The following is a 113,110-nucleotide window of genomic DNA, read 5'->3' as shown; positions in this document are numbered from 1 at the left end:
GAATTAAATGGTTCCGCATACCGGCCGTGAAAAAAAATGGGACACGTTAAAAAAAAAAAACATTCGTGTGCATGAGCCCTAATAGTCAGTTTACCAGCTGTTACATTGTCACACCCACAAAAAAGACTTTTTTTACACGTTTCAAGAGCTCTTTATAAAGAAAAACTGTTCATCCACTGTCTCTATCTATCATCTCAGTCCCTTGGATCTTCCAGTGAACGGGCATTCCATTTATAGCACGCTATCGCCACCGCGTGGTAGAAAGCAGAACTGCACTCTTACCAGTCACCGCATTCAATATGGCCGAAGCTGTTTCTAAGGTAACACAGAAGCTACAGCGGCGGCGATTAGTGATGACGTAATCAGCACCGCTTCGGGCTCTACCGACTGGCAGAGGCTGAAAACCTGCAGGATACCGGGTATTCCTAACTCACATAGCTCGCCTCATTACCGGAGTGTCCTCATAGCCGGTAGCTTTAATAGGCAATCAGCTGAGGAGCTTCAGTGGCTGTCGAACTACAAGTCTCAGCATGCGAGCAGTGAAGCTGCTTATATTATTATTCAGTTCTTTCTGGTGTTACATGCTATAAGAGCCAGTCAATCGGTGCACTATGAATGTGAATTAATATCCATAATATTGGTTTATTGACCTTCTTATCTGACCCAAACCCTCTGCCCATTTTTTGTACTTGTAAAACAACTTTTGGCAGCTGCATATGGGGTTAAAGGGGTTGTCCAGCATTGGGGCTGAGGACCCCTGAGGCCCTAACCAACCTGTGCCCCTGAACATAACAAACCCACTCTCCTGTCCGTGGTCCTGCCGTTCTTCTGATCCCCCCAAGGATGTAGCGTCAAGATGCTGTGACTGCTGAGGCCTGTGAATGGCTGCAGTGGTCACGGGACCAAGTTCTTCCTAGTCCTGTGGGATCCGGGAATGGAGCCGTGGTGGGACTGCAGACAGGTGAGTGTGGGGGTTGTTATGGTCACCCCACCAGACCTGTGAAGGAAACTACACTTTTGATCTCCACATGTAAGATGGAGGTCTTGTGCACCACTGCAGCCAGTTAGTGGCCTCAGCGGTGATGTGTCAACAAGCGGACCCCCACTGCTAGGCGGGCACTCTTTTTCTTGTATGTCCAAGTTTTAACCATTTTGATAGAGTGTTATGTATTTCAATTGGCCTCCATCTAACTATCCGCATCTTTTTTCTCTTTTGCAAAGTGAATTGCGGAAGAAGACAATGTCTATGAAGAAGACAAGAGGACCTTTGCAGAACGTCATAAAAGTGACAGACGACTTGAAGCGTCAGGTAGAAGTGACTTTACTATTTGTGTAAAGGGGTTGTTCAGGATTAGAAAAACATAAGGGGGTCAATTACTAAACAGAAATACGCCTAAGTTAGGCATATCTCTGGTGCACATTGCGGCGCAATGGTTGGTTGCGCTGCAATCTGAGACTTTTCCCCGCTCACGCCAGGTCTAAAAAAGTAGACCTTGCGAGGACGGGGTCGTCTCATTCATCATTTTCTGCACCTCTTTTAGGGATAGAAAATGGTCTAAATGTAAGACTGCAAGGGAACTGTATAAAACACCAGTCTTAATAAATGACCCCCATAGTTGTTTTTTCCCCCCCTCAAAACAGTGCCACACTTGTCCACAGGTTGCATGTGGTATTGCGCCTTAGCTCAATTGAAGTAAATGGGACAGAGCTGCAATACCATATACAGCCTGTGGACAAGTGTGATGTTGTTTTTGGGGAAAAACAAAAAACTAAAAACGGAAATATTTCTCTAATGCTGGACAAGTCTTTTAACAGTGCTCTCCCCTTTTGTAAAACTGACGGCGAGTGAAGGTTCTTATTGAATGACAGCAAGCAGAGATCTTGCAAAATTTGAAGAATTGATACAGAAAGGATATTAGAAATTGTGTAACTTTTTATTATACAAAAGAATAAGTATAAATAACTCCTTTAGGGCTCATGCAGACGACCGTATGTATTTTGTGGTCCGCAAAAAATACGGATGATATCTGTGTGCATTCTGTATTTTGCGGAACGGAACAGCTGGCCCCTAATAGAACTGTACTATCCTTGTCCGTAATGCAGACAATAATAAGACATGTTCTATTTTTTTGCGGAACAGAAATACGGACATATGGAAATAGAATGCACACGGAGTAACTTCCATTTTTTTTGCAGAACCATTGAAATGAATGGTTCCGCAAAAAACCCCGGAATGACACGGAAAGAAAATACGTTTGTGTGCATGAGTCCTTTAAACTAGATCAGTGATACACGAAAAGAGGTATTTTTATGTTTTCGGATATCAGTTTCTTTAATTATTGGTAACTAATAATGTTCCCATTTATCGTCCAAGTTATTTAAAAAATGCGAAATGCGTTTGCATAATGAGAACAGTCTAATGGAAACCTCAGACGAACGTGAGTGGCATGTAGTAATGTACTTACCTATTACTGGTAGTGACCATGTGAGGAGATCTGAGTCACAGCTACGGTTATTAAATATTGCATTTCTCTGTTAGATCACCCAAGACGTAATCATTTTTTAATTGTAATCATTTTTTTTCTAGATCTTGCTTTTTTATTCTTGTTGTGGCGCCACCTGGTGTTCTTTAATTCCCTTTCAGAATATCCACCATATGTGTTCAGTGCTGGTGAGAAGAAGCTGCTTCTAAGCCCCCAATGAGCAGAAATGTCAGTGCGTAAATACAGAATTCATTCCCACCAACCTATGTACCGTGTTTCTCCGAAAATAAGACAGGGTCTTATATATTTTTTTTCTCCGAAAAAAGGGTTAGGGCTTATTATTGGGGTAGGGCTTATTTTGGCTCCATAAACATATTTTATATAGACACATGCCAATTACAGAACAGTCCCTGGACAGTGTTTATATTAAATATGACTATAACCCCCCTCATCCATAGGAATGCACCCTTATACTGCAGTACATAGTTGCATTCCTATGGATGAGGGGGGTTATAGTCATATTTGCCACACATTTTTCATTTTGGTACCGTATATTGCCCCTGAGCTGTCCTTACCCAAGGGACCTAGGCAGCAATCTACGGTACCAGGGAGAGCAGATATGGCACGGGAGAGATGTAGGAAGCTCCTCCGGGCAGCAGAGAGGAGAAGGAGATCCTCCTGCTGCTTCCTTCATGTAAGTAAGAAAGTGCGGGCTGGCGGCAGTACAGGGCATACAGAGAAGCCGCCAGCCTGCCCAACGTGAAAGTGAAGGGAAGCGCGGGCTGCTGCCATAATTTAGCATTTAGTGAAGCCGCCAGCCCGCCCGTCAGGTGCTGCTTAGTGCCGCGATGTATGCGCGGGCTGGCGGCTTCACTGAAGGCTAATTCACTGAAGCCTGCGCTGCCCGCCCACAGTTTCATGGCAGCTCAGGAGCCATTAGGGAGCGCTCCTGAGCTGCTGCAGCCCGCACATTTCCCCCACCTTCCCTTTATATAAAATAAAATACGGCTGTATCTAGGGCTTATTTTTGGAGTAGGGCTTACACTTTAAGACAACTCCAAAAACCCTGCAAAATAGCGCTAGTGCTTATTATCGGGGTAGGGCTTATTTTCAGGGAAACACGAAATCTGCTCAGTTCCTCATGCTCCGTTTCATGCTCCCTGCCAGGGGTGGACTGGGAACTTGGCCCTGGGAAATAACCTAAAAGAGGCCTTTGGGTTGTAGGTGGGTCCAGATTGACACAAGTAGATGAGGCCAACATAAATGGGCAGGGTCAACAATACCACAGTGCAGCACAACGTACCGCCTCAGCAGAACCAAATACCATAGTGCAGTACAATGTACTGCCTCAGCAGAACCAAATACCATAGTGCAGTACAACGTACTGGCTTAGCAGAACCAAATACCACAGTGCAGCACAACGTACTGCCTCAGCAGAACCAAATACCATAGTGCAGTACAACGTACTGCCTCAGCAGAACCAAATACCAGAGTGCAGCACAACGTACGGCCTCAGCAGAACCAAATACCACAGTGCAGTACAACGTACTGCCTCAGCAGAACCAAATACCACAGTGCAGCACAACGTACCGCCTCAGCAGAACCAAATACCATAGTGCAGTACAACGTACTGCCTCAGCAGAACCAAATACCACAGTGAGGTACAACGTACTGCCTCAGCAGAACCAAATACCACAGTGCAGTACAACGTACGGCCTCAGCAGAACCAAATACCACAGTGCAGTACAACGTACGGCCTCAGCAGAACCAAATACCACAGTGCAGTACAACGTACGGCCTCAGCAGAACCAAATACCACAGTGCAGTACAACGTACGGCCTCAGCAGAACCAAATACCACAGTGCAGTACAACGTACTGCCTCAGCAGAACCAAATACCACAGTGCAGTACAACGTACTGCCTCAGCAGAACCAAATACCACAGTGCAGTACAACGTACTGCCTCAGCAGAACCAAATACCACAGTGCAGTACAACGTACGGCCTCAGCAGAACCAAATACCACAGTGCAGTACAACGTACGGCCTCAGCAGAACCAAATACCACAGTGCAGTACAACGTACGGCCTCAGCAGAACCAAATATCACAGTGCAGTACAACGTACGGCCTCAGCAGAACCAAATACCACAGTGCAGCACAACGTACTGCCTCAGCAGAACCAAATACCACAGTGCAGTACAACGTACGGCCTCAGCAGAACCAAATACCACAGTGCAGTACAACGTACGGCCTCAGCAGAACCAAATATCACAGTGCAGTACAACGTACGGCCTCAGCAGAACCAAATACCACAGTGCAGTACAACGTACTGCCTCAGCAGAACCAAATACCACAGTGAGGTACAACGTACTGCCTCAGCAGAACCAAATACCACAGTGCAGCACAACGTACTGCCTCAGCAGAACCAAATACCACAGTGAGGTACAACGTACTGCCTCAGCAGAACCAAATACCACAGTGCAGTACAACGTACCGCCTCAGCAGAACCAAATACCATAGTGCAGTACAATGTACTGCCTCAGCAGAACCAAATACCATAGTGCAGTACAACGTACTGGCTTAGCAGAACCAAATACCACAGTGCAGCACAACGTACTGCCTCAGCAGAACCAAATACCATAGTGCAGTACAACGTACTGCCTCAGCAGAACCAAATACCAGAGTGCAGCACAACGTACGGCCTCAGCAGAACCAAATACCACAGTGCAGTACAACGTACTGCCTCAGCAGAACCAAATACCACAGTGCAGCACAACGTACCGCCTCAGCAGAACCAAATACCATAGTGCAGTACAACGTACTGCCTCAGCAGAACCAAATACCACAGTGAGGTACAACGTACTGCCTCAGCAGAACCAAATACCACAGTGCAGTACAACGTACGGCCTCAGCAGAACCAAATACCACAGTGCAGTACAACGTACGGCCTCAGCAGAACCAAATACCACAGTGCAGTACAACGTACGGCCTCAGCAGAACCAAATACCACAGTGCAGTACAACGTACTGCCTCAGCAGAACCAAATACCACAGTGCAGTACAACGTACTGCCTCAGCAGAACCAAATACCACAGTGCAGTACAACGTACTGCCTCAGCAGAACCAAATACCACAGTGCAGTACAACGTACGGCCTCAGCAGAACCAAATACCACAGTGCAGTACAACGTACGGCCTCAGCAGAACCAAATACCACAGTGCAGTACAACGTACGGCCTCAGCAGAACCAAATACCACAGTGCAGCACAACGTACTGCCTCAGCAGAACCAAATACCACAGTGCAGTACAACGTACGGCCTCAGCAGAACCAAATACCACAGTGCAGTACAACGTACGGCCTCAGCAGAACCAAATATCACAGTGCAGTACAACGTACGGCCTCAGCAGAACCAAATACCACAGTGCAGTACAACGTACTGCCTCAGCAGAACCAAATACCACAGTGAGGTACAACGTACTGCCTCAGCAGAACCAAATACCACAGTGCAGTACAACGTACTGCCTCAGCAGAACCAAATACCACAGTGCAGCACAACGTACGGCCTCAGCAGAACCAAATACCACAGTGCAGTACAACGTACTGCCTCAGCAGAACCAAATACCACAGTGAGGTACAACGTACTGCCTCAGCAGAACCAAATATCACAGTGCAGTACAACGTACGGCCTCAGCAGAACCAAATACCACAGTGCAGTACAACGTACTGCCTCAGCAGAACCAAATACCACAGTGAGGTACAACGTACTGCCTCAGCAGAACCAAATACCACAGTGCAGTACAACGTACGGCCTCAGCAGAACCAAATACCACAGTGAGGTACAACGTACTGCCTCAGCAGAACCAAATACCACAGTGCAGTACAACGTACTGCCTCAGCAGAACCAAATACCACAGTGAGGTACAACGTACTGCCTCAGCATAACCAAATACCACAGTGCAGTACAACGTACTGCCTCAGCATAACCAAATACCACAGTGCAGTACAACGTACGGCCTCAGCAGAACCAAATACCACAGTGCAGTACAACGTACGGCCTCAGCAGAACCAAATACCACAGTGCAGTACAACGTACGGCCTCAGCAGAACCAAATACCACAGTGCAGCACAACGTACGGCCTCAGCAGAACCAAATACCACAGTGCAGCACAAAACACCTCCCTCTGTGGTGGCCATCAATAGTTGCCAGGTTCTGTCTTCCTTCTCCAATTAATATATGGAGCAGGGGGCCACAGTCCTACGTTCAGCATGCTGCCCAGACAAGTAATAAACCTGTAGTGCCCCCCAGTAGTACGCTTCCTACCACCAGCCTTTTCCATTCTGCAGCCTGAGATGCCTGTGTCCCTGCACCATTTGTACTCTGCCTCATATAGTGGCCTGTAGCCTATGAGGGTGAACAGCGGTGCAAGGAGCCATGGGCTTCCATGGCACGTCACAGTACTCAACTGCATCACCATCCTGAGGACAGCAATACGATTGAATTCGGGAGGGCATCTGCAGCCGCCAGCCAAATACATAGACGTCAGACCATTATGTACCCGGCCATCAGCAGTCAGGAGGACTCAGGCTGCCCCCATGAGCATCAGCCCACCAGGAAATCTCCCCGTAGTCCACCCCTGCTGCCTGCAGACCAGGATCCATATTCAACATGTCAGGTTCCCTTTTATATATTATGTCAGTGTCTCCAAAGAATAGCTTTCTTGAGTTACCATTGACACATAGGTAGGAATTTCATTTCGTACGCCAGTCTGAATAAAAAATAAATTCACTGGCATAAACTCCACCAAAATGATTAGGAAGCATAGACCTTTTAATAAGTTTGGTGCATATTCTGGCAGTCAGTGCTCCAGAATCTCAAAACTAGGCCAGCTATTAGCTGCAGTAGATTAATACTGTCCTTTGTGCCTATTTCTGTCGTAAATTATATTAAATCTGTCTGTCCGCGCCCCCTGGGCTAAGTATGAACATTCTAAAAATGGAAAAAGTCACAAAATCTTGTGAATTTTGTAAACCAGAAAACTGGCATACTGACTTTGGCTAATGCCCCCCCGTCGCCCCCCCCCCCCCCCCCCGACAGTATGAAATGTCCCATTTAGAGATAAGTCACGTGAAGAATACACCTGTGCTGTTTTTAGGACAGACATTCTTTAGTTTTACTGTCAGAGGACACACAATTCTTTTACATCTCCATTAGATATAGAGATAAAACCTTAATAAACATAAGATGTCCTCATGAATGGACGTTCTAGATGGCACACATACCAGCCTGCTATGATACCGCCATTGTTCCCTGTACTCCTGTACTGTCATTATGTTCAACACTGATTCATGATCTGGCAAGTGTAGACTCACATTTGAAGCATTGTTTGCTGCGTATGAGTAATAAGGTTTGACTGTGAAGGATGAACTGTTTGCACAGAACTTAGTTTAGAAATGTCTGAGGTTTAGCAGTCGATTGAGGTGACTTTTTAGAATAAACGGTCGTGTGTGTGCCCATGAGGAGCAACTGCAGACTCCATCTCTAATTGTCATTTTTTCCTGAACTCCGCTCCAGAGTATGTTGAGTCTAGCCCAGGGGCGTAACTAAAGGGGGTGCAGAGGTCGCAGTTGCTACTGGGCCCAGGAGCCTGAGGGGGCCCAAAAACCCATGTGCCTCAAAGAAGACACTGGTATTATAGAAAGTGCATGCAGGTCAAGTTACATCTCTGGCTGGAGAGAAGGGGTTAGGTCAAGAGTTTGGCATTGGAGGGGCGGATGGTTAGTGCCGTTTTTGCCTCAGGCAACATGAAGGCTATGTGCTTCCCTGCCCCTGGCCACAAAGCACTGAGGATAGGGGGGCCCAAGCTGAACTCTAGCACCAGGTTCCATGAATCCTTAGCTATGCCCCTGGTCTAGCCGCTATGACAGGGATGGCCAACCTGCGGCCCTCCAGCTGTTGTAAAACTACAATTCCCACCATGCCCTGCTGTAGGTTGATAGCTGTAGGCAGTCTGGGCATGCTGGGAGTTGTAGTTTTGCAACAGCAGTGAGGATTTGGAGAGCCAGGTGGTGTGTGCGTCAGTCTCGGGTTTCTGAATAATCCAAGGCTGCAGCAGATAGGTTCCTACATAGGGCTACATAGGAACATAGACTCCAGTGTTAATGCTTTGGAATCTATGAAAGAAGCAATCTAACGACTGCATGTTTAAGTTAAAATTACTTTATATTTTAAAATATAAAAATTCAAATCACCCCCCCCCCCCTCATTTCCCCAGAATCAAAATATAAATTATTAAAATATTTATCACATACAACAAACAGCGTAGTGGCAAAAAAAAAAAATCTAAATGGCCGATCTGATGTTTTTTGATCGCTTCACCTCCCCCAAAAAATTTAAGAAAAAGTGATCAAAAAGTCATACACACCCCGAAACGATATAAATGAAAAGTACAGATTGCCATGCAAAAAATGAGCTCACACACAGCTCCGTATACATAACTACAAAAAAATTATAGCGGTCAAAATGTATTTCCAATTTTTTTTATTGTTTTTACAGTATTAAAACGCTAGAAAAACTATATAAATGTGGTATCGTTGTAACCTACTGACCCAGAGAATGTAACAGGTCATTTTTACCATAGGGAATTTTTTTTTTTTTTCAATTCCACCTCCTTTGGAATTTTGTTTCCAGCTTCCCACTAAATCGTATGCAATATTAAATGGTGCCATTAGAAAGTACAACTTGTCCCACAAAAAACAACCCCTCATACGTGTGTGTGTGTGAATGGAAAAATAAAAAGGTTATGGCCCCAGAAAGACAGGGAGGGAAAAACAAAAAACCCTCCAGGGTGAAGGGGTTAATATGTATCAAAGATCTAAGATACATTTGCCATAGATTCATTTGGAGTTTCACATTACATTATAGCAGATACAAATCTTAAAGGGATTCTCCACATCAATACTTCTAGAGCATGTCCATAAAAGTTTAGTCTGTGGACTGGGTGCTGAAAATCCAGATAGTAAGACCCCTAACTATTACAGATTTATTGTGTGTGTCTAGGTGATATGCCATAAACGTTTTTATATGGAAAGGGCCTGCCCCTTATGTACTGGTCCCTTTTCGTTTTTGCATTTTCATTTTTTTTCCTCTCCACATTCGAATAGCCATAACTTTTTTTAGTTATCGGTTCATATAGCCATATGGAGGCTTATTTTTTGCAGGCTAAGTTTTTTTTTTTAATGCCACCATTTAATTTACCACGTCTTGTATTGGAAGACAGGAAAAAAATATTTGTGGGGTTAAATTGAAAAAACAACAACACACAATTCTGACAACGTTTTTTGGGTTTTGATATCACAGAATTCACTCTGCGCTAAAAATGACATGATGTTCTTAATACGATTACAGCAATACCAAATTTGTATAGTTTTTATTTTTTTTGTTTTGCTACTTTTACTACTACTTTTCTTTGTATCGCTGTTTTCTGACAGCCATACCTTTTTTATATTTCTGTTCACAGAGCTGTATGAGGACTTGTTTTTTGGGGGATGAAATGTAGTTTTTATTGGTACCATTTTTGGGGTCCATACAACTTTTTTATCACTGTTATAAAATTTTTTGGGGGGGGGATAAGGTGACCAAAAAATGACGAATCGCGTGTTTTTATTTTTGTTCCGTTACGGGTACATCGTGCAGGAAAAAATATTTATATTTTAATAGTTCAGACATTTTCAGACTTGGCGATGCCTGTTATGTTTTTTTTTATTGTTTATATATTTTTATATGTAAAATTGGGAAGGGGGGCGATTTTAACTTTAAATTTTATTAGTTTCTTTTTTTAACTTCCTATACAATAACTTTTACTCCCCTTAGGGGGCTAGAACCTGGTGTGTTTTGATCCCTTGTCTCATTCACCCTAATAGAAATCTATTTTATGGTGAATGGGATTCTGCTGCTCTACCTGCAGATCTGTGCCTCGTGCACAGCTCAGCAGCAGGAAGCTTACCATGGCAGGCCTAGGAAGCTTCAGCGGGGTCCAGGCTCTTCACAGCAACCAATCGTAGCCCAGCGATCTCGCTATGAGGGCTCCGATCGTAAGCCAAAAGGGAGCTGAACCCCTCTGCTTAACCTCACAGATGCTGTGATCGCTATTGAATGTGTCATCTGAACAGTTAAATGACCGGTTTTCGGCGTCATCGCTGATCCCAGTCATGGTGGCCAGGTGCCTGCTGTGGTAGGCTACTTTCACACTAGCGTTCGGGTGTCCGCTCGTGCGCACCGTTTGAAGGGGCTCACGAGCGGCCCCGAACGCATCCGTCTGGCCCCAATGCATTCTCAGTGGAGGCGGATCCACTGAGAATGCATCCGCCTGCCAGCGTTCAGCCTCCGCTCCGCTCAGTGAGCGGACACCTGAACGCTGCTTGCAGCGTTCGGGTGTCCGCCTGGCCGTGCGGAGGCGAGCGGATCCGTCCAGACTTACAATGTAAGGCTACTTTCACACTAGCGTTCGGAGCGGATCCGTCTGATGTTTCATCAGACGGATCAGCTCCGATAATGCAGACGTTCGCATCCGTTCAGAACGGATGCGTCTGCATTAAAACTTAGAAAATTTTCTAAGTGTGAAAGTTGTCTGAGCGGATCCGTTCAGACTTTACATTGTAAGTCAATGGGGAACGGATCCGCTTGAAGATTGAGCCATATGGTGTCATCTTCAAGCGGATCCGCCCCCATTGACTTACATTGTAAGTCTGGACGGATCCGCTCGCCTCCGCACGGCCAGGCGGACACCCGAACGCTGCAAGCAGCGTTCAGGTGTCCGCTCACTGAGCGGAGCGGAGGCTGAACGCTGGCAGGCGGATGCATTCTCAGTGCATCCGCCTCCACTGAGAATGCATTGGGGCCAGACGGATGCGTTCGGGGCCGCTCGTGAGCCCCTTCAAACGGTGCGCACGAGCGGACACCCGAACGCTAGTGTGAAAGTAGCCTAAGTCAATGGGGGCGGATCCGCTTGAAGATGACACAATATGGCTCAATCTTCAAGCGGATCCGTTCCCCATTGACTTACAATGTAAAGTCTGAACGGATCCGCTCAGACAACTTTCACACTTAGAAAATTTTCTAAGTTTTAATGCAGACGCATCCGTTCTGAACAGATGCGAACGTCTGCATTATCGGAGCGGATTTGTCTGATGAAACATCAGACGGATCCGCTCCGAACGCTAGTGTGAAAGTAGCCTTATAGATGGCACCCCGGCGTATGGACCGTGCTCCACGCAGCAGCCCGCTCCATACAAACCCTCAGCCACTGTGATGTACAGGTAGGTCATGGTGGCTGAAGGGGTTAATATCAGAACTTATTGACATTAAAAAAGGGGTTATGGAGAATTAGAAAATCATGGCTGCTTTTTCAAGAAACAGCGCCACATCTGTCCATGGGTTATGTCTGGTATTTCAGCTCTGCTCCATCGAAGAGAACAGGGCACATACGCTGCGGACATGTGCGACACTGCTTTGTCTTTCTAATCATGGACAGCCCCTTTAGCTTGCTACACAAGAGCATCACCTCTAAAAAAAAATATGACGTTACAGAGTTTTATCATGTTTATCTTGTATATTTGGCTTGTGACTTTTTGTACATAGTTATTTTTGTACTTTGGACGATCAGCAATAGCATTTTAGATACTTGCAATGCAAAATTAAATGAATGAATTCCAAGTAGTTATGCAATACAGAGAAACCAGCGGCTGTGCTGCCTTATTGTCGTTTGCACCTATGAAGTATTTTTTTTGGGTGTGGAGTTTTAAAGGACGTTACGGCTAATGAATCACTGCAATATATATGATACTAGGAGTGTCAGCATTATCAGGACACATGGCCACACCTTTATGTTACCTATCAGCTTCTGAAATCTCGTTAGGCATGCCGCATTCTTAAACAGTCGGTATCAACATGTTAATCATATCCCTTTAGTGACTTAATTCCAAAATTGTAGCAAGCTGGGATGATCAGAGTGAACATGCTGCTTACATTTTTAAGAGTTGATTTTCTGCATTAGAATTTTATAATTTTTTTTATTTATTTTTTTGGGCATAAAAATAAAAATCACCAATAAAGTTATAAGTTCTTCAGTTGATAAGAATTCCATCTTGTACCTTAAACGTTGTCCCCCGAAAAATATTCTACGTTTTTTCAAACCAGCACTTTGTGAATACGTTTGTGATTATTGTATGTAATTCCAAATTTAGCATAGCCACTGTATGGCGCCACCTGCTCTTTTTCAAAATTGTGGTGGAGGTGGACGCACATGCTCAGTTCCATCCTTCGTCTGCCTCCAGCTGAGTTGCCAGCTTGAAATAAATCTAGCACAGCAATTGGAACAACGTATGAGGAGATCTCTGGGTCCACGTGAGGTGCAGGCCTGGTTCTAAGTTTGTTAGAAAGAGATTGTCTTGTACTATATGATATCTGATGTTCGGTTTTTCTAATCATGGGAAAAACCCTTTAACTAGGGCTGCTGCCACACTTGCGGCAGAGTGATCCGGCAAGCAGTTCCGTCGCCGGAACTGCCTGCCGGATCTGGTAATCTACATGCAAACGGACAGCATTTGTAGATCCGGATGCAGATGCGTCTTACAAATGCATTGCAAGAACGAATCCGTCTCTCCGGATGTCATCTGGAGCAACGGATCTGTTATATATTTTTTTCACATTTTTACCGGTCTGCGCGTGCGAACGGATCCGGCATGCTGCGGTTATTCCTCCGTCCAAACGTCATTCAGTGACTGAACTGAAGACATCCTGATGCATCCTGAACGGATTTCTCTCCATTCAGAATGCATGGGGATATGCCCGATCAGTTCTTTTCCGGTATTGAGTCTCTATGACGGAACTCAGTGCTGGAAAAGTAAAACGCTAGTGGGAAAGTACCCTTATATTTACTTCATTATCACTCACATGGAAGTTGTCAAGGTTGTCACTTAAAGTGTAACTGTCATATTTTTGCTAGTTTATTAGAGCTAGGCATGTATACCTGAGTTAGTCTGTCAATGATTGCCAAAATATCTGTAATTACCTTATAATAACAGCTTTCATTAATGTCCTCTGTCCCTTTCCACTGCTCCCTTAAAAGACAGTTGCTATGTCTTGTCTGTCTCTGGCTAAGAAGTAGGGGTGCACCGAAATTCCGGCGGCCGAAAATATCGGCCGAAAATGGGCCTAATCCATTTCGGCCGATATTGGTACATATCGGCAGAAAATATGGGGTTTGGGATTTGTGCGGGCGGGCGCCGGGCGGGCGGTTTACTTTAAGTCACTGCATCTTTATTTTACCTTACAATCGTGACGCTCCAGTAACAACTCTGCAGGCAGAGCGGAGGGCGGCGTAACGTCACTTACTCACGTGACGCGCCTGCTCCGCCTCCTTCATTCATAAAGTGGGCGGAGCAGGTGCGTCACGTGAGTAAGTGACGTTACGCCGCCCTCCGCTCTGCCTGCAGAGTTGTTACTGGAGCGTCACGATTGTAAGGTAAAATAAAGATGCAGTGAGTGATTAGTCTGCTGTGAGCAGCAGGGCCGGGGCTGTTATGTGTAGGGGGATCGGTCTGTGGCACTGCTATGGGGAGGGGGGATCTGTGCACTGTTATGGGGAAGGGGATCTGTGCACTGTTATGGGGAAAGGGATCTGTGCACTGTTATGGGGAAAGGGATCTGTGCACTGTTATGGGGAAAGGGATCTGTGCACTGTTATGCCCATAACAGTGCACATATCCCCCCCTCCATAACAGCGCCACCCACAGATCCCCCTCTCCATAACAGCGCCACCCACAGATCCCCCTCTCCATAACAGAGCCACCCACAGATCCCCCTCTCCATAACAGAGCCACCCACAGATCCCCCTCTCCATAACAGCGCCACCCACAGATCCCCCTCTCCATAACAGAGCCACCCACAGATCCCCCTCTCCATAACAGAGCCACCCACAGATCCCCCTCTCCATAACAGCGCCACCCACAGATCCCCCTCTCCATAACAGAGCCACCCACAGATCCCCCTCTCCATACAGATCCCCCTCTCCCAGCAAAAATTTGTTCTTGACCTGAGGCTACGTCTGTTTACAGTTTGAGGTTGGTTTTACAACTGTTTCTTGCACTGTTGTTTTGTACAATCACTTGTGTATGAGGAAGCACCATGTTATATAATATGATTTATTAAATTCATGAAAAAGAATTATTAATAAAATCATTAAAAAAAAAAGTATTTTAAAAGTATTTGGGCAAAAAGGCAGTTTCGGTTTCGGTTTCGGTTTTCGGTCAAGGGCATCCTGAATTTTCGGTTTCGGTTTCGGACCAGAATTTTCATTTCGGTGCACCCCTACTAAGAAGACAGGAAGACGGAGGGTCGGTCCTTCACACTGCATGCCTGTGTTCTGCCAGAATTCTATACCGTGCCAGAACGCTATACCGGAAGTGACGCGGCCACACAGGAATCAGCTGGAGGAGGGTGTGTGCGGCGCTGCGCAAGCTCACATCCACTAAGGAGCAGTTCATCCTTACCGCAGAGCTGAGTGCAGAATATCGAGGTCACCACAGAGCTGAGTGCGGGATATTGGGGGACACCGCAGAGGTGAGTTCTGGATATTGGGGTAATATCCCGCACTCACCCAACTCCAGCTGATTCCTGTGCGACCACGTCACTTCCAGTATAGCGTTCTGACAAGGTATAGAAATCTGGCAGAACACCTGCATTAGGCTTCAGAGTGAGGAGGCGTGTCTCTCAGTAATCCAATCTGATTGGCTGGCAGGGAGCTGCTGGCTACAGCAAGTGTGTATGTGAAGTGAGGGAAAGCAGTTTTGGCCTCAGAGAACTGGCAGAGGAGCCATCTTGAGATGTCCTCATATTGAAAATGTTTAACCACTTCACATCTGGGTCATTTGCCCCTTTCCTGACCAGGCCTAATTTTGGAAAGCTTTTACTTATCCAAGCCATTCAGAGATTGTTTTCTCGTGACACATTGTACTTCATGCTAGTCATAAATTTGAGTCAATATATTTCACCTTTATTTATGAAAAAATCCCAAATTTACCAATTTCTTTTTAAAATTTGCAATTTTCAAAATTTCAATTTCTCTGCTTTTAAAACAGAAAGTGATACCTTATAAAATATTTATTACTTAACATTCCCCATATGTCTACTTTATGTTGGCATCATTTTGGAAATGTCATTTTATTTTTTTAGGACGCTAGAAGGCTTAGACGTTTCGAAGCAATTCTTAAAATTTTTAGAAAATTCCCAAAACCCACTTTTTAAAGACCAGTTCAGGTCTGAAGTCACTTTGTGGGGCCTACACAGTGGATACCCCCATAAATGACCCCATTGTAGAAACTACACCCCTCAAGTTACTTAAAACCGATTTTACAAACTTTGTTAACCCTTTAAGCGTTCCACAAGAATTAAAGGAAAATGGAGATCAAATTTTAAAATTTCACTTTTTTGGCAGATTTTCCATTTTAATCCAATTTTTTCTTTAACACGTCGATGGTTAACAGCCAAACAAAACATAATATTTATTACCCAGATTCTGCGGTTTACAGAAACATCCCACATGTGGTCATAAACTGCTGTATGGACACACGGCAGGGCGCAGAAGAAAAGGAGCGGCACATGGTTTTTAGATGCCATGTCCCATTTGAAGCCCCCCCTTATGCACCCTTACAGTACAAACTCCCAAGAAGTGACCCCATTTTGGAAACTAGGGGATAAGGTGCCAGTTTTATTGGTACTATTTTTGGGTACATATGATTTTTTGACCAAAAAATTGGTTGTTTTAGCACAGTTTTTATTTATTTATTTTTACAGCGTTCACCTGAGGGGTTCGGTCAAGTGATATTTTTATAGAGCTGGTTGTTACGGACGCGGCGATACCTAATATGTATACTTTTTTTATTTATTTCACTTTAACACAATAATAGCATTTCTGAAACCCCAAAAATTATGTTTTAGTGTCTCCATGTTCTGAGAGCTATAGTTTTTTTTATTTTTTGAGAGATTTTCTTATGTAGGGGCTCATATTTTGTGGGATGAGGTGACGGTTTTATTGGTACCATTTTGTGGGACATACGCCTTTTTGATCACTTGGTGTTGCACTTTTTGTGATGTAAGGTGACAAAAATGGCTTTTTTTTTACACAGTTTTATTTTTTTATTTTTTTCACGGTGTTCACCCGAGGGGTTAGGTCATGTGATATTTTTATAGAGCTGGTTGTTACGGACGCGGCGATACCTAATATGTATACTTTTTTTAATTTATTTCACTTTAACACAATAATAGCATTTTTGAAACAAAAAGAATGATGTTTTAGTGTCTCCATGTTCTGAGAGCTATAGTTTTTAGATTTTTTGAGCGATTAGGGGCTAATTTTTTGCGGAATGAGGTGACGGTTTTATTGGTACCATTTTGTGGGACAAACGCCTTTTTGATCACTTGGTGTTGCACTTTTTGTGATGTAAGGTGACAAAAATGGCTTTTTTTACACTGTTTTCTTTTATGGTGTTTATCGGACTGGGTTGATCATGTGATATAATTATAGACCGATCGTCACGGAGGCGGCAATACAAAATATGTCTATTTTATTTTATTTTTTCTATTTTTACAATTTTTTTAAATTCCTTACTTTTGGTTATTTTTTTTTTTTTAACACTTCATTTTTTATTTTTTTATTTTACACTTTTCGTCCCCCATAAGGTCATACACTTTTCGTCCCCCATAAGGTCATACAAGACCTCTGGGGGACATTTAACTTCACTTTTTTTCTTCGCCCACTGTTGATTTCTCCTGTAACTGGGGCTGACATAGTAGCCCCAGATACAGGAGAAATACACCCCCCAGACAGGCTGTACAGCGCAATACATGGCTGTACAGCCTCAGTGCAGGGCTGATCGAGGTCTGTGGAAGACCTCACACAGCTCCTGCACTCTCCCGGCCTCGGCGATCACATGACCGCCGGGCCGAAACAGGAAGCGCATAGCGCTTCCTGCACTTTATACACAGCGCTCGGCGAGTGCTGTGTATACAGCGATCTAGAAGGCAGGGACACCTGGGCACTGTCCCTGGTTTCTCTAAGGGTTGCCCTGCTGTCACTGACAGCGGGCAGCCCGATCTGCAGCTGCACGATTAGTGTGCAGCTGCGATCTCTGAATGGACGTTTTAAAACGTCCATTCAGAGATAGAGAACCACCTCCCGAACGTTTATATCCTATCGGTGGACGGGAGGTGGTTAAACAGCCGTAACTAAGGGAAAAACTCAAGGAAAACAGTGGTATGTGAAGAAACTAAAGATTGCTTTATGCATAATGCTGCTGCAGCAGTAACATATGCTAAAATATATTTTCATTAAAAAATCAGACGGTTACACTTTAAAGGGGTATTCCCATCTGAGACAATGGGAGCATATCGCTAGATTATGTCCCCATTGTCGGATAGGTGCGGGTCTCACCGCTTGCGCGGCCACCGCTCCCATTGATTTCTATGGGGCAGACGGAAATAAAAATGAATGGAGGGACCAGCATCTATCAGACAATGAGGGCATATCCTAGCGATATGCCCCAATTGTCTGAGATGGGAATACCCCTTTAACTCTTTTAAAGGTGTTATGCCACAAAAATGGTTTCTCCCCTGCCAGAGCAGTAGTTTAGGAGTCCAGTGGGCGGTCTTATCCATGATGCATAGAGAGAAAAATATTAGTCAGTAAGAAAAAAACACCAACTGGATGTCTAAGCATGAAGTGAGCATTACATTATACATTATATGGATTTTTTCTTATAAAACTATATATCATTCTGCTCAGCTCCCCCTGCTGTATACCATTCTGCCTCCACATTGAACTGTATATTTTATGTGGCAGGTTCCCTTTAAGCTGGAGTGAGAAACACTATGGAATCTGTGATGGCAGTCAGCTTGGTTGTTACCCAGTTATTGCCCAGGAACAATAAAGCCTCAATTACATGTCTGTGCTCAAATCCGTGAAAAAGTGGTCAGTGATTCCTACGTGGAGATGTTCGCGTGTCATCCGTGTTTCACGGACACTATGCAGCTGAAAAATCATTTTCAAGGAATCTCTTCCTAATACCACGGACTGATGTGTGACTAAGGCCTCATGCACACGACCGTTGTTTCATTCCGTGTCCGTTGTTCCGTTTTTCGTGATTTTCTGCGGACCCATTGACTTTAAATGGGTCTGTTTAAAACTCGGCTAATGCACCGTTTGTCATCCGCGTCCGTGATCCGTGGTCCCAGTCTGTAAAAAAAATATAACCTGTCCTATTTTTTTTTACGGAAAAAACGGTTCGCGGACCCATTCAAGTCAATGGGACCGTGAAAAAACGCGGAGGCACACAAGATTGTCATCCATGTCCGCGTCCGTTTTTTTCCTATCATTTGCATGGCAAACTTGACTTCGACTTTTTTTTACTTTCCTTCATGTCTGGTGATCCTCCAAAAATAAAGGAAGACACACGGAAACAAAAACGGAAACGGATCACGGAAAAAACGGAACCCCATCTTGCGGAACGGAACACAACAACGGTCGTGTGCATGAGGCCTAAACACATTAAAACAAATGTCCATTAGGTTGTCTGTGGAGAACACGTACAGCACACGTAAGTGGAACACTAAAGGCCACCCGCACACGATGAGGATTCCGCAAGTTTTTTTCTGTGCAGATTTATGTGCAGAAAAACCGCAGTGTAATACAGTACCAGCAAATTGTATGAAATTAGAAAAATCTTCATGTACACTTTGCTTTTTTTCATGCGGAAATTGGCCTGCGTGCGGATTTCATTCTTTTGAGTGTCAGAGTGAGATCTGTAGAAAATCTCATCAAATCCGCTCCAAAAACCTCAAGTAACACATGCGGATCTGGTGCGGAAATGCACAGAAATCCACATGGAAAACCGCACAAATTTTCTGCTTTGAAATCTGCAGGTACCCCAACTGAGAAGCTCTACTCGAAGCAGAAAGCGATGTATATATAAATGTCAAACTAGATTTTCTGTCAGAAAATATATTAAAGGGGCTGTCTAGGGAGATAAGTGTCATAAAGGTATTATTCAACCACTGCTCCTAGTCTGATGCCTCTGATCACTGCTGCTGTCCATTCCCTGGTCCTGGCTTGACACACAGGAAATGGCTTGGAATCCCGATCGCTGTGGCCAACTGTTGGCTCAATGGGCCATCAGGTCCCAGCTGTTGGCTCAATGGGCCATCAGATCCCAGCTGTTGGGTCTCCATTTCATTTACTTAGTATTGTCTTTGGTAGGTTCTATGTCTATCTCTATTGGTGTAGGCTGAAAATATAATTAGACATTTACGTTCGTTATTGTCATTTGCTTGTGTTGTAGTTTGACGATTTACTTAAGGAGACTTTACAAAAAGATGTTTTGGAGCCCAGAATTGGACAAGATGTCTATGAAAGGTAATGTCTTTAAAATAAAAGGTTTAGGGTCATTATTTATATCTAGGTTCCTCCCCACACCTTAGTATCATCATACCATACAATCCAGCATTGGTGGTCTTTGCTTGCACACTATAGGAAAAAGCGCTGACCTCTCTGGTGGCCAGGACTACGGGGGTGCGCATAGGCTGGCGCTTTTTCATATAGTGTGCAAGCACGGCCACCACTGATGGATTGCATGGTGGTTGTAACCATGCAAACGAGCTATGTTATCATGTGATGGAAAAATGAATCCAGCCAGCAAAGGAGGCAATATGGACGATCACAATACATTAGTAAGTGCCTTGTATTAACTTTATCTACATAATAAATGACATTTACTGAAGTGAGACAACCCCATTAACTTTTGTCTCATTTTGTAGATGTGTTCACCTTAAGAATTTGGTCGAAAAAAACAGAGAGGCCCTTCAGAGGTTGAAAAAGGTAAGAAAATGTTAATATGTTTTCTGTTAATCATATTTTTTATTGAACATTTTTATAAATGATATTACAAACATAAGAGCCAAAGTAGTTTGTGGAGTATACAAAGCGAAAAATGTACAAAGTAAATGCACAAGAACTCCTCTATCCCACCCATCCCACACGAACCCCTGAGACATAGCTGGCAGGAGACCAAGTCCTAATGCTCTTCCTCAGTAAGAGAGGTGTAAGGGAAGCAAGTGCATACGGTATATTGAACTACATATAGTAATATATATATTTTTTTGTAGAAACATGTATTATATGTTGTTTTCTTTAAAGTATTCCTTGCTGTAGTTCATAGCTACAGCTCAGTTAAGACATAGATCTTCTTCTGCAATTCAGAATTCTTCTCCACACAGTTTGTGGGTGTTATAAAGTCATCTATGCATCAAGTTCGACTGGGAAATCATAGTGAAGTAAATTAAAGAAAAAGATACTATTTAATATTCATGCTACTTCCCCCTTATCACTTCACTGTCCATTCATGAACACCTCATTTCCCTAACGAGTGGGTGGGCAGGTCTAGATATCTGAACATACAACTGTGAGGGATAAAGGGGTTTTCCATTAAACATGCCCTGACCGTACTAACATAATACCTAATATTATCTTTTATTCCCCAGTTCCTTGCTTTACAAACCAGTCATGTGACCTGGTTTGTTGCGTTGCTGACATCACATCGACGGGTCACATGTTCCCCCCTACCTGAGCTGCAGAGCCCGTCGATATGACGTCAGCATTGAGGGGCAGAGTCAGGGAGATCATTTTTCTACAGAGTTCATGTGAGTATTAAGACAGATTCTAGGCAAATTTTATATTTAATTTTTTTGCAAATCATGGAAAAACTTTACCACCTAACTCTAGGAAAATAACTTACCTGTGCTACCCGAAGGGGAAGGAGGACTTCTTTAGCTGCTGATATCTCCTGACTGGTAGCAGCTAGAAGCATGTGCCTGATCTTGTCATATTAGTCTTGTATGAAAGCTGGCATTCCAGGCTTTTATTCAAGACCAACATGACAGCATTAGCCCAATTTAAACAGGACATACCATCGTTAGAAATCGAGTTGGGAATAATTGCGGTAAAACCTGCTTTTACTTTTAGCTGCATTCACAGCAACCCAGATTTCTAACAGCGATAACTTCCCATGTACTGAAGATATTGCTGATAGTCTGGTATTGTTTGAAAGCTTGGAATGCCCTATCTCCAGCTGCAACCAAACCAGAGGTATGAGCAGCCGCCCCCCTTCCCCTTCAGTCTGTAGGAGAATGGGGGAGCAGTTGCAGAGCTGAAAGCCTGCAGGAGGAAAGGAAAAATAATACAATTAAATATAAATGTGGCATTATCATCACTGTACTGACCCACATAATAAAATTATTTTTACCACACAGTGAACATCATAGATAAATTTCACAAAATATTGTTAAAATTGGTGTTGTCCCCCCCCCCCTACAAATAAATTTATAAAAGTTATTTAGTACACTATCCCAAAACGGTTCCTAAAAAACCAACAACTAAGGGTCCATTCACACGTCCGTAGTGTATTGCGGATCCACAATACACCCGGCCGGCACCCCCACACCGAACTGCCTATTCTTGTCCGCAATTGCTAACAAGAATAGAACGATTTTATGTGGCTGTCATGGCCCATGAACAGGTAGGAACAAGAGTTAGGGACCACTCAATTGAGACGACCTTGACGCGGTGAGTGGCTTACTATGCTTTGGCCAAAATATAAACCAATGTCTCATCCAGCATGGAGGGCAGAGTGCTGGATGTAGGGTGCGATCACATTTGCATTTTCCATTTGTATATGTATTTCGCCATAGTGATCTGCACCTGCAGGCAGGTTGTGCTGACTCAACCCCCCACTTTTTTTCTTTGAAGAATAGAACATGTTCTATTTTTTTTCAGGAGCTGCAGACCGGAAGATCTATGTGCTGTCTGCATCTCTTCCGGCCCCATAGAGAATGAATGGGTCTGGATTCGTTCCGGTTGCGGAATGGATCCGGACCCATTCTACGGACGTGTGAATGGACCCTAATCCCGCAAAATACAAAAAAGAATTTAGAAGAAAAATCAAAAAGTTATGACTGCTGGAACACAAAAGGGGTAAATTGGTTCTTATTGGTTCTTAAGGCTAAAATTAATTATGCCACTAAGGGGATAAAAATGCAATATGTCCCCTGAGTTGTGCACCAACAAGATTTACTGCAGACAGATATTAAAAATCTACAATAAAAAAGTGACATTTTTGGGAGGGTTTTTCCAATTTTACTGTGCTACTTCCCCCTTATCACTTCACGGTCTATACATGAACATTGCATTTCCCTAAGAAGTGGGTGGGCAGATCTAGAAATCTGAGCATAAGGCCGCATTGAAGTCAAAGGGTCCGTCCCATGATGCGTTGTGCACATCGATCTGTGGTTTGCGGCCCGCAAAACAGGCACTGCTACCACACAGTCGTTTAAATGACCTAAGGTGAAGGATATAAATATGGCTCTGAGGAATAAAAAAGTGTTCACAGTGTGTGGGTCGAATTGTGCATCTATTGTTCCTTCCTACCCTCAAACAACAGAAAAGACTCCAAAGAATATTTCTGCTATGTTTTCCTTGTATAACTGTTTTGCATGTTTTGTGTCATGTAATTTTGTATTTTTATATTTTTGTAAACACTGTACTTTTTAAATTAAAGCTTAAAACTTTAATATGTTTAGTCCTTGTAAGTTTTTAAGAATCCATAGCAATTCTTCAAGTACTTAACTCCTTGACTGTCAGAAAGCCATGTGGTCATATTGGGTACCTATCAACCCAGAATTCAGTAGGTGGTTGAAGCGAGTTGTCCTTTCCACTTAAATGAGATCTTCCATATCGAGATCTTGCTAAATTTTGCTTCTTAAAAGTGAAATCTATTTCCTTTTTTACTTTTAGACTGATGAACCGGGGCCTGTTGGGAATTATGACCAGAGAAAAGAGGATGAAGATCGGAGACTGGTGCAGCTGTCTCACCAGTTGCAGAATCTTGCGAAGACTTTAGCTCGTGGAGAAGTAGATCTTAAGTAAATGTTATCATGGATTCTTTACCAATTTTTCAGCTCTAAATCAGTAATCTCACGACTACTTTATCATCATGCCCAGAAACTTCCTCTGTCTCTTTCTCTAGTGATGTTCTCTGTGGGTGTGCCCAGATACTGCCAATGAATGTTGTTTAATGAACTGCCATTCAGCAGTAAGGAATGCCAGCGTCCAGACTGGGCATGAGAACTCAGATGTCTGACAGAGCTGCATCATTAGAATGCAGCAACAAATCACTGATGTAATTGCAGGAAACCCTTTTAATAAATTGTCTTAATCAAACAAATAATTTTGTATAAGATATACCAGTCTATTTTGCGTTGTGGATATTGAGGCATCTGTACCTATTTGGAAAAACTGTAGTTGAAAAGGAAATATAGATTTGTAATGTCTCCTAGAGGGTTTGAGAGTTGCATCACATGCATCTAATGAATAAAAAAGTAGATTACTTAAAGGGGTTGTCCAAGTTATATTTATTGATGACCTATCCTCAGGATAGGTCATCAATATCAGATCGGCTGGGGCCTGGCACCCCCGCCGATCAGCTGTTTGAAGAGAAGGCGCGCGCCGTGCCAGCGCTGCCTCCTCTTCATTGTTTACCTGCTCGCCATTGCATCTGCAGCGGTGAGCAGGTGTAATTACACCCAAGCCGTCCCATTCATTTCAATGGTACCGATAGCTTCTATACACTTGTATAATTAAGTGGGTTTTGGGTTGCAGTTTGGGCACCCGATGTCTAAAAGGTTTGCCATCACTGTTATATAGCTTTACATTTGTTTTTTATGATAGCATTTGTCTAAGCCATTGTATTCTATACTTTTCACTAATAGACAAACAAGTGCAGATGAAGAGGAAAGCGAGGAAGAGGAGGACGAAGAGGATGATGAAGAAGAAGAAGAGGAGGAGGAAGAGGAAGAAGATGAATTAGATGTAACTGCAAAACATTTTATCACCCTTGGAGATTTTCAGGCGCAGCAGAAAGAGGATTTAACTTTTCAAGTAAGGATTTGTGATTTCTTGCAATAGCATGAATGTGGCTTACATAATATCCTCTCTTTATTACTTTCCAAAATAGCTAAGGCTTCATAGAAATTCTTTCCATGTCACTGACAGTAAAATAATAGAAAATGAATTCAAAGGTATCAATCATTTAAAAACTTTGGGGGTCACTTATGGCGTACTTTTGTCACAAATTCAGTAGCAAAGGGGATCTGCAACTTTTCCTCACTCACGCCACTTTTCCGAGGTGGTGGAAAAAGGGGACATGGCGTGGGCTGGCTGGCCTGTCTAATTTATAATTTTCAATGCCTGTTTTTGGCGTAGAAAATGACTTACATCAACGCCAGCAAAGGATGCTGGCGTATATTTAAACAAGTCGCAACGGCCATCAAGTTCCAGTGCAGGGTTATTAAGACCAGCGTCTAAAACACAATCTGACTGTGCTAAAACGAAGGGGCAAAGTGCCCAGCTGAGGGTTGTGCCCCTTGGATTCTGATCAGGTCTGCTAGGCTCTCTTTGCAGCCCTGGGTAAGCAGTGTACAGGTCTATAGAAAGTCTTTAGGTCTGTACACCACTCACTTGGTTTTTGGAGGACTGCCAAGTTGAACCTTCAGAAGTGAAGGGTCATATGGCTTAGCTGAGTGCTTCTACTCCTTTGTTTTTGCGATAATTTTTTTTTTTTTGTTGGGGGGGTACCAGCACCCAGACCCCCACCACTCAAAACCTCTGAACAGTCCCTATGACATGCCAAAGATTTTTTTAAAATTATAAGTACCCTTTAAAAAGATTTTGCCCCATCTATTTTTCTAATTTATGTGAAGCTATGTGTCATCAGGTTTTTTATCTGTTGTTATAGATCGTTTGTGAAAACATTTTCACTGTTGTCCATTGTCCATAGGTGACAATTTTTTATATTGAGAGCATGGGAACGTTGAAATTGATGCAGAGGGTGACATTAATTGTCAGCCTTTACATTAATTATTTCATTTATGTCTTAAAAAAAACATTTGTTGTCAAGGGATGACCCATGTGGCATAAAAGAACTTATCTCCTAACCCCAGGATAAGGGATAAGTATCTGATTGGTGGGAGTCTGACCATTGGTACCCCGCTGATGACAAGAATGAGCTTCTGGAATCCTCAGAGTTAATGGAGCGACGGTCTGGAATGGCCAGAGCACTGTAGTCAATTTCTGTTCGGCAGTTCCATAGAGCTGAATAGAGTCACTTCCACTCCATTCCCTCTGAGGACTCCGACACCTCACTATTGTGATGGGTGGGGGTCCCAGCAATAATGATGCCATATACTGTGACTAGGGGGATATGTTTTTCTGGTTCAATGACCCTTTTAAAATCTGTTTACATCCATATTTATTCCTGATTACTTAGATATTATATAAATGAACAAAAAATGGATAAGTGTAAAGATACCTGTAATGTTCTTGCTGTACTTTTCTATTTCTTTCTGTGGTCTAAGATAAATTAACTAGACAAGTATTTTCATGTCTTTATAGAAAGGAGAAGTGCTGCAGATTCTTGACAAAAAACCTGATGGTTGGTGGGTGGCCCAAAACTCTAAGGGAGTTCAGGGTCTAGTACCCAAGACCTACTTGCAGGTGCGTCCCAGTCAAATGTCTTGTAATTAATAAATACTTGTAGATAAGTCCCAAATGTCTGTTACTAAATACCTACCCATTCCATCATGAAGTGGAGCGCAGCAGCACGGGTTGGCAGTCTATTTTTTTACACAGATATTCAGTTTCATATATTTATTTTCTGGTCATTACTCATTGCACCTCTAACTTTGCCTTTTGATATTTCTAGTATTTTTATATTTCATTATGAAATTCTTAGATGTACAAAGGGACTGATCATAGTCCAAGTCCTAGTGAAGAAGAAAGTGAAGATGGGGAGGAAGAGTCAGCAGAAGATAACACTGTCAACACGAAAAGGTTATATAACTAGAAAAGCTACAATTTCTGGGGAAATTGTGTGAAGTGTTCTTGCCTCCACCAGTACAACTGGAATGGGTGGAGTAACTGGGTGGAGTGGCTTGAGTAACTGTTGTGTGGTTGGAGTGGCTGGAGTAACTGTGGAAAGGTTGGACTGGGCAGAGTAACTTTATGGAGTGGGCAGAGTAACTGTTTGGAGTGAGTAAAGATAGTAAACATTACACTAACCAATTCATTAATCAAATTTAAAAAGTGCACATGGCAAACTTGATAGAGTGAGAAATGCATTTCAACTTTTATTTATTTATATGGCACATTTAATTGCAATGTTGTTGCCCAAAGTGCTTCACAATTACATTAAAACATACATTTATAAAAACATTAGCAGCCGATTTGTGTAGGTGGGCTTGAAAATGAGGGAGAGGTGGCAGTTTAGAAATCATGTCCAGATTTTTCAGCTCACACTCTAGCTTTTGTCACTCTGCTGGCTGCTCAAACACCTGGGTTCCTATGGCAACTCACTCTACAGCAAGGGCAGAGAAGAGCGGTTAAAAACAAACTGCTCCAACTTGCTCACTTCACTGGCAGTTGCCATCTTTAAACAGTGGTAGTTTAAAAATTATTAATCCTACAGTGAAGAGCTTTATATTGTGAGAATCACAAGACCCAGACCTACATGCTGATGCGTAGTATGTCTCTGAAATATTAAAAATGAAGGCACAGTCGCAGTTTAGAAATTGCCCTTCAAATTTGAGGTGGCTAGAGTGGAGTTTCAATGAATGTCAATGGGGGGCGTGAGTTGCAAACAAATGGTCATATTGTGAAAACTATCAGGACTATGGCTTAGTGGCAGCAGGGATAGCTGAACGTTTTGATATAAGATTTGTGTAGGTGGGCTTGAAAATGAGAGAGTGGTGACAGTTTAGAAATCATGTCCTGATTTTTCAGCTCACACTCTAGTTTTGAACATTCCGCCATTTATTCCTATGGGACCAATTTCGCCACAAAAACGCTGATATTTCGTGAACCATTCAGCGAAACATTCCACAAAGTAATAGCACACCAAACGGGAACAATCTGCACGTTTCGGTATATTACTGTCTATGTAGTGTAAAAACTGTGGGAGGAGTTAGGGTGGTAAATTTGGCTATAATAATAAGAATGTATATGTGAGATGCCATGCAAGAACACTTAAATATTGTTTTATTGTGTTAATACCATTATATATGTTAACGCACTTAGGCTACTTTCAGACTTGCATTTTTCTGTTTTTATGACCGGACACAAAACTGCAGCTTGCAGTGGTTTTATGTCCAGTCACAAAACAGAATGCTGATGGAACAGAAGACATCCTGATGCACCCTGATCGGATCTCTTTCCATTCAGAATGCATGAGGACTAAACAGAAACGTTTTTTTCCCAGTATTGAGATTCTCTGCCAGATCTCAATACCGGAAAACAACAACTCAAGTGTGAAAGTAGCCTTAAAGAGGGTGTGCCATGACAACAACTTATCAGGTAAGTGTCTGATCGGCAGGGGGTTCCCTGCCAATCACTAGAACAGGGACTTATATTCCCCGTTTGAATGGAGAGGCAGATACACGTGCATGTCTGCTGCTCCATTCAACTCTATGGAACTGTTTGAGAAAGCTGAGCGGTTGTAGTAGTTGCTGTCATGGGACAACCCCTTAAAGGGGTTCTCCAGGAATTAAGAAAATGAAAATACTTAAATGTTACTTTGTTATACATATATTCCCAAATACCTTTTATCAGTTATAATGGATCGTTTTGTCTGGGGAGCAATCATCAGGAATAATAAAATGGCCACCGTCCTATTCGTACACACAAATTCTGTCCTAATCACACAGCAGAGCACTGAGCTAAAGAGCTGTCTCATCTTCCTCCCCTACATGTCAGGGATTATGATCCTGAATACAGATGATAAGATCTTCAGCTGAATCTCTGTCGGAATGGTATTCACGAGGAGATAAGTAGTACAGAGAGGAGGGACAGGACTGTGGTAATGGAGACTACATACAAGAGCTGCTGCTTATTATCCACATCCCCACCTCCTCTCTGTACTTCATGTCTCCTCATTAGCTCCATTCCTACAGAGATTCATCTGAAGATCTTATCATCTGTATTCAGGACCATAATCCCTGACAAGCAGAGCAGAGAGGAGGATGAAGCAGCTCTTTAGCTCAGTGCTGTGAAGTAACTTGTCCTGCTGTGTGATTAGGACAGGTTTTGTGTGTACTGATAGGACTGCGGCTATTTAAAGGGGTATTCCCATCTTGCTAAATCAGCCTGAGCTGCAGTTACAGCAGAATTCGCTTCCTGGTTTGAGGCTTCTAAATCTGGGCTGTCTTAGGCAGCTAGAGTGAAGGCCGGCCACACCTTCTTATTACCTCACACTGAGAGCTCGTTCATGTGGATAGTATAGTATTGTCCCCAGCGTCCCTACACTACATAACATTGTGCCCAGCGTCCCTGCAAAAATGACATCGTGCACGGCGTCCCTGCAATAAATGACATTGTGCCCAGCGTCCCTGCACTAAATGACATTGTGCCCAGCGTCCCTGCTCTATATATTTTACCCCCTTTGATGGTTCTAATAAATAAAATCGTTGGTGGATTAGCGGTTGAGGTTCTCCTGGCACTTACATATGCTGTCTGTGCACCTCCTCGGTACTGCCGCTCGCTTCTATGGGCACCCTCTCTCTCTCTCCGCCGCTCGACTGGAAGGCCGCGCTGCATACAGAGCATGCGCGGCTCTGTATCAGACGTGGCAGAGTAGAAATGAGATCAGCGCATGCGCGGCTAGCGTGCACGTTCCTGTGAGAATGGCTGGCCGCCTGGGTGAACAGTAAGTAGGGTCTGCGCAAGCGCGGCCCATAGATGCGGCCGTGGAGCGGTGCCCGTATCTATGGGTTTTCAAATACACTGCTCAAAAAAATAAAGGGAACACAAAAATAACACATCCTAGATCTGAATTAATTAAATATTCTTCTGAAATACTTTGTTCTTTACATAGTTGAATGTGCTGACAACAAAATCACACAAAAATAAAAAAATGGAAATCAAATTTTTCAACCCATGGAGGTCTGGATTTGGAGTCACACTCAAAATTAAAGTGGAAAAACACACTACAGGCTGATCCAACTTTGATGTAATGTCCTTAAAACAAGTCAAAATGAGGCTCAGTAGTGTGTGTGGCCTCCACGTGCCTGTATGACCTCCCTACTACGCCTGTGCATGCTCCTGATGAGGTGGCGGACGGTCTCCTGAGGGATCTCCTCCCAGACCTGGACTAAAGCATCTGCCAACTCCTGGACAGTCTGTGGTGCAACGTGACGTTGGTGGATAGAGCGAGACATGATGTCCCAGATGTGCTCAATTGGATTCAGGTCTGGGGAACGGGCGGGCCAGTCCATAGCATCAATGCCTTCGTCTTGCAGGAACTGCTGACACACTCCAGCCACATGAGGTCTAGCATTGTCTTGCATAAGGAGGAACCCTGGGCCAACCGCACCAGCATATGGTCTCACAAGGGGTCTGAGGATCTCATCTCGGTACCTAATGACAGTCAGGCTACCTCTGGCGAGCACACGGAGGGCTGTGCGGCCCTCCAAAGAAATGCCACCCCACACCATTACTGACCCAATGCCAAATCGGTCATGCTGGAGGATGTTGCAGGCAGCAGAACGTTCTCCACGGCGTCTCAAGACTCTGTCACGTCTGTCACATGTGCTCAGTGTGAACCTGCTTTCATCTGTGAAGAGCACAGGGCGCCAGTGGCGAATTTGCCAATCTTGGTGTTCTCTGGCAAATGCCAAACGTCCTGCACGGTGTTGAGCTGTAAGCACAACCCCCACCTGTGGACGTCGGGCCCTCATATCACCCTCATGGAGTCTGTTTCTGACCGTTTGAGCAGACACATGCACATTTGTGGCCTGCTGGAGGTCAATTTGCAGGGCTCTGGCAGTGCTCCTCCTGTTCCTCCTTGCACAAAGGCGGAGGTAGTGGTCCTGCTGCTAGGTTGTTGCCCTCCTACGGCCTCCTCCACGTCTCCTGATGTACTGGCCTGTCTCCTGGTAGCGCTTCCATGCTCTGGACACTACGCTGACAGACACAGCAAACCTTCTTGCCACAGCTCGCATTGATGTGCCATGCTGGATAAGCTGCACTACCTGAGCCACTTGTGTGGGTTGTAGACTCCGTCTCATGCTACAACTAGAGTGAAAGCACCGCCAGCATTCAAAAGTGACCAAAACATCAGCCAGGAAGCATAGGAACTGAGAAGTGGTCTGTGGTCACCACCTGCAGAACCACTCCTTTATTGGGGGTGTCTTGCTAATTGCCTATAATTTCCATCTGTTGTCTATCCCATTTGCACAACAGCATGTGAAATTGATTGTCACTCAGTGTTGCTTCCTAAGTGGACAGTTTGATTTCACAGAAGTGTGATTGACTTGGAGTTACATTGTGTTGTTTAAGTGTTCCCTTTATTTTTTTGAGCAGTGTATAAACAATGCTGTAAGAGGAAAGGAATTTTTCAGAATGGCTGCATTATAAATAATAGAACCTAATTGCAAAAATAGTCTATGGCACTAGGGGATTTTTTTTTAGATATGATCTTAAAGATGGGAATACCCCTTTAATTTCCCCTGATGATTACTCCCCTGACAAAACAAGCCACTATAGCTAATGAAAGGTCTTTGGAAACATATTTATAATAAAGTAATATTTAAGTATTTTTATTTTCTTCATTTCCAGAGAACCCCTTTAAATGTCTATGAATTGCTAAAAGGATCTCCACTGCAGATTTTGTTCCATACCCCTCCATATTCTTACATGTTTAAAGGCACACTAAATGCAGAAAATGCACCAAAAATAATAAAAAAAAAATCCCAGCTCTTTCCTCACTTTATCTACATCCTTTGTTTTTACTATTTTGTCTCATATTACAGTTAAAAGTGAGAAATATTTAAAGAAATCTCTCCCTGTTCCCCCAGGAGATCATCCATGTTCCTATGCTCCTGATTGTCCTGTGAAATAAATTCTTCAGCCTTGCCCCTTGGCTAAGCTGCAGTTGATCTCCATCTGAAGATAGAGCAGATCTGCAGGGTATTAAAAGGGTATTCCGATTGTTTGAAGTTATCCTCTATCCACAGGATAGGAGATAACTATTAGGTCTTTGGGAGTTCTGAAGATAGCCGAGTACAGCGCTCCGCTGTCTCAGGAATTCCCAGAGAAATGAATGGAGTGGCTGCATTCATGTATAATTGGCCGCTCTGTTAATTTCAGAGGGGCTGCAGGGGGTAGGGGGCCCCTGTACTCGTGATCGGTGTATCCGGTGTATAGGGGATAACTTCAAACAACCAGAATACCCCTTTAACCCATTTGTTCTCTGCAGGATTTCAACAAGACTGTTTGTGTTCGATCATACAGAAAATGGAGACTGATAAACAATGAGGGCAGCTTTATGTCTTGTTTACTTTTAGCCTTCATCTTTAAAGGGTAACTGTCATGTTTTCATCAAAAAATCTATTTTAGCATATGTTACTGCTGCAGCAGCATTATGCATAAAGCAATCTTTAGTTTCTTCACTTACCACTGTTTTCCTTGAGTTTTTCCCTTTAATAACGGCTGTTTAAAGCGGTTGTCCGGGTTCAGAGCTGAACCCGGACATACCCTTATTTTCACTTGGGCAGCCACCCTGAGGTTAGCATCGGAGCATCTCATGCTCTGATGCGCTCCCTTGCCCTGCGCTAAATCGCGCAGGGCACGGGCTCTTTTGTTTTCAATAACACACTGCCGGGCGGTAACTTCCGCCCGGCAGTGTGTTCGGTGACGTCACCGGCTCTGAGGGGTGGGCTTTAGCTCTGCCCTAGCCATTTTACTGGCTAGGGCAGAGCTAAATCCCGCCCATCAGTGCCGGTGACGTCACCGGGGTTCCTGGCAGCCCCATGGAGAGCCCCGGTACGTCACCGGAACTCCAAAAAATGCCTTTACCCTGCGCAATTTAGCGCAGGGCAAAGGAGAGCATCGGAGCATGAACTGCTCCGATGCTCATGTCAGGGGGGCTGCCGGGGTGAAAATGGAGGGATGTCCGGGTTCAGCTCTGAACCCGGACAACCCCTTTAAACATTTACAATATGAGGACCTTCTCAAGATGGCTTCACTGCCAGTTCTCTGAGGCCAAAACTGCTTTCCCTCACTTCCCATACACACTTGCTGTAGCTAGCAGCTCCCTGCCAGCCAATCAGATTGGATTACTGAGAGACACGCTTCCTCACTCTGAAGTCTAATGCAGGCATGCAGTGTGAAGGACCGCCCCTCTGTCTTCTGTTTATACTAGAAAGGGACAGAGGACATTAATGAAAGCTGTTATTTTAAGGTAATTACAGATCTTTTGGCAATCATTGACAGACTAACTCAGGTATACATGCCTAGCTCTAATAAACTAGCAAATAAAAAAAATATGACAGTTATCCTTTAAGTGTTCTTTTAACAGTGACAGCCTAATTTCTTGCAGAATAATAAAGACTACAGTACTGTGCCGGTGTCTGTAGGCCCCATCTAGAATGTTAAACCAGATGTTTGTGCGTGTGTGACTACCTCTCCTTTCTCTTCTTTGTTACTGATGAGTCATTCTATGTTACTGCTGACTTTCTCCATCAGTCCCACAGAAGTAAATGGAGTGGTGGCCACACATGTGCCATGTGCACCACTGCTCCATTCACACAGTGCATCCAAGGAACCCTGTTCTCAACTCTGGGATCCCCACCAATTTTTAGCATGGGTGTCCTAAGGACTCCTGTTCCAGTAAACTATGGGGTGCCAGTGGTCAGATTTCCAGCAGTAATACATTAATCACTTAAAGGTATATGCAAATGGTCATCTCCCAAGGAAAGAGAACCATCTCGCTAGCGCCAATTGTGGAAGTGGCTCCCCACAAGTCAAAATCCGACTTTTTTTTTTTTGAATCAAATCGTTTTTATTAAACAATAAATACATATTATAACATAATACAATATGTTGACTTTTTCTTTCTTTAAATTATCCACGATGCAGATTCAGTGAACAACAATACTCATAAGTATATCACCACTCAGTATTATCATGAATCCATACACTACATATACCTTTGCTAAAACATATTATGGGCAAAAAAAAATTACCAGAAACTTGACCTTTCCAAACTCCCTCCCCCCCTTACCCTACCCTAACCCCCCAACCCTAACATTGGTCTTGACCATCACATGACTATATAACCACGTGGGTATGAGATAACCATTCAGTCCACATTTTTTCAAACTTCTGAGGGCACCCTCTCTTCACAAACACCCCTTTTTCGAGTACCAGCATGTCATGCACCTTCCGTTCAAACTCACTCAGTGTGGGCGGACTCCCCTGGATCCACCTCATAGCGATCAGTTTCCTGGCCACATATAGCAATCTCCCCGCAGCTACCCTAACCGGTTCATTTCCTCCAATTTCAGACACATACCCCAGAATACACACCTTAGGATCTTTTTGAATTCTTAATGTCAATTTACTATTAATCATCTCTACAACTTCCTCCCAATAATTAGCAACTACTGGACAAGACCACAACATATGTAATAAGTCTGCACCATCTTCCATACACTTTGGGCACTTGTCATCACCTCTTACTCCTATCTTTTTCAGGAACACCGGTGTTTTGTACACTCTGTGTATAATAAATAGTTGGGACAGTTTGCCCTGTTCACTTAGAGACACCTTGGGGACTGCTTCTAAAATATCTTCCCACATATCCTTAGACATATCCCCCACGTCAGCCTCCCACTTTTTCATTCTTGAAAGCGGATATCCCTCTAAGAATTTTTCCATTAGAAGAGCGTACACCTGTGATATTAACCCTCTTTTTCCCCCTCCCGACGGAAGAACAAGCTTATGGACCACCTCCATTTGAGCTATCACACATCCCTTCCGCATCGTGACCCCAAGGGCATGTCTTATTTGAAGATATTTATAAAACCACTCCTTGGGGATATTAAATTCCTGCTGCAGGCTTTGAAATGACTTACATGTCTTGTCCTTAATTAATTGTCCAATTCTCGTCACTCCATAAGTTTCCCAGTTCCTAAGTCCTGGTATGGCCAATAGTTCTGGCAACAAGTGGTTCTTTCCAATAGGTGAAAGTTCACTAATACCTCCCACTCCTCTTAGCAGCTTCACTTTTGCCCAAACTTTTTTCATGAGTTCAATCAGAGGAAGTTTTTCCCTCCCTGCATGCATTCCTAAACCTTCCAGAATGCCCATGAGGTCGCGACTGCCCAGCCAATGCTGCAATATCTGCCCAGTCATATCCGGTGCTTGTAGATCAATCCATCCCTTAAAATGCTGACATTGGGAAGCCAAAAAATAAATCCATGCGTTAGGGACAGCTAAGCCCCCTTCCGACTTAGAATACTGCAATGTCTCCAGTTTGATCCTAGCCTGTCCATACTTCCAAGTAAGATCTCTAAATATAGAGTGAATTTTCTTAAATCTATCCAGAGGGATCCAAACTGGAGCATTATTCAGTATATATAACAGTTGGGGCATCATAACCATTTTTAGAAGGTTAACTCTACCTACCACCGAAAGAAAGAGCCTACACCATGACCTCACTTTAAGCCTAAAAGTAGCTAGCAAAGGGGATAGATTTAGTTCTTCAAAATCCGCTAGTCTCGGTGTTATATGTAATCCCAGATATTTAAATTTATCCACCCAGGGCACCAAACTATCTACTTGTCTGCCTACCAGGGCCTGCCCGTCAATTGGCATCAAAGAGGATTTCTGCCAGTTTATCCGTAGTCCGGAAAAGCTACCAAATCTGTCAATCAATGCCATGGCCGCATCCAGGGACGCACCAGTATCGCCCAAGAAAAGTAGGGTATCATCAGCGTACATAGCCACTTTATTATGCAGTTCACCATATCTAAACCCCTCTATACTTGTAGATAAGCGAATATGCGCCGCCAACGGCTCTATTGCAAGAGCAAACAATAAGGGCGACAGTGGGCATCCCTGTCTGGAACCCCTGGCGAGGGGAAAACAGTCTGATAATCCTCCATTAGCTCTAATTCTCGCCTTAGGGCTAGAATACAGAACCTGTACCCACTGAATGAACCGTTCACCAAAGCCCATAATTCTCAGGACCCCCCACAAATACCTCCATTCCACACTATCAAACGCCTTAGCGGCGTCAAGCGCAAGCAAGGCCCTGTCACCACCATTATCCGCCGGAATATTTAAGCTAGTGTACAGCCTACGAAGGTTAATAGCCGTTGATTTTCCTGGCATAAATCCCGTCTGATCCGGATGTACTATGGTCAGAATTACCTTGGACAGCCTGTTCGCCAACACCTTCGCCAGTAGCTTAACATCAGCCGTGAGAAGTGAAATTGGCCTGTAGGAATCCGGTATTTTAGGATCCTTCCCAGGCTTAGGCAAAACCACAATTATAGCTTCCTGCATTGAATGTGGTAACGAACCTGCCTCCAATGAGTGCTCAAACACCTTAAGTAATTCAGGGAGTAATATCCCCTGTAGTTTTTTGTATATCTCTACTGGGAGACCATCAGCTCCAGGGGCCTTACCACTTGCCATGTCCCCAAGTGCAGCTTCCAGTTCCTCTAGTGTAATCGGCTCCTCTAGCCTCTCTCTATCTTCTTCTGACAGCACCGATAACTGCGCCTCCTCTAGGAAATCCTTCAGGGCCTCATCAGAACTAGATCCAGTGGAAGTATATAGAGATACATAGAAGCTTTTTAGAATTCCTAATATTCCTTTTGTGTCCTGACAACTGTTCCCCCTGTCATCTCTCAACTCCTGAATACAAGAGGAGCCTCTCTGAGCCTGCGAGACCACTGACAACAAATGACCCACCTTCTCTCCTTCCTCAAAAGATCTCTGACGGTAAAAGCTTCTCTTTCTATCTGCGGCCTGTACCAGATGACATCTCAGCTGCTCCTGAGCAACCTCCAGCGCCTCACTACTAACCATGGTGGGGGATCTACTAAACTCTCTCTCAGCCTCGGACACTAGTACATGCGCCTTGACATCCGCCTCTCTGGTCCTGGATTTATGTTTGTTGATTTCTTTCATCAGAACTCCCCTCAGAAATGCTTTCATGGCGTCCCATACACCTGGTATCGAAGCCGACCCTGTATTGATATCAAAAAATTCCTTAATTTCCATAGAAATCCCAGATAGGTCACCCAACACATTCAACCAATGAGGATTACACTTCCACAGCCTCGGTCCCTGTCTGAGCACCCCCAGGCACAAGTCAATCTGCACCAGAGAATGGTCAGACAACGACCGAGGATGATAAACAACATCCCTAACTAGTGGTAGCATTATGTCGTTAACAAGGGCCAGATCTATACGCGATAGTGAATGGTGCGTGGCGGATCTACATGAATATTCACGCTTATCCGGGTTACGCCGTCTCCATACATCTTGCACTCCTACCTCACCCAAAATATTCCTGAGAGCCGCACTCCCCGGTGAACCACCTGCTCCCTCCACCCGGCATCTATCTAGGGAGTCATTCATCGTGCAATTAAAGTCCCCAACCAACAGCCACGGCAGCCCAGGGAAGTCCGCCACAAAGCCCATGATCTCTCTTATTAATGGGGAAGCAAACGGTGGAGGCACATACACAGACACCAGCACCAGCTGTATTCCATCTACCTTACACACCACACACACATACCTGCCCTCAGCGTCCACACACTCCTGCATATGTTCATACCTGATACTCCTATGCACAATCATACTTACACCTCTAGAATGAGAGGAATGAGTTGAATGTAACGCATGGATCACCCAATTTTTATTCATCCAGTGTAAATTTTCTCCTGTCAAATGCGTTTCCTGAAGACAACATATAGCCGGCTGAAACCGCCCCAGATACTGAAAAATACACTGTCTTTTCCGTGCTTCAGCCATCCCTCTCACATTCCAGCTTAAGATTCTAATCGCCTGTGACATGGTAAAATTTTAAACCATATTTGAATCTCACACCCCATTCAGATAACACTCGCTCATAGTTCAAGACCCTAACCTTCCCCCCCAACCTTTTCCCTACCCCCCCACCCCCCTCCCTCCCTCTCATACTCCGGTTACTGTAGCTGGGGAAACCTTTCCCTTTCTTATCCACTTCCCACATTAAAACAAGGCAATCCGAGAGCAACACGCCCTTCAACCTACAATAAGCATAACAATTTATAACACTTTTCCTCAGGTAGAGAATCCTCCCCACAACTGAGAAATACATTTTACTATCATTACCGCCTGCTCCCTCCTCAGGAACTACCATTTGGTAGCATTACATAATACACTCCCTAACTGGTGCAACATTTAAAGCAATCCTAGAGTGTAAATGCATATATAACTTGAACATAAGAAACGTATATCTGCCTCCTTCAAGTGTCCAGGGCCCCACTTCTCAATTGTCGCTCGTGGACGTCCAGCCACTGCGTCGCCTCCTCCGGATCTTCAAAAAATCTGGTGGATCCCAATGCCACCACACGCAGTTTAGCAGGAAACAGCATAGCGTACTGGACTTGTAGAGCTCTCAGCCTTTTCTTTATATCCATAAATCTGCTTCTCCTCCGCTGCACTTCGTTGGAATAATCCGGAAATATGGATACTTTCACCCCATTCAGGACCATCTCCTCATTGTCCCTAGATTGTCGCAGGATAGTGTCCCGGTCTTTAAAATGGAGTATCTTCGCCAGTATGGGACGGGGAGGTCTGCCAGGCGGAAGCGGCCGCATGGGGACTCTGTGCGCCCGCTCCACCGCATATAATGAGGATAGACCTTTTCCATGAAATAATTGGTGCAGCCATTTTTCCACAAATTCGGTGGCATTATCCCCCTCCGTCTTCTCTGGCACACCCACAATCCGCAGGTTATTCCTTCTGGACCTGTTCTCCAGGTCATCTGTTTTGGCGTATAACGCCGCTATATCTTTAGCAGATGATTTTGCCGCCATTTGCATAGGCTGGATAACGTCCTCAATAGTGGACACCCTCTTCTCCAATTCAGAGGTGCGTTCTGTGATTTTGTGTAGGTCATGCCTAATTAAAGACACATCCGACCTCAGGCTGCCAACCTGTACTGTAAGCACCTTCAGTGTGCTGTTACAACTGGCCACAGCGGCCATAATATCTTTTAGAGTAGGCTCTGCTCCATCCACAACTTTAGGGCCTACCGCGTCTTTTGCCGGCCGTGCAGGGGTTAATGGCGGCCAATTTACCGCGTCCAGGGTCTCCCCGTCGGTGGATTCATCCTCTTGTCCAGAGGAAACCTGAGCGTCCATCTCCTTCTCCTCAGCCCAGTCTCCCCCAGCACTCTCCGTGCGAGCAAACCTGCTCAGCTTTGCGGCAGCCGTCTGTCTCGTCTTGGGCTGTAAGGCCGGCCCCTCTTCTTCCTCGGCGCCATGCCGACTCTCCTCTGGCCTGTCACAGCGCGGCCCTTTACCGGACTTTCTAGGCATGTCGGGACTCAAAAGATCAGCACCACACTCTCCTGTCTCCTCTCAACCACCAGGTAGGCAAGGATCTGCGAAATAGGGGGTTGCTACCACTCTAAGATCAGGATGTCTGCAGGAGCTCAGTGCGGTGCGACCTACTCCATGCGCTCTCAGGCCACGCCCCCCAAAATCCGACTTTTTAACTTGCCTTGGAACATGACAAGGGAAAATATCCATCTCTAGACAGCTGTTTCGGGGGCTTGCCCCTTGTCAGTATGGAGTAGGATTCTGGTTGGCTGAGTCCGATGCCTTGGCTTCAGTTAAAGGTGATAAATGTCAGTTGGAAAACCCCTTTAATCATAAATGTTCTGTTGCACAGTTCATTTGCACTAGTGTATTTACTTGTGCATGTTTGGATTCTGTAAATGTAATTTTAGACAGATTTTGTTTTCCATACTAATAGGCCTGCAGAAGACACGGTATCTCAAATGAGCACTTCTAGGAAAACCCAAGAGGTAGGAAATATGTAGTTATTATAGTGACTGGCTTAGAATTTGTTTTCAGTTATTGTTAATGACACTACCACCATATTTTACATGTTTTTTTCTTAAAATGATTAACAATGATATTTTTCTGTCCTTGAAGATAAGTGCTACAGAAGCATTGGCTACAATGGGCACCATACCTACTGGGTTCCGAACATCAACTCTATCACCGCTTTTAGAAAATGGTAGGAATATTATTATTCTTCTGTAGTTCTTTTATACTAAGTGTAGGAATATATTTTGTGTGGTTGGGTTGCAATTAGTAAGTCGTCCTTGTAATGCATGGACAAGACAGGGGGAGAAAAAATGTACTATATGCTAAGGGAGGGGTGCACAACCTGCGGCCTGGGGGCCACATGCGTTCCTGAATATAATTCTGTGCGGCCCCCAACTATCTGGTTACAGACTTGTCATTCTCCCATTAGATGGCAATCCTGGAGGTGTAACCAGACATTTATAGTATATACTGTATGTACAATATGTATGTATTTCAATCTGTAATACCCCTTTAACTTTTATTTTCGGCCTTTTGGATTCCTTCAGTCTGACAATGTGGCCACCAACCAGAAAAGGTTGTGCACCCCTGTGCTAAGGGATTCTTTCTGCTACAAAAATGCATTGTCACTTTACATTTGTACATATAGTTATGGAGAGAAATGGGGAATTGTGTTCTTGTTTTTTTAAGTCAATGTATTAAAACCATTATTGTAAAGTGGACTACATTTCTCATATAGGAGATCAGTATAAAGCCGGTAGATACCTTCAGCCTGAACTCACCTCGTCACAACTGGGCTTTAAGGATCTGTTGTGGGACTCAGGGACAGGAGGGGTAAGTTCTACGTCAGGGGAGAACACTTTCAGTCAGCAGCTCCTCTCTAATTCGTGGTGCAGCAAGAAACCTTTATGAATATCCTTGTTTAAAGCACCATGATCCTTTCTCATCCGTATCATTGGGGGACACAGGCTTGACCATGGGTATAGCTATGGCCACAAGTCCCCTCTGTTCCGGTGTAGCGTCCCTCACCAAGGGGCCGCACACCGAAGGTGGTGATCCGGCTGGAGTCAGGGGGGCAGAAGACACCGACAGGTGAGTATAGGACCCAGTGGCCCCTACTGCCCAGCCTATGGTAGAGCCGGAGTGGGCGTGTTTCCTGTCAAGGATGGTACAGGATGTCTCCAATACCAACAAAACTGTTGTGGAATTATTGGGGCGTTTGTCGGCATGGCAGTCTTCTAACCTGTCCGACTCTGGGGATCAGGGGGCTCACCCCCATCGCGGTCGCTCCGCAAAACGGGTCAGAACATCTTCCCTCAAAAGGATGTCAGTGTCTCCCGTTTCCTCGGCCTCTCCTCCCCCGACTAGAGAATCGTACTCTAGCGTGTCCTCAGTGGAAGAGGCATGTTCTGAGGGGGGGGGGGGGGTCAGACGAGGATGATGTCTCCCTGGAGGGTCAGTCGTACAAACTGTCCTCTATGGTGGACAATCTTATTACAGCGGTTATTGAGACGTTTCAGGTTGAGGACCCCACACCTTCATCGGCTAGCTTGTTTTTTTCCTTTAGAAGGTCCCGTCGTGCACACAAGTGTATTTTCCCAACCACCAGGAGTTTGGTTCCGCTCTGTCCAAGGAGTGGAATTTTCTTGATAGACGCTTTGCCTTGCTGAGGCGCTTTAACGTCCTTTATCCATTTCCAGAGTAGTTGACTAAGAAGCGGTCATCCTCACCTATAGTGGACCTGCCAGTTTCCCGCTTGGCTAAGCATATTACCTTGCCAATGGCGGATGGGGCTTCCTTCAGGATAAGAAGCTGGAAGGTTTTGCAAAATCTTCCTTTGAAGCAGTGGGCACAGCACTGCAGCCTGTGTTTGCTTCGACTTGGGTGAGCAAGGCTATGGGGGAGTGGGCGAATAATTTACGTCAGGGTCTCGCCGCCGGAGTTCCCTCGGAGGAACTGGCTGATGTGGCCCTGCAGCTCTCTCATGCCAGTGCGTATATTTGTGAACCCTCTTTGGACGCGGCCAGGTTTATAGCCCGCTTGTCAGCCCTGTTGGTGGCTATTCGCCGTACCTTGTGGCTCTCTAACTGGGAGGCAGATAATGCATCAAAGCATCCTCCCCTTTGACAGCAGCAGACTGTTTGGTAAGCGCCTGGATGAGATCATTGCGGATGCTACAGGTGGTAAGAGCACTCATTTACCACAGAATAGGGGGCGGTTGAGTAAGTAAAAAAAGCGGAAGCCTTTTTTTTGTCCCTTTCGCAGTTTTTCCAGCCCTAAGAGGTTGGTCCCGGATCAGAAGCGCAAACCTTCATTCAAGCCTCGCCCTTCCTTGCGTCCCCGGCAACAGGGCTCCAAGTCCTATAACCCCAAGACCTCTGCTGCATGACTGGCGGCGTCTGGCGCCCACCGATCGGGTGGGAGGCCGGCTTCACTTCTTTCGGCATGTCTGGCTGGCTCACATCTCAGATGCCTGGGTGAAAGAGGTTATTGCAGAAGGCTACAAGCTGGAATTCAAGTCTTCCCGTCCGTCCCGGTTTTTTCGGTCTTCCCCCTTGACCCCCCCTTGGCTGCAAGTTCCTTTTTTCAGGAGATTCACACGCTACTGCGGCAGGGGGTGATTGTTCCGGTTCCTATACAAGACCGTTTTCAAGGGTTTTACTCCAATCTTTTTGTGATTCCCAAAAAAGAGGGGACGGTTGGCTGCGTTCTGGACCTCAAGGCACTCAACTGCTTCCTCTGAATCCGCAGATTTTGAATGGAGTCCCTAAGGTCGGTCGTTGCGTCCATGGAATCGGGGGAATACCTGGCCTCAATAGACATCAAGGACGCTTATCTTCATGTGCCCATTTGCGTCGGTCATCAAAGTTTCTCCGGTTCGCTGTGGGGGCAGCTCATTTACAGTTTGTGGCCCATCCGTTTGACCTGGCCACAGCTCCCAGGGTTTTTACAAAGGTTCTGGCAGCTGTCATGGCCCTGCTCCATGCCAGGGGGATTGTGGCGATTCCTTACTTGGACGACATCTTGGTAAAGGGGCCGTCTTTCCGGGTGACGCAGGACAGCCTGCGCATAGTCCTGGATAGCTTGGAGCGTTTCGGATGGATTTTGAACAGGCAGAAGTCCTGTCTTCATCCATCGCAGCGACTGACGTATCTGGGAATGGTGTTCAACACATTCCAGGCCAAGGTGTTTTTACCTTCAGAGAAGCTATCCACTCTCCGTCTTCAGGTTCTTTCCTTTTTGAGACCTTGTCCTCTTCCCATTTGTCAATGCATGCGGGCTCTGGGTCATATGGTCTCTGCCTTCGAGGCAGTTCCCTATGCTCAGTTTCATACCAGGACTGTTCAGCGAGCCATCCTGTCCAAATGGGACCGTTCTCCAACCTCCCTGGAGGTTGGAGAACGGTCTCTCTGCTCCGATTCGTCGGGCCCTCAGGTGGTGGTTGCTGTCTCCGATGCTGTTCTCAGGCCGCTCGTTCCTTCCGCTCCGTTGGATGGTGTTGACAACGGACGTGAGCCTCTGGTTAGGGAGTAGTGTTAGGGAATCTCTCCGTTCACTCGAGGAGTGTTCCCTCCCAATCAATGTGCTGGAGTTGAGAGCAATTTGTCTCTCTCTGCGGCATTGGACCGACCAGCTCAGGGGATGTCCGGTTCGAGTGCAGTCCGACAGTTCCATGGTGGTGGCGTACCTCAATCACCAGGGCGGCACCAGGAGCCCGGCAGCCATGGAGGAGACAACCTTGATTTTCGGATGGGCAGAGAACCATGTTCCGGCGCTGTCGGCAGTTCACATTCCAGGAATTGACAACTGGACCGCAGACTTCCTCAGCCGGGAACAGCTACAGATACGGATGAGAAAACTAGATTTTTGTACTCACCATAAAATCTGTTTCTCTTCCGTTCATTGGGGGACACAGCGCCCACCCATTCTTTTTTGTTACGGCCCGGGCGGGCCTGTGTGATTCTGGGTTTGTACATAGTGTGTTTGTTTTGTCTTGCTTCTCCTACTGCTTTTGCACAAACCAATTTTGCTTAGTCCCTGTAAGAAGGGTATAGCTGAAGGGGAGGAGCTCACTTCGTTGTGCTTCGTGTCCAACTCTTAGTGGCCATAGCTATATCCATGGTCAAGCCTGTGTCCCCCAATGAACGGAAGAGAAACAGATTTTACGGGGATTACAAAAATCTAGTTTTTTCCTTATCGTAGTATGACACTGCCTACTCAAAAAACAGTGTAGGTACAACATCTGACTGACCTTTTATAAAAAATAATCTAAGACTAGGTTCACGTATGCAACAAAATTCCGTTTTTTTTTGTGCTGGTAGAAGAACAGAAAACTGGAATCGCTGAATTCAGCATACGCTGGCCACCACTGGCGTCTGATGGATCCCACTGGATCTCTCAGGTTGCTGGTGTGGATTCCGGCATTCTGCCAGACAAAATACTGCTGCATGCAGCAGTATTCTGTACATTTAAAGGCGGGTGTGCACTGGTCGATGGAGCGGCCGATTGTCGGGAAAGAAGTGTTTCTTCCTGACAGTCGGCTGCTCGCTCAGTGAAGGAGCATTTACATGCAGCCATCTCCTTCACATTACGAGGACGAGGGATTGCTGTAGCGATCCCTTGTCCTCATACAGAATCGTTGTTTCTGGCCAGTAGATCGCTGTTTAGGCAGCACAATCTGCTGGCCAGAAACGATAATTGGTTGCGCCTGCACGAACGACAGAATCACTGAATGAACAAGTGTTTTGGTCATTAAGCGGGTGATTGGTGGCACATTTAGATGGCCAGATTATCGATAACGGAGCGCAGGAATGGTCATTCCCGATAATCTGGACGATTATTGGTTTGTCTAAATCCACCTTAAGCTATATTCTTAGCAGTTTGGTCAGAGTTTAGCTATAATGAGTGTTTAGGAGACCAGATATAAGGTCTTCACATGAGCCATCAGCTGATGAGACAGAGAAGTGACGCTCAGCAAACAGATTTTCAGCCCTTGTATCTCAAAAACGGTTATACATTTTAATAAAGCCCAATTGAAAAAATGATTTATAGCCCGAAACGAGTAAATTGCAATAATAAAAAAATGCCCGATGGTGTCCATATACAGTGCTTACATTGCCCTATAGCACACCTATACATGAATGTTATGGTACCTTTGTCTTTAGACTTGCAGAAGCTGGAAAAACGAACTTTGATTGATATGCAAATAAGCCCTCGCAAGTGCCCAGGGGCGGCGTTCACTGTGTTGGTGCCCAGGCTGCCCTGCCTTTTTTCATTGTTCCCCAGCCTCTGCATATGCCCGCCCTCCTATTCCCTTGCGTCATCCTAAGGTCCGGCCGAGATCCCGCGACTGTGCACTGCCTCGCTTTAACTACTGTGCATGATTAACTACGGCATCACTTTAACTACTGCGCATGCTTCGGCGAACGGCGCAAAACCAGCCGTTCGCCAGAGCATGCGCAGTAGTTAAAGCGATGCCGTGCCAACAATGTTCTGTTCTGTTCTCTGCTCAGACAGTGGTCTGCTATAGTAACACCATATCGTTTTGTAAATTTGTAAATGTAGATTCTGCCACTTCCCACTCGAGTCTCTGTGTCTTTGACATTATGGAGCTGTAAGATGATACCTCTCCCCGGGGCTAGCATCCAGATTCTGAGCAGACATGTGCGACTCTGTCTATTCGATGGAAATAAGGTAAGCATTTTTATTGAGCATTAGCATTGCTAATATAGTGCTACAGTTTTTACAGTAGCATTTATGTGAAATACCCTCCCTCTAAAATGAATAAAATGTCTACAGATATCATCTCTAAAAACTGGACATATTTTATAGCATTGTTAAATGTTTTAGTCAGCAATTTTTTTCTTATTTATTGTCAGTGAATCCATGTGACCAGTAAGATCATATATCTGCCTAGATCAGTGGTGGCGAACCTATGGCACGGGTGCCAGAGGCAGCACTCGGAGCCCTTTCTGTGGGCACCCACAGTCTATGGTGTACCAATATGCCTTAGACTTTTCCTGCCATTCATCAGCGCAGGGCGCACTATGAACAGCACAGGCAGCGCACTGAATGTAGGCAGGTTATTATCGCTAAATGATAAAGTACATGGAAGATATACTATATTGGACTGTAGTATTCAGGGTAAATTGCTGTGTTGGCACTATGCGATAAATAACTGGGTTTTGGGTTGCAGTTTGGGCACTCGGTCTGTAAAAGGTTTGCCATCACTGGCCTAGACATTCAATGATGCCAGAACTGATGATATATCACTACCGAAATAGGAGGATTTGCCTTTAATAGTATTGGAAATCTTGATGACAGCTGTAATTGTGAACTTATTGCTTGTCACGTAGCTTTCTAAGATACATCGGTACCTAAGGAATGGCTGAATAAAAGTCTTAAGGTGGTCATACACATTATACTTTTGTCAGCCAAACCCGCCATTCTCGATGGGCTTGGCTGAAATGCTAATGTGTGTGGGGAGCTCCTGACTCTCCCCAGATATAATGTTGAGGAAAACAAGGATCAGGCGAAATGAATACATTCAGCTGATCCTTTTGTTCTCCGGGGAGGCAAGCCGCCAGAAGCAAAGATTTAAACAAATAAAAGGTTTACTGACTCATTACCAATAAAACTATCATATTAATCGTTCTGCTTCGCTCCTCCTTCTCTACAGCATAATGCCTCCATTGCATTTATATGGTGAGAGGTTACGTTTAAGTACCTATATGTGTTGTTTTTTTATTCTTTTTGGAAGGGTGCTCTTTAAATGTTAAAGGGGTTTTCCGGGATTTTCATATTGATGGCCTATCCTCAGGATAGGTTATCAATATGAGATTTGTAGGGGACAGACACCCAGCACCCCTGCCGATCAGATGTTTGAGGAAGCCGCAGCGCCCCTCATGGCATACTAAGCACAGTGCCGTACATTGAACAGCGGCGGTGTTTGGAATTGTGCTCAACCCCATTCACTTGAAAGGGACTGAGCTGAGTCTAGGCCATATGACCGATGAACGTGATGTCACTGGCCTAGGAAAAGGCTGTAGCACTCACAGAGCATAACGCCCTGTTCATACAGCTGATTGGCAGGGCTGCTGGTAGTTGGACCCCCACTGATCTGATATTGATGACCCATTCTGAGGATGGGCTATAAATATCAAAATCCCAGAGAACCCCTTTACTGTGGTTTAGCATAAATTAGAAAAGTCTCAGAGGCACATTTATTAAGACCGATGTTTTAGACGCCGGTCTTAATAAAAGCCCATAACTGGCGGAGGATGCGCCAAAGTTATGAAGAGAGGCCGGCCTCTCCATAGCTTCGGCGCATCCAGCGCCAGTTCTAAATGTAAGACTGCTTCCTAGCTGTCTTGCATTTAGACTTTTTTTTTACGTATTTCAACTTAGTAAATTGTTGCTGTATGGACATGCATGAGTTAAGAGACATTGCAATTATATATTTAACTGTCTGTCTATCTATCCTATCTATCTATCTATCTATCTATCTATCTATCTATCTATCTATCTATCTATCCAGTCTATATACGTACAATGATATTCCGTGCAATTCTGTATTTTCAGGTTTTAAGCAACATTCAAACTGTGAGGGCTACATGGCTCCCCAAAAATTCAAGAACATGGACATTTTCTCCAAGGGTAAATGTTTTATCCATCTTCTTTACAGATTATTACTAGTTCAGTACGGTGCTGTATCCTAAAGCAGATCTAAAATCATGCTCCTAAATAATAAAAAATCTCCTCATTCCAGGCAAACACATATACATACATTTCATCTGACATCTAAGATTGTGACTTTGTGTTTAGGTCACAGGGATACTTCCTAGCTTGCTGGACGGGGACTGTTTTGTAAGGTCTTGCAGTCAGTCCCCCGAAATAGGAATCCTCTTTGAAGTTGGCGTTACCTATATTCGCAATGTAAGTGTTCCGTGAAATGGGGAAAAATGAGTAATTGTTTTATGTATTACTTTCATTGCCTGCCTTGGGACTATCACACTCATCCTCTAACATCTTGTATGCACCTGTCAACATTTTTATGACCTTGTATATAGATTGCGTAAAGTCTGACCACTGGATAGAGTAAAGGGGGTTCTGATATTTATATTGGTGGCCTATCCTTAGCTTTATATTTCTTCAGTTACTGGTTTTATGTTTTAAGAACAATACAAGTATGCACTCCTTCTCTGGTCTGGAAATGCACAAACCCCATCCTTCCACTAGATATCTTGGTTTGTAGAGTGAAACTAAATCGCACCTCCTCATTCCTATACTATTGACTACTGTATGTAATAAGCAGCATTTCTTATGATAAAACATGGCTATACAGCGGTTATATCAATCATTTGCTGTGCACTATAAAGAGGCAATTAGTATACAGTTTGATCAAAGAGCATAGGCCCACTTACCGCGACAAGGTTGCCTCTTGTTAAGTGGGAACCTACTCTAACCGTAGCGCAGTGCCGTGTGGCGACCACCGCGTCTCCACACTGCTCCAGCAGGCAATGGGATCCAGCAGCCAACCAGTTACCCCGCTGTACAGCGGAGCCACCTAGGCCTCGGATCCCACAGCTCCACCAGCACAGCACAGAAACAGCGACGGCCGCCATCCAGCGCCGCAATGTGAACTGGTGCTAAGGGATCACCTGTTCACAGCTTCTCAGGAACTCCAACTGAGATGTGGTAGGAATTAAAACCCTGTGCAGACTTCTGCTAATTTAAGTAAAGAGCACCTGTGCCACATGGGGAGGAGTGCTGACTTAGTATGGGGGAGAAAAGACTATAGCGCAATGAAATCATGGTTTGTAGAGTGAAACTAAATCGCACCTCCTCATTCCTATACTATTGACTACTGTACGTAATAAGCAGCATTTCTTATGATAAAACATGGCTATACAGCGGTTATATCAATCATTTGCTGTGCACTATAAAGAGGCAATTGGTATACAGTTTGATCAAAGAGCATAGGCCCACTTACCGCGACAAGGTTGTCTCTGGTTCTCTGTGCTGTGCTGGTGGAGCTGTGGGATCCGAGGCCTAGGTGGCTCCGCTGTACAGCGGGGTAACTGGTTGGCTGCTGGATCCCATTGCCTGCTGGAGCAGTGTGGAGACGCGGTGGTCGCCACACGGCACTGCGCTACGGTTAGAGTAGGTTCCCACTTAACAAGAGGCAACCTTGTCGCGGTAAGTGGGCCTATGCTCTTTGATCAAACTGTATACTAATTGCCTCTTTATAGTGCACAGCAAATAATTGATATAACCGCTGTATAGCCATGTTTTATCATAAGAAATGCTGCTTATTACATACAGTAGTCAATAGTATAGGAATGAGGAGGTGCGATTTAGTTTCACTCTACAAACCATGCCTTCCACTAGATATCTCCGCATGCTATGGTTTGTACAGTGTTATTAATGGGGCACCTAAAGGTGAGCTGTCCACCAGTGATGGCTCACCTTCTCGATGGGGTGCATGAGTTCGCAAGCTCCTAATAATGGTGGACCACTGCTTGCTGACAGTGTCCATTTCTGCAGTCTGCTGCTGTCCAGAGTTTTATACTCTTCCTCATTGGTTAGTTTAAATTGCCCATCACCATAAGGTACAGTACATGTAGTCTGAACTCCTTTTTCCCCGGGTAAGTAAGTTTTGAGACCGGTGGGTGGTTTTGTATGGATAACCACAAATATAGAAAACAATAGAAGAAATATACTCAGAAAGCTACACATAAAAGTACAAAAATTACATCTTTATTATTGTTAATAAATATCAAAGAAAATTACAATAAATTGCAAGAAGTGCTGAAATGTAGAACAAAAGCCCCCCGTCCCCCCTCAAAGCTGGAGAAAAGGGTCATAAATTGCTAAATAAAAATCCAACCAAACTTGGAAACAGCTATATAATTAAAAGGGGAACTCACCTGTGTCTCATGTGACCTCCTTAACACTAATGGAATGTTAGAACACAGGCAATGTGATGGCAATGAGAGAAGTACACAATAAAAAGTGTAAATCTATCACTGGGTGATCACCCGCAATGGTGCCCCCATGTATGTTAAACTGAACCTGTGTAAAACAAACCCCACTATTGCCATCAAAAAACTATTGCCTGTAATACAAAAATACAATTACAAAGGGAGATCATATGATCACAATAAAACAGTAAAGTCCAAGCCCATAGAATAAACAAATGCAGGCCCACAACGGGTCTAGTGGTAACAAAATGCAATTTGAGAAGTAACTGACCATAAACAAGAACCCACTAAGTAACCAAACAGAGCTAACTAGTAGCATCATATAAACATGAGTTACAAACCAGTTTGGGGAGGGCCGAAAGCATGACGTACGTTTCGCTGGTGCGCTTCTTCCGGGGGTCGTGACTTACTGCGTCCCTAACCCACATATATACGGTATACCTTACATCATTAATGAGAATTGCCCCATGGGCGTCCCCCCTGTGTTCGCTGGCCAATGAGAAATCGCCCAATGTCGGCGCGGGAGTTTTAGAAACCAAGCCGCATAACCACTCATGTGCCGACTTAAGTACCGCAAGATTGTGATGTGCGATCACGTGACCGCATCACATGATCAAGCACGTGATCCCACCTCAGGTCTCAACTCTATCTACTAGATAATGTGGAAACGCAAGTAACCACGCCTCCTAAGTACGTTACCGGAGGAAATGCATTACCTGCAAAGAACATACAAGACTATTGGTATACAGTATATGGACCCGCCGCATTACCGCCTATAGATGTAGGCTATATAAATAAAAAAACTAAAAACAGCTGGGCCATAACTCAACCCCCACTGATGAGACCAATTATAAAATGTATTATAATGCCAAAAATAAATGCCAGTAAAAAGACACAAAATCAATCACTTATATACAAATGCAGTATAAAGTGCTCACATTACCTCTAATAAATAAGTGTTCATATTAAGATACATAATTACAATTGTGATAACATATGAAGATATATGAAGGAAATATATGACGACAAAAAGTTAAGAGTTGAGGAAATAATCCCCAAAATCATAATAAATATATAATAATGTAGAATTCATAATAACCATGACAACCCAGTGAACCGAGTGTAAAAAACGCAAAATGTGAAAAGGGCCAGTGCAGTGCCATAAAGTGACAAGTGCTGTGAAAACGATACAGTACATCAAAATTACAAGACTTTTCCAAAATGTTGTAACTGTTCCCTTGTATATGACAGAATTCACCAGTATATATTACTAAAGTGAAAAAGAATCTGCTTTTATATGCGGTCAAATGTGAATATATAGCAGAATGGGCTAGCTGACATTGTTCTCTTCCTCCTCTGCAGTCAACAGGAGAGAGGGGAGAGTTAAGCTGTGGATGGACTTTTTTAAAACTCTTTGATGTGAATGGAATTCCATTACCTACCAGGTGGGTTGAAGACCTTTATGTTTCTGATATTAAAGAGTCACTGTACTTTCACAAAATGTAATTGAAAGAAAACTGTGTAATTAGCAAATGTCTAAATCACTTGATTTAAAAAATCTGTCTTTATCCACCTGGGAAAAAAAAAAACTGTAAAGTCATGGCCACTAGGGGTCTCACTTCCACCTAATTTGAAGTCCTCTGCCTCTTGTTAGGCAAGATCTGTGCCTGGTAACAGGGACTCAGAAGACGGCTCACAGGAAATGGGGTTGTGTCAGAGCTACCTGAGATCCTGAGCCTGATAAGAGAACTGCTTCTACACTGCTTCTGAAGAGCAAAGAAGCTCCTGTGTGTCTGACGAACGTGTTGCGGCCGGGCCCGTTCTGAGGACCGCAATGCACGGGCACTAACCGCGGGGCTGCCGCATGCGGATCACAGGCCCATTCACTTGAATGGGTTCCGCGATCCGCATCCGACTGTCCGCACCGCAAAAAAGTAGTACATGCACTACTTTTTTGCAGTGCGAAGGCACGGACAGAAAACCCACAGAAGCACACTGTAGTGCTTCTGTGGGCTTCTGATCCGTTACTCCGTTCCACACCACATCTCCCGGGTTGCGGACCCATGCGGGCTGCAATACAGCCACGGCCGGGTACATGAGCCCTAAGTCTGATTTCTCCCTCCTTATCGGCTTTCTGAGCTTTCTAGAACAAAACAAACATAGTGGAAAGTGAGGTCACTGCATACAGTACTGGCAGATTGCACAGAAAGGAGACGCTTCCTACTTGTGATAGAAATGCATCTAGCTGTGCAAATGAAACAGGGAATAATATGGCTGAGGAAGACATTAGGGGAGCCCAAAAAAGACCTATTCCTTAACAGTCATGATTCTACAATGAAGTAAATTAGGTATGCTTTAAAGTGAATGCTTTTCTTGGACATTGGGCATGTGACTCATCACATAGCTCATATTTGTCTATGTTTTACAATTTTTTTAATGTAATAGAAATAAGTTTCCTGCTGAGGCTGGTTATATAATGAGTAAAGATGATGGGTTAAAGGGATTCTGTCACCTCCCTTAACCGAAAATCCGATTTTAAAGCATTAATGTAGCTCAGCTTACCTTGAATAGGCTGTGCTCTTTTATCTTCTAATCCGTCCAGTAGTTTTTGATAAAATCGACTTTTATCTTTATGTAAATTATCCCTGAAGGTGCCCAGAGGGGCGTTATGTTTGCTTTAGTGTGCCCAGCACCGCCCCTCATTCGGTGCACAAGAGGCTGTGGGGCGGTTAGCAAGTCAGAAGAAAGGCGTTTTGTGCACCGAATGAGGGGCGGTGCTGGGCACACTAAAGCAAACATAACGCCCCTCTGGGCACCTTCAGGGATAATTTACATAAAGATAAAAGTCGATTTTATCAAAAACTACTGGACGGATTAGAAGATAAAAGAGCACAGCCTATTCAAGGTAAAATCGGATTTTCGGTTAAGGGAGGTGACAGAATCCCTTTAAGCTTTCGAATCTTTCTTGGTGGTAAATGCTTTGAATGTAGTATTCATTATCATCTCCAAAGCTACAAGTTACAGAATTCTCTTCTGATCAGAGGAGAATATTAATGTCTATAGACACACATATGCTGTAGAGTAAATGTTTTATCAGGTGAAGGTCCCGTAATCACTGCACGCAGATTCAGTGCAGCTGTCAGCGACTGCTTATATACCAATATGACCAATTATAAGTTCTCCAATAAAGTCCAGTCCTCGATTCTTCCCAAATGTCCCATAGACTTAAATAAGGAGAGTGGCACCTGTAGGCAGGTCCACCTTTGCACTGAAGCAACAAGCAGCAATTTTGTATTCATACAGGTTGAAGAAAAAAAAATTCTGATATTTTTTTCTTCAGAGGTCCGTCAATAACTCCTCCATAGCACAAAACATTGACTATGCTATCTGCAGCGGGTGTCATCAGTAGTATACAACTAGCTCCAATGCCGCCTCTTCATCCTCTTTGTTGCCATTGTTTGTGGCATCTATGGCTAGATAGAGGAAGGAGGATTCCTCTGTCACCTCACTGACACCCGTGAGAAATGACCACAGGGTGCCAATAGGTTTCCATGGCAGTCGAAGACCTAATGAAGGCACCCAAATCTCCCAACTTTGCACTCATATTATGGCTTTCAGGATTCAGCGATCAAAAAAAATCACTGCTTCAGTGAGGCGGCTAGAAGTGGCGGACAGGCGTGCGTGATGCTGCTCTGCTATAAGTCTGCAGGGTTGCTTAAAATAGATGAGTGCAATGCTCTGCTGCCCCATAGACCTGGTCATACAGTGAGGAGGACCTTTGTCCCAGAGGTCATGGAGTTCCCAGCGGTGAAGTCTCAGTGGTCTTACATTTATCACATATCCTGTGTATAGTTAGTAAATATTACTAATGGGAAAAACCCTTTAAAGTGGGGTCCCCCCTAATACCTGCAAAAATTAAACATCACCGTTAAATGTAAGTCATTGTAATGTAAAGGTACATCATCTTCTGTCAGATTGGTATAAATTACATTCATCTGAGCTGCCATGTCCCTGCATTTCTTTATGCTACGCTATTTCTCTATCCATGTCCCACATTGGCCCATATTTACTAATGTGAGTGCACCTAGATTTTAGTATAAATGGCGCATCTAGGTTTTAGAGAACGTTCCTGCACCTAGCCCTAAAAAGGCGCATGGCTTAACAGAAAAGAGAGTGGCCTATGAGGTGCCTCAAAATAAGCCAGCCAATAGGTATGCAGAGACAAAAGTGTCTATCCCTGCATCATATTCCTCATCCATGAGCCTCTGGGAGCAACAGGGGCGTTGCTGTTACTCTTAGACTCAGCTCTCTCTGCCACGCCCCCTGCACTTCGATTGTCAAGGCCAGGCAGTGTAAACATCATCATTCCTGGCCCTGTCAATCAAAGTGTAGAGGGCGCAGCAGTTGCAGAGAGAGCAGAGCCTCTAGCTGTAACGGTAAGGCCCCCGTTGCTCCTAGAGGCTCATGTGCATATATTAAAACATAATTTTTCTCAGCAATGCAGGCAGGTATGAACATGGGACCAACTTCAGGTTCCAAGCGCACATGTAACAGGTCAGCCAGTGTCATAGGTACAAATCTGCTGACTGATGCCCTTTAAGTCATTGTAAAATAGTAACATAGTTTATTAGGCTACATGCACACGAACGTTGTTTGTTTCCGTGTCCGTTCCGTTTTTTCCCCCGGATAGGATGCGGACCCATACTTTGCAAAACACATACGGTCGTGTGCATGTAGCCTAAGGCTGAAAAAAGACATCTGTCCATCCAGTTCAGCCTTTTATCCTGCAAGTTGATCCAGAGGAAGGCAAAAACAACCCCTGTGAGGTAGAAGCCAATTTTTTTTCACTTTAGGCTACATACACACAACAATGTTTGTTTCCGTGTCCGTTCTGTTTTTTTTGCGGATAGGATACGGACCCATTCATTTCAATAGGTCCGCAAAAAATGTCCGTTCCGTAGCCCCGCAAAAAAAATAGAACATATCCTATTCTTGTCCGTTTTAGGCATTGTTACAATGGATCTGCAAAAAAAAATAAAACGGATGGCATACAGATGTCATCCGTTTTTTTTTTGCAGATCCGCAATTTGCTAACTGCAAAACACATACGGTCGTGTGCATGTAGCCTTAGGGGGAAAAAAATCCTTCCCGACTCCAATCAGGTAATCAGAATAACTCCCTGGATCGATGACCCCTCTCTAGTAGCTATAGCCTGTAATATTATTACACTCCAGAAATACATCCAGGCCCCTCTTGAATTCCTTTATTGTACTCACCATCACCACCTCCTCAGGCAGAGAGTTCCATAGTCTCACTGCTCAAGTCTCCCAAAAAAGAGTTATCACTTTGCGTTTCCAGACCCCCTAATTCTGACTGTGAAGTGATCTAATCCTCCATTCTTGTATTGTTGCATAGTTTAGCCAATTTGCCATTTAGGAGTCGGGTAGCGCACCGTGACAACCCTTTTGAAAACTAAGACAGTAGCCATATTGTCTCTCACTCAAGTCTCCTTGAAACCTACTTAAAGGGGTATTCCGGTTACATAAAGTTATTCCCGATCCGCAGGATAGGGGATAACTATTAGGTCATTAGGGTCCTACCTCTGGGACCCCCGCCGATCACAAAAATGGATGCCCCATACCCCCTGCAGCCCCCTGGAAAGAACGGAGTGGCCAGTCGGGCATTCATTTCTGTGTGAATTCCGGAGACAGCCGAGCATTGTACTCCGCTATCTCCGGAACTCCCATAGAAATGAGTGGTGGGGCCACGTGCATGACTGACCTGGCGGTCTGTTCATTTCTGGGGCTGTTGTTGTGATTGGTGGGGGTCCCAGAGGTAGGACCCCTCAATGATCTAATAATTATCCTGTGGATAAGAGATGTAACCAGAATGCCCCTTCTTTTACCATCTTGACAGAAGAGAACAAATCCTCCCATTTACTTGATTTTTTAAGGAAACGCGCTCCAGTATTGTCACATGTGCTTGGCTTGTTAGAAATCCGAATTATCCCCTCTAGGCAGAAAATGATTTTAATTATGAACTGCAACAAAGTTAATTTCAAGTATAGAAAGTAGTTAGGAACACTAAAGCGGTGTAATAATTGGAAAAGGGAAATGACTAAGCCCAAAAAGGCTCATAATCTTGAAGTCAAATAGTTTTATTAGATTGTAAAGCAGAATATACAAGCCAGAAGAATTCTCAGTAGCTCATTGTCCAGAAGCTGAGTGCAAACCTCCTCCAGTCCTGGCTGCTGATGCCTTTACTGTACGTTATATAATCAGCACTCTGCGGCTATTGTGATTTATGTGTGGTTTACAACCCGTTTACTGACTTGGAATGTGCTGGAGATTACAAGACCGTGATCATACACTGTATTAATGAAAGGCTTTAACATATTTACATACACTAGTCCTGTGGACAATGTTAGGCTTCGTTCACATCTGAATTGGAGGCTCCATTAGAAACCTCAAAAAGACAGACAAAATAGTTCATTCATTTTTTTTATTTCCATTTGGCTTGCGTTGAGTTTTTTGTGTGTCTGTAAAAGTTGGGAAGAAGTATGGGAAGACCAACGCAGATGTGAACATAGCCTAAATAAGAAAAACAAAGTTCCAAATAGTTTCTCCTACTATGAGCGCTGCAGGTTTCAGGTGAAGCGGGTCCTGTTCACACCAATTTCAAAAACACAGCAAAAAAACGCGCTGCTCTAATTTAGCAGGAACAGATCAAGCCAGTCCAAAATGCATAGAAAGTTTCTTGATGTAGTCAATCACAGGCACATGAAAATTCTTGTGATTTTATGACATTTTGGAAGTACAATAAATGCTGGATATTTGAAAGTAGTTGCGGTACTTCACTATTCCTTGCTCCTTTTCTGGTCAAATATAGGACAAAACATTACAGAAATTGGTGCAGCACAATGGTAAATGCAATTGACAATATATGGCTAAACCCTCACTCTGATTTTAAAAATGAGACTTTCGACAATATATTCTTATATCAAGAACATACCGGAGCCCGCGCACCTCGTCAAGGTCTCTCATAGTGGCACGGGACCTAACGCTAACGTACCTGTGCCAGTGGGCAACTACAGGGGCCGCATGGGTCATTACAGGCGCTTGAGGTCCGACACACAGTAAACAGCTCCCAGGTTACCTCTGGCGTGAAATTACACATACAATGGGAGGAGGCTGTGAGTTCCACTGATCACTAACTCAAGTGGTGCAGGGCACACAGGTGCACTTAAATAATACAACCTGGACTTCCACACCTCCAGGTACACATACTGTATGCCGACAAACTCACTAAATGACGTGGTCTTGAACGGCGAAAAAAATGCTCAAATACCCCAAATGCTGTTGCACATTTCTAAAGGTAGGAGCAAATTCCGCACATGTGATCCGTTGCTAGCAGTAATCCCCAACAATGGAGGATGCCAGCAACGGACCACATGTACCACAAAAACATCCTACACAGGTCTTAAAAAGCAGTAAATGCTCAAACCCCCAGATGCTGTTACGCATTTCTAACTGGGGGCAGGGGAGGGTTGGCAGCCTTAGTCCTGGGGGGCAAATCCAGTCAAGTGGCCCATTGCACCACCGAATCAGCTCACCATCCACGCCCACCTTTTTCTTGTTTTATAACGGATATTGATGTTATGAAGCAAGACAAATATGATACAATGTGGTAAATGTTGTGTTAGTAAATGTTTGCTGGTTTTAGGTCATATTTTTCAAAAGGCAGTGTTTACAGTAAAAGGTTTGCAGAGACATGCTATAGACACCAGAACTACTACGTTTAGCTGTTGTGGTTCTGGTGACTATAGTGTCCCTTAATATAGAGAAAAAATAAGAATCAGCACAAAAGTATCAAATAAAATGGCTGTATCATTATTCTAAAAATTAAAAAAAAAGCACAACTTCTGACACAAATATATAGTATTTTGCAGATTACTTTTTTTTTTTTTTTAAATGTGCAGATAGTACTGTACCCCTCCAGCCACCCCTCCCCCCCTTCTCCAACCACCCAGCATCCTTACTCACATAAAACAAGTAATATATGTAATATAGCTTACAGTGACTTACTGTAAATACTTCCAGTTCTGAAGACTCCAGCAGGCTCAGGATCAGTGCTCTGGGCAGCTGGGCTCAGGGTGCAAGTGGGCACCGCTCTGCAGTTCAGGAAGGAGACCGGGGCTCACCCTAGCGTTGCAGTGCCTCTGTGTGACGCCACGGTGTGCGGCGTACGCAAAGGGCAGGGGAGATCAGGAGGAGGAGCAAGCAAGTACCGTATTTTTTGCCCTATAAAACGCACCGGCCCATAAGACGCACCTAGGTTTTAGAGGGGGACAATAAGAAAAAAATATTTTTCATTATACCTCGGGTCAGACCACCAATCAGATCCCCAATAAGATCCCCAATGTTAAAAAGACCTCAGATCAGACCCCCAATCAGACCTCAGCTCAGACGCCAATATGAATGACCCCAAATCAGACCTCAGATAAGAGCCCCATGCCTCTCATCATCCCCCAGTAGCCTCATATCAGCCCCCACCCAGTGCCTCTCATCTGCCCCCAGTGCCTCTCATCAGTCCCCAGCAGCCTCGCCATCAGCCTCCAGTGCCTCTCATCAGCCCCCAGCAGCCTCTCCATCAGCCCCCAGTAGCTTCTCAGTCCCCAGCAGCCTCTCCATCAGCCCCCAGTGCCTCTCATCGGCCCCCAGTGCCTCTCATCGGCCCCCAGTGCCTCTCATCGGCCCCCAGTGCCTCTCATCGGCCCCCAGTGCCTCTCATCTGCCCCCAGTGCCTCTCATCTGCCCCCAGTGCCTCTCATCTGCCCCCAGTGCCTCTCATCTGCCCCCAGTGCCTCTCATCTGCCCCCAGTGCATCTCATCTGCCCCCAGTGCATCTCATCTGCCCCCAGTGCATCTCATCTGCCCCCAGTGCATCTCATCTGCCCCCAGTGCATCTCATCTGCCCCCAGTGCCTCTCATCTGCCCCCAGTGCATCTCATCTGCCCCCAGTGCATCTCATCTGCCCCCAGTGCATCTCATCTGCCCCCAGTGCATCTCATCTGCCCCCAGTGCATCTCATCTGCCCCCAGTAGCTTCTCAGCCCCGAGCAACCTCTCCATCAGCCCCCAGTGCCTCTCCATCAGCCCCCAGCAGCCTCTCCATCAGCCCCCAGCAGCCTCTCATCAGCCCCCAGCAGCCTCTCATCAGCCCCCAGCAGCCTCTCATCAGCCCCCAGCAGCCTCTCATCAGCCCCCAGCAGCCTCTCCATCAGTCCCCAGTAGCTTCTCAGCCCCAGCAGCCTCTCCATCAGCCCCCAGTGCCTCTCATTAGCCCCAGCAGCCTCTCCATCAGCCCCCAGTGCCTCTCATCAGCCCCCAGTGCCTCTCATCAGCCCCCAGTGCCTCTCATCAGCCCCCAGTGCCTCTCATCAGCCCCCAGTGCCTCTCATCAGCCCCCAGTGCCTCTCATCAGCCCCCAGTGCCTCTCATCAGCCTCCAGCAGCCTCTCATCAGCCCCCAGCAGCCTCTCCATCAGTCCCCAGTAGCTTCTCAGCCCCAGCAGCCTCTCCATCAGCCCCCAGTGCCTCTCATTAGCCCCAGCAGCCTCTCCATCAGCCCCCAGTGCCTCTCATTAGCCCCAGCAGCCTCTCCATCAGCCCCCAGTGCCTCTCATCAGCCCCCAGTGCCTCTCATCAGCCCCCAGTGCCTCTCATCAGCCCCCAGTGCCTCTCATCAGCCCCCAGTGCCTCTCATCAGCCTCCAGCAGCCTCTCATCAGCCCCCAGCAGCCTCTCCATCAGTCCCCAGTAGCTTCTCAGTCCCCAGTAGCTTCTCAGCCCCAGCAGCCTCTCCATCAGCCCCCAGTGCCTCTCATTAGCCCCAGCAGCCTCTCCATCAGCCCCCAGTGCCTCTCATTAGCCCCATCAGCCTCTCCATCAGCCCCCAGTGCCTCTCATTAGCCCCAGCAGCCTCTCCATCAGCCCCCAGTGCCTCTTCATCAGCCCCCAGTGCCTCTCATCAGCCCCCCAGTGCCTCTCATCAGCCCCCAGTGCCTCTCATCAGCCCCCAGTGCCTCTCATCAGCCCCCAGTGCCTCTCATCAGCCCCCAGTGCCTCTCATCAGCCTCCAGCAGCCTCTCATCAGCCCTCAGCAGCCTCTCCATCAGTCCCCAGTAGCTTCTCAGCCCCCAGCAGCCTCTCCATCAGCCCCCAGTGTCTCTCATCTGCCCCCAGCAACCTCTCCATCAGCCCCCAGTGCCCTCACCAGCCCCCAGAAGTGTCCATCAGCCTCATAAATATAAAAAAAACAAAAAAAACACTTACCCTTTCTGCTCCTGGACGCCGCTGTTCCTCTCCTCCAACGCGATCTGCATCCTCCTGCTGTCGGCTGTGCTGTGAAAGCTGCGCATAGCATGAAGTCACAGAGCACCTTACACCTGTGCGCAGCCCTGCACAACTGACAGCCTGGGCTAATGCAAGGATTTTTGCCAACACAAGCGAAAGCTACATTTTGGCGCCCCCTCCACCACCACCACCACCACCACCAGAACTCGGTGGGAGTGATGTAAAAAGGAGGGGGTGATGTGACATGGAGGGGGGAGAAATGTGACATGGGGAGGGATGAGAAATGTGACACAAAGGGGGGAGAAATGTGACACGGGGAGGGATGAGAAATGTGACACGGGGAGGGATGAGAAATGTGACACGGGGAGGGATGAGAAATGTGACATGGGGTGGGATGAGAAATGTGACACAGAGGGCGGAGAAATGTGACACCGAGGGCAGAGAAATGTGACACCGAGGGGGGAGAAATGTGACACGGAGGGGGGAGAAATGTCACATTTCTCCCCCTCCATGTCACATCACCCCCTCCATGTCACAAATCACCTCTCCCCCTATGTCACATTTCTCCCCCTCCATGTCACATTTCTCCCCCTCCATGTCACATTTCTCCCCCTCCATGTCACATTTCTCCCCCTCCATGTCACATTTCTCCCCCTCCATGTCACATTTCTCCCCCTCCATGTCACATTTCACCCCCCTATGTCACATTTAACCCCCCAGTCACATTTAACCCCCCCAGTCACATTTAACCCCCCCAGTCACATTTCTCCCCCTCCATGTCAAATTTCTCCCCCCCCATGTCACATTTCACCCCCCCATGTCACATTTCACCCCCCAGTCACATTTCTCCCTCTCCATGGCACATTTCACCCCCTCCCATGTCATCCCTCTCCCCCTCTATTAATGTTGTGTAAAAAACATTATGCTCACCAGGCCCTGGTCCCCTCTGCAGCAGCTCCCCTTCTCCTCTGTGTGGTCCTGGTATCTTCTCTCTGGGCTCCCGACAAGTTGTTGAGGACCTATCCCACTCAGCCAATCAGTTGCCGCAGCTGTGTCATGTGTCAGGCCAGTGATTGGCTCAGCAGGAGTGGGAAAGGTCCTTAACAACTTGTTGGGAGCCCAGAGAGAAGATACCAGGACCAGACCGGCGGTGCGCAAGTCCTCTGCGGCCATTTTTAACATGCTTTAGGGCGGCCTGGGGGCAATTGCCTCCCTACCCCTTCCCAGCCCGCCCCTGACTGGGGGAGCAAATGCTGCACATGTGATCACAGCAATCACCAGCCAAAATGCATACAATGGAGGATGCTCGCAGCGGACCACATGTACCAGAAAGACAAAGCAGTATAGCCCAATGTGTGGATGTGATTGATTATATAAGGCAAAACATTACAGAAATTGGTGCACCCCAATGGTAAATGCAATTGACAATATATGGCTAATATAGGAGCAGAGATTCGTTTGGAGTCCACACCTGATAAATCAGTGATTAACTACTTCAAGAGACTTTGGCCTCATGCACACGATCGTTGTTCTGGTCCGCATCCGAGCCACAATTTTTGCGGTTCGGGGGCAGACCTATTCACTTCAATGGGGCCGCAAAAAAAAATATATAACATGTCCTATTCTTGTCCGTTATGCGGACAAGAATAGGCATTTCTACAATGGGCCGCCCGTTCCGTTCCGCAAATTGCTGAAGGCACACGGACGGCTTCCGCTTTTTGAAATTTGCGGACCGCAAAAAACGGAACGGTCGTGTGCATGAGGCCTTTCTCTGTATTTTAAACTGGCTTGATCTGTTTCTGTAGCGCGTTTTTGTCTTGTGTTTTTAAAGCCAAAGGTCACCTGTACACCTTGCCGATTACGCTCGGTTTTCTGCGCAGATTCTCATGTGGAAAAAATTATGTGTAATACAGTTTCAGCAAAGTATATGAGATTAGGCAAAAATTTTAGCTCTGTGCGGAAATTGACCTGCCCTGTGGATTTTGAAATCCGCAGCATGTCAATACTTTGTGCAGTTCTTTTGGTGCAGATTTCACCCTTTTCACCCGCATCAAATCCGCAAGTAAAATATGCAGTTTTGGGGGCAGAGTTGATGTCTGGAAATGCACGGACATTGGTGCTGAATTTCAGCAAAATACCCTGCAACCGTGTGTAGGTAGTTGAAAGGTGTCTGTACATAATTCAGATTACGTGCCCTTTTTCACACAGATTTTGATGCAGAAAACCCACAGCATAATACAGTACCAGCAAAGTGAATGAGTTCTGCCAAATCTCATGTACACAGTGCATATTTTGTACGTGTGGAAATTGGCCTGCTGTGCGGATTTTAAAATCTGAAGCATGTCAATAGTTTGTGCCATTCCCTACCTTATGTAGAATGGTTTTCCCCATAGACTTCAATTAGGTAGTTAAAATAAACAGAAAATCTGCAACAAAACTGCATAAAACTCACACAAAAAATACACAAAAACTACAATAAACATTGTGCGTTTAAATGTGTTTTTGTGTGTGTTTTGATGCTGTTTTGATGCGGATTTTCTGAATTCAAGTCTGTACTGTATATAGGTAGCCTAACAGTCATAGTGAGCCTTTGTGGTACCACCAACCCCTGACTTGATTATGACACTGCAGTCTTGGTGATTCTTTCTGCCAATGCATGGAATGTCATGCCCTGTCCTCCTTAAGAGCTCATGCACAGCTGTTCTGTTCATTGGGGACCACAATTTTCTGCAGCAGACGGATGCAGACGCATTCAATTTGAATGGGTCCGTGATCTGTCCACAACGCAAAAAAATAGAAAGAAACCAGAAAGAAGCCCTACGTAGTGCTTCCGCGGGGTTCCGTGCCTCCGTTCCGCACCGCACCTTCTGGATTGCGGACCCATTCAATGGGCTGGTGCCCGTATATTGCGGTCCCGTATTATTTCATACAGATTGGAGTAGGTACCCCCGCTCCTGTGAGAACCGCGGCCTTCTCACAGTTATCCCTAGGCCGAGTGATGACATGTTCATGTGTCACGTGGCCTAGGAGCAGCTCAGCGCCATTCAAGTGAATGGGGCTGAGGTGTGATACCAAGCACAGCCACTAAACAATGTACGGCGCTTTGCTTGGAGAGCTGCATGGCGGCAGTGGTGCTCACAGGAGCCCCGGTGCCTTCTCAAAACGGCTGATCGGCGGGGGTACCAGGTGTCAGAACCTCACCAATCAGATACTGATGACCTATGCAGAGGGTAAGTCAATAGTGTTGAAAATTAATTTGGATTAAAAGTGGCATTGGTAATAACAGAGTATACTACAGGGGACCTGTCACCACAAAATGCACTGCAATCTGAAAGCGCCATGTTGTAGAGCAGGAGAAGCCGAGCAGCTTGATATATATTTTTGTGGGAAAATATTCAGTGAAACCTGTCATTTATATGTTTTGCAGCCCGATGAACAGCTATCGGTACAGGCAGGAGGTGCTGTGTGTATAAGTGTGTATAGAGAGATAGCACCTCCCTCCTGTACCGGTAGCTGTTAGAAAAAGCAAAGATATAAACGTATAAATGACAGGTTTTACTGAATCTTTTCCGACAAAAACGATATATCAATCTGCTCGGCTCCTCCTGCTCTACAACATGGTGCTTTCAGATTGCAGTGCATTTTGTGGTGACAGGTCCTCTTTAAGCAACAGAAACGTCTTAAGTTTACTTATACATTTAGGCTACTTTCACACTAGCGTTTTCATTTCCGCTATTGAGATCCGTTATAGGATCTCATTAGCGGATGAAAACGCTTCAGTTTTGTCTCCAGTCATTGTCAATGGGGACAAAACTGAACTGAATGAAACAGAGTGCACCAGAATGCATTCCGTTCCGTTTGGTTGCGCTCCCATCGCGGACAGAATAACACTCCGTCCTGACACTCAATGTACGTCAATGGGGACAGATCCGTTTTCTCTGACACAATAGAAAACGGATCCGTCCCCCATTGACTTTCAATGGTGTTCATGATGGATCCGTCATGGCTATAGAAGACATAATACAACCGGATCCTTTCATGGCGGATGCATGCAGTTGTATTATTGTAATGGAAGCATTTTTGCAGATCCATGACGGATCCGTCCTGACACACAATGTAAGTCAACGGGGACGGATCCGTTTTCTCTGACACAATAGAAATGACAGATCTGCAAAAAAACTCTAGTGTGAAAGTATATATATAGTTCCAAAGATACCAGCACGCGATCACCTCTGTTTCCATACAGCACTGTGCACTAGCTTTTACATACATGGCTCATGCATTAAAAGGGTTGTGTCACTTCAGCAAATAGCATTTATTATGTAGAGAAAGTTAATACAAGGCACTTACTAATGTATTGTGATTGTCCATCTTGTCTCCTTTGCTGGCTGGATTCATTTTTCCATCACATTATACACTGCTTGTTTCGAGCACCCTGTAATCCATCAATGGTGGCTGTCCTTGCACACTCTCTGGGGGCCGGGACCGTGGGAGCTCACATAGTCTAGTGCTTTTTACTATCATGTGCAAGCATGGCCACCACTGTTGGATTGCAGAGTGGCCGTAACCATGGAAACGAGCAGTGTGTAATGTGATGGAAAAATGAATCCAGCCAGCAAAGGAAGCAATATGGACAATCACAATACATTAGTAAGTGGCTTGGATTTACTTTCTCTACATAATGAATGCCACTTGCTGAAGTGAGACAACCGCTTTAAGCTCTTCAGGAAGAATGTGCTGTGATAGTCAAGCACATCCAGGAAGCTATAGTCCCAGGGACCGAATTGCAATTGCAATTATTTGGTGCTTTACAAATAAAGACGCTAGTACCAAAGATTGTGCAAGAAGTTCAGACTTTGCATTTGATTGCATATTTTGCACGATTGAAAAAGAAATTGTTGAGCTGCACCACATAGAAACATAGAAACATAGAATGTGTCGGCAGATAAGAACCATTTGGCCCATCTAGTCTGCCCAATATATCTGAATCCTATGAATAGTCCCTGGCCCTATCTTATATGAAGGATAGCCTTATGCCTATCCCATGCATGCTTAAACTCCTTCACTGTATTTGCAGCTACCACTTCTGCTATTCCATGCATCCACTACTCTCTCAGTAAAGTAATACTTCCTTATATTACTTTTAAACCTTTGCCCCTCTAATTTAAAACTATGTCCTCTTGTAGCAGTTTTTCTTCTTTTAAATATTCTCTCCTCTTTTACTTTGTTGATTCCCTTTCTGTATTTAAAAGTTTCTATCATATCCCCTCTGTCTCGTCTTTCTTCCAAGCTATACATATTAAGGTCCTTTAATCTTTCCTGGTAAGTTTTATCCTGCAATCCATGTACTAGTTTAGTAGCTCTTCTCTGAACTCTCTCCAAAGTATCAATATCCTTCTGGAGATATGGTCTCCAGTACTGCGCAAAATACTCCAAATGAGGTCTCACTAGTGCTCTGTAGAGCGGCATGAGCACCTCCCTCTTTCTACTGGTAATGCCTCTCCCTATACACCCAAGCATTCTGCTAGCATTTCGTGCTGCTCTATGACATTGTCTGCCTACCTTTAAGTCTTCTGAAATAATGACCCCTAAATCCCTTTCCTCAGATACTGAAGTTAGGACTGTATCACTGATTTTATATTCTTCTCTTGGGTTTTTACGCCCCAGGTGCATTATCTTGCACTTATCAACATTACATTTTAGTTGCCAGATGTTTGACCATTCCTCTAGTTTTCCTAAGTCCTTTTCCATTTGGTGTATCCCTCCAGGAACATCAACCCTGTTACAAATCTTTGTGTCATCAGCAAAAAGACGCACCTTACCATCGAGGCCTTCTGCAATTTCGCTGATAAAGACATTAAACAATATGGGTCCCAGAACAGATCCCATATTGTTTAATATCTATCAGCGAAATTGCAGAAGGTATGAACGTTGCCGATTGCATCATGGAGTGTTAATAATTGCCATCTGTCATGCAAGTCATAGGTGATCAAATAACAGATTGTAATCACATGGGGTCACATTTACTAAGGGACAATAGGCAAAAAATAGTCGCATGTCCCCTTTTTAACTGGCCGTGTGATGATATTTCGTCACACGGCCGGTTTTACGCCATGTCTGCCAGTTGGGCGGGGCAGGGGCTGTGCCAGGACTCCAGCCCAGGCAAACTTGCATACATTTATGCCTGGAAATGTTAGTTTTTATGCCAGGCACAAGGTCTGCCACAGATGCACCTAATTTATTAGACAAAACTAACAGCAACGCAAGGGGGAAACGAAGACCGACCTAAAAAGCCGGTCTTAGTAAATATACCCCATTATGTTGTTTGCAGAATTTTGGCGGCACTGAACGCACACTTACAGCATAGATTACTATAGGTTCCTGTTTCTATGTTTTTGCTTGCTGTTTTCTTGGATAGGACATGTTCTTTCAGTTTATTCTGCTTTCTTTTTATTTCTGTTTAGGACGTACGAACTGACGTTAAATGGTGGAACGCCGTATGAACGAGGGGTAGAAGTTGATCCATCTATATCGAGACGAGGTATGCACTGACAGTGTCACCAGTATTTTGTATTCTGGTCCCCAGAGGTGACTATAGCTTTAGTTTGAAGGATCCCCCACCGCTGTGCTCGGTAGCTGACCAATAGAATATTATTTTCACCAGGTTTCTATTCATGCAGCGGATAAACAGTTGCTCTGGAAAACTTCCACAGCAGTTCCATAAGAACTTGCAGGGAAATTGGCAGCACCAAGTCCACACCAATCCGTGTGGATTTTGGCACAGATTTGCTTGTCGATTTCACCTGCGGAAAACAGTCAAGCAGTGAAAATAATAGACACTGGGGCACATTTACAAAGGGACTTGCCAATATTTTAGGCATGAAATAGTCGCAAGTCCCCTTTTTTGACTGGACATTTGCCATAGATGTGCCTAATTTATTTCGAGGAGCATGCCTCGTCATAAAGTAGATGAATCTTACTGCAGGGCGGGCAAGGGGGAGACGAAGACCGGCATAAAATAGTCGCAAGTCCCCTTTTCTAACAGGTTGTGTGACAAAATGTAGTTGCATGGCCAGTTATACGTCGTGTCCGCCAGTTGGGCGTGTCGGAGGCCAAGACTTCAGCCCCGGCAAACTTACTAACATTTATGCCTGGAAACAGGTGTAAATGTTAGCGAAAAACTACGCCAGCCCGTTTTTACGCCAGGGGCAAGAACTGCCACAGATGTGCCTAATTTATGACAAGTTGTATGCCTGGTCATAAATTAGACAAATCTAACAGAAGCACAGAGGGAGAAACTAAAGTAAAGAAACTAAAAAAGAAACAAAATAAAAGAAACAAAAAAAACAAAAAAAAATAAACTATACTCACCCCTTCCCTGGCTCTCTTGACTGGTCTTATGCCAGTCTCTGTACAACTCGCCCTCCTGCAATGACATCTCGTCCCATATGATTGCTACAGCGGGTTGTTCAGAGACCGGCATGGGACCAGGCAAGGGAAGCATAGAAGCTATAGTTTATTTTTTTTCTTCTAAATTTAAAACTTGAAAATGTTGCTGTAGCAAATTCTGCAACAGTTGGGGGGGTTTGTTGTGGAACTTTGAACTTAATGGGAAAAAATCTGCAAAAAAACTGCGGAAAACCGCGCTGCTTGATACACCTCCTCCCTTCTTGGTACGGGTTACAAAAGGCACGGGGAAGGATCTGCAAGGGGTATACCCGAGGATCCCTCCTCTCTCCAACACTCCTGTGGGTAATTAAAGGGATTCTGTCACCTCGTTTTAGGTAATAGAGATGCGGACATGCCTTGCTAGATCGCCGCTAGCATGTCCGCAATATACCGGTCCTATAGGGCTGTGTCCTTTTATTTTGTTTAAAAAATTATTTTAAAGATATGTAAATTAGCCCTGTACGAACCTTCCTGGTGCCCAGCCACACCCCCCTGTGAAGGAGTCCAGCACCGCCTGTATCCACGAATCTCCTCCTTTCGTCACAGATTGCCGTAATCTCGCGATGCGATAGCTCGCGCATGCGCAGTGCTGGTATAGTGTTCCTTCCCTGTGCTGGCATCAGCGCATTGCAGCAATCTAACTGTGACGAAAGGAGGAGATTCGGAGGACGCAGGCGGTGCTGGGCTCCTTCACAGGGGGGCAAGGCTGGGCACCAGGAAGGTTAGTACAGCCCCTTGGGCTCCTTACAAGACTCATTTACATATCTCTAAAATCATTTTTTAAACAAAATAAACGGACACAGGCCTATAGGACCGGTATATTGCGGACAATCTAGCGGCAATCTAGCCGTGCATGTCTGCATCTCTATAACCTAAAATGAGGTGACAGAATCCCTTTAAAGGTCGCAACAATAGTGAAGCCCAGACTGCCACCGACACGTGCAAAGATTTATTGTACTTACAACAGTATCTCTGATAAAACGCATAAAACAATGGTATGCACACTTCAGTATCGCCCTTTAAAACTTGAAAATTTTGCTGTAGCAAATTCTGCAACAGTTGGGGGGGTTTGTTGTAGAACTTTGAACTTAATGGAAAAAAATCTGCAAAAATAACCCTGCAACATTTCTGCGTCAGAAACTGACAGGTGATTTTCTGCATGGACGATTTGCAGAGCGTGTGGATGAGATTTGTACACATTTCAATCGCTTTTCCCAGTGCACTGCACATTTTCTGTCTGCAAATCCAGATGAACCCAAAGGTGAATTAAAATTTTCAGAAATCTGCCATTAAAGTTTGATTCCGATGTAAAGAAACAGGAGCAGGCATTTTCCATTGTTTGTGGCAGTGCCCGGTGATACCATCTTTCTGGCGTAAAGTCCACACATTTACTACCACCCATCTGACATCAGCAGCACCTCTAGATCCTATATGGGTCATCTTTTGGTACATTGACCTGACTAGTAAACGTTGCACCACTGGTAGTAGGAAATTGTTATGTCTGATAGCAGCAGCAGCAGCAGCAGCAGTCAAGACTATCCTCCACACATGGATTGACCCCGCACCCCCACTGTTTAAGCTATTTCTCGAGAAAGTCTCCATCTTAATGAAGATGGACTGGGTGGAGGCGTCTTCCAGGAAGGAGATCCATGTGAAAAAATGGGAGAGCTTCATAGATATACTGCCCCTCCAGGTTAGAAGATGCATTCAGGAATGTTTTCAACTCACTTCCTGGTATCAGACGCGTGTCTTATTAAACGATCCGCCAATCTCAGAGATATGATTCTACTTGAGGGCTCAGCTGGGGTCCCTGCGGGCCGCGTGCTTGCTTGGGTTTTAAATCCACTGACTGTGGAGGAGAGGTGAACATGTTGGGCTACTGTTATGTTCTAATTACCCTGCGGTTTGTGGGGTGTCAAGTTATGGTTTCTGTATTACTAATCCCCCCCCCCCATAACCCATACTTTTCCCTTCCCCTTCACTCCCCTTCTCCACTTATATGGAAAAACCGGCTGATGTCGGAAGGTTGACGTAGTAGCTCCAATACATTACTCTGATTGTCTATGTTGGGACTTTTACAACTCCTATGAGTGGATATTTGGACACTCTGGTGCTGCCTTGCAGAAATTTGCTCTGTACTGCAGCCCTAAGTTGTAGGTATGAAAAGAAATGGGTGTGTGGTATATTATATTTTTGTGCCAAAGCCTCGAATGTCATCATAATTCCTTGATCATAAATATCACCTAGGGTTTTGGCTCCCATTACTCCCTGTATATTTGGTATGGACTGATTTCCCCACAAAGGTATGTCTGAAACTACCTCTGTAAATTTGGCTAGTAATTTAGCTTCTCTCCAGACCGTCTGGGCTAATTTATGTAAAGGTAGCATTAGTCTTTGGAATTTTGATGGCCCCTCCAATACCGACCACAAAGTATTGCATTTAAGATAAGGTTTAAGGAAGTCCTCTGAGGTAGGCAAGTCTTCTGTTGTGACCCAGGTGTTAATAAGCCTTAACTGGCTAGCTAGGTAATATATAAAATAATCCGATGTCCCTCTAATTTAGGACATCTCAACGTATCTAAGCTGAGTTTGGCACGGGATCTGCCCCATATAAAAACCCTGGTCATGGCATCTAATTTTTTGAACATTGATTTGGGTATATGCGTCTCTGCATGTTGAACGGTATATAGCACTTTTAGGAGTATATTCATTTTAACTAAGTTAATCCGCCCTGCCACCGAGATAGGCAACGGTTTCCAGTTGTTAAATTTTTTCCGGATATGTTCAATTAGCGGACACATATTAAGTGATAAAACCTGGGAATATCTCTTGGTGATTTTGACTCCTAGATATTTAAAGTTATCCACCACTTTCATCTGAGAGACATGTTAGGGTCCATTCCATTCTGCCCTGGTCAGTGGCATGTACACCGATTTCCCCCCGTTAATTCTCAGGCCCGAGTAGTCCCCAAATTCATCTATCAGATTCACCACATTGCTGAGAGACGATTTAGGTGATGACAGATATAAAATCATGTCATCAGCGTACAATCCTATTCGAACCTCCTTCTCCCCCATGGTTACTCCGGATATGTTATTGCTGTTTCTCACCTTAATGGCAAATAAAAGTGGTGATAAGGGGCAAACCCTGTCTCGTCCCTCTATGAAGGAGGAAACTGTACGACAATTCTCCATTGACCAGAAGCCTACTTAGCGGGTTGCTATACAGGATACTGATCCATCTAAGGAACTGAGGTCCAAACCCAAAGCCTCGATGACAGCCAGTTAGATATGACCATTCTATGGAATCGAATACTTTGGCTGCATCTAGTGACGCTAGTGCCCAGTCTGCATTCATGGAATATCCGAGCTGTGTAACCACCTGTACCCTTCTTATGTTCTCTGTGGTGGACTTCCCTGGCATAAAGCCTGTTTGGTCCTCGTGGATTAATGATAGAATTACCGGGTTAAGACGAGTGGCTAAAATTCTCATTAGGATTTTGTAGTCCACATTTAGCAGAGCTATGGGTCTATACAATCCGCAATCAAGAGAATGCTTGTCAGGTTTGAGCAGGAGTATTATGGTGGCTTCCTTAAACGACTCCAGTAAGTGTCCCGTTTCTAGAGCTGAGTGAAAGGTGGTCAGCAGTTGGGGGGGGGGGGCCAACACCTCTGCATATTTGGCGTATACTTCTTTGGGGAGCCCATCTGGGCCCCGGGATTTCCCGGTATTTAGATCTGCTATTGCCTGCAGTATCTCCTCCAAGCAAATAGGCTGATCCAATTGGGCACTTTGTGATGTGGTGAGTTTGGGGAGAGAAATGTCTTCTAAATAGGTAGCTATCTCCGTTTCGGATGCTGTTATATTGGATCTATATAAGTCTCGATAAAAATGTGTGAAGGTGCTGAGAATGGTTTCTTGAGTGCTGAGTACTTGTCCCATGTGATCCCTAATTGCTGAGTCATGTCGGATCAATTGGGCCAGCAGCTTAGCTGATTGATTTCCCAAGCAGTTTGTTTCCTAAAGAACAGTTTCCTATCAGCTTTATCTTTAAGTATTGCTAAGTATTGTCTCCCCGGCTCCAGCCACTCACTTCTGTTGGCGTCAGTCGGGTGACTAATACAGTCCTGATCAAAAGTTTAAGACCACTTGAAAAATGGCAAAAAAACATATTTAGCATGGCTGGATCTTAACAAGGTTCCAAGTAGAGTTTCAACATGCAACAAAAGAAATGGGAGTGAGACAAACATTTTTTGAGCATTCAATTTATTGAAAACAATGAATAAACTGAAACAGGCTGTTTTTCAGCTGAACAAAAGTTTAGGACCACACCTCCAAAAAAATCCTAAACCCCCTAAAACAGAAATCCAACTTCCAAACATGAACTCCGTAATGAGTAGCTCCGCCGTTATTGTTTATCACTTCAAAAATTCGTTTCGGCATGCTTGATGCAAGCGTTTCCATGAGGTGAGTGGGAACATTTCTCCAAGTGGTGAAGACGGCCGCACGAAGGCCATCTACTGTCTGGAACGGTTGTCCATTTTTGTAAACTTCCCTTGCCATCCATCCCCAAAGGTTCTCAATTGGATTTAGATCAGGGGAACACGCAGGATGGGCCAAAAGAGTGATGTTATTCTCTGGAAGAAGTCCCTTGTTCCTGCGGGCATTGTGTACTGTAGCGTTGTCCTATTGAAAAATCTAGTCGTTACCACACAGACGAGGGCCTTCAGTCATGAGGAATGCTCTCTGGATATAGCCAGCGGCCGTTTGACGCCCCTGAACTTCCTGAAGCTCCATTGTTCCACTGAAGGAAAAAGCACCCCAGACCATTATGGCACCCCCTCCACTGTGGCGCGTAGAAAACATCTCAGGTGGGATCTGCTTGTCATGCCAGTAATGTTGGAAACCATCAGGACCATCAAGGTTAAATTTTTTCTCATCAGAGAATAAAACTTTCTTCCACCTTTGAATGTCCCATGTTTGGTGCTCTTTTGCAAAGTCCAAACGAGCAGTTCTATGGCGTTCAAGAAGACGAGGTCTTTGAAGACGTTTTTTGTTTTTGAAGCCCTTCAGTCTCAGATGCCGTCTGATGGTCATGGGGCTGCAGTCAGCACCAGTAAGGGCCTTAATTTGGGTCGAGGATCGTCCAGTGTCTTGACGGACAGCCAATTGGATCCTCCGGCTCAGTGCTGATGAAATTTTTTGGGGTCTTCCACTTGACTTTTTTGTTCCATAACCCTCAGGATCATTTAAGAAATTCCAAATGACAGTCCTACTGCGTCCCACCTCAGCAGCGATGGCGCGCTGTGAGAGACCATGCTTATGCAGTTCAACAACCCGACCACATTCAAAAAGGGAGAGTTTTTTTGCCTTTGCCATCACAACGTGTGACTACCTGACAGAAAATGACAATGAATCCACATCTTTGCACAGATTTGGCCTTTTAAAGGCATGTGGTCCTAAATTTGGATCAGCCGAAAAACAGCCTGTTTCAGTTTAATCGTTATTTTCAATTAATTGAATGCTCAAAAAATGTTTTGTCTCACTCTCATTTCTTCTTTTTGCATGTTGAAGATCTACTTAGAACCTTGTTAAGATCCAACAATGTAAAATAAGATTTTTTTGCCATTTTTCAAGTGGTCTTTTGATCAGGACTGTATATTGCTGTTCTAGAGTGGAGCACCGAGACTCCAGTTCCAGTTCTGATCTTTTAGTGTCTCTTTTGATGTAGGATATATTAGAGTGTAGTGCTCCATGTAAAAAAGCTTTTAATGTGTGCCATACCAGCCCAATGTTCGATTCGTTTTCATGTCTTTTAATGAACTCCTGTATTTGATATGATATCCCATCTGATGCGCCCATGAGGTTCAACCAGAATGGGTGTGTGTTCACTCTGTACATTATTGAGGGGACACTTCGAATCAATGTGCCAAGTACTGGTGAATGATCCGAAATTCCCAGGGGTAAGTACGTTATGGACCTCGAATTTAACAATGTTGATTCATTGCCTGGTATACAGTCTATCCTGGTTAGGGAGTTGTGACTGCTACTTTGACATGAATATATTCTCGACCTGGGATATCTAGACCTCCAGAGGTCATGCCATCTAAATTCTGTTAAGAATCTGCTTAGCTGTGAGGGGTTCCTTGTAATGAACGGGCCTGCCACATCATTGTGGCGATCCAACAAGGGATCTAATATCATGTTTAAGTCTCCCATGCAAAGTATTTAGCGTGTGGTCTGCTGCGGCAAAGGTGGCTGCTAGGTGTAAAATCTGCATGGAGCCAGGGGGAGGGTTATAAATGCTCAGTAAAACATAATGTACATTGTCAATAAGAGCGTGTACAAAGACATATCTGCCTTCCGTATCAATAGCTAGTTCTTTCGCCTCCATTTTAGCTGTTTATGTATTAATAGAGGACACCCCCCTTGAGGAAGAGGAATGGTAGGCGTGTGCGCACTATTGTACCCAAGGCTTCTTTAGAACCAGAGATGTAATAGGTGTGAGATGTGTCTCTTGAAGACACAGTATGTGCGGGGCTGGAATTTCTAATGAAAGACTGCACCATGATCGTTTTTGTGGAGTCCCTAATCCCCTAACATTCCATGGAATCCTGGGCTCGAATATGTTGTCAGGAGCTAGACATATCGCGATGGCTTGTGATGATACTGAGCATGTGTGTTTGATTAACCATAACATACTAACATTAATAACCAGATCCATAAGCTGTGAATCTTAACAATATCAGGAGCTGGACAAATTGCAATGGTTGTGATTAAGGTATAGCAAATTTGTTTGAGCAACCTTGAACATAGAAACCTTAGAAAACTAGAAATGCCAACTGTACTCCTTGACTGAAAAGTATTCGCTGAGTAAATGTTGAGTCTGGTGTGGCTGGTTTCAATACAGAATCTAGGCCAGTGAAACCGGAATGCCTCCATCATTGGTGATGGCCAGTGAAACGGAAGGCCTCCATCATTGGTGATGCCAGTTGAAACCGGAATGCCTCCATCATTGGTGATGGTTTGACAGAGCATGCAGGCTGCAGTAACTACTTGAACACCTCTAGTTAAGCATAAAGATATGGTTGAGGCGGCCCTTACTCAGTAGCTAAAACATGTAACAGAATGAACAGTAAGCTGTATTTGATCATATTGAAACATTTCAACTTAGCCTAGCCAGTCCGATGGCGCCATCTGGTGATCAGTCCTTAGAGGGGTTCAAGGATTCCCTCGTCTTCGCCTTAAGGCTAGCCATTCAGCAACTTCTCCAGGGGAGGTGAAGAAAACCGCTCTATCTCGGTCTACCACTCTTAATTTAGCAGGATAACCATGAGTTAGGGTATGTTGGCTTCTCTCAGCTGCCGTTTTACATCCATAAAGGTGACACGTTGTTTTTGCAGCTCCATGGAAAAGTCTGGGAAGATGGAAACTCTGGAATTATCATATTTGATTTCTTGTCATCTTCTGGCTAAAGCCAATATCCTATCTCTATCTTTACAATTAAGAAATCTTGCGAGCATGGGTCGGGTTGGGGCTCCAGGTGGCGGAGGTCTGTCCGGTACCCTGTGAGCCCTTTCAACTGCAAATGCCAAAGAGAAGTTTGCATCCGGGAAAAGTTATTTAATCTTATTCTCTATAAACTCATCTGGAGTACGACCCTCTACTCTTTCGGGCAAGCCGATTATTCTTATATTATTTCTCCGGAGTCTATTTTCCAAGTCATCCGCTTTCTGTTTCCAGAGTTCTGCTTTGGAGTTAAGCTCGGATATGGATCTGGGAACAGTTGCTGTCGCATCTTCAATGCGTGATATACGTTCTTCAGCATGTTGGACTCTGTCCCGCAAATTATGAATGTCTTGACGCAGGAGGCCTAGATCAATCTTAACTTCATCCAGTTTCCCTGTAGGAGACGTCTTCCAGGCCGTAATAGCCTCTAGGACTTGTGCTGTTACTTGCTTTAGGGTGGGTTCATCCTGAGCATCTTCAGGAGCTGTTGCAGGGACTACAGTGTCTGAGGCAGTGCTACCCCTTGTGTGCACATTTCACTGGGGTAGGGGAGACCGCGACGCCTCCTCTGGTTGTCTTGCGAACTCTTTTAGTTTGTCTGCCGCACTTTGTGCCTTTTGTGGCCCCATTATTATATTGATTTGAGAGCAAGTATATCTGATGCAAATCTATTGTGAGCACTTATATAGCTCAATTGGCTTCTTTGTGGCTATAGGGCCCGCCAGAGGAGCGTGCAGAGCTGTGCTGAGGTTGTCCTGCACCCCTGTATTAAGGATATAGTCCCAGCAGGGGGTTAGAGGGTTCTTTGGAGAGGTTGCACTGTCCACTTATGTGTAGACCGGATACTCTGTTGCACCTGTCTGCTGTGCTGCACAAAGCTCCTTCCTCTCTCCTGGTGCTGCCGGGGAGCTGGTAAAAATGGCCGACTGGCGGGAAAGTCAGCGGGTACTCGCAGCGCCTACTGCTTCCAATCTTCCCCCAGCAGCGTTGTACACCTCTACCCCTCAGCTCCTCTCCCGGTGCTCATGCGTTGGTCGCGCTGCTCACTTCAGCTCACACTTCAGGGTAAGTCGGATATGTGCCGGCTTCCTGATGATGTCGGGGTTCTCCAAGAATTCTGTTATGCTGGTGCTGGCTGGTAGTAGTCAGGATTTGCCCTGTAGTTCTGCGCCGGCCTCGGAGCTCAGCTGACACACTTCCAGTCATTCGGCTGCTGGCCACGCCCCCCCCCGTACTCCTTTATTGTGTCAACTTCAAATAAAAACATTTGAAAATAAATTAGGTTGCACCTCCGCCAGTCCATGCTCACAGATTGAAAACCATGCCAGCCTCTGACTATTTTATGAAAATGGAAGGATAAGCAGGCACACTCTTATTTGGGTCAATCTATTTTGAGTTTATTTATAATATTAAAAAGTTGTGTAGTTGTAGAGACTTTTTTTTTTATAGATTATTATATATTAAAATATAGATGAGTGCTGGTAGTAAAAGGTCATAGGATCAATGGTTCAAGGTTAAGAGTCTATGAAAAAATGTCCTTTATGATGAATGATAAAAATATAGAAAAAATATAAAAATGTCAAAAACCAAAATAATAATAGTAATAATTGAGTGATCGCCACTGAATAGAGGATAAATGATGCCGCCTTCTATAGTGATGCCTCTATTTGTGGAATAGTCTTTCATAGTCAATAGCGATATACATTGGAAATCTAGTATTGAACTAGAGATGATCTTCTTTAAATTAAGACTTCAAGATATGTGACAATGTATATGTGGTACAAATCGCTGATATTCTTTGTACAATGCTGTGGGAAGAAGGGATGCTCTGTGTCTGAGTGCGGCATCCCGCACTGTCTCTGGCTACAGAGGTCACTTACCCTTCACCCTTTACTTTTTCTGACTGGGTGAGTCAGGCTTAGCAGTCTCTGCACCTCTACCATTTGCTTGAAAGTAGAGCAGTCTATCCCATTCATTTCTGACTATTTTTATGCCTTTTTCCAGGTGGAAACTTGCTGGACTGATGCCCCAGCCCCTGCCGCTCCTAGGTGGCAAGGGCGGTGTAAAAATGCCAAAAGCTAGCATACTTCTGTTAGTAAATGACCCACAATACGTTAATTTGCTGCTAGAAAATCAATAAAACGCATGTATATTTCACCTCCTAGCAACAAGTGGCGTCTTCCATCAAATGATAACACAGAGAAGACAACCCCGGCTTCTTGTGAAGATTAGATCACTGAACAGAATAAGGAGAGAAATGTTAAAGTAAGAACATTATACCTTAGGTGGAACTTGGGTAGAGCAGAGGCTTCTGCTCACAGAGCTGCAGCAATATTGGTGTATATTATATATATATATATATATTATATATTTATATATATATATACAGTTGCAAAAAAAAGTATGTGAACCATTGGAATGATATGGATTTCTGCACAAATTGGTCATAAAATGTGATCTGATCTTCATCTAAGTCACAACAATAGACAATCACAGTCTGCTTAAACTAATAACACGCAAAGAATTAAATGTTACCATGTTTTTATTGAACACTCCATGTAAACATTCACAGTGCAGGTGGAAAAAGTATGTGAACCCCTAGACTAATGACATCTCCAAGAGCTAATTGGAGTGAGGTGTCAGCCAACTGGAGTCCAATCAATGAGATGAGATTGGAGGTGGTTGGTTACAGCTGCCCTGCCCTATAAAAAACACACACCAGTTCTGGGTCTGCTTTTCACAAGTAGCATTGCCTGATGTGAATGATGCCTCGCACAAAAGAGCTCTCAGAAGACCTACGATTAAGAATTGTTGACTTGCATAAAGCTGGAAAGGGTTATAAAAGTATCTCCAAAAGCCTTGCTGTTCATCAGTCCACGGTAAGACAAATTGTCTATAAATGGAGAAAGTTCAGCACTGCTGCTACTCTCCCTAGGAGTGGCTGTCCTGTAAAGATGACTGCAAGAGCACAGCACAGACTGCTCAATGAGGTGAAGAAGAATCCTAGAGTGTCAGCTAAAGACTTACAAAAGTCTCTGGCATATGCTAACATCCCTGTTAGCGAATCTACGATATGTAAAACACTAAACAAGAATGGATTTCATGGGAGGATACCACAGTGGAAGCCACTGCTGTCTAAAAAAAACATTGCTGCACGTTTACAGTTTGCACAAGAGCACCTGGATGTTCCACAGCAGTACTGGCAAAATATTCTGTGGACAGATGAAACCAAAGTTGAGTTGTTTGGAAGAAACACACAACACTATGTGTGGAGAAAGAGGCACAGCACACCAACATCAAAATCTCATCCAAACTGTGAAGTATGGTGGTGGGGGCATCATGGTTTGGGCTGCTTTGCTGCGTCAGGGCATGGACGGATTGCTATCATCGAAGGAAAAATGAATTCCCAAGTTTATCAAGACATTTTGCAGGAGAACTTAAGGCCATCTGTCCACCAGCTGAAGCTCAACAGAAGATGGGTGTTGCAACAGTACAACGACCCAAAGCATAGAAGTAAATCAACAACAGAATGGCTTAAACAGAAGAAAATATGCCTTCTGGAGTGGCCCAGTCAGAGTCCTGACCTCAACCCGATTGAGATGCTGTGGCATGACCTCAAGAAAGCGATTCACACCAGACATCCTAAGAATATTGCTGAACTGAAACAGTTCTGTAAAGAGGAATGGTCAAGATTACTCCTGACCGTTGTGCACGGCTGATCTGCAACTACAGAAACGTTTTGTTGAAGTTATTGCTGCCAAGGAGGTTCAACCAGTTATTAAATCCAAGGGTTCACATACTTTTTCCACCTGCACTGTGAATGTTTACATGGTGTGTTCAATAAAACATGGTAACATTAATTCTTTGTGTGTTATTAGTTTAAGCAGACTGTGATTGTCTATTGTTGTGAATTAGATGAAGATCCGATTGCATTTTATGACCAATTTGTGCAGAAATCCATATCATTCCAAAGGGTTCACATACTTTTCTTGCAACTGTATGTATGTATAGGATTGTAATAGGAATTACAGCACGAAAGTCAACTGCACAGTATATATAGGGATGAGATTTATCAAAACTGGTGAAAGGGAAAACTGGCTTAATTGCCGCTAGCAACCAGATTCCACTTTTCATTTTCCAAAGGTGATCTGGTGGAATCTGCTTGCTGTGAGCAACTAAGCCAGTTTTCCCTTTCACCAGTTTTGATAAATCTCCCCCATTGCCTACGTGTGTAAATATCACCTCCATCCGCAGGCATCAAGCATGTCTGAGTTTCTTTCCGGTTCTCCCTATTTGTTAGAGGGGTTGGCCACTTCCGGTTACTGTTGACCAATGTGTTTGTAAGATGATTATATGGGACTTACTAATATAGTAAGACTAGAATGTAGGAGTATACTAATAAAGACTAGAATGTAGAAGACATCACATGGAGGTTATTAACCTGGTCACATGACCCTCCATCAGAAGCCATTTTATGGACAGGACCTCTGAGTGGACAGCACAGAAGATATGGCAACCATGGGACCTACCTTATGAAATATAGAATTTCAACAAGGGCCATATTAGTAAGTGCCATATGATCATCTCACAAATACATTGGTCAACAATAACCATAAAGTGACCAACCCTTTAAAGTGGAACACCGCCTTAAATTAAGCTTGATTATAAATTGTTAACTTGGGAAGTGAATTGAAAGAGAGATTGTGTAGACTCCTGGATAACGTGTGTTTCTTGCAGTCTGCTTCCAGAGACACTGGTCGGCAGCATGTGTTATGTTCCTTTGCTGGTGTACTACCGTCAAATCCTTGGTGATGTTCTTCTGAAGAAAGAACAAGTATGCAGAGCACAGGTACAAATGAGTTTCATTCTTGTATTACCGGTACCTTGTTCCTCATGCCCTGTACTTAGGGGACATTTGTATTCAGGATGTGTATCCGGTATTCCAACACTTAAAATCAAAAAAAAATAATAATTTGGTGCCGTTGCCATTTTGCCAGTCACTGCTGTTATATACCACTTTCTCTTTTATCAGCAGTGTTATAGGGTGTCATCCGGCTCCATTTAACTCCGTCACCCATTCACAATTACGACATGTGCTGTGTGGTCACGTGGTGTAATTGTGCTGCATTGACAAAACGAAGTAGTAAGTGTTGGGGTGGGAATTGTGTAGAATTTCGGTTTGAAGAACTTGTGAGTCAGGATAAATGATATATTTAAGGGCTCATGCACATGACCGTATGTATTTTGCGGTCCTCAAAACACTGATCCACAAAAAATGCGGATGATGTCCGTGTGCATTCTGTATTTTGCGGAAAGGAACAGCTGGCCCCTAATAGAGAGTCCTATCCTTGTCCGTAATTCGGACAATAATAGGTCATGTTCTATATTTTGCGGAACAGAAATACAGACAAAAGCAACAAGTTAGTGTCAGGGCTCGCGCACATGAATGTATTTCTTTCCGTGTTCATTCCATATTTTTTTGCAGACCATATACGGAACCATTCATTACAATGGGTCCGCAAAGAAATTGCATTCCATTTCCATATGTCCGCATGTCCTATTATTGTCTGCATAACTGACAAGGATAGGACTGTTCTATTAGGGGCCAGCTGTTCCGTTTCGCAAAAAACAGAATGTGCACAGACTTCATCTGTATTTTTTGCGGATCCATGTTTTGCGGACTGCAAAATACATACGGTCGTCTGCATGAGCCCTAAGTCTGATTTCTGTGATAGTCCTTTTTTTGTTTTACTTTTCTGCTCAGTGTCTTTTGATTGTTGTAATGCATAGAATTAATATAACTCATCATGTTCCTTCCATGGGTGCCAGCAATTTAGTGTTAATCCAGTGTACTGTTAACGTGGTATGGCGTGTCCACCAGATAAGGGATAAGTGTCTGATCAGCAGGAGTCTGATTGCTCCGCGCTGATGACTGGAGCGACAGTCACACATGCTGCTCCAGTCAGATCTATTGGCTGCCAGAGTTAGCCGAGCACTTGCACTGCGAGAGATAGCTGATCGCATGTACTGGCAGAGATAGCCGAGCGCTTGTACTGCGAGAGATAGCCGAGTGCTTGTACTGCGAGAGATAAGCCGAGCGCTTGTACTGCGAGAGATAGCCGAGCCCTTGTACTGCGAGAGATAGCCGAGCCCTTGTACTGCCAGAGATAGCCGAGCCCTTGTACTGCCAGAGATAGCCGAGCCGTTGTAATGCCAGAGATAGCCGAGCCCTTGTACTGCCAAAGATAGCCGAGCGCTTGTACTGCCAGAGATAGCCGAGCACTTGTAGTGCCAGAGATAGCCGAGCGCTTGTAGTGCCAGAGATAGCCGAGCGCTTGTAGTGCCAGAGATAGCCGAGCGCTTGTAGTGCCAGAGATAGCCGAGGGGCTTGTAGTGCCAGAGAAGCGAGCGTTGTAGTGCCAGAGATAGCCGAGCGCTTGTAGTGCCAGAGATAGCCGAGCGCTTGTAGTGCCAGAGATAAGCCGAGCGCTTGTAGTGCCAGAGATAGCCGAGCGCTTGTACTGCCAGAGATAGCCGAGCGCTTGTACTGCCAGAGATAGCCGAGCGCTTGTACTGCCAGAGATAGCCCGAGCGCTTGTACAGCCAGAGATAGCCGAGCGCTTGTACAGCCAGAGATAGCCGAGCGCTTGTACTGCCAGAGATAGCCGAGCGCTTGTACAGCCAGAGATAGCCGAGCGCTTGTACTGCAGAGATAGCCGAGCGCTTGTACTGCCAGGGATAGCCGAGCGCTTGTACTGCCAGGGATAGCCGAGCGCTTGTACTGCCAGGGATAGCCGAGCGCTTGTACTGCCAGGGATAGCCGAGCGCTTGTACTGCCAGAGATAGTCAAGCATACTCGACTGTCTTTGGCAGTCCCATAGAGATGAATAAAGTGGTGGACACGCATGCATGTCTGCCACTCCATTCGAGCAAGAAGCACGGTCCCCCATTCTCATGATTGGTGGGGGTCCTAGTGGCCGTAACCACTGCTGATCATACTCTTAACCCTTTTCCTGTAAGGCATAGGTTGTCTTAATGGGATCCAATATTGATGGTGACATAGGACACCATTTATAATACATGCTGTCCTGTCTAACAGGGTGTTTATAATGAGTAAAGTAGTATAGACAAACTGCTCACTCCCCTTACAATTCTGGATTGGGTGCTCTAGTTCAAATTGAATCACTCAAATCAACAAAGGCGTAATAAAAAGTATATATTGTGAGACTGGCACTCCCTCGCATGGAAATAGAGCAATGATAGTAGTGTTGTTACACAATATTTAATATGGCACAATATCTAAAATACAATGTTACATACAATGTTAAAATACTTGACAGGTCGCTGCAGCGGAAACACAATAAGAATATCAATCCCTAAAAATACCTAAAATCTAAAACTTCAATAAAAACTCAAAAAAAGTCCAAAAAGAAGGGGACCATACATCCTGGATGAGCAACGATATCGCACTTTTGGCTTGCGATATCGTTGCTCATCCAGGATGTATGGTCCCCTTCTTTTTGGACTTTTTTTGAGTAATTATTGAAGTTTTAGATTTTAGGTATTTTTAGGGATTGATATTGTTATTGTGTTTCCGCTGCAGCGACTGTCAAGTATTTTAACATTGTATTGTAACATTGTATTTTAGATATTGTGCCATATTAAATATTGTGTAACAACACTACTATCATTGCTCTATTTCCATGCGAGGGAGTGCCAGTCTCACAATATATACTGTTTATAATGAGTGCCAGTTTAAATGAAAAGAACATGGACTCCTCCTGAAGGTTGTAATTATACCCATTAACCTGTTTAGGATGAATAGTTTGTACAAAGTTCATTATTTCTTCAGAGAAAGCTGTCTTTGATACATAACATAATTCACCCAGCGTATGTCTTCTAGGTGCATTAGATACACTATATGGACAAATGCATTAGGAGAAACATCTTAATCATTGAATTCAGAGGTTTTATTTAGTCCCATTGCCACAGGTGTATAAAATCCAGCCCTGGCCATGCAGTTTGACTTTACAAGCCTTTGTGAAATGATGGGTCGTTCTAAGGGCTCTTTCACACGAGCAGATCCCGTGCGTGGAATCCGCTGCGTGAAAGAGAGCCAAGCCCCGTTCCGGACAGCAGAGATACGGAGCATTAACATGATTGATAATCCTCCGTGCCTCTCTGTGATCTTTTTACTACAAAATCACGGTAAGAACTTTATCTCACTGTGATTTTGTAGTAAAAGGATCACAGAGAAGCATGGAGATTATTAATAATGTTAATGCTCCGTATCTCTGCTGTCCGGAACGGGTCTTGGCTCTCTTTCACGCAGCAGATTACCCACACGGCATCCGCTCGTGTGAAAGAGCCCTAATAAGCTCACTGAATTCCTGTGTGGTTCTGTAATAGGATGCCCACCCGTACAGTGTTGCATCGTGAAATGTATTCCCTCTAACATATTCCATGATCAACTGTGAGTGGAAAAAATGTAGGAACACAAAAACTTGCCGAATGCTGAAGCGCAGAGACCCAAAACACATGAATACCTTATTATTTAGTGTTCCATAGGTATTGCTTGTGCAAAAAATGTGCAGGTTTAAAAGTAATAAAGGAAGTATTACTTTACTGAGAGAGTAGTGGATGCATGGAATAGCCTTCCTGCAGAAGTGGTAGCTGAAATACAGTGAAGGAGTTTAAGCATGCATGGGATAGGCTTAAGGCCATCCTTCATATAAGATAGGGCCAGGGACTATTCATAGGATTCAGATATATTGGGCAGACTAGATGGGCCAAATGGTTCTTATCTGCGACACATTCTATGTTTCTATTTCATAGTCAATCAAAGACTACAAATGATACAATTTTCCTATTCCCCTGCACCACCACCGTCTATGCTGTCCGAGACATGAGACATCTACCTTAAGATGGTAACTTGCCTTTCCTTCCTGTTAGGGCTCATTCAGACGGCCGTAAAATGCAGATCCATTTATTCGCGGATTAGATGCTGTCCCATTCACTTCTATGGGGCCCTTTTCTTCCACTGCACGGCTCAGCTAAAATTAAACATGTCCTATACTTGTCAGTGAAAATCAGGACATGGCTCTATTGAAGTCCTATGGATCAGCAAAAAAACGGATCCGCATTTTTACGGGACAGCATACGGCCGTCTGAATGAGCCCTTAGTGTGAGGACATCAGCCATAACATAACTGCGAGAGGCAGGCAATCCTACCCTGTTCTACCCCTTGCTTTGATGACCCAGCACATGGCTATGTGTGAAAACCTCACGTCACATGGAGCAACCACAGGACTGTATGTTTTTGTGCCACGTGACTGAGGACTGTAGCAGTGCAATGGGCATATTTGTTAATGGCAGGAAGGAACTGTTTTACTAAGATGATACATGACTGGTTTTCATTGTAGTGTTGCTGGCTGGAGTTAAGGGCACCGTACCGCTCTCCTGTAGGGAAAAGTAGCTGGTACTATGGAAGGCTTAGAGTTAATATATGTGCCAAGTAAAGATTCCCTACGTATTTCCTTGACCACTGACACAAGGCAGGATGAATCAATGGACTCACGTGGTTTATGTCAAGTTCTGACCATGCAATTTGGAAGATAGGGATCAGTCTGATGCATTTCAACATGCCCCATCCTTTTGTTCTCTGGGAGATAAGGAGCTGCTAGACCTGCCTGGCAGCGGCTTACCCCCTCCACCCCTTCAGAAACCCATGCATGCTTGGCCTTTGCACTGTATGCTCGGGAGGGAGACAGCTTTTTGTCCAAGCAATCTTCCGACAGGTAAATCGTATGTATGGCCAGCCTTGGCACCTCTCCAAACGTGTGGTTGTGGATACAGTATATGAACTGTGAAACACGACAGTAAGGTTCATCATATATAATCATGGCCATTTCACTCATGTCAGATGATTTTTTATTTGGGGCTTTGATAAAATAAAATAATTGGATTTTATTTCCAGATCGTTTCTTGGAGGATTATGTTCATGTTTTGTTTTATTATATTATCTTTCCATTTCCAGATTTGATTTGCAATCCTGTGCTGGCAACGTTCCAAGACTTTTGGAGCAGCCTGATGTCATGGACGCTTTAAGGGTCAGTAAGTAATAATTTACACAAGGGGAGATTTGGCTCTTTGTTGAACTTGATAGACAACCTTATTCTCAGTTTTATTAACCTCATAGAGCAGTATCGCTAGATGCTATCCTTTCGCATAGAGCAGTATCGCTAGAACCAATCCTTTCCTCATAGAGCAGTATCGCTAGATGCTATCCTTTCCCCATAGAGCAGTATCGCTAGATGCTATCCTTTCCCCATAGAGCAGTATCGCTAGAACCAATCCTTTCCTCATAGAGCAGTATCACTAGAAGCTATCCTTTCCCCATAGAGCAGTATCGCTAGAAGCTATCCTTTCCCCATAGAGCAGTATCGCTAGATGCTATCCTTTCCCCATAGAGCAGTATCGCTAGATGCTATCCTTTCCGCATAGAGCAGTATCGCTAGAAGCTATCCTTTCCCCATAGAGCAGTATCGCTAGATGCTATCCCTTTCCCCATAGAGCAGTATCGCTAGATGCTATCCTTTCCGCATAGAGCCATATTGCTAGAAGCTATCCTTTCCTCATAGAGCAGTATCGCTAGAAGCTATTCTTTCCCTATAGAGCAGTATCGCTAGAAGCTATCCTTTCCCCATAGAGCAGTATCGCTAGATGCTATCCTTTCCGCATAGAGCAGTATCGCTAGAACCAATCCTTTCCTCATAGAGCAGTATCGCTAGAAGCTATCCTTTCCCCATAGAGCAGTATCGCTAGATGCTATCCTTTCCCCATAGAGCAGTATCGCTAGATGCTATCCTTTCCGCATAGAGCCGTATTGCTAGAAGCTATCCTTTCCTCATAGAGCAGTATCGCTAGAAGCTATCCTTTCCCTATAGAGCAGTATCGCTAGAAGCTATCCTTTCCTCACAGAGCAGAATTAGACTGCTATAAGCTGTCCTTTCCCTCATAGAGCAATATTAGACTACTCGATGCTATAGTTTCCTCATAGAGCAGTATTAGACTGCTAGAAACTATACTTTCCTCATAGAGCAGTATTATGCCTCATTCACACATCAGTGTTTGGTTAGTGATTTTCATCAGTGATTTTGAGCCAAAACCAGGTGCGACTCTAAACACAAAACAGGTGCAGATCTTATTCTTATACCTGATTTCTGTGGAGGCTTTACTCCAGGTTTTGGCTCACAATCACTGATGGAAATCACTGACCAAAACACTGACATGAGAATGAGGCTTTAGAGTGCTAGATGTGTGAGGGGTAGCTCTCTTTCAGGGATCACGCTCACAGATATCTTCACCGACAATGGATTTTTCATGTCCCAACTGTTCTTTATTGCGGCACAAACATAACAATACAAAATAAACACCTGCCCGGCTCTAACTAATACATATAATGGTTTCCCTGACTCACCTTAATCATAGCTTTATGCACAGGGTCTCAGGCTCCAAACCTTAGTCGGTCTGCTCACCAACCCACAGTCCACACTGGGAAAAGATCAGGCTTCACCTAGCCTCATGGCCCCTCAGCCCTCCTTGGCTGAGACCACCCAGAGCCACTGCAGGTCTCTGCTTCACAATCACTCTCTTCCCAGACTGACACACTGAGGGTTCTTTTTATGCCAGACTGATTACAGAAGTCTTCACCTCTGATCACCTGTCAGGGAAAACCAGCCATGGAATGAGGGTGGATTGGGAGGTCCCACTACCAAGCCTACCATCCCAATCCAAATAAAATCCAGCCCTGAATAAATAAAGAAAATAGCTTCAGCAACTAGGTTTGCTGAAGCCAGTGCCATCTTCCTGGACTTTACTTATCTCATCCAGGTGAGATATACACCCATTCCATGGCTTTACCATACACATTCCTGTTCACCTCAACACAGATGCTATATTTTCCTCATAGAGCAGTATTAGACTGCCATAAGCTGTCCTTTCCTCATAAAGCAGTATTAGACTGCTATAAACTGTCCTTTCCTCATAGACTGCTATAAGCAATCTTTCCTCATAGAGCAGTATTAGACTGCTAGATGCTATACTTTCCTCATAGAGCAGTATTAGACTGCTAGATGCTATACTTTCCTCATAGAGCAGTATTAGACTGCTATAAGCTGCCCTTTCCTCATATAGCAGTATTAGACTGCTGGAAGCTATCCTTTCCTCATAGAGCAGTATTAGACTGCTATAAGCTGTCCTTTCCTCATAGAGCAACGGCCTCTCCGCAATAAAATGGATGAGGTGAGCAGGAAAAATTGATTCATTACAACGAAGCGCTGAGAAATTCACCTTCGTGACTAATCGAATTTTTCAATTGCGTCTCTGCAGTTCTAGTGATTCCGTCTTCTGCAGTTCTAGCGATCAGTTAGGGTCTCAGCGCTCAGACCCCCACCAATCAAAACTTTTCATGTGTAATTATGATTTTTTTTCGTTTATGAAATCTCGGTGACCCTTTGGGACAATATTGATCTGAATACTTTAATAAAAACCACGATGGTTAGGTATCTGATCGCTCATTAGCTTTACTAAGGATAGAGACTTCTTTAATCTCGCACATGTGGCAGCATTGACACGTATTACACTGCAGGGAGGGTCACTCAGGCGCCAGTTTATGCAAGACTATCAGAGGAGGATTCCTGGAACCTCTTTGTTCCCTGAAGAAGTACAGCAGTGAGGCCGGGCACAGCACGCCCGGATAGCACCTGTCAGCACCACAGCGGCCACGGGGATGCCAATCAAGCCACAAGCGAGGAGGCAGGAGCCCAGGTTGTGCAACTCTTCCTGATCTGGAACGTTTTTGTTTTTTATTTCTAAGATCTGGACAGGACACGTGTTTTAGAATCATCACTTTATGTAATAAAGCATGATGGTGGTTAATTGGCAGAAAAAAGAGAAAGACAACTTTAAATTGTATCCACACTGAATTATGCGATCACATAGAAAAACGTCTCCACAGTAAATATATGCAGATAGGAAGGAGTAGGCGGCAGGGTTATGAAACTGGTAATATATGCAGTCCACCCTGGGAAAAAGATCTGCAGCTACAGTCCTAATATTTATTGCATCACGTAGGTAGAGGCTTTTGCAGAACTTGTTGGTGGAGTTTGATGTATTTATAAAGATGCCTTACTGTCATTAAAGGGAATCTGTCACTATGAGAATGTGAATAATCTGCAGGCAGCATCTTATAGAGCAGGAGGAGGAACTGAGCAGATTGAAATATAGTTTTATGGGAAAAGATTCAGTATGACTTGTAATTTTATTAATTTATAGGTGTTATCCCATGATTAATGTAAAAATAATGAAAATCAGACATCATATAGTACATTACAACCTCTTTCTAGGAAAGCTAGAACCACTTTCTAGGAAAGCATGTCTGACTACGCAGGGCTACCTAGGGTAAATTAGGACAGACACGGGGAGACTCCACCTTCAGGGGTTGTCCTTGGCCTGAGGATAGACCAGGGTTTCCTTAGGGATAGTCCCCCCTCCCTCTTGGCATATCAGTAACCTCCCCTCTAAAGTTACTGTCCACATTCCCCTTATTTTTCCTGCGACAGTGGTCTGCTTTGTTGTTGATTTCGTACATTTATATTTATCTGTATCTTGTACCTACTGGAGCCAGCCTTAGTTTTAGGTTTTGGATACTCTTTTATATATATTAGAAATAAAGTATCATTGTTTAAGCGTCCTCTTTTCTTTAGTTAGGGTTTGAAACTGCAACAACAAAAAGGAAAAGTTGTGGAATTATGGAAATCACACGATCGATAGACAAATGATTAAATAATGAAAACAGAATATTCAAAACATCTTGATTTATTCAGGATTCAGTATGAGCATCACATGCAGCGATACATGCACTTACACACCTTGGTATTCTAACAATGAGGTTATTTTGTCTGAGGAACGTTCTGCCATACTGAAAGCACTTGGGGCACGCAAATCATCAAGATTTTCTGTTGGCAGCTCCCTTTGTGATTGCCAACCAAGATTGTCCCAGATATGGCCGATTGTGCGACAAGTCCAGGGGACGTTGCAGTCCATGGTAGCATGTTTAGCCATGCAAGCTGCTCACATTAGCACGAGCAGCATGCGGCCTGGCATTGTGCTGTTGAAAAACTCTGCTCCCTTTGAGAACAAATGCAAACAAGACAAACTGAGAATGCATGTGTATGGGGGGATTGGAGAATAGCTGTTGAAGGTGTATGACTACATTCACTCAGCTGGCCAGTTGGAAGCCTACACAGTTGAGTAGCACATATACCCCTGGTGGAATTGTATTGTGGAAAAGTTCCCCAGGACTTTACCTAAAGTCTCTTGTTTCAGCTAATATGTGAAAGGAGAGAGTTTTAGCAGTCTTACACTTCTGTCGCTCCATCGATTCCGCAATCTTGGCGGGTTATCATATGACATGTAGCTGAATAGAAAGTGTTGGTGCAACAAAAGGAGAAGTACTGCTGAAACTCTCTCCCCTCCACAGGTTAGTCTACTTTCACACTGGCGTTTTGCTTTCAGTTTGTGAGATCCGTTAAGGGCTCTCAGAAGCGGTCCAAAACAGATCAGTTTGCATTCTAATGCATTCTGAATGGTAAAGGATCCGCTCAGAATGCATCAGTTTGCATCAGTTCAGTCTCCATTCAGCTCTGACGAAACTGAGCCAAACGGATCCGTCCTGACCCACAATGTAAGTCAATGGGGACGGATCCGTTTTCTCTGACACAATCGGGCACAATAGGAAACGCATCCGTCCTCCATTGACTTTCAATGGTGTTCAAGATGGATCCGTCTTGGCTATGTTACAGATAATACAAACGGATCCGTTCTGAATGGATGCAGACGGGCGTATTATCTGAACAGATCCGTCCATGACGGATCCGCACAAAACGCGAGTGTGAAAGTAGCCTTAGCTGAAACAGAGAATTTATGTAAAGCGCCAGAGAACCCCTTTAACAGTTGATTGGCAAATACCACCCTTTTTAAAAAGTTAAAAGGATATTTCAGTTTTTATTATTTTTATTTATTTATTTATATAACAAGAAATCATACAATTTTCTAAGGCTACATGCACACGACCATGTGTCCCCCGTGGCTGTATTGTGGCCCGCATACAGCGGGTCCGCAATACACGGGCACCGGCCGTGTGCATTTCGCATCACGTATCGCGGACTCATTCACTTGAATGGGTCTACAATGACGGAGATGCGGAATGGAGGCACGGATCGGAACCCCACGGAAGCACTACGGAGTGCTTCCGTGGTGTTTGTGGCCGTGCATCCGCACCGCAAAAAAGTAGCGCATGCATATGGGTAATATTAGAAATTCTATAACTTTTTTTTCTTACTTTCTGTCACGTTCACATTAGAGCTAAGGCTACTTTCACACTTGCGGCAGAGTGATCCGGCAAGCAGTTCTGTCACCGGAACTGCCTGCCGGATCCGGCAAAACGTATGCCAACTGATACTGATCAGGATGCTGATCAGTCTTAAAAATGCCTGATCAGTCAAAAAAATGCATTGAAATGCCAGATCCGTCTTTCCTGTGTCATCCGGCAAAACGGATCCGGCATTTTTTTTTTTTTCTGGAATGCCGGATCAGTCAATGTGGCACTAATACATCCAAAAATGCAGATCCCGGCATTCAGGCAAGTGTTCCGTTTTTTTGGCCGGAGATAAAACCGTAGCATGCTGCAGTTTTATCTTTTGCCTGATCAGTCAAAAAGACTGAACTGAAGACATCCTGATGCATCCTGAACGGATTGCTCTCTATTCAGAATGCATGGGATATACCTGATCAGTTTCTTTTCTGGTATAGAGCCCCTAGGACGAACTCAGTACCAGAAAAGAAAAACGCTAGTGTGAAAGTACCTAAGATTTCTTGTGAAATTCTTTTTATTAAAATTTTATAAACAAAGAAATAGAACAAAATTGCTTTCTAAGGGCTCTTTCACCACTTCGTTATTGTCTTCCGCATAGAGTTCCGTCGTCGGGACTCTATGCCGAAGAATACTGATCAGGATTATCCTAATGCATTCTGAATGGAGAGTAATCCGTTCAGGATGCATCAGGATGTCTTCAGTTCCGGTACGGTACGTTTTTTGGCCAGAGAAAATACCGCAGCATGCTGCGCTTTTTGCTCCGCCAAAAATCCTGAAGAACTTGCCGCAAGGCCGATCCGGGATCAATGCCCCATTGAAAGGCATTGATCCGGATCCGGCCTTAAGCTAAACGTCGTTTCGGGCGCATTGCCGGACCCACGTTTAGCTTTTCTGATAGTTACCATGGCTGCCGGGGACGCTAAAGTCCTGACAGCCATGTAAGTGTAGCTGGGAGCAGGGAGCAGCATACTTACCGTCCGTCGGCTCCCCGGGCGCTCCAGAGTGACGTCAGGGGCGCCCCAAGCGCATGGATCACGTGATCACATGGATCACGTCATCCATGCGCATGGGGCGCTCTGACGTCATTCTGGAGCGCCCGGGGAGCCGCACGACTGTAAGTATAACCGCTCCCCCGCTCCCCGCTCCTACTAGGGCAACCAGGACTTTATACGTCCTGGTGCCATAGTAACACTGAAAGCATTTGGAAGACGGTTCCGTCTTCAAATGCTTTCAGTACACTTGCGTTGTTACGGATCCGGCAGGCACCTCCGGCAACGGAAGTGCATGCCGGATCCCAACAACGCAAGTGTGAAAGAGGCCTAAGTCGCGTGGAAGATATGAAGAAATAAACATAAAATTTTTCACAATGTCAAAAGAGAAACATATTATAAGCGATTTGTATAACAGCTTGTATTGTGAAGAAACGATTGTAACCAAGAATATTTGATTATCAGTAAACATTCTTCCTATAAAATAGTATATAACCTAAGGATATGAAAACAGAAAAACATACAAATAACATAAAGCAACACATCAAAACTATGCAGGAATATCTCTCAAGTTTGAGAGGGATAATAATACTGTTAACCATCTGTCCCACCTATAATGAAATGTGGGAGTTTTGTCCTGTATCCTTGCAATTGTCTGTTCAAATGAACAGGTGTATTACAGCTTGCATACTTCTTTATTGTGGGGTATCTTTGACTTCCAGTGTCCTCGTTATCACTAGTTTTCGTAGCCATAGCTACATGAGCCACTTTGACCTGAAGTCGTTTCGGAAGATCTTCAAGTCCAGTAATAACAGAGCCAGTTGTGGTGTTTAATGTACGACGTATGTTCAAGATAGAGTTTAAGACAATTTCCCGCCGCTTTCCAAAGTGGCCGTATAGTGGTGCATTCCCAAAGTGTATGTATAAGCGTGCCCTTGGCTCCGCTTGTCTCCAGCATCTATCAGATTATCAGGAAATATCAAATGTAACTTGCTTGGTGTATGAACCACCTGAGATATGTCTTATATAGCACCTCTTTGTGGTTGAGTACCTAGATTTCTATTGCTTTGCTTCGTTATAGGAGATAACTTTATCCAGATCCAATTGCCTTTGACATATTTTCAGTTTCATCATATATCTTATATACTGGTCGTCCTCTATATACTGGCTACCCCATGAGAAGACCACCCCCTACAGATCATTTTAATGCAATTTTGGGTGGTCATTTCAAAGATTTCATTGTGTATACCTATAATATACGTGTACAATAAGTTATTTGTGTCTTATGTTTATTACTGTTTAGAGTGGATGGGCAGAAAAAGAGAATTCTTTGAAGAGATCAGAGAAGGTAACATTTCCAGAATTACTGTATTTCATAATGGAGCCTTTTGTGGCAGCTTTTGATTAGCCATATAATAATGCTCATTTCCATTTCTCTTTTTACAACTCGTAGTGACTTTCAAGAAATCTTATTTACAGTATATTAACAGGAGTCTGTCACCAGCAAATTTACTAGTATACCAGACATGCATCCATGTGCACCCTTCCATCTCTTGCTTTCTCCCAGGCCCAGGTTCCTATATAGTCATCTCGCCTGTCCCTGTCAATCAAGAAGCAGAGAGAGGGTCTGACAGAGAAAGCAGTGGAAGCAAGGGTGCACAGGGTAGCTTGGGCCCGCCCTTAGTGCACTTAACTGTTGATTTGCATATAGAAATTCAGCTGTGCTAGCCCTACAAGGCATTGTGCCTGGTTTAACAGCCTCACTTTAAAGGCTTATTCACACGACCGTATGGTCGCTGTGTCTGTGCTGCGGACTGCAAATAGTGGTCTGCAATGCACAGGCGCCGGCCGTGTGAATCCCGTATTGCGGTGCGGACCCATTGACTTGAATGGGTCCGCAATCAGCAAAATACGGCAAAAAATAGGACATGTCCTATCCTTTTTCGGTGTGGAAGCGCGGACCCGAAAGCCCACAGAAGCGCTTCGTAGTGTTTTCGTGGGCTTTCAATCCGTGCCTCCGCAAAAGATAGAACCTGTCCTATCTTTTGCCGTATCTTGTGGATCGCAGACTAATTCAAGTCAGTGGGTCCGCATCCGCAGCACGGAGTGCACACGGCCAAAGCCCGTATATTGCAGAGGTGGTTAGCGTTGTTGAGGGTGTTAGGGTTAATAGGACACATTCCTGGAGGTCTAGAGCAGAGAAAGGGTTAATTGGCAGGCCTCTGGTGAGTAAAGAGCAAATCCGTAGTGGTTTAGGACAGTGAAGGGGTTAATAGGCAGATTTAATGTGATCTAGGGCAGTGAAAGGTTAATGGGAGCCTATCCTTGGTGGCCTAGGGCAGCAAGGGGTTTATAGGGAATATGAATGGTGGCCCAGGCAAGGAAGAGAGTCAAAAGGCAGATTACTGGTGGTCTAAGGCAGTGGAGAGGTTACTAGAGCACGTCTGCAATGGTCCAAGACGATAAAGGAGTTAATTGAAAGATTTTGATTGGTTTAGTTTAGGTAAGGAGTTACTTGAGCTAATCTTTTGTGGTGCTTTCCTCTGTTGCTGAGCAGTAGTAAAGAGTAAGGATGAGCGAATAACTTCTGGTCCGTGGTAGCAGAATCCATAACGGAATTCTTAGATAACCCGAACCTTGTACGCCAGACTTAAAAACAGACATTCACTCAACACTAGTAGAGAGTCTTTTCAGAACAGGACCGGAGGGCAACCCTAAGTCAATACAGCTGCCCTGCAGTCTTGTTGTCTTCACAGAAGTATGTTCTGTCCAGCATACGCGCTACGTGTCATCGCGGCATTTCCCGGACCAAACACTGTCCTCCTGACCAGAACTCACAGCATCATGATGACTTATGCTGTGAGCTCCCGCCTGACCACGAGGCTTTTGCACTGTACTCACATAATGCGCTCAGGCAAGATCTCACAGCATCATAAATCCTTATGATGCTGTGAGTTTGGGTCAGAGGAGCGGTGTTCAGTCTGTGAAATGCAGCCATCACCCAGACTGAACACGGTCGTGCAAAACCGGTCTAGGAAGGAAAATCGGATGCCGCTGATCTGTCTCCAAGTGCCCAATCCTCTCCACCTGCATTCATTTGCACCCCTTCTTCCCCGCTACTGTTTACTGCCAGAGCGGAGTATTTGCTGCCAGTTGTTCTGCAGAAAGCAAATCTGGTGACTCCCATGCAGATTGCTGCCCTCTACAATCAGGACGGGGCTCCCTCATTCATGGACAGTGCACCCCTGGATTGTACTCGCTGAAGATCACAGTAGATCTCATTGCCACTCCTTGTATCTGTGACTGTATCTAGAGCTCGGGATGCTAGTGTCGCTTACTCTCTTCTATCCTTTTATAGAGAGATGTAGAATTCATGAAGAATACATTCATCCAAGTGTACCATGACACAGCTTACCCACTTCTGGAATCAACATTCCTTCCGGCACCCAGATGGGCAGAGGATGAGACAGAAGCCGCGCGCTGGAAGGCAATTGCCGACTTCCTCAAACAAAACCGGGAGAAGGAAGGGGCCATTCGTTTTCTGCTGTCGCCTGATACTCCTCACAAGCCCTTCGATATATCAGAGATAACTTATGATTTTCTTGAAGCTGCAAGAACCTCTCTGGTCATGTTGTAGCTTCATGTAACCTGAATTCACATGAGTATTTGGGAGACATCTTCAAATAGTATGAATGGTGTTGTGTATAGACTTTTTTTTCAAACTGTACCAGCTGCCATCATAATAACTGTGTGCAGAATGCAAACTATTAGGGTCATTTATCAAACTGGTGTAAAGTAGAACTGGTTTAGTTGCCCATAGCATCCAATCAGATTCCACCTTTCATTTTTGACAGCTCCATTGGAAAATGATTGGTTGCTATGGGAAACTAAGCCAGTTCTACTTTACACCAGTTTGATAAATGACCCCATATGCACGGAAATCACACTAGTGTCTGTGTATGACTGGATGTCTGGTTTACCTTTAGCGTATATGCCAGAAAAGCTCCCGACCCAATCATTACCTGAAGGCTGTGATGGATGCCTAACATCGTCATCTATAGGCTATAATGGCCGCAAAACACGGACACCGGCAATGTGCGTTCCGCATTTTGCGGACCGCACATCGCCGGCACTTAATCGAAAATGCCTAATCTTGTCTGCCATTGCGGACAAGAATTGGACATGTTCTATTTTTTTCGGGAATGGAATTGCGGACCCGGAAGTGCGGGGCCGCATCTCCGGATCTGGGCAGCACATCATGTGACCCCATAGAAATGAATCGGTCTTCAATTCCGTTCCGCAAAATGCGGAACAGAATTGCGGACGTGTGAATGAAGCCTAAGTGGGGCTAATCTACGAGAAGACACACAACACAGGGCAACCGTTGCCATGCTTTGACTATAATAGGAGAAGTTTTTTTCGATGTGGAATCCTTTCACAAAATCCACCATGTGAATTTTACCCTTAGGCTGTTTCACACGAGCGAGTCCATTGCAGGAATCGCGCTCCGTGTGCGAGTGTGATCCTCTGCTCTGGACTTGCAGGAGCGCACGGCATTATCATGATTTATAAAAGCTAAGTGTCTCTGCATGGCCTTTTTTCCACAGATTCATAGTGACATAAAGCTGTCAGTATGATCTGTAGAAATAAAGTCAAGCAGAGAGACATAGCTTTATAAACCATGATTAATGCCGTGCGCTCCTGCAAGTCCAGAGCGGAGGATCACACTCGCACACGGAGCGCGATTCTGCAATGGACTCGCTCGTGTGAAACAGCCCTTAGGCATTCGTCACATCTCCATTACCCAGTGGGTTTGTGCAGCCTGTTTATATTGATGTCCTATCCTCAGGTATAGGTTATCAATATCTGATTGTTGGGGGTCTGACACCTGGCACCCCCACAGATCAGCTGGTTAAAAAGGAGGCGAAGCTCCATGCAAGTTCTGCTTCCTCTTCATTACACTACACGTCGTCTCCCTTGTATCGGCGGCGCAGTGTAATTACCATTACTTATTCTATTTAAGTGAATGGAGCAAGTACTTACAATTACACTTTCTTCCAAGACGTTGGGAAGTGTAATGAACAGGAAGTAGCGCTCGCATGGTGTGCCGGCCTACTCTTCAAACAGCTAATCGACTGATATAAAACCCCTGCACAACCTCTTTAAGGCCGTAGTACATGACCATATGCAAAACGTGGATCCGCAAAATATGGATGACGTCCGTATTGCATCCATTCTTTGTGGACCTATTGACTTCAATGGGTCAGTGGATTGCATTTTGTGTCCAAGAATCGGACATGTTCTATCTTTTGCAGAAGCTATCGTCCATGTGGTTTCCGCATCTGTACGTATGTCCGTTCTACAAAAAGATGTCCTATACTGTCTTGGCCGCAAAATGCGAACCATGCACCCATTGAAGTCAGTGGGTACGAAAAAAACAAAAACAGATGTAATATGGATGTCACATACGTATTTTGTGGATCTGTCCTATAAATACATACGGTTGTGTCCATGAGCCATTATGGCCTATGATGGATGTCATACTCTGACATCGGTCACCCACAGGCTACTATATTTAAAAAAAACTCTATACAGTGCTATATACATTGGACTTTAATAGTGCAGGTTTCGTTTTTTTTTCTTTTGCAGTTAGTGAGGTATACCTCCAGAGGGAGGCCAAATGACACTTTTTTGGCCTCCGTTTAAAAAATGGAACCATATGGACATTGAAATGAAAGGCTCCCAATATACATGCGAAACATAAAGAAAAAACGCAATGCGAGTTGGGCTATAGGCTCTTCAGTGCGGAACTTTTTCAGGAGCAGCATCACACCCTTGAATGTCAGTCATTCAGTAATGAATGGAGAAGGGCCTTTGCTGTATGCATATGCTAGACATACGGTAATCACTTATATACAGTGTCTTTTTCATTTACACAGACCTGGCAAGGCAATTTTATATAAAAGATGGTGCCATATTTTGACTTTTATGTATTTGTTTTCATAATTCATTTAAATACTTTACAATATTACATCCTTTTATACAGCAGATTATTTATATACCATATTGCGTGTTGTACTATTGATGTAATTGATACAAAAACAGTTATTATTAGTGTTAATTTTTTTTATTTTATTAAAATTAAATTATTATTACCGTAATTTAATTTTGTCTTCTATATTTTGCAGAAGACTTTGACAGTTTGAAGTCTTCTGTTTGCTCAGTGAACAGCTGCAGAGGATCAGGGGAAATCAAAGTAATGAAAATTATAACTGTAAAGTTAATTACATTGGTGTTTGGGGGAAAAAAAAAAAAAAAAAAGCCAACACAAAATAATAAAGAAGCTATCCTCACCTCCATCGATCCCCAAAGCCACTCCAGCCCCTGCTTGGTTTGTACTTCTCATCTTGGCTCAACACTTTGGAAAGCTAGTCAAGGTCCCCTCAGCCAATCATTGGGCCATTGAATGGGCTAATCCACGTTTAGATATGCAGCATTCAAACCACAGCAGAAGCTGGAGGGTCAGCCTCAGATTTTTGCCAGCGGAAATACACATCAGATTTTTTTCTAAACATATTTCAAAAGATGCCCCCAAGGACAACATCTGCATGAGTTTGTATGTTCTCTCCGTGTTTGCGGGGGTTTCCTCTGGGTACTCTGGTTTCCGTCCCACACGCCAAAGACATTACTGATAGGGAAACTTAGATTGTGACCCCCATTGGGGACAGCTTGATGCTAATGTCTGTAAAGTGGTGCGGAATATAGTAGTGCTATATAAATGCCGCAAAATAAAAAAATTTGCCCGGTATTTCTCAAGGGCAAGCTTTAAATGAAAGCACTCTCTTTAGGTCAGAGCAGTGGTGATTCACATGGTTTAAGCAGAAGAAATCTAAAATCTGATAACGATAAATTCAGGGTAGGGTCACATCTGCAGCACAAACCTGGGGACTGTGTTTCGGCAGAGGAACAGACTACCGGCCAGACTGTTTCGGCAGATTAACAGACCACCGGAGTTTACTGTATTTGGTATAGTCAGATACCGTTGCACACCTCCGGGTCCCCATTGATCCGGCATAAATGCCTGTTTTCGGCCGGACAAATTCCGCTACATATTGTTGCTGAGGAAGTTATGGGTAAAGCAGGCACCATCTCATTATTTCACTTTGTGTTCTAGTTGCGTCATTTATAAGTCAACATTGTAGAAAGTTAAGATATTTTTAGCTTTGGCAGTTCTAATGTATTAGAAATCCACGATTACTTAAGCACACAAATCAATGTAACTGAAAAGCTATTCAAACATGCAATAGGTAATAAAAAGTTATGAGAATGTCTATGTACTTGCAGTAGTTATATGACAGGAGTGCTGATTACCTTGGGGTTGAATTTTTCGCCTCAGGACCAGTACCGGAGGAGGATTTGGCCATAGACCTTACAGGAAGATTTCCCGGTGGGCCACTTTTAGTATTTTTTCCAGGGCCACTTTAAGTTTCCAGTCCGCCCCTGACCAGTACTGTAGCCACTCTTAGCACTACTCAGCCATCGCTGATCGATGATATACAGATTGTTTTTTACACAGCTCAAACCAGATGGGAGACAGACAGTTACTATGATTGTTTGTCCCCCATTCAGTGTGCCTATCGTTGGTGGCATCTCCCTCGTTTACATTGGCGATGTGCAATCACCCGACAAATGAATGTTTGCTTATTTGTTGTTTGATCAGTGGTATGTATTGGAAACTGGTCGCAGCAACACAAGAACTTTTGAGGCGACTTTTTCTTAGAAAGGGGTTTATTCAGAGACGAGTAGTAAGACAGCGTTGCAATCAATATAAAAGTCAGGCAGATTACGGTACATGAGGTAGATAAAAGTTTGAAGCAGCAGTGCTTGGTTTATGTCCCCAAACATGGTCCTTTATACCCCAGAAAACAAAGGAATAGTTAGTATTATAATTCAAGTTTACCGCAGTCAATAGACATCAATGTGTTTGACACATGACATCATTAATACTTAACATTCATTTCTATGACCACATTAGAACATTGCCATACGTAAGAAAAGTCACACCTCTTGTATACTTCTCAATTCTTGATTAGTAAGAAAGTTCTTGTTGTATGACAACCCCCAAACATCTTTCTTTATTTTCTCCTTCTAATAGCTTCTATTTCCATACACACAAATGCATTGGGAACACTACACATTCTATTCCAAATCAAAACATGAAGAAAAATATATCAAATTTGTTTTGTTCCTCTAATTTTTTTTTTTAAAGTGAATATTAGACTGTTCAAAACAAATAGCAGTGTTTGTATTCTTCTTTACAAACTCAAACATTCAATATATAAACTGAAAAATGTTTGAAGATTTTGATTCCTTTGAATCACTTAAATAATATTAGTTGTATAACACTGTTTCTGAGAACTGCTGTACATCTGTGTTGCATAAAGTGAACCAACGTCTGCACCTGTGAACAGGTATTCCAGACCAGGATGATTGGACTACATTCCACAGTTCTTCTCTATTTCTTGGTTTTGCTCGGAAACTGCATTTTTGATGTCACCCCACAAGTTTTCTATTGGATTTAGATCCGGGGATTGGGCTGACCACTCCATAACGTCAATCTTGTTGGTCTGGAACCAAGATGTGCACGTTTACTGGTGTGTTTGGGGTCGTTGTCTTGTTGGAACACCCATTTCAAGGGCATTTCCTCTTCAGCATAAGGCAGCATGACCTCTTCAAGTATTCTGATGTATTCAAACTGATCCATGATCCCTGGTATACGATAAATAGGCCCAACACCGTAGTATGAGAAACATTCCCATATCATGATGCTTGCACCACCATGCTTCACTGTCTTCACAGTGCACTGTGGCTTGAATTCAGTGTTTGGGGGTCGTCTGACAAACTGTCTCCAGCCACTAGACCCAAAAAGAACAATCTTACTTTCATCAGTCAATGTGCCCTTTGACAAATGTCAGCACATGTCTTTTTTTCAACAGTGGGACTTTGCGGGGGCTTCTTGCAGATAGCTTGGGTTCACATAGGCGTCTTCTAATTGTAACAGTACTCACAGGTAACTTTAGACCAGGGGTACTCAACTAGTTTTGTTAAAGGTCCACATACCTGGGTCTGCAGTCAGGTGAAGGTCCGAGCTGAACGCCAACAGTAAAGATGCCATGCGATCATGTGATCCATGCGCGTGGGGCGCTCTGACGTTATAGTGGAGCGCCCCGGTAAGTCCCAGAATTAGTAATGGCCACATTAGTGCCCCAGTAAGAATAATGCCCCCAGTAAGAATAATGTCCCCATTAGTGCCCCCAGTAAGAGTAATGCCCCCATTAGTGCCCCCCTTCTCTGCTTTTGCAAAAAAAAAATAATAATTAGCATTCACCTGGCTGCGGTGAACATTCGCTGCTGACTGCAAGCTCAGGACCGGTGCTCCAACGTGATGACGTCTTGTAGGTCCTGTCCTGAGCTTCTAGTCAGCAGGGAGTGTTCTCCACAGCGTGAGCAAATGGAGGTGGAGGTACCGTAATTTTATTTATTTTTTTACTAGCACAAGTAGCGGTGGAGGTAACGGCTGTACTAATGGGCGTTCCATGATGGAAGCGCTCATTAGTAAGGGTACTTTCACACTTGCAGCAGGACGGATCCGACAGGCTGCTCACCCCGTCAGATCCATCTTGCCACTACTTCGCCGTGCCGCTGCTCTGTGCCCATCGACTATAATGGGGATGGGGGCAGAGCTACGGCGCAGCACGGTGAGAGGCCGCCAGACTAAAAGTACTACATGTCCGACTTTTTCGTCTGGCGGCCTCACGCCGTGCACTGCCATGCTGCGCCGTAGCTCCACTCCTGCTATAGTCAATGGGGAGTGGCAGTCCGGCAAAATAGCGACAGGACGGATCTGACAGGGTGAACAGCCTGTCGGATCCGTCCTGCTGCAGGTGTGAAAGTACCCTAACAGTCCTTACAGGAAAATTCTGGCACCGGCAAGGGAACTAAAATACCAGCCTTGCTGGTGAACTACTGGCCGGGTGGCAACCCAAGCCACAGAACAGACATATGATAGTTTTGTTCCGCATCCAATTCCCATTATTGGGGGATTGGATGCGGCCCCTTAATTACAATGGGGCCACAAGAGATGCAGACAGCACACTGTGTGCTGTCTGCATCTTTTTCCGCTCCATTGAAACTAAGGGGTCCGCATCCAATGCCCCAATAATGGGAATTGGATGCGGAACAAAACTATCATGGTTTGATGGGGCTTAATCACTTTATTTAATCAGGTTACCTAAAGAAGATGGCCCAGAAGAGATGGGAACACGACACTGACTGGAGTCCTTTCCTGCAGTCAGTGACGTGTTCCCGCCTCTCTGTAGCCCTCTCCACGCCCCCCTTCCTTCCCAAATGTGACTTTATTTCATTGGTGGCAGTGGTGATGTCCCTCCCCTCTCCAGCAGCACGTAAGTGTCCTTTGGAGATTGAAGCTCCCTTACCTGCTGCCGCTGCTGCAGGGGAGGAGGGACCTGTGAGCGCGCGGAGGGAGAAAGCGCTGGTGCCTGCATGTGGAGGGAGCCGTCTCTCACTGCGCCCCTGGGGCAGGAAGAAGTGCGCCGGTAAGCTCCTCCTCCTGCACGTACCAGAGTGTGCAGGAGGAGGAGCGCTACATGTGGAGGAAGCCCTGTCTCACTGCGCTGTGGGACAGGCGGAATGTGCGCCGGTAAGCTCCTCCTCCTGCACGGTACAGTGTGCAGGAGAGGAGGAGCGCTCTGAAGGATGGCCGGGGTCCGGACAACTGGCGGCCGCGGTCCGTATTTGGACCGCGGTTCCGCCAGTTGAGTACCCCCTGCTTTAGACCTTCTTTGATCTTCCCGGAGCTGATTGTTAGCTGAGTCCTTGTCATTTTGGCTATTCTTCTATCCATTCGAATGGTAGTTTTTCGCTTTCTTCCATGTCTTTCAGGTTTTGGTTGCCATTTTAAAGCATTTGCGATCATTTTAGCTGAGCAGCCTATCATTTTCTGCACTTCTATGCACTTCTATGTTTTGTCCTCTCCAATCAACTTTTTAATTAAGGTACTCTGTTCTTCTCAACAATGTCTGGAACAACCCATTTTCCTCAGAATTTCAGAGAGAAATGCACTGGAACCAGCATGTACAACATTTTCTGCCTTCCTTCCTTAAATAAGGGCAATAATTGTTTTTCAAAGAATAAATGACCTCACTAATTGAACTCCACGCTGCTATTATTTTGAACATGCCCCTTTCAATAAGTGATTGAATTACAGAGAATCAGCAGCATGCATGGCATGACTGTTGGGTCTGTTGGATTTCTATTACTCTACTACACCTGCTAGTAAATTATTTGCCATGTAGCAATATAATTTCTATCAAAAACAGTGATTGATCAGGTTAGTGATGTCTGACTGCTATTATTTTGAACACAACTGTATGTAATCCACCATCTTACTGGGTCTGATTTGAAGGTTGGGCACAATAAATGAGATAAAAGAGTAAGTGTATAAAAAAAAGTATATTGTGGAAAACGTATGCTATAGTTACTATTATTATTAAGTATATGGAGATATGACATAACCTGAAAGAAAGAAATATTACAGAAAGACCATATGATACTTATAGAAAACAATAATTACAATTACTGTATTTTTCACCCTATAAGGTGTACTGTTTTCCCCCAAATTGAAAAGTGCATCTTATAGGATGAATACTAATATGGAAGCTTTCGTTAGTACAGTAGGACCGGGGAGCTGTGAATACAGCACTCCTTGTGCTGGAAGTACTCGCCACTACCTGGTCTTCCCTTTCTGTCAGCGCTGTACTATGACCCGCACACAACATGAGTGCGTAGGTGTGCTCCGTGACCTCGTGTTGTGTGACATTGGGTCATAGCACTACAATGGTGTAAGAGTACTGGATCTCAGGAGCGGCTTCCGGAGCAGCAGAGGTGCAGTGATTTATTTATTTATTTTTGTCTGATCTAAGGTCTGATTAACATTGGGGGGTCTAATATGAGGTCTGATTTGGGGCCTGAGCTGATGTCTAATTAACATTGGGGGTCTACTTGGGGCTCAGAGCTGAGGTCTGGTTAAGGCTACTTTCACATTTTCGTTTTTGCTGGATCTGTCATGGATCAGCAAAAATGCTGCCGTTAGGATAATACAACCGTCTACATCCATTATGAACAGATCCGGTTGTATTATCTCTAAAATAGCCATGTAAGTCAATGGGCGCCAGATCAGTTTTCCTTTGTGTCCGAGAAAATGGATCTGGCACCATTGACTTACTGTACATTTTGTTTCATGCTAGATCCGTCTTGCTCCGCATCCCATGACACACTCAAAAGCGCTGCTTGAAGCGTTTTCACGGGAACGCAACCAAACGGAATGGAATGCATTCTGGGGCACTCCGTTCCATTCAGTTCAGTTTTGTCCCCATTGACAATGAATGGGGACAAAACTGAAGCGTTTTTCCCCGGTATTGAGATCCTATGACGGATCTCAATACCGGAAAGGAAAAATGCTGATGTGAAAGTAGCCTTACATTGGGGGTCTGAGCTGAGTTCTGATTAACATTGGGGTCTGAGCTGAGGTCTTATGAAAAATATTATTCTTATTTTCCTCCTCTAAAACCGATGTGTGTCTCATGCGCAGCTGCGTTTTAAAGGGCGAAAATGATGGTACGTAATAGCACTGTAAACACTATAATGACATAAACAAATCGTTAAACTTTACAGTACATAGTTGCCACACATGGGCCTTTAGGTCTCTTCTCCAATCCCTGTCTTTCATCTTGCTCCTCTAGCTTCCATCTCCCCCCTCAACATATGTCCAATGCATGGGTCTTTTATTCCCGGGAACTATGTACCCCCTCTTTGTCCATGCCACATGTCTGTTATCCAAGAATTTGTTGGCCCTACCCCCTCATACAATAGGAGAAAACTGAATCTTGGGCAACTGCTTACTTACTATTTTATGGCAGTTTGCTCTTATTTGCACATCTCATGTGCCTATAGTTCACCCCTATTTAACATCTGTAAGAAATACAGAATACTCAAAGACCTTTATCTGTGAGAATAAGAGTAAGACAAGTAATCATGATGCATACTAATGAAGTGCATTCCATTCAGACTTTACGCCCACATACCAGTTACTCAATCTCTGATTCACACAGAAAAACACCTCATAATATATGCAAGTGAAACTCGAAAAATTAGAATGTCATGCAAAAGTTCATTTATTTCAGTAAGGCCTCATGCACACGACCGTTCCGTTTTTTGCTGTCCGCAAACCGCGGATCCGCAAAAAAACGGAAGCCGCCCTTGTGTCTTCCGCAATTTGCGGAACGGAACAGGCGGCCCATTGTAGAAATGCCTATTTTTGTTCGCAAAACGGACAAGAATAGGACATGCTATATTTTTTTTGCGGGGCCACGAAATTGAGCAAAGAATGCGGACAGCACACGGAGTGCTGTCCGCATCTTTTGCGGCCCCATTGAAGTGAAGGGGTCCGCACCCGAGCCGCAAAAACTGCGGCTTGGATGCGGACCCGAAAAACGGTTGTGTGCATGAGGCCTAATGCAACTTAAAAGGTGAAACTAATATATGAGATAGACTCATTACATGCAAAGCGAGATATTTCAAGCCTTTATTTGTTATAATTTGGATGATTATGGTTTATAGCTTATGAAACCCCAAAGTCACAATCTCAGAAAATTAGAATATTACATGAAACGGCGTGGCATGGATGCTATCAGCCTATGGCACTGCTGAGGTTTTCTGGAAGTCCAGGATGCTTCAATAGCAGCCTTCAGCTCTTCTGCATTGTTCAGTCTCATGTATTTCATCTTTCTCTTGGCAATGCCCCATAGATTCTCTGTGGGGTTCAGGTCAGGCGAGTTTGCTTGTCAATCAAGCACAGTAATCTCATGGTCATTGAACCAGGTTTTGGTACTTTTGGCAGTGTGGGCAGGTTCTAAGCCCTGCTGGAAAATGAAGTCACCATCTCCATAAAGCTCATCTGGGAAAGGAAGCATGAAGTGCTCCAAAATCTCCTGGTAGACGGCTGCGTTGACTCTGGACTTAAAGAAGCACAGTGGACCAACACTAGCAGATGATATGGCTGCACAAATCAACACAGACTGTGGAAACTTCACACTGGACTTCAAACATCTTGCATTGTGTGCCTCTCCATTCTTTCTCCAGACTCTGGGTCCTTGGTTTCCAAATGAGATGCAAAAGTTGCTCTCATCAGAAAACAGGACTTTGGACCACTGAGCAACAGACCAGTTCTTTTTTTCTTTAGCCCAGGTAAGACGCTTCTGACGTTTGTTGTTCAGGGGAGGCTTGACAAGAGGAATATGACATTTGAAGCCCATGTCGAGGATCCGTTTATGTGTGGTGGCTCTTGATGCACTTACTCCAGCCTCAGTCCACTCCTTGTGAAAGTCCCCAACACTTTTGAATAGCCTTTTCCTGGCAATTTTCTCCAGGCTGCGGTCATCCCTGCTGCTTGTGCACCTTGTGCTTTGATACAGCACTTTGGGAACATTCAACTTCTTTTGCAATTACCTTTTGAGGCTTTTCCTCCTTATGGAGGGTGTCAATGATGGTTTTCTGCGCAACTGTCAGGTCAGCAGTCTTTGGGATCCGCAATACACGGGCACTGTTCCGTGTGCATTCTGCATCACGGATGCGGACCCATTCACTTCAATGGGTCCGCAAATTCGGAGATGCGGAACGGAAGCACGGAACACTACGGCGTGCTTCCTGGGGCTCCGTTCCGTGCCTCCGCACCGCAAAAAGATAGAACTTGCTCTATCTTTTTGCCGAACGGACGGATCGCAGACCCATTCAAGTGAATGGGTCCGCGATCCCCATGCGGCTGGGCCACGGTTGGTGCCCGTGCATTGTTGCGGTCCACAGCACGGGCTTCACACGGTCGATTGTGATTCCTACTGAACCAGACTGAGAGACAATTTGAAGGCTCAGGAACCCTTTGCAGGTGTTATGGATTAATTAGCTGACTAGAGTGTGACACTTTGAGCCTAGAATATTGAACCTTTTCACAATATTCTAATTTTCTGAGATTGTGACTTTGGGGTTTTCATAAGCTGTAAGCCATAATCATCCAAATTTTAACAAATAAAGGCTTGAAATATCTCGCTTTGCATGTAATGAGTCAATCATATATATTAGTTTCACCTTTTAAGTTGCATTACTGAAATAAATGAACTTTTCCACAATATTCAAATTTTTCGAGTTTCACCTGTACAATATAAGGCGTATGTTATTTCTTACAACCGAGCATAGTCATTTTTATTTTTTTTGTAACTGAAAATAATGGCCTATACCTTTCATTGATGTAGGGTCCTTTTTTTTGTGTTTAGTGTATTCTGATTTTTGAGGATGGATATTTGTGTTGTATTAATAAAGATAATTTTGGGTTATTTATTTATTTTATGCTATTATATAGCACTGCTATATTCCGCAGCCCTTTACAGACATTAGCATCAAGCTGTCCCCAATGGGGTTCACACTTCCCTATCAGTATGTCTTTGGAGTGTGGGAGTAAACCAGAGAACCCGGAGAAAACCCACCCAAACACGGGGAGACACATACAAACTCCATGCAGATGTTGTCCTTGGTCTGAGTCTAACCTGGGACCCCAGCGCTGCAAGGCACTAGTGCTAATCACCAAGCCACAGCATTGATTATTACCATAATTTTGTGTATGATTTTTTTGAGATTTAGTCCAAGGGAATATATTGGAGGTATATTATAGTTGAGTCTCAGGGGTGTATCTATTATATAGGAGCTAATTTTGTATTTATAAGCTGACTGTCCTCTCAGCAAGTCAGTGGACCATCTAATCTTTTCATTAGATGCCCCCAATTATGCTGGCTACACACAGTAGATGCAATCTGCTTGCATTGGCCAGCAACACACCCAAAATGATGATTGATGATTGATTGATGAGTCCCAAAGATATACAGTCTTTAAATTTTTTCAATTCTAAAAAAACTAAAATGTATGAGCCTCAGATGAGTGACTCATCCTCAGCAGTGTACGATGTTGTCCTGTTCCCTACGCTATTACAAAGTTCATTACATCAGAAGCCATTGATGTCATGACTGATCAGTTCTGTCTGTCAGCTATTTGTTTCTTTTTTTTCAATGGGAACATGACCACTTGTGATGCAGTAATACTTAAAAAATGACTGGTCTCATGGTTACTGCTGATTGTTACCAGTGTAATCTCATGTCACAGTAGGTCAAAAATAGACTGGGTGGTTCCATATGATAGGTGAAAGGAATGTTTGAAGTACAGGAGGACTTGATTATAAGTGGAGGTGTGTCTTGCCTGAACGTCAGGTTTTCTGTAGTCTGAATAGCAAACAAGTTTCTGGGTGTTTCCTCTCCAAATCTTTGGGAGCTTAAAATATGCAGCATAATGTGTTAGTGACAGGATTCCAGATGAGCTCAGATACTAGAACAGATGACTATTTATACAAAAAACATTGTCCTAACTGTGCAACGTGTGAAGTATAGGTCCAAGTGATACTGTAATAAGAGCTGGTGTCATAACAACCTTCCCTTTAATGCTTTTGTAGCAGCGTGAAGAAAGGAATATTATCTATTGTTTAACCATGGTCTCCATTTATATGTATTTCTAGCCATCTCATTTGTCTACTACATGCACGTGGGATATTATTATATTAGTGAGAAGATTCATAAATCTTTATATTAGGGTCAAAAGAGGACAATTAGTTTAAAAAAAAAATGATTTAGAGGGATGAGCTTGTTGGTGCAGCAGAGCTGGGCTTGTAATTTATCATGGTATTATAATGTATTATGCATGGAAGTATCTTATCGTGATGCATAAAAAACTGTTAAAAGATAAAATCGATTCTGCTGCATCAATATTTATTTATTTATGATATAAGTAAGATAAAAAAAAGTAAGGATTTGCATTGATTATATATACGGTATTACATAATGATGTAATACCATATATATAATCAATATATATACAGTATTACATAATTATGTAATACCGTATATACACTCACCTAAAGAATTATTAGGAACACCTGTTCTATTTCTCATTAATCCAATTATCTAGTCAACCAATCACATGGCAGTTTCTTCAATGCATTTAGGGGGATGGTCCTGGTCAAGACAATCTCCTGAACTCCAAACTGAATGTCAGAATGAGAAAGAAAGGTGATTTAAGCAATTTTGAGCGTGGCATGGCTGTTGGTGCCAGACGGGCCGGTCTGAGTATTTCACAATCTGCTCAGTTACTGGGATTTTCACGCACAACCATTTCTAGGGTTTAAAAAGAATGGTGTGAAAAGGGAAAAAACATCCAGTATGCGGCAGTCCTGTGGGCAAAAATGCCTTGTGGATGCTAGAGGTCAGAGGAGAATGGGCCGACTGATTCAAGCTGATAGAAGAGCAACGTTGACTGAAATAACCACTCGTTACAACCGAGGTATGCAGCAAAGCATTTGTGAAGCCACAACACGCACAACCTTGAGGTGGATGGGCTACAACAGCAGAAGACCCCACCGGGTACCACTCATCTCCACTACATTGGTTATAATGGCTAGTTTTCTCTGTGGAGCAATCATTAGGAGAAATAAAATGGCCGCCGTCCTATTAGTACACACATAACCTGTCCTAATCATACAGCAGAACAAGTTACTTCACAGCACTGAGGTAAAGAGCAGCCTCATCCTCCTCTCCTACTTGTCAGGGATTATGATCCTGAATACAGTGAATGGAGTTCATGAGGAGACATGAAGTAGAGAGAGGAGGTGGGAATGTGGGTAATGAGCAGCAGCACTTGTATGCAGTCTCCATTACCATAGCCCCACATTACCACAGTCTGCCCTGTCTATCTTCCCTGTACGTCATGTCTCTTCATGAACTCCATTACTACGGAGATTCAGCTGAAGGTCTTATCAGCTGTATACAGGATCATCATTCCTGACAAGGAGAGAAGGATGAGGCAGCTCTTTAGCTCAGTGTTGTGAAGTAACTTGTCGTCTAGTGTGATTAGGACAGGTTTTGTGTGTACTAATAGGACAGCCATTTTATTTCTCCTAATGATTGCTCCTTAGACAAAACAAGCCATTATAACTAATGAAAGGTGTGACGAATACCGCATCTCACGGCCCCGCCTGACATCAACTACATTGAGCCCACGAGATACGGTTTAGTCACTGGTTTCCAAGATGTGACGTTACGCCCTCCCTGGGAGCACGTAAGGTCAGCTTGATACAGTTTACACAGACGCCTCCTGTCCACGTGGGCACATAGAGGCAGGGGAGTGAGGGACCGTGGTCTACGCGGCCTCCGGCGTAACTCCACACTCCTCACAACCCTGACAAGCTGAGAAAGCCTTTTCACTGCCCCAGCGAAACAGAGATTTCTCAGCCCAGTAGACTGCCACCAGTTCCTCGTTTGATATAAGCCTGGTCCGCTAACGGGATTATATAGGGTGAGAAACCAACCTGCTGTAGCATATAACCATGCTGAAACACGGACGTGGGCATTCGTGATCGAGATACAAGGACAGCACAAGATTAAATTATATATTTAATTGCCTTAAGGGCGCACTAGACAATACACGATATACACAGAATACTGTATATACAGTGGTCGGATGTGCAAATACAGGTGGTATGATACAACAGAGTTAAACAGAGCAAGGGTCAGTTACCAGATGGATGAGTAGTCTTTTGGGTTACGATGAGTTCCGGGGTGCCGTAATGCTTGGCTGTAGTCACATGGGGGCAGTGATGTCAGCAGTTTGTCCACAGTCCCTCCAAACATAGTACTCGATGTGACCCCCTTCAGAGAAAGACCCTGGCCTCTGGCCTGCTTGGGCCTTTTCACCTGTAGTCGGCCACTCCCCTCCCTTCCTCTGTCCACTTCCTCTGTCCACTCCTCCTTGCTGGTCCTGGTACCCAAAGACCCACAAAACCCATTAGGGCCCATAGCTCCAGATCGGAAGGTCACAGGGAGATGGTTCTGGGACCAACGGGTTCACCGGGGTCCCGGCTACAGGTGAAGACCAAACATGGCGCCGTTATTAGGTCCCATCCGGGGAGATCTCTGTATCTCCCCTTCCCTGCACCTGAACCCCAAACTATGACCAGGGGCATGTCTGTCTTGGCCCCAGGGTCGCAGATATATAACTGGTTTATGCCTGTTATGGACGGCCAATTCATAATTCCTTATGAATCCCCGGTTCCATGATGTCTGATGGATTTGATTGGTCTCGGTAATGGCTGAAACCCCCTACAGGGGGGTTTTCCTGTAGTATGAGTTGGCCTCCGTGCTGGCTGAGTGAGGTGTGAATTTGTACACATGTGGCCTGCTTGAAGCTAGGACCCCTGTGGAGTTCACTCCCTCTGCTATCTGACAGCAAATGGCTGGAATTAGATCATGGCTGGCATTAGATCATAATTCCACATTCCTCACACTTCCCCCCTTTAGAGAGCGCTAGACGGCAGCACATTACTGTGTTCGCACGTGTGTCCATCCGCATCCTCTCCTTGCCGAGATAGCCCGTGGGCGTTCCCGTGGTCATGGCCCTTCCTGTGGCGAATGGTAAAGTGATACTTCTGGAGAGCGAGGTTCTAGCGTAGCAACCTCCCATTCGTTCCTGACATGGTGTTTAACCAGCTGAGGGGATTGTGGTCCATCTCCACGGTGAAGTGGCATCTGTATAAGTACGGCTGCAAACGTTGCAGTGCCCAGACAATTGCCAGACACTCCTTCTCCATCGTGGATTAGGCCACCTCCCTCGGCAGGAGCTTCCGACTCAGGTACAAAACGGGTTGTTCCTGGCCCGTAGTGTCGACCTGGCTGAGCACGGCACCGAGGCCAAAATCACTGGCGTCGGTCGGTACTATAAACGGCCGCGTGAAGTCGGCTATTTGTAATACAGGAAAGCTTGAGAGGGTGGCCTTCAGCGCCTGGTAGGCCGTTTTGCAGTAGTTTGTCCAATCGACTGTGAAGGGCAGCTTCTTCTTGGTGAGGTCCGTCAAGGGCTTCGCCAGGCTACTATAATGGGGGACGAACCTCCTATAGTACCCGGCGGTGCCCAGGAAGGACACTACCTGTTTCTTGGTCTTGGGAGTGGGCCAGGATGCGATGGCATCCACTTTCCCGGGCTCTGGCTTCATGGCCCCCCGCCTACCCGGTGCCCCAGGTAGTGGACCTCGCTGATGCCCAGCTGGCACTTTTCCGGCTTTATGGTCAATCCTGCCTGGCGGATCCGCCCGAGCACCTGCGTCAGGTGCTCTAGGTGATCCTCCCATGTGGGACTGAAGATGGCAATGTCATCCAGGCATGCGGCCGCGTACCCTTCAAGTCCCTTAGGCAGCTTGTTGACTATCTGCTGAAAGGTGGCAGGGGCATTCTTCATGCTGAACGGCATCACAGTGAAGTGGCAGTGTACAATCCGAAGTGGGTGATAAAGGCAGAGCGTTCCCGCGCCTCACGGGTCATGGTAATTTGCCAATACCCCCGGCTCAGATCCATGATGGTCAAGTACTTGGCTCCGGCCAAGTGATCGAGCAGGTCATCGATGCTTGGCATTGGGTACGCATCGGTGACCTTGACAGCGTTGAGTCATCTGTAGTACATGCAGAACCGGGTGGTCCGGTCCTTCTTTGGGACGAGGACCACAGGCAAAGTCCAAGCGCTGTTGGATGCTTGGATGACCCCCAGCTTCAGCGTTTCGTCAATCTCCTGGTGAAAGTGCTGCTGCACCTCCAAGGAAACCCGATATGCTGAACGCTGGATTGGGGGGTGATCCCCGGTGTCCACATGATGGACGGCCAACTCTCTCCTTCCAGGCTAGTTGCTGAACAACTCCCAGAAGGGGTGAAGGGTGGCCCACAGCTGGGACCGTTGGCCCTTCAAGAGCTGTTGGCCCACCTCCACATTCTCGATGGACCCATCCGCCTTAACCTGTGCAAGCATGTCCAGGAGGGTCTCCTCCTCCCCCTCTTCTAGAAGGTTGCATACAGGGAGGGCACATGCCTCCCTCCCTCTCATGATGTGCCTTCATCATGTTCACATGGAAGGCCTTCCGCCTTCCCCGGGCGTGGTCCAGGGTGACCAGGTATGTTACGGCGTTGAGTCGCTGGTGCACAAGGTTCGGGCCTTCCCAGGCCACCTGAAGCTTGTCCTGAGGTATGGGGACCAGTACCCATACCTTTTGACCCACCTGGTAGGTCCTCTCACAAGCGTTCTGGTAGTACCATAGCTTCTGGTCGGCCTGGGCTCGCTCCATATTATCGTGCACCAGCTGCGACAAGGCCTGCATCTTGTCCCGAAGTGCATGACATACTCCATGTCCGACATTACAGGGATGTCTACATCTCCCTCCCAGGCCTCTTTCACCAGAGCCAGGGGCCCCCGCACACGTCGCCCGTACATGAGCTCGAAGGGGGAGAACCCTGTTCAGGCCTGTGGGACCTCCCTGTAAGCGAACAGCAGGTGTGGCAGGTACCGCTCCAAGTCACGCCAACATCTTAAGCATCTGCTTTAAGGTTACATTAAACTGTTCGCACAGGCCATTGGTCTGTGGGTGGTACGGGCTGGTCACCAGATGTTGCACCTGCATCTGTCTACAGAGGGACTCCATCAATTGCGACATGAACTGGGTCCCCCGGTCGGTGAGCATTTCCTGGGGAAAGCCCACTCTGGAGAAAATATCCAGCAAGGCGGTGGCCACCTTGTCGGCCCGAATGGATGACAAGGCTACCACTTCTGGGTAACGAGTGGCATAATCTGCTACCGTAAATATGAAGCATTTCCCGGAGC

General features: G+C 44.7%; 1 protein-coding gene across 1 annotated transcript; it reads left to right on the top strand.

Moving 5' to 3' along the window:
* The first annotated feature begins 342 nt into the window (after nt 1-342).
* NPHP1 (nephrocystin 1) lies at nt 343-95,628 on the top strand. Its single transcript, XM_040429633.1, is given in 23 exon segments — nt 343-419; nt 1,222-1,309; nt 19,873-19,946; nt 20,348-20,408; nt 23,379-23,506; nt 24,353-24,521; nt 26,034-26,135; nt 26,374-26,471; nt 39,453-39,504; nt 39,635-39,719; nt 40,269-40,363; nt 45,095-45,223; nt 47,111-47,185; nt 47,354-47,464; nt 50,875-50,957; nt 66,329-66,405; nt 76,988-77,087; nt 79,560-79,645; nt 79,648-79,671; nt 84,859-84,885; nt 84,888-84,931; nt 92,551-92,595; nt 94,606-95,628. Coding segments are annotated over 22 exon segments (2,013 nt in total). The 5' UTR covers nt 343-419; nt 1,222-1,240; the 3' UTR covers nt 94,885-95,628.
* Nucleotides 95,629-113,110: the final 17,482 nt, after the last annotated feature.

This window comes from Bufo bufo, chromosome 4 (genome assembly GCF_905171765.1).
Source record: "Bufo bufo chromosome 4, aBufBuf1.1, whole genome shotgun sequence".
Lineage (NCBI taxonomy): Eukaryota > Metazoa > Chordata > Amphibia > Anura > Bufonidae > Bufo > Bufo bufo.
The sequence above is the reverse complement of the archived record's forward strand: the minus strand, read 5'-3'. Positions and strand labels throughout refer to the sequence as shown.